This window comes from Oncorhynchus mykiss, chromosome 10 (genome assembly GCF_013265735.2).
Source record: "Oncorhynchus mykiss isolate Arlee chromosome 10, USDA_OmykA_1.1, whole genome shotgun sequence".
In the NCBI taxonomy this organism is placed as follows: Eukaryota; Metazoa; Chordata; class Actinopteri; order Salmoniformes; family Salmonidae; genus Oncorhynchus; species Oncorhynchus mykiss.
The window spans coordinates 75,025,140-75,161,115 of NC_048574.1; the positions used below are offsets into that span (position 1 = coordinate 75,025,140).

The 135,976-nt window shown below is 43.2% G+C and overlaps 3 protein-coding genes across 3 annotated transcripts in view; all 3 read right to left on the reverse strand.

Annotated features, from left to right (window-relative positions):
* Positions 1-10,590: 10,590 nt before the first annotated feature.
* On the reverse strand, positions 10,591-60,537 carry LOC110516473 (CD5 antigen-like). The gene is made up of 8 exons (XM_036933980.1): positions 60,344-60,537; positions 59,196-59,225; positions 49,314-49,619; positions 48,580-48,885; positions 48,179-48,454; positions 47,412-47,723; positions 47,220-47,308; positions 10,591-11,067 (listed from the first exon to the last, which is right to left on the reverse strand). The coding sequence occupies exons 1-8, from the start codon at positions 60,384-60,386 to the stop codon at positions 10,933-10,935; spliced, it is 1,497 nt and encodes a 498-aa protein (XP_036789875.1). The 5' UTR covers positions 60,387-60,537; the 3' UTR covers positions 10,591-10,932.
* LOC118936366 (zinc finger protein 239-like) lies at positions 28,665-31,035 on the reverse strand. The gene is made up of 2 exons (XM_036933981.1): positions 30,283-31,035; positions 28,665-29,392 (listed from the first exon to the last, which is right to left on the reverse strand). The coding sequence occupies exons 1-2, from the start codon at positions 30,434-30,436 to the stop codon at positions 28,686-28,688; spliced, it is 861 nt and encodes a 286-aa protein (XP_036789876.1). The 5' UTR covers positions 30,437-31,035; the 3' UTR covers positions 28,665-28,685.
* A 50,447-nt stretch (positions 60,538-110,984) lies between the features above and the next one.
* LOC118936693 (FERM and PDZ domain-containing protein 1-like) overlaps positions 110,985-135,976 on the reverse strand; it is a 65,343-nt gene continuing 40,351 nt past the window's right edge. Inside the window, exons 8-18 of the mRNA XM_036989389.1 lie at positions 130,371-130,466; positions 128,635-128,760; positions 128,292-128,411; positions 127,718-127,854; positions 126,097-126,313; positions 123,024-123,206; positions 122,329-122,473; positions 118,910-119,016; positions 118,222-118,257; positions 117,457-118,087; positions 110,985-115,637 (exon numbers count right to left, since the gene is read on the reverse strand). Coding sequence (XP_036845284.1) covers positions 111,979-115,637; positions 117,457-118,087; positions 118,222-118,257; positions 118,910-119,016; positions 122,329-122,473; positions 123,024-123,206; positions 126,097-126,313; positions 127,718-127,854; positions 128,292-128,411; positions 128,635-128,760; positions 130,371-130,466 — 5,457 coding nt within the window. The 3' untranslated portion in view covers positions 110,985-111,978. The remainder of the gene's footprint in view (positions 115,638-117,456; positions 118,088-118,221; positions 118,258-118,909; positions 119,017-122,328; positions 122,474-123,023; positions 123,207-126,096; positions 126,314-127,717; positions 127,855-128,291; positions 128,412-128,634; positions 128,761-130,370; positions 130,467-135,976) is intronic.

Sequence of the window (135,976 nt, forward strand, 5' to 3'; positions counted from 1 at the left end):
TGGGATTGAGATCCGGGCTCTTCGTTGGCCATGGCAGAACACTGATATTCCTGACTTGCAGGAAATCACGCACAGAACGAGCAGTGTGGCTGGTGCCATTGTCATGCTGGAGGGTCACGTCAGGATGAGCCTGCAGGAAGGGTACCACATGAGGGAGGAGGATGTCTTCCCTGTAACGCACAGCATTGAGACAACCTGCAATGACAACAAGCTCAGTCCGATGATGCTGTGACACACCGCCCCAGACCATGACGGATCCTCCACCTGCAAATCGATCCCGCTCCAGAGTACAGGCCTCGGTGTAAACGCTCATTCCTTCCTCACCCCTAGTGAGACAAAACGGCGACTCATCAGTGAAGAGCACTTTTGCCAGTCCTGTCTGGTAAAAAGCGTCGGTTGGTTTGTGCCCATAGGTGACGTTGTTGCCAGTGATGTCTGGTGAGGACCTGCGTTACAACAGGCCTACAAGCCCTCAGTCCAGCCTCTCTCAGCCTATTGCGGACAGTCTGAGCACTGATGGAGGGATTGTGCGTTCTTGGTGTATATCGGGCATTTGCTGTTGCCATCTTGTACCTGTCCCGTAGGTGTGATGTTTGGATGTACCAATCCTGTGCAGATGTTGTTACACATGGTCTGCCACTGCGAGGATCATCAGCTGTCCATCCTGTCTCCCTGTAGAGCTGTCTTAGGCGTCTCACAGTACGGACATTACAATATATTGCCCTGGCCACCTCTGCAGTTGTCATGCCTCCTTGCAGCATGTCTAAGGCATGTTCAGGAAGATGAGCAGGGACCCTGGGCATCTTTCTTTTGGTGTTTTTCAGAGTCAGTAGAAAGGCCTCTTTAGTGTCCTAAGTTTTCATAACAGTGACCTTAATTGCCTACCATCTGTAAGCTGTTAGTGTCTTAACGACCGTTACACAGATGCATGTTCATTAATTGTTTATGGTTCACTGAACAAGCATGAAAAACAGTGTTAAACCCTTTACAATGAAGATCTGTGTAGTTATTTGGATTTTTACTGTTACGGTTTTCTTCCGTCGAAGGAGAGGAGGACCAAAATGCAGCGTGGTTATCTTCAGACATCTTTAATAAAGATAATGATGAACAATACAAAAACCACTAAACGTAACATGAAAAACCGAAACAGCCCTATCTGGGTGCAAACAAACACAGAGACAGGAACAATCACCCACGAAACACACAAAGAATATGGCTGCCTAAATATGGTTCCCAATCAGAGACAACGATAAACACCTGCCTCTGATTGAGAACCACTCTAGGCAACCATAGACTTACCTAGACAACTCTACTATACCACAATCCCATAACCTACAAAAACCCCAAGACAAAACACACCACATAAATAACCCATGTCACACCCTGGCCTGACCAAAATAATAAAGAAAAACACAAAATACTAAGACCAGGGCGTGACATTTACGAATTATCTTTGAAAGACAGGGTCCTGAAAAAGGGACATTTCTTTTTTTGCTGAGTTTCTCTCATCTCTCTTCCTCCTCCCTTGTCTCCTTCTCTCAACCCAGTCTGTCAGTAAGTCCTCTCTCTCTCTCTCTCTCTCTCTCTCTCTCTCTCTCTCCCTCTCTCTCTCTCGCTCTCTCTCTCTCTCCCTCCCTCCCCCTCCTGAGAAATATTGCTAGGCTATATGACTTCTAGCTCATCTCTTCCTTACTTATATGATGTGACAAACCTTTAAGCAGATAAGATCAGTTAAACACACCTACCTACAGGAGAGACTGACATTTGAAAAATTCCACAGGAAACTGCTGACAGAGCAGCAAAGTTACACATAGTGTGTCCTATAATATCACCTCTAACTTTCTACTGCTTGAGTTCAAATCTTATAGAATATTGGCTTAATGTTCCAGCACCTAAATATAAACAGTACCAGCACCCAAAATGAGTACTGATGAGGTCTCATGTTAGAGCAGGAGAAGGGGGGATGTGGTGTAGAAGCTAGAGGTCTGTTACCCAAGTCAACTCAACAGGCCTGATGCTGTATGTCAGGGTCAGGCTGGGCTGGGCCAAGAGAGGAAAAGGTTACTGGCTATGATGACATCACTGGTGAGAAGTCAGTGATGAATATATTCAGCTGATTTAAATGTCAGTCTATCTCTCCCTCCGCCCCTGTCTCCTTCTACCAACCCAGTCTGTCAATAAGTCCTATCTCTCTCTCTCATCTCTCTCTCCCTCCTCCCCTGTCTCCTTCTACCAACTCAGTCTGTCAATAAGTCCTCTCTCTCTCTCTCTCTCTCATCTCTCTCTCCTCCCCTGTCTCCTTCTACCAACTCAGTCTGTCATTAAGAACTAAACTCAGCAAAAAAAGAAACGTCCTCTCACTGTCAACTGCGTTTATTTTCAGCAAACTTAACATGTATAAATATTTGTATGAACATAACAAGATTCAACAACTGAGACATAAACTGAACAAGTTCCACAGACATGTGACTAACAGAAATGTAATATGTGTCCCTGAACAAAGGGGGGAGGGGGTCAAAATCAAAAGGAACAGGCAGTATCAGGTGTGGCCACCAGCTGCATTAAGTACTGCAGTGCATTTCCTCATGGACTGCACCAGATTTACCAGTTATTGCTGTGGGATGTTACCCCACTCTTCCACCAAGGCACCTGCAAGTTCCCGGACATTTCTGGGGGGAATGGCCCTAGAATGCTAGAATGGGGAGGAGGACAATAAACAACAGAACGTATGGTGCTAGAATGGAGAGGAGTTCAGCAAATAACAGAATGTATGGTGCTAGAATGGAGAGGTCAATAAACACTATATTTAGATTCTCTTCACAACTAGACAGTTACAGTACATTTGACCTTAAAGTAAAATCCTAATTGTATATGTACTTGCCTATATAGACACACTTCCCATGGTTTGACAGTAAAAAACTTGCTACAAAGACTAATTTCCTGACTGTCTCTACTGATGGCCTCTAACAGCAGAATAAAATAAGTGGGATATTTAAACAGCACTGAAACAGAGTAGGTTGCTAGTTGACGATGTGTTGTAAATTGTTTCAATGCTGCCGTCTACAGATCTTCTAATGTATTGTAATACCACATGTACCAATACAGTAGAATAGACAGGGACACTGTGTAATGATACAATGACCCTCCATCCAATGTTCTGCTGCTGTTGTGCAACATTGTGACGCCACTGACATGTTTACAGGTTGCCATGCCGACGAAAGAGAAGGTGTTTTCATTCTGTAACAAGGCCTTCACTTCAGTCTGGATGGCTGGTTGACTGCAGACAGGTTACACAGTATCAGTGGAGGTGTTAGGCTGTTTCTGCTCTCCTCCCAACTACTATTGGAATTGTCCTGCCAATGCAACGTATGAAAATGTATCCAGTCACTACTGTAAGTCTCTCTGGATAAGAGCGTCTGCTAAATGACTCACATGTTCAATGTGTAACTGACAGTTAGACTTACAGGTTATGTCGTTGTCTTTTGTTTGAATTGTTTACGTGTCCGCTGTGCGGGGGAAATGATAATACAAGCGGAACTACGTAGCTAATTGTAATTGTTGTAACGGGGATCCTTATTGTAGCAACACACTTTTGGAGGGAAGGCAATCCTGCGCTGCGTCAGCTAAGTTTTCATGTCATCGGGTGTAGTTCATAAAGGTTGAAGAGTGTATGTTAGGATGAAGTGTGAATTCATGCCAGGAATAATAAGTGTGAAGTTTGATTTCCTCCCTTCTGTAATAAGCAGCCGTATTTTTTCAAGAGGTATTTTCTCCTTTATTCATGTGTTTAATTTGAACCCGTTATAACGCCGGTTAAACTGTTATGTATGTAAGCACTTCAGAGTTATACCAAGCTAATAAGTCACTCGTAAGATAAGGTTGTAAGAGTGTGCTTAACTGTATTTTTCATTTACTTTATAGTTCTCACGGAAGGTGATAATTCTGACTAAAACTACAGAATAAAGCCGCCAGTTAAAATCAAGGAACGGTTGTGCTCGTGGTTACTGAAGGGAGCTACACAATGTAATGTTCAGGTTGACAATATCAATGGAATAGACCAAAGCAGAGTCATGTATTTAGATATGAACAGATATCTCGATTGAGGATAATGTCAGTATTTAGCTACGTTATTAGCTGTTTTGCTCACCAAAGGTGGAACAAAGTGAAACTGTTGATGTCAAAGCCTCAGTTCCGGGAGAGTAGTGGGTGAAACCATTCACCTCAGAAAAAGGGGTGATATAAATTACGTTTCCTTTCATTATGTATTACTGAATTCATTAAAATATTTGCTGCCATTGTATTAAGGTTGATAATACGAGATGTCTTCGGACTTACCATTTTTGTATAATTTTCTTTGAAAGAACAACTAGTGTGTTTTGAGTGCGTCTCCCCTATTTGGGAAGTTGGTCTGCCCGCTCCTCAGTCTGACAGATATTCTGAGAGCAGGTTCGAGTCCTCTTCCTCTGTACATAAAAACTGTTTCAAACTGTATAACACAATAGTGGTTTTGGAAAACTGGTTCATATATCCTAAAGTCAATAGCGAATGTGGCTCTGTAGATATTTATTTAGCCGTTCATGAATTGAAGACCTATTTCAGCCAGTTAACCAAGTTGTTGCTGTCTTAGCTAGCCGTGTTAATGACGAGCTAACGAGCACCGTTGGTCTCTGCACTACAATGTCACGCTAGTTATTACCAGCAGGTGATTTACTAGCAGGTGACTTGTTGAAATATTAAGTGAATGTTTATTTTCTTATTACCTTAAAAGGTTTATATAAAAGGGTTGTACTTGTGCTCTGTATTTATAGATTAATATCACTTCACATTGAGGGTTTGTATCAATAACGTTACTGTTGTTCCTATCTAACAGATATCTTGTGTCCTACCTAACCATGTGTCACTACTGTTGTTCCTATCTAACAGATATCTTGTGTCCTACCTAACCATGTATCACTACTGTTGTTCCTATCTAACAGATATCTTGTGTCCTACCTAACCATGTGTCACTACTGTTGTTCCTATCTAACAGATATATTGTGTCCTACCTAACCATGTGTCACTACTGTTGTTCCTATCTAACATATATCTTGTGTCCTACCTAACCATGTATCACTACTGTTGTTCCTATCTAACAGATATCTTGTGTCCTACCTAACCATGTGTCACTACTGTTGTTCCTATCTAACAGATATCTTGTGTCCTACCTAACCATGTATCACTACTGTTGTTCCTATCTAACATATATCTTGTGTCCTACCTAACCATGTATCACTACTGTTGTTCCTATCTAACATATATCTTGTGTCCTACCTAACCATGTATCACTATTGTTGCTCCTGTCTAACAGATATCTTGTGTCCTACCTAACCATGTGTCACTACTGTTGTTCCTATCTAACAGATATTTTGTGTCCTACCTAACCATGTATCACTACTGTTGTTCCTATCTAACAGATATCTTGTGTCCTACCTAACCATGTATCACTATTGTTGCTCCTGTCTAACAGATATCTTGTGTCCTACCTAACCATGTGTCACTACTGTTGTTCCTATCTAACAGATATCTTGTGTCCTACCTAACCATGTATCACTACTGTTGTTCCTATCTAATATATATCTTGTGTCCTACCTAACCAGTGAACGTGTGGCTGTGACTGTCCTGTCAATGCCTGTCATCACTGTTTGTTATCTTTTACTGCAGATAAAAACTGAGTCAACCTGAAGTGTGGGTGTCCGTGTGCCTTTCTTCTGGGGGGCGATGTGAAGTTGGTTCCACCAGGTGCCTGAACTATATAAACACTGCTAATACAACAATAGTGCTAGGTGTTTGTACTATATAAACACTACTAATACAACAATAGTGCTAGGTGTCTGTACTATATAAACACTGCTAATCCAACAATAGTGCTAGGTGTCTGTACTATATAAACACTACTAATACAACAATAGTGCTAGGTGTCTGTACTATATAAACACTGCTAATCCAACAATAGTGCTAGGTGTCTGTACTATATAAACACTGCTAATACAACAATAGTGCTAGGTGCCTGTACTATATAAACACTGCTAATACAACAATAGTGTAGATGTCTGTACTATATAAACACTGCTAATCCAACAATAGTGCTAGGTGTCTGTACTATATAAACACTGCTAATCCAACAATAGTGCTAGGTGTCTGTACTATATAAACACTGCTAATCCAACAATAGTGCTAGATATCTATATAATAAATCTTCTCAAAATTGAGTTTGTCTTTGCAGGGGGACTCTTATTTAGAATAAAATAATCTACTGTTGTGTTGCCAGCATATTATCCTGCTGCCAGCAGAACAGTAATATAGGAGTTTAACCTCATATTTGTACGGTGTGCTGCGAGGTACAAACTGCACAAAAATATACAGAGAAGGAGATCAATAATAGGTTATTTCCACCAGGGGGTGACAAACGCCAGTTAATATTCCAGAAGAGCGCATCACAGAATTAATAGGCTCCCTTTGCCAAGTGGTCAATTTGGAGATCCTCCGGCCTGGGCCAGGGGTGCGTCCCAAAAGTATTTACTGCTTCCTGAAGTGTGCACTCATTCACTACTCCTCATTAAGTGTAAACATTGTAATGGAGAAGACCAGGTTTCCCCAGCCAGGTACCACTACAACAAATACCAATCAGTCAATATATCATCAAATCCTTTATGATGAGCCAATTTCACTTCAGGTGTTTCAGTGGTGGTCTGGAACAAAATCCTGCAAAGCCTGTATCTCTCCAGGGTGACTGTATCTCTCCAGGGTGACTGTATCTCTCCAGGGTTGGTGGGTGACTGTATCTCTCCAGGGTTGGTGGGTGACTGTATCTCTCCAGGGTTGGTGGGTGACTGTATCTCTCCAGGGTTGGTGACTGCTGGACCCTGATCAGACAGGAGTAGTTGGCTCTGCATTTACACTCTCACACACACACACACACACAACAATACATCATAGTCTATGGAGGATAAATAACTACACACCAGTACAACAATACATCATAGTCTATGGAGGATAAATAACTACATACCAGGACAACAATACATCATAGTCTATGGAGGATAAATAACTACACACCAGGACAACAATACATCACAGTCTATGTGGAGGATAAATAACTACACACCAGGACAACAATACATCATAGTCTATGGAGGATAAATAACTACACACCAGGACAACAATACATCATAGTCTATGGAGGATAAATAACTACACACCAGGACAACAATACATCATAGTCTATGTGGAGGATAAATAACTACACACCAGGACAACAATACATCATAGTCTATGGAGGATAAATAACTACACACCAGGACAACAATACATCATAGTATATGGAGGATAAATAACTACACACCAGGACAACAATACATCATAGTCTATGGAGGATAAATAACTACACACCAGGACAACAATACATCATAGTCTATGTGGAGGATAAATAACTACACACCAGGACAACAATACATCATAGTCTATGGAGGATAAATAACTACACACCAGGACAACAATACATCATAGTATATGGAGGATAAATAACTACACACCAGGACAACAATACATCATAGTCTATGGAGGATAAATAACTACACACCAGGACAACAATACATCATAGTCTATGGAGGATAAATAACTACATTGATGTCTTCTCTTCTCTCGTCCTGTTTGTTTGTAGTTTCTCAATGTTTGAATTATCAGGTGTTATTATTAGCCCCTCATCTGTGTGTGTGAGAGAGACAGACAGACAATAAGAGAGACAGAAGGAGAGAGAGAGACACAGAGAGACAGAAGAGTCCCCTAAGCAAGCTGGACCTGGTGCTCTGTTCACAAACAGACCCCACAGATCCCCAGGATAGCAAACATATTAGACCCAACCAATCATGAGAAAACAAAAAGATAATTACTTGACACTCCTGGAAAGAATCAACCAAAAGAAAAGAGCAAACTAGAACAGAGAGTACACAGCGGCAGAATACCTGACCACTGTGACTGACCCTGAACAGAGAGTACACAGTGGCAGAATACCTGACCACTGTGACTGACCCTAAACAGAGAGAACACAGTGGCAGAATACCTGACCACTGTGACTGACCCTGAACAGAGAGTACACAGTGGCAGAATACCTGACCACTGTGACTGACCCTAAACAGAGAGAACACAGTGGCAGAATACCTGACCACTGTGACTGACCCTAAACAGAGAGAACACAGTGGCAGAATACCTGACCACTGTGACTGACCCTGAACAGAGAGTACACAGCGGCAGAATACCTGACCACTGTGACTGACCCTAAACAGAGAGAACACAGTGGCAGAATACCTGACCACTGTGACTGACCCCAACTTAAAGACAGCTTTGACTATGTACAGACTCAGTGAGCATAGCCTTGCTATTGAGAAAGGCCACCGTAGGCAGACCTCAAATCAAATAGTTACGAGCCCCTAACTAACAATGCAGTTTATAGAAATATGGATAAGAATAAGAAATGAAAGTAACAAGTAATTAAAGAGCAACAGTAAAATAACAACAGCAGGACTATATACAGGTCAGTACCTGGCTCTCCAGAGAAGACAGGCTATGTGCACACAGCCCACAAAATGAGGTGGAAACTGAGATGCACTTCCTATCCTCCTGCCAAATGTATGACCAGTTAATTCATACTGTATGTTGTAGTCTGTCCAAGAGGGAAATCACACAGACTGATCTCAGTTAATTCATACTGTATGTTGTAGTCTGTCCAAGAGGGGAATCACACAGACTGATCTCAGTTAATTCATACTGTATGTTGTAGTCTGTCCAAGAGGGGAATCACACAGACTGATCTCAGTTAATTCATACTGTATGTTGTAGTCTGTCCAAGAGGGGAATCACACCAGACTGATTTCAGTTAATTCATAATGTATGTTGTAGTCTGTCCAAGAGGGGAATCACACAAGACTAACAGCCTGTAATTTTATTAAAAGCATTTAGTTGATTACATGGCAGTTTAGAGAGCAACATCAAAACAATAATCTACTTCATAATCAATATCATAACATTTATAATCAATAACATTATCTCTATACTACTAACAACATAACACTAATCTACATCATAATCAATATCATAACATTTATAATCAATAACATCATTATCTATATACTACTAACAACATAACACTAATCTACATCATAATCAATATCATAACATTTCTAATCAATAACATCATGAGAGGTAAACAACAACAATTATAATAATACCTGGACTAATAATGGAGACACTTCAAGATAAAGAATCTAAGAGACACTAAATAAGATAAAGAATCTAAGAGACACTCAATAAGATAAAGAATCTAAGAGACACTCAATAAGATAAAGAATCTAAGAGACACTCAATAAGATAAAGAATCTAAGAGACACTCAATAAGATAAAGAATCTAAGAGACACTCAATAAGATAAAGAATCTAAGAGACACTAAATAAGATAAAGAATCTAAGAGACACTAAATAAGATAAAGAATCTAAGAGACACTAAATAAGATAAAGAATCTAAGAGACACTAAATAAGACAAAAAAAAGAAAGATAAGAAGCAATACTGGAACATGAAACAGACGTAATTGAGCTGCTCTCTTAAAATAATTAAAAACCGATTGTTAACAAAACCCCCTGTTACCCAAACAATATGTTACCCAAAACCCCATGTTACCCAAAACCCCATGTTACCCCAAACCCCAAGTTACCCCAAACCCCAAGTTACCCCAAACCCCAAGTTACCCAAAACCCCATGTTACCCAAACCCCATGTTACCCCAAACCCCATGTTACCCCAAACCCCATGTTACCCCAAACCCCATGTTACCCCAAACCCCATGTTACCCAAAAAAAACAATTTACCAAAACCCCATGTTACCCAAAACTCCATGTTACCCAAAACTCCATGTTACCCAAAACTCCATGTTACACCAAACTCCATGTTACCCCAAACCCCATGTTACCCATAACCCCATGTTACCCATAACCCCATGTTACCCCAAACCCCATGTTACCCCAAAACCCCATGTTACCAAACCCCATGTTACCCCAAAACCCCATGTTACCAAACCCCATGTTACCCAAACCCCATGTTACCCATGTTACCCAAACCCCATGTTACCCCCCAAAAACATTTACCAAAACCCCATGTTACCCAGAACCCCATGTTACCCCAAATCCCATGTTACCCCAAATCCCATGTTACCCCAAATCCCCTGTTACCCCAAATCCCATGTTACCCAGAACCCCATGTTACCCATAACCCCATGTTACCCAAAAACCCATGTTACCCCAAAACCCCATGTTTCCCAAACCCCATGTTACCCATGTTACCCAAACCCCATGTTACCCAAAAACCCATGTTACCCAAAAACCCATGTTACCCCAAAAACCCATGTTACCCAAACCCCATGTTACCCATGTTACCCAAAAAACCCATTTACCAAAACCCATGTTACCCAGAACCCCATGTTACCCAAAACTCCATGTTACCCATAACCCCATGTTACCCCAAACCCCATGTTACCCAAAACCCCATGTTACCCAAAACCCCATGTTACCGTAACCCCATGTTACCCCAAACTCCATGTTACCCCAAACCCCATGTTACCAAAACCCCATGTTACCCAAAACCCCATGTTACCCCAAATCCCATGTTACCGTAACCCCATGTTTCTCTGGTGGTAAAAACCAAACTAAATGAATAATGGTGGTTGCAGTCACTACTTTTAGATTTCTTCCAAGGTTCTAGAAAGATAAACTAATTCTGAACTTGTTATTAAAATTAGAACCACTTCAGGTTTGTCACCACATTTTAAACACCAGTCCACTGCTGACCATCAATTTAAAACACAAAACTGACCTAAGATCAGCATGTAGGGTCAGCTTCATTCTACTCCTACTCCGTCCCCTGGGCTGCTCTCTCCTCTCCCGGTCCAGCTTCAGCTCTGGAGCTCAGAGAGACCATCTCCATGGCATTGACATAAAGATCCATGCTACTCACCCTGTTCACTCTCTTCTGCCTCCTGGTGGGCTAGGGAGACACAGCACCAACAGTCAGACATTTACTCTCTAGTATCTCTCTCCCTCCCACTCTCCCCCTCCCCCTCACCCTCTCCCTCTAGTTTAAATGACTTGTAACGTCTGAGTAAATGTCTTTACCTTGTAGTACAGGTAGATGGTGGTGATGGATGTCAGTAGGATCAGCAGCACTACAACGTGTCTGATGATGAAGGCTGGTAGAGGAGAGGCTGCAAACAGAAACACCTTTGATGAGGGGACTGATCATCATCAGATAGATCTGTGAGAAGTCTGGTTCATGTTCAGTTACCTGTGATGGTGAGGGAGAGGAGCTCACTCTCGGAGGAGAAGTTATGAGAGAAAACATAATTCTCATAAACACAGCTGTAGTTCCCTTGGTGGGAGTCATCTGCAGCAGGGAAGAGGAAGGCAGCAGAGTGATTGACAGCTGGCTGGGTCTGGGTTCTGTTGGAGCCGGTGAACGTGAGGAGGAAGGAGCCTCCTGGGTACTGTGGCTGAGTGGAGCAGGTGATGGGGAAGCTGTAGCCCCTTATCATCTTGGTCCCCAGTTGGCCCCTGAAGACCCATCTCATTGAGTCAGTCAGGAAGATATCAGGCTGGACCAGGAGATCTGTAACAATAAAAGAGAACAAGAAAAACCTCTTCAACTAGTTTCCTATAGATATGACAATAACATCAGCATGTAACAGTGCCAGCCACCCTCCCTCACAGGGCAACATGAGTAGTGGGCCTACAGTCACTGAGACAACATATGTTGATATCAGGCTTAAGCAGGACATCTGGAACAAGAGGAGAGAAAAAGAAAACGTAGCTCCTCAACTACTTTCCTCATTTAGATGTGACAATAACATGACGTGACAGTGGTAGTGAGTAGAGACGTTCACTGAGATAACACTCAAACACAAAAGCATTCTGGGATATGTAAGTTGTATTTGATTCCTACTTGACTGAGTGATCTATTTAGTAAAGCAGACTGACAAGTTAAACAGTCATCATGAGAGGTGCAGAGGAAGTTGTATGAATGAAGGAAATCAGTTGAATATAATTATAATATGTTGATATATTTCCTGAGCAGATCACTGTGAGTCCAGGAAGGAGATATAATACATGGACAAAAGTATGTGGAACTCAGCAGTGAGTTTTACAACAGAGGATTATTCTTAAGCTCTACGTGGTTCAGCACTCAGTGGTCCGTTCTGTGAGCTTGTGTTGTCTACCACTTCAAGGCTGAGCCGTTGTTGCTCCTAGATGTGCCAAGCTGAAATATACTGAGATCTTCAGTAAGAACATTTTATTGCCAATGTTTGTCTATGGAGATTGTATGTGCTCGATTTTATACACCTGTCCGCAAATGGTGTGGCTAAATCCAATGATGTCCACATACTTTTGACCATATAGTGTATCTTGTTATTACCTGAGCAGATCACTGTGAGTCCAGGAAGGAGATCATAACTTCTCAAACACTCCCTCAGTGAAGACTCAGACCCATAACAGGAAGCTCTAAACACTCTAGTGGTGTTTCCAGGTATTATTGAAACAGTGGAGCCACAACCCATCTGTCTACACACTACTGCAGCTACATCCTCCTGATTCTTGACAGCTCCCACAGTCCTCCACTCTCCCTGGTCGTACCGCTCCACTCCACCAGCACAGCGACTGCCTCCTCCCACCAGCCTCACATCGTCATGCTCTGAGAAAAGAAAAGAGAGAGACAGTAATCTTACTATTTTCTCACTAAAACACACCTATATTGTCTCTCATATTCTTCACTCCAGGTGAGATTGAGTGACAAACTGTTTCTTACTTGAGCAGGTGAGTCCAACAGCATTACCAGGTAGGCAGGTGTTGTTCTCTCTGTCTGAGGTGTCACAGTCCAGGAGAAGGGACTCATTGCCTTTACACTGGAACTCTTTATCCCAGGTCTGACCCTCACCTTCTCCATAGAGCCCCCCCTGTAGAGCTGCAGGAGCCCCACAGCCAAGCTCCCCACAGACTACCTCTGCATCCTGCCAGTCAAAGTCAGCTTCACACACTGAGGCCCAGGACTGATTGGACTTCACCTCCACTCTCCCAGAGCAGAGACCAGCTCCATCCACAAGCCGCACAGACTCTGGAGAAAAAGAGTTGGTTGAACATTCAATCAGTTTTGTTGATGACACTGTCAAGGACTAAACACAAATATGTTGGATAAAAGATAGTAGTTTGCTATGTTTGATACTGTAAGAGGTAGAAATGGGTTCTTAGTCACTCAGGATAGGGTTGGGAATAATGCAGGTAGGAGACAGGAATAAGTTCACTTCACTTTCTAGAAAATAAACAGCTGGACATCCATCAGGCAGCTTCACTTCAGTACCATCTGAACTACAATGATCTGCCCATGAACATCTCCCATAAACCAATATGACAAACACAAATCTAATGTTTAAATACATCTGACATCTCTCCCTCTATTTAAATGAAATAAAAACACATAAAACATGATACATAGTAATATTGTATAATGTATAAATAAATCTCTCAATATGACCAGTCTCTTACCTGAACAGGTCACATGACGATAATATTCACCATCACAGAAACCAGGTCCTCCTGTGATGTCACACTGTCTAATAGAAGACTCATGTCCATAGCAACTAATATATGGTGTGACTCCTCTTCTTCCATATTCAACCAGAGGTCCTCTAGATTCAGCTACAGGATTCCCACAGTCCAGCTCTCTACACACAACCTTAACCTCTCTCATCATGTCCCACCACCTATTGCATAGACCTGACCACTCTCCTTCATAGAAGACTTCCACTGTCCCAGAACAGGAAGTGGTCCCATCCACCAGTCTGACTGAGTATTCAGCTGTAAACAGCAGAGAGGAAAACACAGTGGTGAGGACAGATGATGACAGTGATTCTGTTATTCTAACAGCAGTAATGCTTTGTGGTTGACAAGTATTAGTAGTTCCATAAAACACAACTTGTTATTGGGTTTTAGAATGGTTTGTATGGACACATGAATTTCTCCATGTAGGTAATAAAGTTGACTAATATTGAACTGCTATAATCACTGTAGATTTATACTCTACCTACCTGGTGGACTGACGCTTTGAGCCTGGAGATCTGAGGAGAAAGAGAGAGACAGAGAGATAGAGAGAAACAAAGGAGAAAGGGAGGAGTCAGAGGAAGAGAAAGGCAGAGGTGAAATGAACATCAACATGACCTTTCATGATGTGATGAGGAAGACAGGCTTATCGTTGGTATGGTGCAACAACACCCATGTGTACATACACTATATATACAAAAGTATGTGGACACCCCTTCAAATTAATGGATTCTATTTCAGCCACACCCCTTCCTGACAGATGTATAAAATCAAGCACTCGGCCATGCAATCTCCATAGACAAACATTGACAGTAGAATTGAGTTAATGAACTCCCCCTCTCTTCTCCTCTCCTCTCCTACCCTGTCCTCCCCTCTCTACTCTTCTCCCCCTCTACTCTTCTCCCCTCTCTTCTCCTTTTCTCACCCTCTCCTCTTCACCCCCTCTCTCCTCCTCTTCAACCCCTCTCTTCTCCTCCCCTCCCCCCTTCTCCACCTCACTTCTCCCCTTCTCCCCCTCTCTTCTCCTCTCCTCCCCTCTCCTTGCACCTCTCCTCCCCTCTTCTCTCACCTCTACTACTCTCCCCTCTCCTCAATTCTTCTCTTCTCTCCTCCTCTTCTCCCCCTCTCCTCTCCTCTTCAACCCCTCTCTTCTCCTCTTCTCCCCCCTTCTCCCCTCCTCCCCTCTCCTCCCACCTCTACTCTTCTCCCCCTCTCCACTACTCCTCTCCCTTCTCTTCTCCCCTCTCGTCTCCTCTTCTACCCCTCTCCTCTTCACCCACCCCCTCTTCTCCCCACTCTCCTCTCTTCCCCTCTTCTCCTCTCTCTTCTACTCTTCTCCCCCTCTCTCATCATCATCATCTTCTCCCCTATCCCCTCCCCCCTCCCATTCTCTCTCATTCTCTCTCCTCCACCAATCTCTCTCCACTCCCCTTTTCTCACACATACCCCCTCTCTCCCCTCCTCTGTCCCCTCCCCTCCCCTTCTCTCTCCTCTGCTCACCCCATTCCTCCCCTCTCCTCTCTCTCACGCTGCTCATCTCTCTTTCTCTCTCGCGCGCATATTCTCTCTCGTTCTCTCTCTCTCATAGTGTTGGACCTGTTGATCTTGACTCAGCTCATAGACCTCTAGCATCTACACCCCTCCCTTCTCCTACTCTAACATAACACCAATATAATATATAATACATAATATATACTCTCATTCATTTACATAGAGACAGATACAATCAATCATTGACACACTGAATATACAACAGTCAGATGCATGACACGATCACAACTTAACTGACATTAGTGCCTGTCCCCAGATGGACAGTTAGACTACAGTAAAGTACATTTACAGGTGATCACATCATTGTCCTGCTTTGAGACACATTTTTACTGTCTGCTTCCAGTTGTATGTTATTTTACTAACCCTGCAAATTATAATATATCTTACAATATCAAAACATATCTCAGTAACTGTCACAAGTGTATAGCAGTATAAGAGCATCCTACCTCTGCTCCACAACAGGGTCATCAGTACCACTGCAGGTATCATATCTGCCTCTAACTGGGGCTCCACTGACGAAACAAGTCTACTGTCATAAAGAGAGGACTGAAGAGTGAGAAATACTGCTAGACTATATGACTTCTATATCATTACTTCCCTACTTCTATGTGACCCACTTTTAAGCAGACAAGATCAGTGGTTAAACCCAACTACCTACAGGAAACACTAACATTAGAAAAACTCCACAGGAAACTGCTGGCAGAGCAGCAAAGTTACACATAGTGTGTCCTATAATATCACCTCTAACTTTCTACTGCTTGAGTTCACCTCTTATAGAATATTGGCTTAATGTTCCACTAAGGCCCAAGAGAGGAACAGGTTACTGGTTATGATGACATCACTGGTGAAGTCGGTGATACAAATATATTCAGTTGATTTATATGTCAGTCTCTCTCTCCCTCCTCCCTCGTCTCCTTCTACCAACCCAGTCTGTCAATAAGTCCTATCTCTCTCATCTCTCTCTCCCTCCTCCCTTGTCTCCTTCTACCAACCCAGTCTGTCAATAAGTCCTATCTCTCTCATCTCTCTCTCCCTCCTCCCTGGTCTCCTTCTACCAACCCAGTCTGTCAATAAGTCTTATATCTCTCTCTCATCTCATCTCTCATCTCTCTCTCATCTCTCTCTTCCTCCTCCCTTGTCTCCTTCTACCAACTCAGTCTGTCAATAAGTCCTATCTCTCTCCCTCCTCCCTGGTCTCCTTCTACCAACGTCTGTCACGTTTGTTGTAGACATAATGAGCGGACCAAGGCGCAGCGTGAGTAGAGTTCCACATATTTATTGAAGTGAACCTTCAAAAAACAACACAGAATAAATTAATGTGAAGTTTGTAGAGCACAGAGCACTGAACCAAAACAAAACAATATCCCACAAACACAGGTGGGAAAAGGACCCCACTAAGTATCATCCCCAATTAGAGGCAACGATCATCAGCTGCCTCCAATTGGGAACCATACTCACACCAACATAGACATTCAAGACTAGAACACCCCCAAGTCAAGCTCTGACCTTTTGCACCATAGAGAACCCTGGGGACAGCTGATGGTCAGAACCCTATGGTCAGGGCGTGACATCCCCCCCCCCCCCTCCGCCAAAGTTACAAACTCCGACAGTTAAACCTGAAACTGGATGGGGAGTGTTTGGGTGGGCAACTAGCTTCGGTGGCGGCCCTGTTGAGGGACGAAGCACCCGCTCAGACCGCAGATCCGGCCATGAAGCTGGGCTGAAAGCCGTGCCTGGACTGGGCACCGGCGCAGAGGAAGACTCCGGCCGTGGCACCAGCGCAGGAAGCTCCGGGCCGTTGACCATCGCTGGAGACTCTGGAATGTTGACCATCGCTGGAGGCTCTGGAATGCTGACCGTCGCTAGAGGCTCTGGAATGTTGACCGTCGCTGAAGGCTCTGGAATGTTGACCATCGCTGGAGGATCTGGAATGTTGACCATCACTGGAGGATCTGGAATGTTGACCATCACTGGAGGATCTGGAATGTTGACCATCGCTGACGGATCTGGAATGTTGACCATCACTGGAGGATCTGGAATGTTGACCATCACTGGAGGCTCTGGAATGTTGACCATCACTGGAGGCTCTGGACCGTTGACCATCACTGGAGGCTCTGGAATGTTGACCATCACTGGAGGCTCTGGAATGTTGACCATCACTGGAGGCTCTGGAATGTTGAACGTCGCTAGAGGCTCTGGAATGTTGACCATCACTGGAGGCTCTGGAATGTTGACCATCACTGGAGGCTCTGGAATGTTGACCATCACTGGAGGCTCTGGAATGTTGACCATCACTGGAGGCTCTGGAATGTTGACCATCACTGGAGGCTCTGGAATGTTGAACGTCGCTGAAGGCTCTGGAATGTTGACCATCACTGGAGGCTCTGGAATGTTGACCGTCGCTGAAGGCTCTGGAATGTTGACCATCACTGGAGGCTCTGGAATGTTGACCATCACTGGAGGCTCTGGAATGTTGACCATCACTGGAGGCTCTGGAATGTTGACCATCACTGGAGGCTCTGGAATGTTGACCATCGCTGGAGGCTCTGGAATGTTGACCATCACTGGAGGCTCTGGAATGTTGACCATCGCTGGAGGCTCTGGAATGTTGACCATCGCTGGAGGCTCTGGAATGTTGACCATCACTGGAGGCTCTGGAATGTTGACCATCGCTGGAGGCTCTGGAATGTTGACCATCACTGGAGGCTCTGGAATGTTGACCATCACTGGAGGATCTGGAATGTTGACCATCACTGGAGGATCTGGAATGTTGACCATCACTGGAGGATCTGGAATGTTGACCATCGCTGGAGGCTCTGGACTGAGTGCGTGGAGCCGGCACAGGTTGCACCGGACTGATGACATGCTCTTCAGGGCGAGTGCGGTGCAAAATACACCTAACCAACATCTCTCTCCGATCTCCCTCCTCCAACAGCTCCATTGCCTCTCCGACGGTCTCTGGCTTTTCTCCTCGACTCTACCGACAACCCCTTCTATACTCACTCTACTGACAACCCCTTCTCCTATACTCACTCTACTGACAACCCCTTCTCCTATACTCACTCTACCGACAACCCCTTCTCCTATACTCACTCTACCAACAACCCCTTCTCCTATACTCACTCTACCGACAGCCCCTTCTCCTATACTCACTCTACCGACAACCCCTTCTCCTATACTCACTCTACCGACAACCCCTTCTATACTCACTCTACCGACAGCCCCTTCTCCTATACTCACTCTACCGACAGCCCCTTCTCCTATACTCACTCTACCGACAGCCCCTTCTCCTATACTCACTCTATCAACAACCCCTTCTCCTATACTCACTCTACCGACAGCCCCTTCTCCTATACTCACTCTACCGACAGCCCCTTGTGCCTCCCCCCACCAAAAACTCTCTCCTCCCCCGTCTCATTCTACCAACCCAGTCTGTCAGTAAGTGTCCCTGAACAAAGGGGGGAGGGGTCAAAATCAAAAGTAATAGTCAGTATCTGGTGTGGCCACCAGCTGCATTAAGTATTAAGCACCAGATGTCCCAGTTCTTGCTGTGAGATGTTACCCCACTCTTCCACCAAGGCACCTGCAAGTTCCCAGGCATTTCTGTGGGGAATGGCCCTAGCCCTCACCCTCCGATCCAACAGGTCCCAGACGTGCTCAATGGGACTGAGATCCGGGCTCGTCGCTGGCCATGGCAGAACACTGATATTCCTGTCTTGCAGGAAATCACGCACAGAACGAGCAGTATGGCTGGTGGGATTGTCATGCTGGAGTGTCATGTCAGGATGAGCCTACAGGAAGGGTACCACATGAGGGAGGAGGATGTCTTCCCTGTAACGCACAGCATTGAGACAACCTGCAATGACAACAAGCTCAGTCCGATGATGCTGTGACACACCACCCCAGACCATGACAGACCCTCCACCTCCAATCGATCCCCTCCAGAGTACAGGCCTCTGTGTAATGCTCATTCCTTCCTCACCCCTGGTGAGACAAAACCGCGACTCATCAGTGAAGAGCACTTTTGCCAGTCCTGTCTGGTCCAGCGACGGTGGGTTTGTGCCCATAGGGGACGTTGTTGCCAGTGATGTCTGGTGAGGACCTGCGTTACAACAGGCCTACAAGCCCTCAGTCCAGCCTCTCTCAGCCTATTGTGGACAGTCTGAGCACTGATGGAGGGATTGCGCGTTCCTGGTGTAACTCGGGCAGTTGTTGTTACCATTCAGTACCTGTCCCGCAGGTGTGATGTTTGGGTGTACCAATCCTGTGCAGGTGTTGTTACACGTGGTCTGCCACTGCGAGGATCATCAGCTGTCCATCCTGTCTCCCTGTAGAGCTGTCTTAGGAGTCTCACAGTACGGACATTGCAATTTATTGCCCTGGCCACATCTGCAGTTATCATGCCTCCTTGCAGCATGCCTAAGGCACGTTCAGGAAGATGAGCAGGGACCCTGGGCATCTTTCTTTTGGTGTTTTTCAGTCAGTAGAAAGGCCTCTTTAGTGTCCTAAGTTTTCAAAACTGTGACCTTAATTGCCTACCATCTGTAAGCTGTTAGTGTCTTAACGACCGTTATACAGGTGCATTTTCATTAATTGTTTATGGGTCACTGAACAAGCATTTGAAACAGTGCTTAAACCCTTTACAATGAAGATCTGTGAACTAATTTGGATTTTTACGAATTATCTTTTGAAAGACAGGGTCCTGGAAAACTGACTTTACTTTTTTTGCTGAGTTTCTCTCTCCCATCTCTCTTCCTTCTCCCTTGTCTCCTTCTCCCAACCCAGTCTGTCAGTAAGTCCTCTCTCTCTCTCTCTCTCGCTCTCTCTCTCTCTCCTCTCCCTCCCCCTCCTGAGAAATACTGCTTGGCTATATGACTTCTAGCTCATTACTTCCTTACTTATATGTGACCCACTTTTAAGCAGACAAGATCAGTGGTTAAACCCACCTAGCTACAGGAAACACTGACATTAGAAAAACTCCACAGGAAACTGCTGACAGAGCAGCAAAGTTACACATAGTGTGTCCTATAATATCACCTCTAACTTTCTAATGATTCAGTTCACCTCTTATAGAATATTGGCTTAATGTTCCAGCACCTAAATATAAACAGTACCAGCACCCAAAATGAGTACTGATGAGGTCTCATGTTAGAGCAGGAGAAGGGGGGATGTGGTGTAGAAGCTAGAGGTCTGTTACCCAAGTCAACTCAACAGGCCTAATGCGATATGTCAGGGTCAGGCTGGGCTGGGCTGGGCCAAGAGAGGAAAAGGTTACTGGTTATGATGACATCACTGGTGAGAAGACAGTGATAAAAATATATTCTCTCTCTCCCCCTCCTCCCTCTCTACCCTACTTCCCTTCCCCTCCCCCTCTCTGTCTCCCTCCCATCCTTTAATTTATATAAAATAAATTAAGGGGAGGTAGAAGAAGGGGAAAGGGGGAGAAGAGGAGAGGAGGGGGGGAGAAGAGGAGAGGGGGCAGAAGAGGAGAGGAGGGGGGGAGAAGAGGAGAGAAGGGAGAAGAGGTGAGGAGAGGGGGCAGAAGAGGAGAGGAGAGGGGGGAGAAGAGGAGAGGAGAGGGGGCAGAAGAGGAGAGGGGGAGATGAGAAGAGGAGAGGGGGAGAAGAGGAGAGGAGAGAAGAGAGAAGAGGAGAGAAGGGAGAAGAGGAGAGGAGAGGGGGAGAAGGGGAGAGGAGAGAAGGGAGAAGAGGAGAGGAGAGGAGAGAAGGGAGAAGAGGCAGAAGAGGAGAGGAGAGGGGGAGAAGAGGAGAGGGGGGAGATGAGGAGAGGAGAGGGTGGAGAAAAGGAGAGGAGAGGAGGGAGAAGATGAGAGGAGGGGGGGAGAAGAGGAGAGGAGGAGAAGAGGAGAGAAGGGAGAAGAGGAGAGGGGGGAGAAGAGGAGAGGAGAGAAGAGAGAAGAGGAGAGGAGAGAAGGGAGAAGAGGAGAGGGGAGAGAAGAGGAGAGAAGGGAGAAGAGGAGAGGAGGAGAAGGGGAGAGGAGAGAAGGGAGAAGAGGAGAGGAGAGGGGAGAAGAGGAGAGGAGAGGGGGGAGAAGAGGAGAGGAGAGGGGGAGAAGAGGAGAGGGGGAGAAGAGGAGAGGAGAGGGGAGAAGAGGAGAGGAGAGGGGGAGAAGAGGAGAGGAGGGGGGAGAAAAGGAGAGGAGAGGGGAGAAGAGGAGAGGAGAGAAGGGAGAAGAGGAGAGGAGGGGGAGAAGAGGAGAGGGGGGGGGGGGGGGGGAGAAGAGGAGAGAAGGGAGAAGAGGAGAGGAGAGGGGGAGGCCTGCCTGCCTGCCTGCCTCTGCCTGCCTGCAGTATATACACGAAATCAACAAAAGTATGTGGACACCTGCTCGTTGTCCGGGTTTGGCTGGGATTGGAAATAACAATTTGTTCCTAAATGACTGCGTGGGAGGATTTTCCAGACATGGTAACTATACTGTTCTCTTTGAAGTAGATAATCAATATGAGTTTAAATATTAGACATGTGTTAGCAGAATGAAGGCTGAGCCCATGTGACTGTACAAAGCTGGATCAACATCGAGTCAACTATTAGACATGTGTAAGCAGAATGAAGGCTGAGCCCATGTGACTGTACAAAGCTGGATCAACATCGAGTCAACTATTAGACATGTGTAAGCAGAATGAAGGCTGAGCCCATCTGACTGTACAAAGCTGGATCAACATCGAGTCAACTATTAGACATGTGTTAGCAGAATGAAGGCTGAGCCCATCTGACTGTACAAAGCTGGATCAACATCGAGTCAACTATTAGACATGTGTTAGCAGAATGAAGGCTGAGCCCATCTGACTGTACAAAGCTGGATCAACATCGAGTCAACTACTAGACATGTGTTAGCAGAATGAAGGCTGAGCCCATCAGACTGTACAAAGCTGGATCAACATCGAGTCAACTATTAGACATGTGTTAGCAGAATGAAGGCTGAGCCCATGTGACTGTACAAAGCTGGATCAACATCGAGTCAACTATTAGACATGTGTAAGCAGAATGAAGGCTGAGCCCATCTGACTGTACAAAGCTGGATCAACATCGAGTCAACTATTAGACATGTGTTAGCAGAATGAAGGCTGAGCCCATCTGACTGTACAAAGCTGGATCAACATCGAGTCAACTATTAGACATGTGTTAGCAGAATGAAGGCTGAGCCCATCTGACTGTACAAAGCTGGATCAACATCGAGTCAACTACTAGACATGTGTTAGCAGAATGAAGGCTGAGCCCATCAGACTGTACAAAGCTGGATCAACATCGAGTCAACTACTAGACATGTGTTAGCAGAATGAAGGCTGAGCCCATGTGACTGTACAAAGCTGGATCAACATCGAGTCAACTACTAGACATGTGTTAGCAGAATGAAGGCTGAGCCCATCTGACTGTACAAAGCTGGATCAACATCGAGTCAACTACTAGACATGTGTTAGCAGAATGAAGGCTGAGCCCATCTGACTGTACAAAGCTGGATCAACATCGAGTCAACTATTAGACATGTGTAAGCAGAATGAAGGCTGAGCCCATCTGACTGTACAAAGCTGGATCAACATCGAGTCAACTATTAGACATGTGTTAGCAGAATGAAGGCTGAGCCCATCTGACTGTACAAAGCTGGATCAACATCGAGTCAACTATTAGACATGTGTTAGCAGAATGAAGGCTGAGCCCATCTGACTGTACAAAGCTGGATCAACATCGAGTCAACTATTAGACATGTGTTAGCAGAATGAAGGCTGAGCCCATCTGACTGTACAAAGCTGGATCAACATCGAGTCAACTACTAGACATGTGTTAGCAGAATGAAGGCTGAGCCCATCTGACTGTACAAAGCTGGATCAACATCGAGTCAACTATTAGACATGTGTTAGCAGAATGAAGGCTGAGCCCATCTGACTGTACAAAGCTGGATCAACATCGAGTCAACTATTAGACATGTGTAAGCAGAATGAAGGCTGAGCCCATCTGACTGTACAAAGCTGGATCAACATCGAGTCAACTATTAGACATGTGTTAGCAGAATGAAGGCTGAGCCCATCTGACTGTACAAAGCTGGATCAACATCGAGTCAACTATTAGACATGTAAAAAACAGAACATAAACAGAATCTGTGTAGATGAGGAAAGGTAGACTAACAAGACGTGTCTGAACCATATATGATCTGGTGATCAAGACAACATCGGTCTGATCTTGTGAAGACCTGTGGACAGGAACATTAGATAATCAGTTATAGGCCCCAGTAGGAGTGTGATGTTTTGTAAGGATCAGACTGTATAGGCTATATTACATGTATTTAGTGTAGTATTGGGGCAGCAGGGTAGCAGGGTAGTGGTTAGAATGTTATGTAAGGATCAGACTGTATAGGCTATATTACATGTATTTAGTGTATTATTGGGGCAGCAGGGTAGTGGTTAGAATGTTATGTAAGGATCAGACTGTATAGGCTATATTACATGTATTTAGTGTATTATTGGGGCAGCAGGGTAGTGGTTAGAATGTTATGTAAGGATCAGACTGTATAGGCTATATTACATGTGTTTAGTGTAGTATTGGGGCAGCAGGGTAGTGGTTAGAATGTTATGTAAGGATCAGACTGTATAGGCTATATTACATGTATTTAGTGTATTATTGGGGCAGCAGGGTAGCCTAGTGGTTAGAATGTTATGTAAGGATCAGACTGTATAGGCTATATTACATGTATTTAGTGTATTATTGGGGCAGCAGGGTAGTGGTTAGAATGTTATGTAAGGGTCAGACTGTATAAAAGCCAAGTACTAAGAATGAAGAGTCAGTTCTTCCATGGAATTGTTCAGCTTTGTTACTGTTTGTAATAAAGTCTAGTTGAATTCACAGGTTCTGGTTTGGTGAAATAGTTGATTCAATATTTTCCACAACAGTCAATGTGTCTAAACTGCAAGAACGTTGAAATTAAGTTGTTTTCAAGTCGTTATTAACAACAACCTTCAACTAAAACCAAACGTATATTGGACGTTGGGTATCGTCTTCTTTTCAACGTCTTTTCAATGACATTTAGCTTGGTGGTACAGCCCAATGTCAAAACACAGCTTTAATGTGTCCAAATCAATAACCAATATGCAGAAACCATTTGTGATACTGAAAACCTAAACATAAAATGTACCATCTGCACAAACATCTGCAACAATAATCATATTACTGAAACAAGCACCTTTTAAAATGCACCAGCACCAGAAACACTGTTGTTCTGACAAGTAGCAATAAGTCACTGATATCAATTAGAGGACAAATCTGGTTGTTGGTGCTGTTGAAACTAACACAACTAAAAAACACATGGAAATGGGAGATATATTTTACCTCCCTGGTTAGAGGACAAATCAGGTTGTTGGTGCTGTTGAAACTAACACAACTAAAAACACATGGAAATGGGAGATATATTTTACCTCCCTGGTTAGAGGACAAATCAGGTTGTTGGTGCTGTTGAAACTAACACAACTAAAAACACATGGAAATGGGAGATATATTTTACCTCCCTGGTTAGAGGACAAATATGGTTGTTGGTGCTGTTGAAACTAACACAACTAAAAACATATGGAAATGGGAGATATATTTTACCTCCCTGGTTAGAGGACAAATCAGGTTGTTGGTGCTGTTGAAACTAACACAACTAAAAACATATGGAAATGGGAGATATATTTTACCTCCCTGGTTAGAGGACAAATCAGGTTGTTGGTGCTGTTGAAACTAACACAACTAAAAACACATGGAAATGGGAGATATATTTTACCTCCCTGGTTAGAGGACAAATCAGGTTGTTGGTGCTGTTGAAACTAACACAACTAAAAACATATGGAAATGGGAGATATATTTTACCTCCCTGGTTAGAGGACAAATCAGGTTGTTGGTGCTGTTGAAACTAACACGACTAAAAACACATGGAAATGGGAGATATATTTTACCTCCCTGGTTAGAGGACAAATCAGGTTGTTGGTGCTGTTGAAACTAACACAACTAAAAACATATGGAAATGGGAGATATATTTTACCTCCCTGGTTAGAGGACAAATCAGGTTGTTGGTGCTGTTGAAACTAACACAACTAAAAACATATGGAAATGGGAGATATATTTTACCTCCCTGGTTAGAGGACAAATCAGGTTGTTGGTGCTGTTGAAACTAACACAACTAAAAACACATGGAAATGGGAGATATATTTTACCTCCCTGGTTAGAGGACAAATCAGGTTGTTGGTGCTGTTGAAACTAACAACTAAAAACACATGGAAATGGGAGATATATTTTACCTCCCTGGTTAGAGGACAAATCAGGTTGTTGGTGCTGTTGAAACTAACAACTAAAAACACATGGAAATGGGAGATATATTTTCCCTCCCTGGTTAGAGGACAAATCAGGTTGTTGGTGCTGTTGAAACTAACACAACTAAAAACACATGGAAATGGGAGATATATTTTACCTCCCTGGTTAGAGGACAAATCAGGTTGTTGGTGCTGATGAAACTAACACAACTAAAAACACATGGAAATGGGAGATATATTTTACCTCCCTGGTTAGAGGACAAATCAGGTTGTTGGTGCTGTTGAAACTAACAACTAAAAACACATGGAAATGGGAGATATATTTTACCTCCCTGGTTAGAGGACAAATCAGGTTGTTGGTGCTGTTGAAACTAACACAACTAAAAACACATGGAAATGGGAGATATATTTTACCTCCCTGGTTAGAGGACAAATCAGGTTGTTGGTGCTGTTGAAACTAACACAACTAAAAACACATGGAAATGGGAGATATATTTTACCTCCCTGGTTAGAGGACAAATCAGGTTGTTGGTGCTGATGAAACTAACACAACTAAAAACACATGGAAATGGGAGATATATTTTACCTCCCTGGTTAGAGGACAAATCAGGTTGTTGGTGCTGTTGAAACTAACACAACTAAAAACACATGGAAATGGGAGATATATTTTACCTCCCTGGTTAGAGGACAAATCAGGTTGTTGGTGCTGTTGAAACTAACACAACTAAAAACACATGGAAATGGGAGATATATTTTACCTCCCTGGTTAGAGGACAAATCAGGTTGTTGGTGCTGTTGAAACTAACACAACTAAAAACACATGGAAATGGGAGATATATTTTACCTCCCTGGTTAGAGGACAAATCAGGTTGTTGGTGCTGTTGAAACTAACACAACTAAAAACACATGGAAATGGGAGATATATTTTACCTCCCTGGTTAGAGGACAAATCAGGTTGTTGGTGCTGTTGAAACTAACACAACTAAAAACACATGGAAATGGGAGATATATTTTACCTCCCTGGTTAGAGGACAAATCAGGTTGTTGGTGCTGTTGAAACTAACACAACTAAAAACACATGGAAATGGGAGATATATTTTACCTCCCTGGTTAGAGGACAAATCAGGTTGTTGGTGCTGTTGAAACTAACACAACTAAAAACACATGGAAATGGGAGATATATTTTACCTCCCTGGTTAGAGGACAAATCAGGTTGTTGGTGCTGTTGAAACTAACACAACTAAAAAAACACATGGAAATGGGAGATATATTTTACCTCCCTGGTTAGAGGACAAAACAGGTTGTTGGTGCTGTTGAAACTAACACAATTAAAAAAACACATGGAAATGGGAGATATATTTTACCTCCCTGGTTAGAGGACAAATCAGGTTGTTGGTGCTGTTGAAACTAACACAACTAAAAACACATGGAAATGGGAGATATATTTTACCTCCCTGGTTAGAGGACAAATCAGGTTGTTGGTGCTGTTGAAACTAACACAACTAAAAACACATGGAAATGGGAGATATATTTTACCTCCCTGGTTAGAGGACAAATCAGGTTGTTGGTGCTGTTGAAACTAACACAACTAAAAACACATGGAAATGGGAGATATATTTTACCTCCCTGGTTAGAGGACAAATCAGGTTGTTGGTGCTGTTGAAACTAACACAACTAAAAACACATGGAAATGGGAGATATATTTTACCTCCCTGGTTAGAGGACAAATCAGGTTGTTGGTGCTGTTGAAACTAACACGACTAAAAACACATGGAAATGGGAGATATATTTTACCTCCCTGGTTAGAGGACAAATCAGGTTGTAGGTGCTGTTGAAACTAACACAACTAAAAACACATGGAAATGGGAGATATATTTTACCTCCCTGGTTAGAGGACAAATCAGGTTGTTGGTGCTGTTGAAACTAACACAACTAAAAACACATGGAAATGGGAGATATATTTTACCTCCCTGGTTAGAGGACAAATCAGGTTGTTGGTGCTGTTGAAACTAACACAACTAAAAACACATGGAAATGGGAGATATATTTTACCTCCCTGGTTAGAGGACAAATCAGGTTGTTGGTGCTGTTGAAACTAACACAACTAAAAACACATGGAAATGGGAGATATATTTTACCTCCCTGGTTAGAGGACAAATCAGGTTGTTGGTGCTGTTGAAACTAACACGAATAAAAACACATGGAAATGGGAGATATATTTTACCTCCCTGGTTAGAGGACAAATCAGGTTGTAGGTGCTGTTGAAACAAACACAACTAAAAACACATGGAAATGGGAGATATATTTTACCTCCCTGGTTAGAGGACAACCTGCAGAAGACAGTCAGCTACATTTTGGAGAGATGCATTTACATTTAGAGGTTGTTAAACAAAGGAACACAACACTTATTTTCCATCCCTCATCGATATCATGTTGAAATCATTTGTGTGAGAGTGTGGAGATGAGTTTGTCCTGTTAAAACTAACAGCTCAAAAACCACATGGAATCTGGGAATAATGTGTACATCACTGGTTAGAGGACAACTTGTAGAAAACATCTAGCTACATTTTGATTCAAGTGGGTCACCAATGCTGTAAGTGTAACACAGCTCTTTTTGTGTTAGTCACTTTCTGTTATATCATATAAATATCACTCTTTCAATTCAGAGCCTGGATTTTCCCCCTGAGGCTAATATCCATATCATGCAGAAATCAATTGAACAGGGGGCCAACGTTTAGGGTTCTACATTGTGACATTATTAAAATACTCCTTCTACAATGTGAAAACATTCTACATTGTGACATCATTAAAATACTCCTTCTACAATGTTAAAACATTCTACATTGTGACATCATTAAAATACTCCTTCTACAATGTAAAAATGTTCTACATTGTGACATCATTAAAATACTCCTTCTACAATGTTTAAACATTCTACATTGTGACATCATTAAAATACTCCTACTACAATGTTTAAACATTCTACATTGTGACATCATTAAAATACTCCTTCTACAATGTTAAAACATTCTACATTGTGACATCATTAAAATACTCCTTCTACAATGTTTAAACATTCTACATTGTGACATCATTAAAATACTCCTTCTACAATGTTTAAACATTATACATTGTGACATTAATTCATTGATATCATGAAACAACTCCATCATTAATGTATTTTCTGATGTTTGATCAGAGATCTGTTATCAGAGTATCTCTTGTCACATTGACCACAGCTATGAGGTTTCTCTCCTGGGTGTGTTCTCTGGTGTATAATCAGATGGCTGGATGTAGTAAAATTCTTCCCACATTGTTCACAGCTATAAGGTTTCTCTCCTGTGTGTGTTCTCTGGTGTATAATCAGATGGCTGGATGTAGTAAAATTCTTCCCACATTGTTCACAACTATAAGGTTTCTCTCCTGTGTGTGTTCTCTGGTGTGATACCAGGTTGCTTGACTGAGTAAAACTCTTCCCACATTGATAACAGCTGTAAGGTTTCTCTCCTGTGTGTGTTCTCTGGTGAGATAACAGGCTGCTTGACTGAGTAAAACTCTTCCCACATTGATAACAGCTGTAAGGTTTCTCTCCTGTGTGTGTTCTCTGGTGAGATAACAGGCTGCTTGACTGAGTAAAACTCTTCCCACATTGATCACAGCTATAAGGTTTCTCTCCAGTGTGAATTCTCATGTGTACTTTTAGTGAATTTGATCTTAAGTAACTCTTCCCACAGTTAGAGCAGCAGTGCGATTTCTTCCCTGTTGGTCTCCACTGGTGTTTCTTGAGGTGTTCTGATCGGGAGGAACTCTTACCTGCCTCGTCAGCTTCATGATGTTGTTGAGGCTCCCCAGAGGATCCACGATAGTCACATCTCTCTCCTGTGTGAACAACAAGTCAGACAGATGGTTAAAGGCCCACAACAGCAGAAATCCACTGTAAAAGGTGATGACAACAGCGTAGCCATGATGTTGTACAACAATTGACGTCTGTAATGAATGTTACAATGATTTGACAATTGTCTTAAGACAGTCAAGTGAGCAACAATAGTCATATTTTGTCTTGTTTTCACATTAGTAGTAACATCGATGATTGTCGGCTATAAATAAGTTATTACAGTTGCTGAACCCCTAAGCAGTGTGCCAGACAACCTTTGGTCACCAATATAGGCCCCTTTCTGTGTTTGCTAAAATAGGCGCACGAGGGAAATGAATTGAATGTGAGAGTGGTTACATTTATCCAGCCCCCAGAGTGGTTACATTTATCCAGCCCCCATCCCTCAGCTGTTTACCAAACCAAGTCTCAGGGCAGGCATTTTGTTGCTGTTTAAATGCTAGGTTGTCCCTTTAAAAAAGCCAAATCAATCGATCAACCAATCTGCAGTTCAAACAATAACAAAGATGTCATTCCACCACTGTTTTGGTAATAAGATGATGGATGGGTCTGGAGAAATGTAACTACTCTCAAATTCATAGACAGACCTACGGATGCAAGGACTGACCATCCATGAAATCAACATGATAGTTTTAACCATGTTGAGGCTCTACAGTGTTGATTTACATTGTTTCTAAACATTGGTGTAAAAAAAATCTTATTTGGGGTTCTGATGGGGTACAACAGTTGAACTAAGCTCATGAGGCATGTGTTATATTCTTCAAGAATCAATGGCTATAAATAATATAAATGTAGCAATTACATATTTCCCCTTTAACACCACACATCAGTTCAACAACTGCAGAGTTTGTGCCTCTGTTTTTAAGACAGTACTTACTAGTGTTAATCACGGCCCGGTTTCTCAAAACCATCTTACGGCTAAGTTCACCGTCAGAACCATAGGATGCCTTAAGATGCGTTTGGAAAACCGGGCCCAGATATCCAGTTTCCTCCTCTTCGTCTTCCTCCTCTTTTGTCGATGTGACAGTCATCTCCCCCTCCCCCTCTTTCACTCCATAAACTGCATCCTCTTCTCTCCGCTTCCTCTTCTTTTACTGTAACATCCTCCTCCTCTTTCACTCTGAACGAGTCTTCCTTTTCTTCCACTGAAACGTCTTTCTCTTCTTCACGGTAACAGCCTCACCCTCTACTTGTTTTTGTATTGTAACATCCTTCTCTTCCTCCTCCTCTTTCAGGAGAACTTCTTTCTCCGTCCAGAAGACCTCCTCTTCTTTAGCAGGAGGAGAGTAACTTAGTGAACTCATGGTCGGAGATGTTCGCTAGCTAGCATTAGTGACTAGCCTAGTTCTAAGCTAATTTAGCAAACCAGCTAGCTGACAAACCACGTAATTATGTAATTAAATGGGCCAACACGTACATACGACAGAAGTGTGTTTAATACACAGCGACTAATATACACCAAAACAGTGTAAAGAGAGTGAATGTTGTAGCTATGTTTGCTAGAAAGCTACCGAGGTGTCTAACTGTTGTTGTTGAAGGAGCGTCCCGTCCACTAGATTATACGTCACACTGGCAGCGTCGCCTGAACCTAAAAGACGCACATCGCCATCTGCTGACTGGAGGGGCAACGCAGTTGAGGAACCAAAAGTTTATTTTTCATTTATTTCAGTAAAGTTGATTATCATATTAAGTCGTTCAAAGAGAAGCATGTGTTGATTGATTCGTGTTTAATGAGTGATAATTTAAAACAAACTCTAGACCCACTACATATTTACATTAAACCATAGTTCTGACATGGATCATTTTGACCCCAGAGGCATATCTTTTATCACAGCCAAAATGTGGTTCATTCAATTCATCCAATTTTTCATGACTTGTCAATCAACTTGTTCTTAATACATCTAAATCCTGGTTTAGTGTTTCTGTATCAATAAGGACTTTTAACAAATTAAAATCCTTTGGAGTCATTTTGACTCCATCCAAAATCAGCTTTGATAAATAGGACGTTTATTTCAAATCAAAATCACATTTTATTGGTCACATACACGTGTTTAGCAAATGTTATTGCAGGTGTAGCAAAATGCTTGTGTTTCTAGCTCCGGCAGTGCAGTAATACCTAACAAGTAATATCTAATAATTTCACAAATCTAAGTATTTGAATGTAGGTTTCTCTGTAGACATGATCCATCCCACCAGAGGGTGGAGGGGCACCTGTATCAGTGGTTTTGACCAGATAGACACCTGCAGACACACAGTATAGTGCCTCCCATGTTCTCTCCTAAGATTGGACTTTCTATACCACGTATCACCTGACTGTGTACAAAACTGCCAATGATAGAAACCTCTTCCAGTGGTATACAGTGTATTCATTAAGTATTCATACCCCATAATGACAAACCAAAAACAGGCTTGAAATTTTTTGCAAATGTCTTTACTTAAGTATTCAGACCCTTTGCTATGAGACTCAAAATTGAGCTCAGATGCATCCTGATTCCATTGATCATACTTGAGATGTTTCTACAACTTGATTGGAGTCCACCTGTGGTAAATTCAATAAATTAGACATGGTTTGGAAAGGCACACACCTGTCTATATAAGGTCCCACAGTTGACAGTGCATGTCAGAGCAAAAACCAAGCCATGAGGTCAAAGGAATTGTCTGTAGACCTCTGAGACAGGATTATGTCGAGGCACAGATTTGGGGAAAGGTACCAAAAAAATTCTGCAGCATTGACGGTCCCCATGAACACAATGGCCGCCATCATTCTTAAATGGAAGAAGTTTGGAACCACCAATACTCTTTCTAGAGCTGGCCACCCGGCCAAACTGAGAAATCGGGGGAGAAGGGCCTTGGTCAAGGAGGTGAACAAGAACCCGATGTTCACTCTGACAGAGCTCCAGATTTCCTCTGTGGAGACGGGAGAACCTTCCAGAAGGACAACCATCTCTGCAGCACTCCACCAATCAGGCCTTAATGTAGCAATGATTAAATTGTCAACATTTATTTCAATGGACAATTCTGTGAACTGTTCTGTGAAATGTGTTGGCTAGAGATGACTTGCAGGAGCTTGCAGGGATTTGTAGGCAGGCATGTTGTCTACTTTGATGCTAATTAGCATTTTCGAATCTGAGAGTAGAGAGAGACATCCCATTAGTTCCTGCCAAGGCAGCAGCTACTCTTCCTGGGGTTTATTATGGATCCCCATTAGTTCCTGCCAAGGCAGCAGCTACTCTTCCTGGGGGTTTATTATGGATCCCCATTAGTTCCTGCCAAGGCAGCATCTACTATCCCTGGGGTTTATTATGGATCCCCATTAGTTCCTGCCAAGGCAGCATCTACTCTTCCTGGGGTTTATTATAGATCCCCATTAGTTCCTGCCAAGGCAGCAGCTACTCTTCCTGGGGTTTATTATGGATCCCCATTAGTTCCTGCCAAGGCAGCAGCTACTCTTCCTGGGGTTTATTATGGATCCCCATTAGTTCCTGCCAAGGCAGCATCTACTCTCCCTGGGGTTTATTATGGATCCCCATTAGTTCCTGCCAAGGCAGCATCTACTCTTCCTGGGGTTTATTATAGATCCCCATTAGTTCCTGCCAAGGCAGCAGCTACTCTTCCTGAGGTCCAGCAAAAATAAAGGCAGTTATACCATTTTAAAAACATGACAATAAATTCACAACACACTGTGTCCTCAGTCACCTTGTCCCAGAGAGGTTTACATGGTTATCAAAACATCACACCAGGGTGAGTCTAAACAAAACACAGCCCTGTGGGGAAAATGAATGGAACCATCTCCCTGTTTGACCTCTAGTTGTTATGGATATTATGACTCTACAGAGACACACAGTGGACCTGTCAAAATATGTTCCATTGATAAATCACACTTTATTTAACCTCAATGTCATCTTGTGTTTATAGCATCGCCTGAAAAACGCATATCGCCATCTGTTGACTGGAGTGGTTAACGCAGATAAATGTTTATTTTATTTCCAGACAAAAAGTGCATTTTTACATTTCTTTCATTAAATAATAATATAATAGTCAGACAACTGCAGAATTGTAATAAGTATGAATTTAAAACCTACTTCCACATTCTACCAACTCAACAGATGTTTCTCCTACAGTGAATATTAACCAATGAGGTGGGTCTTTCCACATTCTACCAACTCAACAGATGTTTCTACTACAGGGAATATTAACCAATGAGGTGGGTCTTTCCACAATCTACCAACCCAACAGATGTTTCTACTACAGGGAATATTAACCAATGAGGTGGGTCTTTCCACATTCTACCAACCCAACAGATGTTTCTACTACAGGGAATATTAACCAATGAGGTGGGTCTTTCCACATTCTACCAACTCAACAGATGTTTCTACTACAGGGAATATTAACCAATGAGGTGGGTCTTTCCACATTCTACCAACTCAACAGATGTTTCTACTACAGGGAATATTAACCAATGAGGTGGGTCTTTACACATTCTACCAACCCAACAGATGTTTCTACTACAGGGAATATTAACCAATGAGGTGGGTCTTTCCACAATCTACCAACCCAACAGATGTTTCTACTACAGGGAATATTAACCAATGAGGTGGGTCTTTCCACATTCTACCAACCCAACAGATGTTTCTACTACAGGGAATATTAACCAATGAGGTGGGTCTTTCCACATTCTACCAACCCAACAGATGTTTCTACTACAGGGAATATTAACCAATGAGGTGGGTCTTTCCACATTCTACCAACCCAACAGATGTTTCTACTACAGGGAATATTAACCAATGAGGTGGGTCTTTCCACATTCTACCAACCCAACAGATGTTTCTACTACAGGGAATATTAACCAATGAGGTGGGTCTTTCCACATTCTACCAACCCAACAGATGTTTCTACTAGAGGGAATATTAACCAATGAGGTGGGTCTTTCCACATTCTACCAACCCAACAGATGTTTCTACTACAGGGAATATTAACCAATGAGGTGGGTCTTTCCACAATCTACCAACCCAACAGATGTTTCTACTACAGGGAATATTAACCAATGAGGTGGGTCTTTCCACATTCTACCAACCCAACAGATGTTTCTACTACAGGGAATATTAACCAATGAGGTGGGTCTTTCCACATTCTACCAACCCAACAGATGTTTCTACTAGAGGGAATATTAACCAATGAGGTGGGTCTTTCTACATTCTACCAACCCAACAGATGTTTCTACTAGAGGGAATATTAACCAATGAGGTGGGTCTTTCCACATTCTACCAACCCAACAGATGTTTCTACTAGAGGGAATATTAACCAATGAGGTGGGTCTTACCACATTCTACCAACCCAACAGATGTTTCTACTACAGTGAATATTAACCAATGAGGTGAGTCTTTCCACATTCTACCAACCCAACAGATGTTTCTACTACAGGGAATATTAACCAATGAGGTGGGTCTTTCCACATTCTACCAACCCTACAGATGTTTCTACTACAGGGAATATTAACCAATGAGGTGGGTCTTTCCACATTCTACCAACCCAACAGATGTTTCTACTACAGGGAATATTAACCAATGAGGTGGGTCTTACCACATTCTACCAACCCAACAGATGTTTCTCCTACAGGGAATATTAACCAATGAGGTGGGTCTTTCCACATTCTACCAACCCAACAGATGTTTCTACAATGAACACTTTCAGGTTAATTGAAGTTAAATCCCAAAAAGCCTAAACAGGTTTGGTCATTATCAGGGATTGGAGCGTTGAAAGATGATGCACAACAACGGTTTCTTCCACGAAACCACGACAACAATAACCACCGCGGTCAAAATAACTGTAAAGTTATTCTCCATCGAAACGACTACCGCTACAATCGACCTGTTCGCAACACATGGGTATTGGATCTAAACTCATTGATCTGTCAGTAAGCTATGTTTACATGGGTATTGGATCTGACCTCATTGATCTGTCAGTAAACTATGTTTACATGGTTATTGGGATCTGACCTCATTGATCTATCAGTAAGCTATGTTTACATGGGTATTGGATCTAACCTCATTGATCTATCAGTAAGCTATGTTTACATGGGTATTGGATCTAACCTCATTGATCTGTCAGTAAGCTATGTTTACATGGGTATTGGATCTAACCTCATTGATCTGTCAGTAAGCTATGTTTGCATGGTTATTGGGATCTGACCTCATTGATCTATCAGTAAGCTATGTTTACATGGGTATTGGATCTAACCTCATTGATCTGTCAGTAAGCTATGTTTACATGGGTATTGGATCTAACCTCATTGATCTGCCAGTAAGCTATGTTTACATGGGTATTGGATCTAACCTCATTGATCTATCAGTAAGCTATGTTTACATGGGTATTGGGATCTCAGCTATAATCTAATCCAACAAAGGAGTCCCACCAGCTAGTAGTGTAACAAACCTTGCAGGAAAGTACTAGGTGGCTCTGGTGGAAGATCAGACCTCACCACCATTTGACTGATGTTGGGGGCGTGTCTGAAAACTCCCCGTGGGGTTCTTTAAAAGTCTTCCCCGGTTGTGGATCAGTGATCAAGACGTGTTTTAATGATGTGGTCAAACTGTTTACCAAGTGGGGAGTACTGAAGGAAGCATTGAACATGTTGGTCTGGAGGGAGGGGAGGTTTGGGGAGTACTGAAGGAGGCATTGAACGTGTCGGTCTGGAGGGAGGGGAGGTTTGGGGAGGACTGATGGAAGCATTGAACGTGTCGGTCTGGAGGGAGGGGAGGTTTGGGGAATACTGAAGGAAGCATTGAACCTGTTGGTCTGGAGGGAGGGGAGGTTTGGGGAGTACTGAAGGAAGCATTGAACGTGTCGGTCTGGAGGGAGGGGAGGTTTGGGGAGTACTGAAGGAAGCATTGAACGTGTTGGTCTGGAGGGAGGGGAGGTTTGGGGAATACTGAAGGAAGCATTGAACATGTTGGTCTGGAGGGAGGGGAGGTATAACACTCATCCAGACAGTCCTCTGAGTAACCCCCCTGTCTGAAACACTCATCCAGACAGTCCTCTGAGTAATCCCACTGTCTGAAACACTCATCCAGACAGTCCTCTGAGTAACCCCACTGTCTATAACACTCATCCAGACAGTCCTCTGAGTAACCCCCTGTCTGAAACACTCATCCAGACAGTCCTCTGAGTAACCCCCTGTCTGAAACACTCATCCAGACAGTCCTCTGAGTAACCCCAGTCTGAAACACTCATCCAGACAGTCCTCTGGGTAACCCCACTGTCTGAAACGCTCATCCAGACAGTCCTCTGAGTAACCCACTGTCTGAAACACTCATCCAGACAGTCAGCTTGTTCGTCATAGTCACTCTGTGTACCACAAAACCTGCGTATGCAACAGTATTGGCTGATGGAGGCTATTTTCTAGGGTTGTAGGTTGGAAGCTATCAGGGAATTCCTGTCCATCAGCCTCCTGTATAGGTCTGTGATAAAGCCACCAATCTCCTTCTTAATCAAAATGTACAGATAACTTGATTCATGCGCATCAAAGGTGAGGGTGAATTTCAGAAAAAGAAGACGCTCTGGATTGATCACTGGAGTCAGATGTGAAGGAGGAGGTTGATCATCAGGAGTCAGATGTGAAGGAGGAGGTTGATCATCAGGAGTCAGATGTGAAGGAGGAGGTTGATCATCAGGAGTCAGATGTGAAGGAGGTTGATCATCAGGAGTCAGATGTGAAGGAGGTTGATCATCAGGAGTCAGATGTGAAGGAGGTTGATCATCAGGAGTCAGATGTGAAGGAGGAGGTTGGTCATCAGGAGTCAGATGTGAAGGAGGAGGTTGATCATAAGGAGTCAGATGTGAAGGCGGAGGTTGATCATCAGGAGTCAGATGTGAAGGAGGAGGTTGATCATCAGGAGTCAGATGTGAAGGAGGAGGTTGATCATCAGGAGTCAGATGTGATGGAGGAGGTTGATCATCAGGAGTCAGATGTGAAGGAGGAGGTTGATCATCAGGAGTCAGATGTGAAGGAGGAGGTTGATCATCAGGAGTCAGATGTGAAGGAGGAGGTTGATCATCAGGAGTCAGATGTGAAGGAGGAGGTTGATCATCAGGAGTCAGATGTGAAGGAGGAGGTTGATCATCAGGAGTCAGATGTGAAGGAGGAGGTTGATCATCAGGAGTCAGATGTGAAGGAGGAGGTTGATCATCAGGAGTCAGATGTGAAGGAGGAGGTTGATCATCAGGAGTCAGATGTGAAGGAGGAGGTTGATCATCAGGAGTCAGATGTGAAGGAGGAGGTTGATCATCAGGAGTCAGATGTGAAGGAGGAGGTTGATCATCAGGAGTCAGATGTGAAGGAGGAGGTTGATCATCAGGAGTCAGATGTGAAGGAGGAGGTTGATCATCAGGAGTCAGATGTGAAGGAGGAGGTTGATCATCAGGAGTCAGATGTGAAGGGAGGAGGTTGATCATCAGGAGTCAGATGTGAAGGAGGAGGTTGATCATCAGGAGTCAGATGTGAAGGAGGAGGTTGATCATCAGGAGTCAGATGTGAAGGAGGAGGTTGATCATCAGGAGTCAGATGTGAAGGAGGAGGTTGATCATCAGGAGTCAGATGTGAAGGAGGAGGTTGATCATCAGGAGTCAGATGTGAAGGAGGAGGTTGATCATCAGGAGTCAGATGTGAAGGAGGAGGTTGATCATCAGGAGTCAGATGTGATGGAGGAGGTTGATCATCAGGAGTCAGATGTGAAGGAGGAGGTTGATCATCAGGAGTCAGATGTGAAGGGAGGAGGTTGATCATCAGGAGTCAGATGTGAAGGAGGAGGTTGGTCATCAGGAGTCAGATGTGAAGGAGGAGGTTGATCATCAGGAGTCAGATGTGAAGGAGGAGGTTGATCATCAGGAGTCAGATGTGAAGGAGGAGGTTGGTCATCAGGAGTCAGATGTGAAGGAGGAGGTTGATCATCAGGAGTCAGATGTGAAGGAGGAGGTTGATCATCAGGAGTCAGATGTGAAGGAGGAGGTTGATGGCCACATCAGTGAATTGTACTTTTTGGAGAAAAGTCCTCTGGTCTGATGAAACAAATATAGAACTGTTTGGCCATAATGACCATCGTTATGTTTGGAAGAAAAAGGGAGAGGCTTGCAAACCAAAGCTCACCATCCCAACTGTGAAGCATGGAGGTGGCAGCATCATGTTTGTGGGGGTGTTTTGCTGCAGGGGAGACTAGTGCACTTCACAAATTAGATGGCATCATGAGGTGGGGAAATTATGTGGATATATTGAAGCAACATGAAGCAACAAGCTTGGTCGCAAATGGGTCTTCCAAATGGACAATGACCCCAAGCATGCTTCCAAAGTTGTGGCAAAATGGCTTAAGGACAACAAAGTTAAGGTAAGAAATTTTAACATTCATTACAGACGTCAATTGTTGTACAGCATCATGGCTACGCTGTTGGCATCACCTTTTACAGTGGATTTCTGCTGTTGTGGGCCTTTAACCATCTGTCTGACTTGTTGTTTACACAGGAGAGAGATGTGACTATCGTGGATCCTCTGGGGAGCCTCAACATCATGATGCCAACGAGGCAGAGAAGAGTCTCTCCAGTTTATATCACCTCAAGAAACACCCACAGGGAATAAATCTCACTGCTTCTCTGACTGTGGGGAAGGTTGCAAATCTTCATCAGAACTTAAAGAAGATCAGAATTACTTAAAGAAGATCAGAATCACTAAAAGTGAATTCATACTGGAGAGAAACCTTATAGCTGTGATCAATGTGGGAAGAGTTTTACTCAGTCAAGCTGCCTGAAAACTCACCAGAGAATACACACTGGAGAGAAACCTTATATACCTGTGATCAATGTGGGAAGAGTTTTACTCAGTCAAGCTGCCTGAAAACTCACCAGAGAATACACACTGGAGAGAAACCTTATATACCTGTGATCAATGTGGGAAGAGTTTTACTCAGTCAAGCTGCCTGAAAACTCACCAGAGAATACACACTGGAGAGAAATCTTATATACCTGTGATCAATGTGGGAAGAGTTTTACTCAGTCAAGCTGCCTGAAAACTCACCAGAGAATACACACTGGAGAGAAACCTTATAGCTGTGATCAATGTGGGAAAGGTTTTACTCACTCAAGCTGCCTGATGGTACATCTTGAGAGCACACAAGGGAGAGAAACCTTACCACTGCTCTGACTGCGGAAAGAGTTTTGTTAGTTCAACAGATTTAAAATCACACCAGAAAATACACACAGTAGAGAAACCTTATAACTGTACTCAATGTGGGAAGAGGTTTAATCACTCAAGCTGGCTGATAGTACATCTGAGAGCACACACAGGAGTGAAACCTTATAGCTGTGATCAATGTGGGAAGAGTTTTGTTACATCTAGGCATCTGACTATACAGCAGAGAACACACACAGGAGTGAAACCTTATAGCTGTGATCAATGTGGGAAGAGTTTTGTTACATCTAGCCATCTGACTATACAGCAGAGAACACACACAGGAGAGAAATCTTACAGCTGTAGTCAATGTGGGAAGAGTTTTATTCAGTCAAGTAGCCTGATATCACACCAGAAACACACACAGGAGAGAAATTTCATAGCTGGGATCAATGTCAGAAGAGATACTCTGATAAAAGATCTCTGATCAAACATCAGAAAATACATACATGAAGTAGTTGTTTCATAATATCAATGAATTAATGTCACAATGTAGAATGTTTAAACATTGTAGTAGGAGTATTTTAATGATGTCACAATGTAGAATGTTTTAACATTGTAGTAGCAGTATTTTAATGATGTCACAATGTAGAATGTTTTAACATTGTAGTAGGAGTATTTTAATGATGTCACAATGTAGAATGTTTTAACATTGTAGTAGCAGTATTTTAATGATGTCACAATGTAGAATGTTTTAACATTGTAGTAGCAGTATTTTAATGATGTCACAATGTAGAATGTTTTAACATTGTAGTGGGAGTATTTTAATGATGTCACAATGTAGAATGTTTTCACATTGTAGAAGGAGTATTTTAATGATGTCATAATGTAGAATGTTTTCACATTGTAGTAGGAGTATTTTAATGATGTCACAATGTAGAATGTTTAAACATTGTAGTAGGAGTATTTTAATGATGTCACAATGTAGAATGTTTTAACATTGTAGTAGGAGTATTTTAATGATGTCATAATGTAGAATGTTTTCACATTGTAGTAGGAGTATTTTAATGATGTCACAGTGTAGAATGTTTTAACATTGTTGTTGGAGTACAAAGGATTTTAATTTGTTAAAAGTCCATATTGATACAGAAACACTAAACCAGGATTTAGATGTACAAGTTGATTGACAAAGTCATGAAAAATGGAATAAACCACATTTTGGCTGTGATAAAAGATATGCCTCTGGGGTCAAAATGATCCATGTCAGAACTATGGTTCAATGTAAATATGTAGTGGGTCAAAATGATCCATGTCAGAACTATGGTTCAATGTAAATATGTAGTGGGTCAAAATGATCCATGTCAGAACTATGGTTCAATGTAAATATGTAGTGGGTCTAAATGATCCATGTCAGAACTATGGTTCAATGTAAATATGTAGTGGGTCTAAATGATCCATGTCAGAACTATGGTTCAATGTAAATATGTAGTGGGTCTAAATGATCCATGTCAGAACTATGGTTCAATGTAAATATGTAGTGGGTCTAAATGATCCATGTCAGAACTATGGTTCAATGTAAATATGTAGTTGGTCTAAATGATCCATGTCAGAACTATGGTTCAATGTAAATATGTAGTGGGTCTAAATGATCCATGTCAGAACTATGGTTCAATGTAAATATGTAGTTGGTCTAAATGATCCATGTCAGAACTATGGTTCAATGTAAATATGTAGTGGGTCTAAAGTTTGTTTTAAATTATCACTCATTAAACACGAATAAATCAACACATGCTTCTCTTTGAACAACTCAATACAATATTACACTTTTATGAAATAAATGAAAATAAACTTTTGGTTCCTCAACTGTGTTTCCCCTCCAGTCAGCAGATGACGATGTGTCTTTTTATTTTAATTTATATATATTTTTTTACAAACACTTTCCTCTCGGTGGAAGTTGGTTTTGTGAACGGAGAATTTGTCTTATATATTTATTACAACAAGATCTCTCAAGTAAACCCACGCCTTCCAATCTGAGTTCTGGATAAACTTTGTAATCATTACCAAAGATAAGATGGGTTTTCATTAGTGTAGTTAGACCCCTGGGAACGGCTTTGAGTTCTGGATAAACTTTGTGATCATTACCAAAGATAAGATGGTTTTCATTAGTGTAGTTAGACCCCTGGGAACGGCTCTGAGTTCTGGATCAACTTTGTGATCATTACCAAAGATAAGATGGGTTTTCATTAGTGTAGTTAGACCCCTGGGAACGGCTTTGAGTTCTGGATAAACTTTGTGATCATTACCAAAGATAAGATGGTTTTCATTAGTGTAGTTAGACCCCTGGGAACGGCTCTGAGTTCTGGATAAACTTTGTGATCATTAATAAAGATAAGATGGGTTTTCATTAGTGTAGTTAGACCCCTGGGAACGGCTCTGAGTTCTGGATAAACTTTGTGATCATTACCAAAGATAAGATGAGTTTTCATTAGTGTAGTTAGACCCCTGGGAACGGCTCTGAGTTCTGGATAAACTTCGTGATCATTACCAAAGATAAGATGAGTTTTCATTAGTGTAGTTAGACCCCTGGGAACGGCTCTGACCACAGAAATAAACTCTCTGAAAGGTATTGGAAACCCTTTCAATGTTATAAATTGTTCATATGTGAGAATATTACCTCTGTTGTCAAAAACATCAAGAACAACGTCATTATTCCTCTCATGCCAGCTGGGGTAGAACAATGACTTATTCCGTACAGTTATGTCTGAATTATTCCACAAAATAGCTTTATGTGGGGATAAAATGTGCAGGAAACCTATTTTCCAGGCCAGTAAAGCTTGTTGTTGAAACCTAACTAACTTTGAGAGTTTACTTAGTGTAGAATTGCTTCAGTTATCTGGTGTTGAAAAGTCCCACACCACACCTTACCATCCCATGGGTAACGGCCAAGCAGAACGTCTGAATCGCACACTGGGTGGGCGAGACTACTGGGTTTCCACCCTTCTTCTTGATGTTCAGACACACCTCTAGGCTGCCGGTAGATGTTATGTTTGAAAGTGTGCTGTTGGATGGGGACACAGTAGATGTGGATAAGTAGGTCCAGTCTCTGGGTGAATGAAATACCATATTGAATCAGTATTGATCAAACATCTTTTCAACCAGTTGATCTTGAAAGTGTTATTTATGTCACAAAGTCCAACACTTCCAGACCTCCTTCAGCTCTTTTATTAGAGGACTGACTCTTTTAGTTGGTGAGATTTATTTTTCCAGATGAAGTCAAGAAAGGTCTTGTTGATCTCTTTACAAGTAGCAGGATTTACACATAAAGATAATGAGGGGTACAGAAAACCAGACAGTCCCTCTGCCTTGGACAGATGTACTCTCCCAAGTATAGAAACATCTCTTTGTAGACAATTATTACATATCTTTTTGGCATTCTTAATTTTAGGAGAGAAATTCATTGTCTGACTGTTTTTTGACAGATGTATTGCTAAATATTTAACACAGTCCTTTACAGGAATATTTTACATTTCTTTATCATCAGAGTCAAATAAACACAAGATTTCTGTACTGTATAAACACTGCTAATACAACAATAGTGCTAGGTGTCTGTACTATATTAACACTGCTAATCCAACAATAGTGCTAGGTGTCTGTGCTATATAAACACTGCTAATCCAACAATAGTGCTAGGTGTCTGTACTATATAAACACTGCTAATACAACAATAGTGCTAGGTGTCTGTACTATATTAACACTGCTAATCCAACAATAGTGCTAGGTGTCTGTACTATATAAACACTGCTAATACAACAATAGTGCTAGGTGTCTGTACTATATAAACACTGCTAATACAACAATAGTGCTAGGTGTCTGTACTATATTAACACTGCTAATCCAACAATAGTGCTAGGTGTCTGTACTATATAAACACTGCTAATACAACAATAGTGCTAGGTGTCTGTACTATATAAACACTGCTAATACAACAATAGTGCTAGGTGTCTGTACTATATAAACACTGCTAATCCAACAATAGTGCTAGGTGTCTGTACTATATTAACACTGCTAATCCAACAATAGTGCTAGGTGTCTGTACTATATAAACACTGCTAATACAACAATAGTGCTAGGTGTCTGTACTATATGAACACTGTTAATACAACAATAGTGCTAGGTGTCTCTACTATATAAACACTGCTAATCCAACAATAGTGCTAGGTGTCTGTACTATATAAACACTGCTAATCCAACAATAGTGCTAGGTGTCTGTACTATATAAACACTGCTAATCCAACAATAGTGCTAGATGTCTGTACTATATAAACACTGCTAATCCAACAATAGTGCTAGGTGTCTGTACTATATAAACACTGTTAATACAACAATAGTGCTAGGTGTCTGTACTATATAAACACTGCTAATCCAACAATAGTGCTAGATGTCTGTACTATATAAACACTGCTAATACAACAATAGTGCTAGATGTCTGTACTATATAAACACTGCTAATCCAACAATAGTGCTAGGTGTCTGTACTATATAAACACTGCTATAGTAGAACAGTACCACTTGGGTTGGTCTACTATTATCCTACTGAACAGTACAGCTTGGGTTGGTCTACTATTATCCTACTGAACAGTACAGCTTGGGTTGGTCTACTATTATCCTACTGAACAGTACAGCTTGCGTTGGTCTACTATTATCCTACTGAACAGTACAGCTTGGGTTGGTCTACTATTATCCTACTGAACAGTACAGCTTGGGTTGGTCTACTATTATCCTACTGAACAGTACAGCTTGGGTTGGTCTACTATTATCCTACTGAACAGTACAGCTTGGGTTGGTCTACTATTATCCTACTGAACAGTACAGCTTGGGTTGGCCTACTATTATCCTACTGAACAGTACCACTTGGGTTGGTCTACTATTATCCTACTGAACAGTACAGCTTGGGTTGGTCTACTATTATCCTACTGAACAGTACAGCTTGGGTTGGCCTACTATTATCCTACTGAACAGTACCACTTGGGTTGGTCTACTATTATCCTACTGAACAGTACCACTTGGGTTGGTCTACTATTATCCTACTGAACAGTACCACTTGGGTTGGTCTACTATTATCCTACTGAACAGTACCACTTGGGTTGGTGTACTATTATCCTACTGAACAGTACAGCTTGGGTTGGTCTACTATTATCCTACTGAACAGTACCACTTGGGTTGGTCTACTATTATCCTACTGAACAGTACCACTTGGGTTGGTCTACTATTATCCTACTGAACAGTACAGCTTGGGTTGGTCTACTATTATCCTACTGAACAGTACCACTTGGGTTGGTCTACTATTATCCTACTGAACAGTACAGCTTGGGTTGGTCTACTATTATCCTACTGAACAGTACAGCTTGGGTTGGTCTACTATTATCCTACTGAACAGTACAGCTTGGGTTGGTCTACTATTATCCTACTGAACAGTACCACTTGGGTTGGCCTGTAACAAGTAATTAAAGAGTAAAAAGTAATTAAAGAGCAGCAGTAAAATAACAACAGCAGGACTATATACAGGTCAGTACCTGGCTCTCCAGAGAAGACAGGCTATGTGCACACAACCCACAAAATGAGGTGGAAACTGAGATGCACTTCCTAACCTCCTGCCAAATGTATGACCAGTTAATTCATACTGTATGTTGTAGTCTGTCTAATAATTAAATCACACAAGATTGACAGCCTGTAATTTTATTAAAAGCATTCAGTTGATTACATGGCAGTTTAGAGAGCAACATCATAACACTAATCTACATCATAATCAATATCATAACATTTATAATCAATAACATCATGATAAGGTAAACAACAACAAACCCCTTTATTAAAATTTTTTTCAAAATACAAAGAATGAACAGATGATTATAATAATACCTGGACTAATAATGGAAACACTTCTGTAACGATTCTCTTGTTGTGAAGTTGAGGCGGACCAAAACGCAGCGTGGTGGTTGTTCATTGTATTTTAATGAAGACACTATACATGAACAAACTAACGAAAACAAGAAACGTGAGAACTCAAAACAGCCCTATCTGGTGCAAACACAAAGACAGGAACAATCACCCACAAACACACAGTGAAACCCAGGCTACCTAAGTATGATTCTCAATCAGAGACAACTAATGACACCTGCCTCTGATTGAGAACCATGCTAGGCCGAAAACATAGAACTGCCCCACAACATAGAAAAACAAACATAGACTGCCCACCCAACTCACGCCCTGACCATACTAAATAAATACAACACAAAGGAAATAGAGGTCAGAACGTGACAACTTCAAGATAAAGAATCTAAGAGACACTAAATAAGATAAAGAATCTAAGAGACACTAAATAAGATAAAGAATCTAAGAGACACTAAATAAGACAAAGAATCTAAGAGACACTAAATAAGATAAAGAATCTAAGAGACACTAAATAAGATAAAGAATCTAAGAGACACTAAATAAGATAAAGAATCTAAGAGACACTAAATAAGATAAAGAATCTAAGAGACACTAAATAAGATAAAGAATCTAAGAGACACTAAATAAGATAAAGAATCTAAGAGACACTAAATAAGATAAAGAATCTAAGAGACACTAAATAAGATAAAGAATCTAAGAGACACTAAATAAGATAAAGAATCTAAGAGACACTAAATAAGACAAATAAATGAAGATAAGAAGCAATACTGGAACATGAAACAGACGTAACTGAGCTACTCTCTTAAAATAATTAAAAACCGATTGTTACCAAAACCCCATGTTACCCAAAACCCCATGTTCCCCCAAACCCCATGTTCCCCCAAACCCCATGTTCCCCCAAACCCCATGTTCCCCAAAACCCCATGTTACCCAAAACCCCATGTTACCCAAAACCCCATGTTCCCCAAAACCCCATGTTCCCCAAACCCCATGTTACCAAATCCCATGTTATCCAGAACCCCATGTTACCAAAATCCCATGTTACCCAAAAACCCCATGTTACCAAAAACCCCATGTTACCCAAAACCCCATGTTACCCATAACCCCATGTTACCCAAAACCCCATGTTACCCAAACCCCATGTTACCAAATCCCATGTTACCCAGAACCCCATGTTACCAAAACCCCATGTTACCCAAACCCCATGTTACCCAAAACACCATGTTACCCAAAACCCCATGTTACCCAAAACCCCATGGTGGTTGCAATCACTCCTTTTAAATTTCGTCCAAGGTTCTAGAAAGATAAACTAATTCTGAACTTGTTATTAAAATTAGAACCACTTCAGGTTTGTCACCACATTTTAAACACCAGTCCACTGCTGACCATCGATTTAAAACATAAAACTGACCTAAGATCAGCATATAGGGTCAGCTTCATTCTACTCCTACTCCGTCCCCTGGGCTGGTCTCTCCTCTCCGGGTCCAGCTTCAGCTCTGGAGCTCAGAGAGACCGTCTCCATGGCATTGACATAAAGATCCATGCTGCTCACCCTGTTCACTCTCTTTTGCCTCCTGGTGGGCTAGGGAGAAACAGCACCAACTGTCAGACATTTACTCTCTAGTATCTCCATTCTCTCTCCCTCCCTCTCCCCCTCACCCTCTCCCTCTAGTTTAAATGACTTGTAACGTCTGAGTCAATGTCTTTACCTTGTAGTACAGGTAGGAGGTGGTGATGGATGTCAGTAGGATAAGCAGCACTACAACGTGTCTGATGATGAAGGCTGGCAGAGGAGAGGCTGCAAACAGAAACACCTTTGATGAGGGGACTGATCATCATCACATAGATCTGTGGGAAATCTGTCAATGACAAAGTTATTTGTCTGGTTCATGTTCAGTTACCTGTGATGGTGAGGGAGAGGAGCTCACTCTCAGAGGAGAAGCTATGAGAGAAAACATCAGTCTCATAAACACAGCTGTAGTTCCCTTGGTGGGAGTCATCTGCAGCAGGGAAGAGGAAGGCAGCAGAGTGATTGACAGCTGGCTGGATCTGCTGTATGTTGGAGCCGGTGAACGTGAGGAGGAAGCAGCCTCCTGGGTACTGTGGCTGAGTGGAGCAGGTGATGGTGAAGTTGTAGCCCCTGAACATCTCGGACCCCTGGTGGCCCCTGGAGACCCCTCCCATTGAGTCAGTCAGGGAAATATCAGGCTGGACTGTATCAATAAAAGAGAACAAGAAAAACCTTCAACTAGTTTCCTATAGATATGACAATAACATCATCATGTAACAGTGCCAGCCACCCTCCCTCACAGGGCAACATGAGTAGTGGGCCTACAGTCACTGAGACAACATATGTTGATATCAGGCTTAAGCAGGACATCTGGAACAAGAGGAGAGAAAAAGAAAACGTAGCTCCTCAACTACTTTCCTCATTTAGATGTGACAATAACATGACATGTGACAGTGGTAGTGAGTAGAGACGTTCACTGAGATAACACTCACATACAAAAGCATTCTGGGATATTTAAGTTGTATTTGATTCCTACTTGACTGAGTGATCTATTTAGTAAAGCAGACTGACAAGTTAAACAGTCATCATGAGAGGTGCAGAGGAAGTTGTATGAATGAAGGAAATCAGTTGAATATAATTATAATATGTTGTTATTACCTGAGCAGATCACTGTGAGTCCAGGAAGGAGATAAGAACTTCTCCAACACTCCCTCAGTGAAGACTCAGACCCAGAACAGATAACTTCAACCCCTCTAGTGGTGTCTCCAGGTGGTACTGAAACAGTGGAGCCACAACCCAGCTGTCTACACACTACTGCTCCTACAGCCTCCTGGTCCCCGTCAGCTCCCACAGTCCTCCACTCTCCCTGGTCGTACCACTCCACTCCACCAGCACAGCGACTGCTTCCTCCCACCAGCCTCACGTCATCAGGCTCTGAGAAAAGAAAAGAGAGAGACAGTAATCTTACTATTTTCTCACTAAAACATACCTATATTGTCTCTCATATTCTTCACTCCAGATGAGAAACAATGTTGATTGATTGACAAACTATTTCTTACCTGAGCAGGTGAGTCCAACAGCATTACCAGGTAGGCAGGTGTTGTTCTCTCTGTCTGAGGTGTCACACACCAGGAGAAAGGACTCTTTGCCTTTACACTGAAACTCTTTATCCCAGGTCTGACCCTCACCTTCTCCATAGAGCCCTCCCTGTAGAGCTGCAGGAGCCCCACAGCCAAGCTCCCCACAGACTACCTCTGCATCCTGCCGGTCAAAGTCAGCTTCACACACTGAGGCCCAGGACTGATTGGACTTCACCTCCACTCTCCCAGAGCAGAGTCCAGCTCCATCCACAAGCCGCACAGACTCTGGAGAAAAAGAGTTGGTTGAACATTCAATCAGTTTTGTTGATGACACTGTCAAGGACTCAACACAAATATGTTGGATAAAAGATTGTAGTTTGCTATGTTTGATACTGTAAGAGGTAGAAATGGGTTCTTAGTCACTCAGGATAGGGTTGGGAATAATGCAGGCAGGAGACAGGAATAAGTTCACTTCACTTTATAGAAAATAAACAGCTGGACATCCATCAGGCAGCTTCACTTCAGTACCATCTGAACTACAATGATCCGCCCATGAACATCTCCCATAAACCAATATGACAAACACAAATATAATGTTTAAATACATCTGACATCTCTCCCTCTATTTAATTGAAATAAAAACACATAAAACATGAGACATGGTAATATTGTATAATGTACAAATAAATCTCTCAATATGACCAGTCTCTTACCTGAACAGGTCACATGATGATAATATTCACCATTACAGACACCAGGTTCTTCTATGATGTCACACTGTCTAATAGAAGACTCATTTCCATAGCAACCACCCAGTCTGACTCCTCTTCTTCCATCTTCAATCAGAGGTCCTCTAGATTCAGCTACAGGATTCCCACAGTCCAGCTCTCTACACACAACCTTAGTCTCTCTCATGCTCCACCAACTAAAACATACACCTGACCACTCTCCTCTGTAGAAGACTTCCACTGTCCCAGAACAGGAAGTGGTCCCATCCACCAGTCTGACTGAGTCTTCAGCTGTAAACAGCAGAGAGGAAAACACAGTGGTGAGGACAGATGATGACAGTGATTCTGTTATTCTAACAGCAGTATTGCTTTGTGGTTGACAAGTATTAGTAGTTCCATAAAACACTTCTTGTTATTGGGTTTTAGAATGGTTTGTATGGACACATGAATTTATCCATGTGGGATAATAAAGTTGACTAATATTGAACTGCTATAATCACTGTAGATTTATACTCTACCTACCTGGTGGACTGACACTTTGAGCCTGGAGATCTGAGGAGAAAGAGTGAGACAGAGGAGAAAGAGAGAGAAAGACACAGAGAGATAGAGAGAAACAAAGGAGAAAGGGAGGAGTCAGAGGAAGAGAGAGACAGAGGTTAAATGAACATCAACATGACCTTTCATGATGTGATGGGGAAGACAGGCTTATCGTTGGTATGGTGCAACAACACCCCTGTGTACACACACTATATATACAAAAGTATGTGGACACCCTTTCAAATTAGTGGATTATATTTCAGCCACACCCCTTCCCCACCCCTTCCACACAGTAATACAGGCAAACACTGGCATTAGAATGGCCTTTCTGAAAAGCTCAGTGACTTTCAACATGGCACCATCATAGGATGTTGAGATCGGTGTGGAGGAACTTGACTGGCCTGCACAGAGGCTAACCTAAACCCCATTGAATACCTTTGTGGTGATTTGAAATGCAGACTGCAATCCAGGCCAAATCGCCCAACATCCGTACTTAAGCTCATTAATGCTCTTGTGGCTGAATGGAAGCAAGTCCATGCAGCAATGTTCCAACATCATTGCCTATCGAATATACAGTGTCTATGGGGTCATATTGCACTTCCTAAGGCTTCCACTAGATGTCAACAGTCTTTAGAACCTTGTTTGAGGCTTCTACTGTGAAGGAGGGGGGGATGAGAGCTGTTTGAGTAAGGGCTCTGCCAGAGTGGCATGAGCTGATCACACTCGCTCACGTGATAGCGACCTGCGTTCCATTGCAATTCTAAAGACAAAGGAATTCTCCGGTTCGAACATTATTGAAGATTTATGTTAAAAACATTCTAAAGATTGATTCTATACATCGTTTGACATGTTTCTACGGACTGTTATATAACTGTTTGTCTGAACCTTCGCCTGGACTTACGAGTTTGGATTTGTTTACTAAACACGCTACCAACAGGAGGTATTTGGACATAAATGATGGACTTTATCGAACAAAACAAACATTTATTGTGGAACTGGGATTCCTGGGAGTGCATTCTGATGAAGATCATCAAAGGTAAGTTAATATTTATAATGCTGTTTCTGACTTCTGTTGACTCCACAACATGGCGGGTGTCTGTATGGCTTGTTTTTGTGTCTGTGCGCCGTATTTAGATTATTGCATGGTGTGCTTTTCCGTAAAGTGTTTTTGAAATCTGACACAGCGGTTGCATTAAGGAGAAGTGGATCTATAATTCCACGCACAACATTTGTATATTTTATCAATGTTTATTGTGAGTATTTCTGTAAATTGATGTGGATCTCTGCAAAATTACCAGATGTTTTGGAAGCAAAACATTACTGAACATAACGTGATTTTTGGATATAAATATGAACTTCCTCAAACAAAACATACATGTATTGTGTAACATGATGTCCTATGAGTGTCATTTGATGAAGATCATCAAAGGTTAGTGATATATTTCATCTGTATTTCTGTTTTTTGTGACTCCTCTCTTTGGCTGGAAAAATGGTTGTGTTTTTCTGTGACGAGGTGCTGACCAAACATAATCTGATGGTGTGCTTTCGTCGTAAAGTCTTTTTGAAATCAGACAATGTGGTGGGATTAACAACAAGTTTATGTATGTTTGAGGAATTTTAATTATGAGATTTCTGTTGTTTGACTGTTGTCAAATCGATCCCGTTAACGGGATCTTAGCCCGTCTCTTCCATAGGAGGTTAAATTTGATGACAAAACAGTGGTAGGCCTGATCACCGACAACGAGCTCCAAGCACACCATGTCAGTCGTGAAGAGGGCACGACAAAACCTATTCCCCCTCAGGAGACTGAAAAGATTTGGCATGGGTCCTCAGATTCTCAAAAGGTTCTACAGCTGCACCATTGAGAGCATGGTAGCATCACTGCCTGCTACGGCAACTGCTCAGCCTCCGACCGCAAGGCACTACAGAGGGTAGTGTGAATGGCCCAGTACATCACTGAGGTCAAGCTTCCTGCCATCTAGGACCTCTATACCAGGCGGTGTCAGAGGAAGGCCCTGAAAATTGTCAAAGACTCCAGACTCCCTAATCATAGACTGTTCTCTCTGTTACCGGAGCGCCAAGTCTAGGTCCAAGAGGCTTCTAAACAGCTTCTATCCCCAAGCCATAAGACTTCTGAACATCTAGTCAAATGGTTACCCAGACTATTCATATTGCCCCCCCCCCCCTCTCAAAACCACTGCCACTCTCTTTTGTCATCTATGCATAGTCACTTAACTTGAAAATAAAAGAGAGCCGCACACTCCATGAGCTCAGATGGAAATATTTAATTATCAACGTTTTGACAGCCAAGCTGTCTTCATCAGAGTTTTCTACTCCGCTAGCCAGCACCTCTAGCCAGCACCTCTAGCCAGCACCTCTAGCCAGCACCTCTAGCCAGCACCTCGCCTGAATAGGTGTGCGTTTCTTTTTCTTCTAGATACAGTGCCTTGCGAAAGTATTCGGCCCCCTTGAACTTTGCGACCTTTTGCCACATTTCAGGCTTCAAACATAAAGATATAAAACTGTATTTTTTTGTGAAGAATCAACAACAAGTGGGACACAATCATGAAGTGGAACGACATTTATTGGATATTTCAAACTTTTTTAACAAATCAAAAACTGAAAAATTGGGCGTGCAAAATTATTCAGCCCCTTTACTTTCAGTGCAGCAAACTCTCTCCAGAAGTTCAGTGAGGATCTTTGAATGATCCAATGTTGACCTAAATGACTAATGATGATAAATACAATCCACCTGTGTGTAATCAAGTCTCCGTATAAATGCACCTGCACTGTGATAGTCTCAGAGGTCCGTTAAAAGCGCAGAGAGCATCATGAAGAACAAGGAACACACTAGGCAGGTCCGAGATACTGTTGTGAAGAAGTTTAAAGCCGGATTTGGATACAAAAATATTTCCCAAGCTTTAAACATCCCAAGGAGCACTGTGCAAGCGATAATATTGAAATGGAAGGAGTATCAGACCACTGCAAATCTACCAAGACCTGGCCGTCCCTCTAAACTTTCAGCTCATACAAGGAGAAGACTGATCAGAGATGCAGCCAAGAGGCCCATGATCACTCTGGATGAACTGCAGAGATCTACAGCTGAGGTGGGAGACTCTGTCCATAGGACAACAATCAGTTGTATATTGCACAAATCTGGCCTTAATGGAAGAGTGGCAAGAAGAAAGCCATTTCTTAAAGATATCCATAAAAAGTGTCGTTTAAAGTTTGCCACAAGCCACCTGGGAGACACACCAAACATATGGGAAGCTGCTCTGGTCAGATGAAACCAAAATGTAACTTTTTGGCAACAATGCAAAACGTTATGTTTGGCGTAAAAGCAACACAGCGCATCACCCTGAACACACCATCTCCACTGTCAAACATGGTGGTGGCAGCATCATGGTTTGGGCCTGCTTTTCTTCATCAGGGACAGGGAAGATGGTTAAAATTGATGGGAAGATGGATGGAGCCAAATACAGGACCATTCTGGAAGAAAACCTGATGGAGTCTGCAAAAGACCTGAGACTGGGACGGAGATTTGTCTTCCAACAAGACAATGATCCAAAACATAAAGCAAAATCTACAATGGAATGGTTCAAAAATAAACATATCCAGGTGTTAGAATGGCCAAGTCAAAGTCCAGACCTGAATCCAATCGAGAATCTGTGGAAAGAACTGAAAACTGCTGTTCACAAATGCTCTCCATCCAACCTCACTGAGCTCGAGCTGTTTTGCAAGGAGGAATGGGAAAAATGTCAGTCTCTCGATGTGCAAAACTGATAGAGACATACCCCAAGCGACTTACAGCTGTAATCGCAGCAAAAGGTGGCGCTACAAAGTATTAACTTAAGGGGGCTGAATAATTTTGCATGCCCAATTTTTCCGTTTTTGATTTGTTAAAAAAGTTTGAAATATCCAATAAATGTCGTTCCACTTCATGATTGTGTCCCACTTGTTGTTGATTCTTCACAAAAAAATACAGTTTTATATCTTTATGTTTGAAGCCTGAAATGTGGCAAAAGGTCGCAAAGTTCAAGGGGGCCGAATACTTTCGCAAGGCACTGCAGTCACTTAACTTTACCTCGATGTTCATACTACCTCAACTAACCGGTGCCCCCACACACTGACTCTAACCGGTGCCCCCACACACTGACTCTAACCGGTGCCCCCACACACTGACTCTAACTGGTGCCCCATACACACTGACTCTAACCGGTGCCCCCACACACTGACTCTAACCGGTGCCCCCACACACTGACTCTAACCGATGCCCCCTCACACTGACTCTAACCGGTGCCCCCCACACACTGACTCTAACCGGTGCCCCCACTCACTGACTCTAACCGGTGCCCCCTCACACTGACTCTAACCGGTGCCCCCCACACACTGACTCTATCCGGTGCCCCCACACACTGACTCTAACCGGTGCCCCCTCACACTGACTCTAACCGGTGCCCCCTCACACTGACTCTAACCGGTGCCCCCTCACACTGACGCTGTACCGACACCCCCTCACACTGACTCTGTACCGACACCCCTGTAAATACTGTTATTTTTCACTGCTGCTCTTTAATTACTTGTTACTTTTGTCTCTTATTCTTCTCTGTATTTGTTTAACTGCACTCTCGGTTAGGGGCTCGTAAGTAAACATTTCACTGTAAGGAAACTGTTGTTTTCGGCGCATGTGACCATTAACATTTGATTTGATTTGACTCTGAACTTGATCGTTATAGACTGCATTTTTTTATTGCACATTTTGCTATTTTGCTATTTGCCTCATGACTCCTGCAGACTTTGTTGACTACAAACTTTCTTTACAAACTATGTTTGTTCCCACACTTGGGACTCTGACTCTCTATTGGTTACATGGACTTTTGGCCTCCCATCCTTTTCCCACCACCTCCCGCTGGCTTTGTATTCATGTTACCTAAGGTAATCGCTGTACAATAGGATCTTGTTGCCATCTGATGTACATTCATAACAGACAGGACACGGTGGCAGACTATCTGACCACTGTGATTGATAGAAAACAGAGAAAAAAATGGACAATGCAGAGACAATGTGAGCATGGCCTTGCTATTGAGAGAGGTCATCATAGGCAGAGAGAAGACAGGCTCTGTGCCCACTACTCACAAAATGAGGTGGAAACTGAGCTGCACTTCCTAACCTCCTGCCAAATGTACGTCGATATAGGAGACATATATTTCTCTCATATTACAAGGCACCCAAAATAATTTGAAAACAAATATAATATTGACAAGCTCCTGTATCTGTTAGGTGAAATACCACAGTGTGTAATCATGTCAGCAGAATGTGTGACCTGTTGTGATGAGAACAGGGTAACCAGTGGAGAACAAACACCACAGTAAATAAAACCTAGGACTAGATTTATCACTTTAGTTCATTTCCCTTGACATTTGTACTTCTACTTTTTGTACACACAGCTCACGCTCTCCTACACACACCAGCTGGCTGAGAGGTCCCTAGTGGAGCCAGGTGGCTGAGAGGGCCCTAGAGGAGCCAGCTGACTGAGAGGGCCCTGTGGAGCCAGCTGACTGAGAGGGCCCTAGTGGAGCCAGCTGACTGAGAGGGCCCTAGTGGAGCCAGCTGACTGAGAGGGCCCTAGTGGTGCCGGCTGGCTGAGAGGGCCCTAATGGAGCAGGCTGGCTGAGAGGGCCCTTGTGGAGCCGGCTGGCTGAGAGGGCCCAAGTGGAGCCAGCTGGCTGAGAGGGCCCTAGTGGAGCATTCTGGCTGAGAGGGCCCTAGTGGAGCATTCTGGCTGAGAGGGCCCTAGTGGAGCAGGCTGGCTGAGAGGGCCCTAGTGGAGCCGGCTGGCTGAGAGGGCCCTAGTGGAGCCGGCTGGCTGAGAGGGCCCTAGTGGAGCATGCTGGCTGAGAGGGCCCTAGTGGAGCAGCCTGGCTGAGAGGGCCCTAGTGGAGCCGGCTGGCTGAGAGGGCCCTAGTGGAGCCCTTCCCTTACAATTTCTCTCTTCCCTCCCCTCTCTCTTCCCTCCCCTTCTCTCTCTTTCTCTCTCCTCGACAATTCTCTCTCTCCCCTCCCCTTCTCTCTCCCCCCCTTCTCTCTTTTTATCTCTCCTCCACAATTCTCTCTCTCCCCTCTCCTTTTCTCTCCCTTACCCTCCTCCCTCCTCTACCTCCTCTCTCACCTACCCTCCTCTGTCCCCTCCCGTCCTCTGCCCTCCCCACCCTTCCTCTCTCCTCCCTCTCGTTCTATATCAACATAACAAAATCCTACCTGTGCTCCACAACAGGGTCATCAGTACCACTGCAGGTATCATATCTGTCTCTAACTGGGGTTACTGTCATGAAGAGAGGACTGATGTGTGGAAAATACTGCTAGGCTATATGACTTCTCTCTCATTATGTCCTAACTTCAATGATGTGAGATGAACTTCTTAGCAACTTATCTTGGATCAGGGGTTGAACACACTACAGCAAACTGATATGTTAAAAAAACCACAGGAAACTGCTGACAGAGCAGCAATGTTTCACATAGTGTGTCCTATAACATCACCTCTAACTTTCTACTGCTTGAGTTCACCTCTTATAGAATATTGACTTAATGTTCCAGCACCTAAATAGAAACAGTACCAGCACCCAAAATGAGTACTGATGAGGTCTCATGTTAGAGCAGGAGAAGGGGGGATGTGGTGTAGAAGCTAGAGGTCTGTTACCCAAGTCAACTCAACAGGCCTGATGCTATATGTCAGGGTCAGGCTGGGCTGGGCCAAGAGAGGAAAAGGTTACTGGTTATGATGACATCACTGGTGAGAAGTCAGTGATACAAATATATTCAGTTGATTTAAATGTGAGTCTCTCTCTCTCCTCCCCTGTCTCCTTCTACCAACTCAGTCTGTTAGTAAGAACTATCTCTCCCTCCCTTCTCCCCTGTCTCCTCCTCAGTCTGTCAGTGAGTAAGAACTATCTCTCTCTCCTATCTCTCTCTCTCTCCCTCCTCCCCTGTCTCCTCCTCAGTTTGTCAGTGAGTAAGAACTATCTCTCTCTCCCAGCCTTGTGGTTGCTTAAAGAGCCCCCCCCCCCCCCCCCCCATCCACAAAAGGGGACATATCTGTGTATGTTGTGGTCTTGTGAATTCTGTCTGAATTCTGGTAAAGAGGATGCTCTTTTATCTCAGCATCTCTACAGATTCTCTTTTCTCCCTGTATTTGTTGGCTTGGAAATGTTGATACCGGAGACAGTTATCAGAAGAAACTGTGTAACCAAGCATTTATAGAGGCTGAGAAATGTATTCTAATGAATTGGAGGGTTGGTTATCCTCCAACAATGTCACAATGGACGGCAGAAATGTCTCGTTATGTATCACTAGATGTGATTTACTGGTCAACGTTTATGAGGTCGGGATGCCTTATATGGACAACTGTAGGACAAAAGGATTCTGTATAAAAAACATGACCACTTCCTGTTTTCAACAGCTGTTGGGTTGTTCAGTCCTGGGGGTCTGCTGTCCTGTGTGTTGTCACTCTGTCCTTGACCTAACACACCTGGAACCAATAGTGAATGTTTCACTAAAACCCTAAAGCTGAGTGGGATGTGTTGGGTTGGGGTGGTGGAGGACGGGCCGACCCAGATACACCTTACAGTATGTACAAAAGTATGTGGACACCCCTTCAAATGAGTGGATGTGGCTATTTCAGGCACACCCCTTCATGACCTGTGAATAAAATCGAGCACACCGCCATGCAATCTCCATAGACAAACATTGGCAGTAGAATGGCCTTACTGAAGAACTCAGTGACAATCAACACGTCGCCATCATAGTATGCTACCTTTCCAACAAGTCTGTTGGTCTAATTTCCACCCTGCTTTAGCTGCCCCGGTCAACTGTAAGTGCTGTTATTGTGACGTGGAAACGTCTAGGAGCAGCAGTGGCTTAGCCTCGAAGTGGTAGCTCACACAAACTCACAGAACGGGACCACGAGTGCTGAAGTTTGTCGCGTGTAAAAATCATCTGTCCTCGGTTGCAACACTCACTTCTGAATTCCAAACTTCCTCTGGAAGAAACTTCAGCACAAGAACTGTTCGTCTGGAGCTTCATGAAATGGGTTTCTACAGCAGAGCAGCAGCATACAAGCCTAAGATCACCATGTGCAATGCCAAGCGTCTGCTGGAGTGGAAACACTTTCTCTGGAGTGTTGAATCACGTTTCACCATCTGGCAGTCCGTACCACAAACCTGGCTTTGGCAGATGCCAGGAGAACGCTACCTACCCCAAAGCATAGTGCCAACTGTAAAGTTTGGTGGAGGAGGAATAATGGTCTGGGGTTGTTTTTAATGGATCGTGTTAGGCCCCTTAGTTTCATTGAAGGGAAATCTAAACGCTACAGCATACAATGACATTCTAGACAATTCTGTGTTTCCAACTTTGTGGCAACAGTTTGGGGAAGGCCCTTTCCTGTTTCAGCATGACAACGCCCCTGTACACAAAGCGAGGTCCATACAGAAATAGTTTGTTGAGATCGATGTGGAAGAACTTTACTGGCCTTCACAGAGCCCTGACCTAAACCCCATTGAATACCTTTAGGGATGAGTTGAAACGTCGACTGAGCCAGGCCTAATCGCCCAACCTCACTAATGCTGTTGTGGCTGAATGGAAGCAAGTCCCCGCAGCAATGTTCCATCATCTAGTGGAAAGCCTTCCCAGAAGAGTGGAGGCTGTTATAGAACCAAAGGGGGACCAACTCCATATTAATGCCCATGATTTTGGAATGAGATGTTAGATGAGCAGGTGTCCACATACTCTTGGTCATGTAGTGTACATTCCCCTTCAATGCAAATGTATAACTCTCTTTGCAGATGAGATTAAATCTAATTAAAAAAAAAAAAAATCATTTTTTAAATCATTAATTTCAGAGGTCAGGGGTCAAGCTGAGCCGGACCAAGAGTGGAAAAGGTTGCTGGTTATGATGACATCACCGGTGAGAAGTCAGTAAAGACAAGATATTCAGTTGGCAACATGTTAGTCTGTCAGCCCTATCTCTGTTGACATCTCACTTTCTCTCCACGCCTTCTCTCTCTCTCTCTCTCTGTTTCTCTCTCTCTCTTCCTGACAGATAGCATCAGACCTGTTGCCTTGGTAACAGACCTCTATAATCTACACCCCCCTTCTCCCTCTCTAACATCAGACCAATATAATATATAATATGTCAAGTATTAGTAGTTCCATAAAACACTACTTGTTATTGGGTTTTAGAATGGTTTGTATGGACACATGACTTTCTTCATGTGGTATAATAAAGTTTACTAATATTGAACTGCTATAATCACTGTAGATTTATTCTCTACCTACCTGGTGGACTGACACTTTGAGCCTGGAGATCTGAGGAGAAAGAGAGAGACAGAGGAGAAAGGGAGAGCGAGACAGAGAGACAGAGAGAAAGGGAGGAGTCAGAGGAAGAGAGAGACAGAGGAGAAAGGGAGAGAGAGACAGAGAGATAGAGAGAAAGGGTGGAGTCAGAGGAAGAGAGAGGCAGAGGTTAAATCAACATAACATGACCTTTCATGATATGATGGGGATGACAGTGGTATGGTGCAACAACACCCATGTGTAAACACATTCCCCATCTCTCCTCCACCCTCCTCTCTCCCCTACCCTCTTCTCTCCTACGCAAATCTCTCTATCCCGTCCCCTCCCATCGTCTCTACTCTACCCTTCTCTCTCCTACCCTCCACTCTCCCCTTCCCTCCTTTCTCCCCTCCCCTTCTCTCTACCCTACCCTCTATCCCCTACCCTCCTCTCTCCTCCACCCTTCTCTCATATCTACCCTCCTCTCTCCTCTACCCTTCCCTCTTTTCTCCTTCTCAAATCTCTCTCCCCTACCCTCCTCTCTCACCTATCTTGCTCTATGCCCTCCTTTCCCATCGCCCCTCCCTTTCTCTCTCCCCACCCTCCTCTCTCCCTACCCTCTCTCTCTCCTCCTCCTCAAATCTCTCTCCCCACCCCTCCTCTCTTCTCACCTCTCTCTCTCTCTCTCTCTCATTCTCTCTCTCTCTCTCTCTCTCATTCTCTCTCTCTTAGTGACGTATAGTGTTGAACCTGTTGATCTTGACTCAGCTCATAGACCTCTATCATCTACACCCCTCCCTTCTCCTACTCTAACATAACACCAATATAATATATAATACATAATATATACTCTCATTCATTTACATAGAGACAGATACAATCAATCATTGACACACTGAATATACAACAGTCAGATGCATGACACCATCACAACTTAACTGACATTAGTGCCTGTCCCCAGATGGACAGTTAGACTACAGTAAAGTACATTTACAGGTGATCACATCATTGTCCTGCTTTGAGACACATTTTTACTGTCTGCTTCCAGTTGCATGTTATTTTACTAACCCTGCAAATGATAATATATCTTACAATATCAAAACATATCTCAGTAACTGTCACAAGTGTATATCAGTGTAACAAAATCCTACCTGTGCTCCACAACAGGGTCATCAGTACCACTGCAGGTATCATATCTGTCTCTACCTGGGGCTCCACAGTCTGCTGTCACAAAGAGTGGACTGAAGAGTGGAAAATACTGCTAGGCTATATGACTTCTCTCTCATTATGTCCTAACTTCAATGATGTGAGATTAACTTCTTAGCAACTTATCTTGGATCAGTGGTTGAACACACGACAGCAAACTGATATGTTAAAAAAACTCCACAGGAAACTGCTGACAGAGCAGCAAAGTTACACATAGTGTGTCCTATAATATCACCTCTAACTTCTACTTCTTGAGTTCAACTCTTATAGAATTTTAGCTTAATGTTCCAGCACCTAAATATAAACAGTACCAGCACCCAAAATGGGTACTGATGAGGTCTCATGTTAGAGCAGGTTGAAGGGGGGATGTGGTGTGGAAGCTAGAGGTCTGTTACCCAAGTCAACTCAACAGGCCTGATGCTATATGTCAGGGTCAGGCTGGGCTGGACCAAGAGAGGAACAGGTTACTGTTATGATGACATCACTGGTGATAGTCAGTGATAAAATATGAAGAGGAGAGGTGAGGAGAGGAGAGGAGAGGAGAGGGAAAAGAGGAGAGGGTGGAGAAATGGAGAGGGGGGAGAAGGGGAGAGGGGAGAGAAAAGAGGAGAGGGGGAGAAGAGGACAGGGGAGAAGAGAGTGGAGAAGAGGCGAGAGAGAAGAGGGGAGAAGGGGGAAGATGAGAGGGGGAGATGAGAGGGGGAGAAGAGGAGAGGGGAGAAGAGGAGAGGGGAGAAGAGGAGAGGGGAGATTAGCGGGGGAAGATGAGAGGGGAGAAAAGGGGAGAGAGAGAAGTGGAGAGGGGAGAGAAGAAAAGTATGGGAGATGGGGGGGGTCCTGTTTGTCTCCCACCATTCCACTCAGAGGACTATCAAATCAATCATCAAATCAATGTTATTTATAAAGCCCTTCTTACATCAGCTGATGTCTCAAAGTGCTGTACAGAAACCCAGCCTACAACCCCAAATATCAAGCAATGATAGTGGCCATAAGAGGAACTGTCCTGTCAGTGTGTTTTTACTGCTGGCTCAAAACAACACATGACCTGCAAACAGGATATGATTCATGTGTGAGTACTAAAAGCACCTGAATGTAGTATATTATAGTATATTTATTATATATGTGGGTCTGATAAATAAACACTCTTAATGTTTGCTGTTTTATCACTCAGAAGAACATTGGGCACTATGTAACCAAACACATGTGAAACCTCATGATATGAGTGATAAGAAGTGTTTAAAAAGGTGAGTTCTGAACCGTGTAGACTACTGCACTACTTCTGAAGAAGACCAGAGTCATTTCAGAATGAAGACTGCTATAGTTCTGATGGTGTTGCTGTTCTGTATGTCTGGGGCCTGGACTCAGGGAGAGAGTGGAGGGGTGACTAGTAGTTCTGTCTGTCTGTCTGTCTGTCTGTCTGTCTGTCTGTCTGTCTGTCTGTCTGTCTGTCTGTCTGTCTGTCTGTCTGTCTGTCTGTCTGTCTGTCTGTCTGCAGTACATACAATACATCAACAAAAGTATGTGGACATCAGGATGGTAAGTTGGTGGTTGAAGATATCCCTCTAGTGGTGTGGGGGCTGTGCTTTGGCAAAGTGGGTGGGGTTATATCCTTCCTGTTTGGCCCTGTCTGAGGGTATCATCGGATGGGGCCACAGTGTCTCCTGACCCCTCCTGTCTCATCCTCCAGTAGTTGGGGGCTAGGGTCAGTTTGTTATATCTGGAGTACTTCTCCTGTCTTATTCGGTGTCCTGTGTGAATTTAAGTAAGCTCTCTCTAATTCTCTCTTTCTTTCTCTCTTTCTCTCTCTCTGAGGACCTGTTGCCCTAGGACCATGCCTCAGGATTACCTGGCGTGATGACTCCTTGCTGTCCCCAGTCCACCTGGCCGTGCTGCTGCTCCAGTTTCAACTGTTCTGCCTGCGGCTATGGAATCTTGACCTGTTCAGCAGACGTGCTACCTGTCCCAGACCTATTATTTGACCATGCTGGTAATTTATGAACATTTGAACATCTTGGCCATGTTCTGTTATAATCTCCACCCGGCACAGCCAGAAGAGGACTGGCCACCCCTCATAGCCTGGTTCCTCTCTAGGTTTCTTCCTAGGTTTTGGCCTTTCTAGGGAGTTTTCCTAGCCAACGTGCTTCAACACCTGCATTGCTTGCTGTTTGGGGTTTTAGGCCGGGTTTCTGTACAGCACTGAGATATCAGCTGATGTACGAAGGGCTATATAAATACATTTGATTTGATTCAGGTCCATCTCAGAAGATCTACTGACCATCATCAATCAGTAGCTGGAGTTCCATCTCAGAAGCTCTACTGACCATCATCAATCAGTAGCTGGAGTTCCATCTCAGAAGATCTACTGACCATCATCAATCAGTAGCTGGAGGTCCATCTCAGAAGCTCTTCTGACAATCATCAATCAGTAGCTGGAGTTCCATCTCAGAAGCTCTACTGACCATCATCAATCAGTAGCTGGAGTTCCATCTCAGAAGATCTACTGACCATCATCAATCAGTAGCTGGAGTTCCATCTCAGAAGATTTACTGACCATCATCAATCAGCAGCTGGAGTTCCATCTCAGAAGATCTACTGACCATCATCAATCAGTAGCTGTAGTTCCATCTCAGAAGCTCTACTGACCATCATCAATCAGTAGCTGGAGTTCCATCTCAGAAGCTCTACTGACCATCATCAATCAGTAGCTGGAGTTCCATCTCAGAAGCTCTACTGACCATCATCAATCAGTAGCTGGAGTTCCATCTCAGAAGCTCTACTGACCATCATCAATCAGTAGCTGGAGTTCCATCTCAGAAGATCTACTGACCATCATCAATCAGTAGCTGGAGTTCCATCTCAGAAGCTCTACTGACCATCATCAATCAGTAGCTGGAGTTCCATCTCAGAAGCTCTACTGACCATCATCAATCAGTAGCTGGAGTTCCATCTCAGAAGCTCTACTGACCATCATCAATCAGTAGCTGGAGTTCCATCTCAGAAGCTCTACTGACCATCATCAATCAGTAGCTGGAGTTCCATCTCAGAAGCTCCTCTCAGTTCAGACACAGTAGAACTCTAAGAACCTCATTCTGCTGCATTAAACAACCAGTTGATGCAGTATTATGACATCATCTTGTAATTTCACTAAGTGTATTGTCTAATGTGAACTGTGTAATCTACTGTAATTTATAGTACTGTAGTATATTACTGTCAGCACTTCTAAGGGACATTTGAAACACGTATCTTGCATTGTTTTCTATTGGATCAACTGGTAGTTAAAACGACTAAATTGAAAAAATATATCAATGTGTTGTGTTTTGGTGATTAAACCAACGTTCTCATTACATTTATCAATAAACGTATATTTTGAATCAATGGTTGTGTGGTGAGATGTTTACAATCCATATGAATGAATGAATGAATGAATGAATGACAGGTTTTGAATGAAAGACTGTCTGTGTTACAAGGTGACCAGTTAGGAGTTCTGTACTATGAGATGTGAAAATGTACCTCATAAAAGGTATAATTTTTTTATTTTTTTTTATTTTTTTTATTTCACCTTTATTTAACCAGGTAGGCTAGTTGAGAACAAGTTCTCATTTGCAACTGCGACCTGGCCAAGATAAGGCATAGCAGTGTGAACAGACAACACAGAGTTACACATGGAGTAAACAATTAACAAGTCAATAACACAGTAGAAAAAAAGGGGAGTCTATATATACATTGTGTGCAAAAGGCATGAGGTAGGCAAATAATTACAATTATGCAGATTAACACTGGAGTGATAAATGATCAGATGGTTATGTACAGGTAGAGATATTGGTGTGCAAAAGAGCAGAAAAATAAAAATAAATAAATAAAAACAGTATGGGGATGAGGTAGGTGAAAATGGGTGGGCTATTTACCAATAGACTATGTACAGCTGCAGCGATCGGTTAGCTGCTCAGATAGCAGATGTTTGAAGTTGGTGAGGGAGATAAAAGTCTCCAACTTCAGCGATTTTTGCAATTCGTTCCAGTCACAGGCAGCAGAGAACTGGAACGAAAGGCGGCCAAATGAGGTGTTGGCTTTAGGGATGATCAGTGAGATACACCTGCTGGAGCGCGTGCTACGGATGGGTGTTGCCATCGTAACCAGTGAACTGAGATAAGGCGGAGCTTTACCTAGCATGGACTTGTAGATGACCTAGAGCATACAAGTCGCAGTGGTGGGTGGTATAAGGTGCTTTAGTGACAAAACGGATGGCACTGTGATAAACTGCATCCAGTTTGCTGAGTAGAGTGTTGGAAGCAATTTTGTAGATGACGTCGCCGAAGTCGAGGATCGGTAGGATAGTCAGTTTTACTAGGGTAAGTTTGGCGGCGTGAGTGAAGGAGGCTTTGTTGCGGAATAGAAAGCCGACTCTTGATTTGATTTTCGATTGGAGATGTTTGATATGGGTCTGGAAGGAGAGTTTAGAGTCTAGCCAGACACCTAGGTACTTATAGATGTCCACATATTCAAGGTCGGAACCATCCAGGGTGGTGATGCTGGTCAGGCGTGCGGGTGCAGGCAGCGAACGGTTGAAAAGCATGCATTTGGTTTTACTAGCGTTTAAGAGCAGTTGGAGGCCACGGAAGGAGTGCTGTATGGCATTGAAGCTCGTTTGGAGGTTAGATAGCACAGTGTCCAAGGACGGGCCGGAAGTATATAGAATGGTGTCGTCTGCGTAGAGGTGGATCAGGGAATCGCCCGCAGCATGAGAAACATCATTGATATATACAGAGAAAAGAGTCGGCCCGAGAATTGAACCCTGTGGCAACCCCATAGAGACTGCCAGAGGACCGGACAGCATGCCCTCCGATTTGACACACTGAACTCTGTCTGCAAAGTAATTGGTGAACCAGGCAAGGCAGTCATCCGAAAAGCCGAGGCTACTGAGTCTGCCGATAAGAATACGGTGATTGACAGAGTCGAAAGCCTTGGCAAGGTCTATGAAGACGGCTGCACAGTACTGTCTTTTATCGATGGCGGTTATGATATCGTTTAGTACCTTGAGCGTGGCTGAGGTACACCCGTGACCGGCTCGGAAACCAGATTGCACAGCGGAGAAGGTACGGTGGGATTCAAGATGGTCAGTGACCTGTTTGTTGACTTGGCTTTCGAAGACCTTAGATAGGCAGGGCAGGATGGATATAGGTCTGTAACAGTTTGGGTCCAGGGTGTCGCCCCCTTTGAAGAGGGGGATGACTGCGGCAGCTTTCCAATCCTTGGGGATCTCAGACGATATGAAAGAGAGGTTGAACAGGCTGGTAATAGGGGTTGCGACAATGGCGGCGGATAGTTTCAGGAATAGAGGGTCCAGATTGTCCAGCCCAGCTGATTTGTACGGGTCCAGGTTTTGCAGCTTTTTCAGGACATCTGCTATCTGGATTTGGGTAAAGGAGAACCTGGAGAGGCTTGGGCGAGTAGCTGCGGGGGGGGGGAGCTGTTGTCCGAGGTTGGAGTAGCCAGGCGGAAGGCATGGCCAGCCGTTGAGAAATGCTTGTTGAAGTTTTCGATAATCATGGATTTATCGGTGGTGACCATGTTACCTAGTCTCAGTGCAGTGGGCAGCTGGGAGGAGGTGCTCTTGTTCTCCATGGACTTCACAGTGTCCCAGAACTTTTTGGAGTTGGAGCTACAGGATGCAAACTTCTGCCTGAAGAAGTTGGCTTTAGCTTTCCTGACTGACTGTGTGTATTGGTTCCTGACTTCCCTGAACAGTTGCATATCGCGGGGACTATTCGATGTTAGCGCAGTCCGCCACAGGATGTTTTTGTGCTGGTCGAGGGCAGTCAGGTCTGGAGTGAACCAGGGGCTATATCTGTTCTTAGTTCTGCATTTTTTGAACGGAGCATGCTTATCTAAAATGGTGAGGAAGTTACTTTTAAAGAAAGACCAGGCATCCTCAACTGACGGGATGAGGTCAATGTCCTTCCAGGATACCCGGGCCAGGTCGATTAGAAAGGCCTGCTCACAGAAGTGTTTTAGGGAGCGTTTGACAGTGATGAGGGGTGGTCGTTTGACTGCGGCTCCGTAGCGGATACAGGCAATGAGGCAGTGATCGCTGAGATCCTGGTTGTAGACAGCGGAGGTGTATTTGGAGGGCCAGTTGGTCAGGATGACGTCAATGAGGGTGCCCTTGTTTACAGAGTTAGGGTTGTACCTGGTGGGTTCCTTGATGATTTGAGTGAGATTGAGGGCATCTAGCTTAGATTGTAGGACTGCCGGGGTGTTAAGCATATCCCAGTTTAGGTCACCTAACAGAACAAACTCTGAAGCTAGATGGGGGGCGATCAATTCACAAATGGTGTCCAGGGCACAGCTGGGAGCTGAGGGGGGTCGGTAGCAGGCGGCAACAGTGAGAGACTTATTTCTGGAGAGAGTAATTTTCAAAATTAGTAGTTCGAACTGTTTGGGTATGGACCTGGAGAGTATGACATTACTTTGCAGGCTATCTCTGCAGTAGACTGCAACTCCTCCCCCTTTGGCAGTTCTATCTTGACGGAAGATGTTATAGTTGGGTATGGAAATCTCAGAATTTTTGGTGGCCTTCCTGAGCCAGGATTCAGACACGGCAAGGACATCAGGGTTAGCAGAGTGTGCTAGAGCAGTGAGTAAGACACACTTAGGGAGGAGGCTTCTGATGTTGACATGCATGAAACCAAGGCTTTTTCGATCACAGAAGTCAACAAATGAGGGTGCCTGGGGACATGCAGGGCCTGGGTTTACCTCCACATCACCCGCGGAACAGAGAAGGAGTAGTATGAGGGTGCGGCTGAAGGCTATCAAAACTGGTCGCCTAGGGCGTTGGGGACAGAGAATAAGAGGAGCAGGTTTCTGGGCATGGTAGAATATATTCAGGGCATAATGCGCAGACAGGGGTATGGTGGGGTGCGGGTACAGCGGAGGTAAGCCCAGGCACTGGGTGATGATGAGAGAGGTTGTATCTCTGGACATGCTGGTTGTAATGGGTGAGGTCACCGCATGTGTGGGGGGTGGGACAAAGGAGGTATCAGGGGTATAAAGAGTGGAACTAGGGGCTCCATTGTAAACTAAAACAATGATAACTAACCTGCACAACAGTATACAAGGCATATTGACATTTGAGAGAGACATACAGCAAGGCATACAGTAATCACAGGTGTTGAATTGGGAGAGCTAGCTAAAACAGTAGGTGAGACAACAACAGCTAATCAGCTAGCACAACAACAGCAGGTAGAATGGCGATTGATTAGGCAGAGAGGGTCGGATTAACTACACACAGAGCCTAAATGCGGCTGGGGCCGACAGATAAAACATAAACAAGCAGAATGGATTACCGTGAATTAATGGACAGTCCAGCATGCATCAGCTATGTAGCCAAGTGATCAGTGTCCAAGGGGCAGCGGTGGATGGGGCAGGGAAGCTGGACTGGCGAGTGTTATCCAGGTTAGAAAACTAACAATGACTAAATAGCTTGTAGCCAGTTAGCTGGTTAGCTTCTGAAGGTTCTTGAGTGTGTTCTAAAAATGTAAAGATAATAGCGGTTCCGTATCACATTGGGTGAGGCAGGTTACCGGAAGGTATAAACAAATAAAAAATCGAAAAGGGATAGAAAGTAAATATGGGTTCAGTGAGTGTTTGGGACGCGGCGATTCAGATGGTTAGCAGGCCTGTGCTAACAAGCTAACAGTTAGTAGACGGTGCTAAACACGGTAGCAGTTAGCGGACCGGGCTAAACAAGCTAGCAGTTAGCAGGCCGAATTTGCAAGCAAGGAGATAGCAAGGGCTAGAGAGTTAGCCTTTGGGGACGTCGCGATGGGGGGAGTCTGTTTATTCCTCTTCATGCGGTGACATCAATGGACCGGTCGTGGGTCTGGATATTGTAGCGCAGGAGCTCAAAATGTTCCGTTTGCGATGGGAATCCGGGGGTGAAAAATAAAAATAAAATAATAGATAGGTCCGTTATGCTCTGGTTAGAGTCGCGTTGTTCGAACTGGCGAGAGCTTTCCGAGCTAAAGGTTAGCTGATGACCGGTTAGCTGACCGGTTAGCTGAAGACCGCTAGCAATGTTTTGCTGAAGCTGGTAGTTAGTTTGCTAGTTGGCTAGCTTCAGTTGAGGGGTTCCAGATCCGAAGTAAATATAAATACTTTAGGAAAAAAAGCTACGTTGGGTGATGCGGGTTGCAGGAGAGTATTTAGAAGAAGTTGAGGTTCAGCAAAAAGTTTTAAAGATATGTGAAGAAAACGAAACGAAAACAAACGATATATACAAGGAACACGACAACACGTCCTACTGCTACGCCATCTTGGAACAACATAATAATGTTTTAACTCTTCATCGTTGGGTCTCAGATCATTTCACAGTAAAGTCTACACCAGTTGTATTCAACACATTTGTATTTATTTATTTTATTTATCCGTTATTTTACCAGGTAAGTTGACTGAGAACACATTCTCATTTGCAGCAATGACCTGGGGAATAGTTACAGGGGAGAGGAGGGGGATGAATGAGCCAATTGTAAACTGGGGATTATTAGGTGACCGTGATGGTTTGAGGGTCAGATTGGGAATTTAGCCAGGACACCAGGGTTAACACCCCTACTCTTATGATAAGTGCCATGGGGTTTTTAATGACCTCAGAGAGTCAGGACACCCGTTTAACATCCCATCCGAAATACAGGACCCTACACAGGGCAATGTCCCCAATCACTGCCCTGGGGTATTGGGATATTTTTTTAGACCAGAGGAAAGAGTGCCTCCTACTGGCCCTCCAATACCACTTCCAGCAGCATCTGGTCTCCCATCCAGGGACTGACCAGGACAAATCCTGCTTAGCTTCAGAAGCAAGCCTGCAGTGGTATGCAGGGTGGTATGCTGCTGGCCATTTCATTTATGTTTATGTATTTAAGACACTGCATCTCAGTACAAGAGGTGTCACTGAAGTACCTGGTTTGAATCCAGGCTGCATCATATCCAGCTGTGATTGGGATTCCCATGTGAGTACAGAGCTGCATCATATCCAGCTGTGATTGGGATTCCCATGTGAGTACAGAGCTGGATCAACATCAAATTGACCATTGGACATGTAAAAAACAGAACATCAGCAGAATCTGTGTAGATGAGGCAAGGTAGACTAACAAGATGTGACTGGTCTGAACCATATCTGATCTAGTGAAGGATACTGGACACACACATGGGTTAATCACACAGACAACATCAGTCTGATCTTGTGAAGGCTACTGGACACACACATGGGTTAATCACACAGACAACATCGGTCTGATCTTGTCAAGACCTTTGGACAGGAACATTAGATAATCAGTGATAGGCACCAGTAGGAGTGTGCATATCGCCACCAATAGAATCTATGCCCCAATGTCTGAGCCAATAAGAGAATGGAAACTAAGCAAGTCAACAAGATTCATAAAGTGGAGTGACGATGTTATGTAAGGATCAGACTGTATAGGCTATATTACATGGATTTATTGTATTATTGGGGCAGCAGGGTAGCCTAGTGGTTAGAATGTTATGTAAGGATCAGACTGTATAGGCTATATTACATGTATTTAGTGTATTATTGGGGCAGCAGGGTAGTGGTTATAATGTTATGTAAGGATCAGACTGTATAGGCTATATTACATGTATTTAGTGTATTATTGGGGCAGCAGGGTAGTGGTTAGAATGTTATGTAAGGATCAGACTGTATAGGCTATATTACATGTATTTAGTGTATTATTGGGGCAGCAGGGTAGTGGTTAGAATGTTATGTAAGGATCAGACTGTATAGGCTATATTACATGTATTTAGTGTATTATTGGGGCAGCAGGGTAGTGGTTAGAATGTTATGTCAGGATCAGACTGTATAGGCTATATTACATGTATTTAGTGTATTATTGGGGCAGCAGGGTAGTGGTTATAATGTTATGTAAGGATCAGACTGTATAGGCTATATTACATGTATTTAGTGTAGTATTGGGGCAGCAGGGTAGTGGTTAGAATGTTATGTAAGGATCAGACTGTATAGGCTATATTACATGTATTTAGTGTAGTATTGGGGCAGCAGGGTAGCCTAGTGGTTAGAATGTTATGTAAGGATCAGACTGTATAGGCTATATTACATGTATTTAGTGTAGTATTGGGGCAGCAGGGTAGTGGTTAGAATGTTATGTAAGGATCAGACTGTATAGGCTATATTACATGTATTTAGTGTATTATTGGGGCAGCAGGGTAGTGGTTAGAATGTTATGTAAGGATCAGACTGTATAGGCTATATTACATGTATTTAGTGTATTATTGGGGCAGCAGGGTAGTGGTTAGAATGTTATGTAAGGATCAGACTGTATAGGCTATATTACATGTATTTAGTGTATTATTGGGGCAGCAGGGTAGTGGTTAGAATGTTATGTAAGGATCAGACTGTATAGGCTATATTACATGTATTTAGTGTATTATTGGGGCAGCAGGGTAGCCTAGTGGTTAGAATGTTATGTAAGGATCAGACTGTATAGGCTATATTACATGTATTTAGTGTATTATTGGGGCAGCAGGGTAGTGGTTAGAATGTTATGTAAGGATCAGACTGTATAGGCTATATTACATGTATTTAGTGTATTATTGGGGCAGCAGGGTAGTGGTTAGAATGTTATGTAAGGATCAGACTGTATAGGCTATATTACATGTATTTAGTGTATTATTGGGGCAGCAGGGTAGTGGTTAGAATGTTATGTAAGGATCAGACTGTATAGGCTATATTACATGTGTTTAGTGTAGTATTGGGGCAGCAGGGTAGTCTAGTGGTTAGAATGTTATGTAAGGATCAGACTGTATAGGCTATATTACATGTATTTAGTGTATTATTGGGGCAGCAGGGTAGTGGTTATAATGTTATGTAAGGATCAGACTGTATAGGCTATATTACATGTATTTAGTGTAGTATTGGGGCAGCAGGGTAGTGGTTAGAATGTTATGTAAGGATCAGACTGTATAGGCTATATTACATGTATTTAGTGTAGTATTGGGGCAGCAGGGTAGCCTAGTGGTTAGAATGTTATGTAAGGATCAGACTGTATAGGCTATATTACATGTATTTAGTGTAGTATTGGGGCAGCAGGGTAGTGGTTAGAATGTTATGTAAGGATCAGACTGTATAGGCTATATTACATGTATTTAGTGTATTATTGGGGCAGCAGGGTAGTGGTTAGAATGTTATGTAAGGATCAGACTGTATAGGCTATATTACATGTATTTAGTGTATTATTGGGGCAGCAGGGTAGTGGTTAGAATGTTATGTAAGGATCAGACTGTATAGGCTATATTACATGTATTTAGTGTATTATTGGGGCAGCAGGGTAGTGGTTAGAATGTTATGTAAGGATCAGACTGTATAGGCTATATTACATGTATTTAGTGTATTATTGGGGCAGCAGGGTAGTGGTTAGAATGTTATGTAAGGATCAGACTGTATAGACTATATTACATGTATTTAGTGTATTATTGGGGCAGCAGGGTAGTGGTTAGAATGTTATGTCAGGATCAGACTGTATAGGCTATATTACATGTATTTAGTGTAGTATTGGGGCAGCAGGGTAGTGGTTAGAATGTTATGTAAGGATCAGACTGTATAGGCTATATTACATGTATTTAGTGTATTATTGGGGCAGCAGGGTAGTGGTTAGAATGTTATGTAAGGATCAGACTGTATAGGCTATATTACATGTATTTAGTGTATTATTGGGGCAGCAGGGTAGTGGTTAGAATGTTATGTAAGGATCAGACTGTATAGGCTATATTACATGTATTTAGTGTATTATTGGGGCAGCAGGGTAGCCTAGTGGTTAGAATGTTATGTAAGGATCAGACTGTATAGGCTATATTACATGTATTTAGTGTATTATTGGGGCAGCAGGGTAGTGGTTAGAATGTTATGTAAGGATCAGACTGTATAGGCTATATTACATGTATTTAGTGTATTATTGGGGCAGCAGGGTAGCCTAGTGGTTATAATGTTATGTAAGGATCAGACTGTATAGGCTATATTACATGTATATAGTGTATTATTGGGGCAGCAGGGTAGCCTAGTGGTTAGAATGTTATGTAAGGATCAGACTGTATAGGCTATATTACATGTATTTAGTGTATTATTGGGGCAGCAGGGTAGCCTAGTGGTTATAATGTTATGTAAGGATCAGACTGTATAGGCTATATTACATGTATTTAGTGTAGTATTGGGGCAGCAGGGTAGTGGTTAGAATGTTATGTAAGGATCAGACTGTATAGGCTATATTACATGTATTTAGTGTATTATTGGGGCAGCAGGGTAGTGGTTAGAATGTTATGTAAGGATCAGACTGTATAGGCTATATTACATGTATTTAGTGTATTATTGGGGCAGCAGGGTAGCCTAGTGGTTAGAATGTTATGTAAGGATCAGACTGTATAGGCTATATTACATGTATTTAGTGTATTATTGGGGCAGCAGGGTAGTGGTTAGAATGTTATGTAAGGATCAGACTGTATAGACTATATTACATGTATTTAGTGTATTATTGGGGCAGCAGGGTAGTGGTTAGAATGTTATGTAAGGATCAGACTGTATAGGCTATATTACATGTATTTAGTGTATTATTGGGGCAGCAGGGTAGTGGTTAGAATGTTATGTAAGGATCAGACTGTATAGGCTATATTACATGTATTTAGTGTATTATTGGGGCAGCAGGGTAGTGGTTAGAATGTTATGTAAGGATCAGACTGTATAGGCTATATTACATGTATTTAGTGTATTATTGGGGCAGCAGGGTAGTGGTTAGAATGTTATGTAAGGATCAGACTGTATAGGCTATATTACATGTATTTAGTGTATTATTGGGGCAGCAGGGTAGTGGTTAGAATGTTATGTAAGGATCAGACTGTATAGGCTATATTACATGTATTTAGTGTAGTATTGGGGCAGCAGGGTAGTGGTTAGAATGTTATGTAAGGATCAGACTGTATAGGCTATATTACATGTATTTAGTGTATTATTGGGGCAGCAGGGTAGCCTAGTGGTTAGAATGTTATGTAAGGATCAGACTGTATAGGCTATATTACATGTATTTAGTGTATTATTGGGGCAGCAGGGTAGTGGTTATAATGTTATGTAAGGATCAGACTGTATAGGCTATATTACATGTATTTAGTGTATTATTGGGGCAGCAGGGTAGTGGTTAGAATGTTATGTAAGGATCAGACTGTATAGGCTATATTACATGTATTTAGTGTATTATTGGGGCAGCAGGGTAGTGGTTAGAATGTTATGTAAGGATCAGACTGTATAGGCTATATTACATGTATTTAGTGTATTATTGGGGCAGCAGGGTAGCCTAGTGGTTAGAATGTTATGTAAGGATCAGACTGTATAGGCTATATTACATGTATTTAGTGTATTATTGGGGCAGCAGGGTAGCCTAGTGGTTAGAATGTTATGTCAGGATCAGACTGTATAGGCTATATTACATGTATTTAGTGTATTATTGGGGCAGCAGGGTAGTGGTTATAATGTTATGTAAGGATCAGACTGTATAGGCTATATTACATGTATTTAGTGTATTATTGGGGCAGCAGGGTAGTGGTTAGAATGTTATGTAAGGATCAGACTGTATAGGCTATATTACATGTATTTAGTGTATTATTGGGGCAGCAGGGTAGTGGTTATAATGTTATGTAAGGATCAGACTGTATAGGCTATATTACATGTATTTAGTGTATTATTGGGGCAGCAGGGTAGTGGTTAGAATGTTATGTAAGGATCAGACTGTATAGGCTATATTACATGTATTTAGTGTATTATTGGGGCAGCAGGGTAGCCTAGTGGTTAGAATGTTATGTAAGGATCAGACTGTATAGGCTATATTACATGTATTTAGTGTATTATTGGGGCAGCAGGGTAGTGGTTAGAATGTTATGTAAGGATCAGACTGTATAGGCTATATTACATGTATTTAGTGTATTATTGGGGCAGCAGGGTAGCCTAGTGGTTAGAATGTTATGTAAGGATCAGACTGTATAGGCTATATTACATGTATTTAGTGTATTATTGGGGCAGCAGGGTAGCCTAGTGGTTAGAATGTTATGTAAGGATCAGACTGTATAGGCTATATTACATGTATTTAGTGTATTATTGGGGCAGCAGGGTAGTGGTTATAATGTTATGTAAGGATCAGACTGTATAGGCTATATTACATGTATTTAGTGTATTATTGGGGCAGCAGGGTAGTGGTTAGAATGTTATGTAAGGATCAGACTGTATAGGCTATATTACATGTATTTAGTGTATTATTGGGGCAGCAGGGTAGCCTAGTGGTTAGAATGTTATGTAAGGATCAGACTGTATAGGCTATATTACATGGATTTATTGTGATGGTGTAGGTAGACTATATTACATGGATTTATTGTGATGGTGTAGACTATATTACATGGATTTATTGTGATGGTGTAGGCTATATTACATGGATTTATTGTGATGGTGTAGGCTATATTACATGGATTTATTGTGATAGGGTAGATAGACTATATTACATGGATTTATTGTGATGGTGTAGGCTATATTACATGGATTTATTGTGATGGTGTAGGTAGACTATATTACATGGATTTATTGTGATGGTGTAGACTATATTACATGGATTTATTGTGATGGTGTGGGTAGACTATATTACATGGATTTATTGTGAAGGTGTAGACTATATTACATGGATTTATTGTGACGGTGTAGGTAGACTATATTACATGGATTTATTGTGATGGTGTGGGTAGACTATATTACATGGATTTATTGTGATGGTGTAGACTATATTACATGGATTTATTGTGATGGTGTAGGCTATATTACATGGATTTATTGTGATGGTGTAGACTATATTACATGGATTTATTGTGATAGGGTAGATAGACTATATTACATGGATTTATTGTGATGGTGTAGGCTATATTACATGGATTTATTGTGATGGTGTAGGTAGACTATATTACATGGATTTATTGTGATGGTGTGGGTAGACTATATTACATGGATTTATTGTGATGGTGTAGACTATATTACATGGATTTATTGTGATGGTGTGGGTAGACTATATTACATGGATTTATTGTGATTGTGTAGACTATATTACATGGATTTATTGTGATGGTGTAGGCTATATTACATGGATTTATTGTGATGGTGTGGGTAGACTATATTACATGGATTTATTGTGATGGTGTAGGCTTTATTACATGGATTTATTGTGATGGTGTGGGTAGACTATATTACATGGATTTATTGTGATGGTGTAGGCTATATTACATGGATTTATTGTGATGGTGTAGACTATATTACATGGATTTATTGTGATGGTGTAGACTATATTACATGGATTTATTGTGATGGTGTGGGTAGACTATATTACATGGATTTATTGTGATGGTGTAGGCTATATTACATGGATTTATTGTGATGGTGTAGGTAGACTATATTACATGGATTTATTGTGATAGGGTAGATAGACTATATTACATGGATTTATTGTGATGGTGTAGACTATATTACATGGATTTATTGTGATGGTGTAGGCTTTATTACATGGATTTATTGTGATGGTGTAGGCTATATTACATGGATTTATTGTGATGGTGTAGACTATATTACATGTATTTATTGTGATGGAGTAGACTAAATTACATGGATTTATTGGACTTTCTAAAACGTAGATTCTCTAAAGGTCTGCTTCAGTGGCATGTAGGCTGTGGAAGCCAGGAGATGCTTAATGTGGCTCTCATAATGTCACGACCGACACATTTCAAGGTCATTCCAGGATGTGGTTAGAAGACATTGGAACGTATTACACAGCAACCCCAGCTTTAGCAAAGCCTTGGAATCCCCTGCCCTCCAAGAGACCCTCAAACGTGTTTGTTTAGTAAAGTCAGCTTTGACTGAGAACAAAGCCTTGGAATCCCCTGCCCTCCAAGAGACCCTCAAACGTGTTTGTTTAGTAAAGTCAGCTTTGACTGAGAACAAAGTCTTGGATATCATGTTTATCATTCCTGGCGGTAGAATAACGTATTAGACATATCATGTTTATCATTCCTGACGGTCCCTTGTCACGACTGCATCTGCTGTTGAGCCATGATCACAGAGAACTCTCTTCTCCATCCCCCTTCAGGTGAAAGGATAAAGGGTTGAGGTAGAATAACGTATATCTCCTTAAGTGTTCCTGTAACTTGTATTATGTGGATAAGACCTTACCTTATATGTCCATTGGATTGGTGAATGCATCACAAAGGGGAGGAGACAGGGATAAATTACCTCTCCAAAGAGAGACATTGGATAGAACGCTTGGTCACTCTTGCCCCCTAGAGGGATGTGGCTATGGGGCAGCAGATTCCACCCCAAAGCCACAGTAATACATTCCATTTCCACTACCCACATCCCACCTCTAGGAGGCAGCAGACTCCATTCCAGAGCAACAGTAAGACATTCCATTTCCACTACCCACATCCAACCTCTAGGGGGCAGCAGACTCCACCCCAGAGCCACAGAAAGACATTCCATTTCCACTACCCACATCCCACCTCTAGGGGGCAGCAGACTCCACCCCAGAGCCACAGTAAGACATTCCATTTCCACTACCCACATCTCACCTCTAGGGGGCAGCAGACTCCACCCCAGAGCAACAGTAAGACATTCCATATACACTACCCACATCCCACCTCTAGGGGGCAGCAGACTCCACCCCGGAGCCACAGTAAGACATTCCATTTCCACTACCCACATCCCACCTCTAGGGGGAAGGAGACTTCACCCCAGAGCCACAGTAAGACATTCCATTTCCACTACCCATATCCCACCTCTAGGGGGCAGCAGACTCCACCCCAGAGCCACAGTAAGACATTCCATTTCCATTTCCACTACACACATCCCACCTCTAGGGGGCAGCAGACTCCACCCCAGAGCCACAGTAAGACATTCCATTTCCACTACCCACATCCCACCTCTAGGGGGCAGCAGACTCCACCCCGGAGCCACAGTAAGATATTTCGTTTCCACTACCCTCATCCCACCTCTAGGGGGCAGCATACTCCACCCCAGAGCCACAGTAAAGACATTCCATTTCCACTACCCACATCTCACCTCTAGGGGGCAGCAGACTGGACCAGGTACTTGGACTATCAGGATTGGTTACGTTCCAAATGGCACCCTATTCCCTATATAGTGTACTACTAGTGATCAGGGCCCTATACCCTGTATAGTGAACTACTAAGATATTTGGTCAAAACATAAAAATGGTTGATTTGTCTTTTAACCTTTATTTAACTAGGCAAGTCAGTTAAGAACAAATTCTTATTTTCAATGACGGCCTAGTATCAGAGGGTTAACTGCCTTGTTCAGGGGCAGAATGACAGATTTGTACCTTAAGGCTTGTCAGTCAGGCTTGACTAGGTTAGTGTTATAACATGACTAGGGGGATGGGTGAGGAGGAGGAGTCAGGAGGAGGAGTCAGGAGGAGGAGTCAGGCTTGACTAGGTTAGTGTTGTAACATGACTAGGGGGAGGGGTCAGGCTTGACTAGGTTAGTGTTGTAACATGACTAGGGGGATGGGTGAGGAGGAGGAGTCAGGAGGAGGAGTCAGGCTTGACTAGGTTAGAGTTGTAACATGACTAGGGGGTTGGGTGAGGAGGAGGAGTCAGGAGGAGGAGTCAGGCTTGACTAGGTTAGTGTTATAACATGACTAGGGGGATGGGTGAGGAGGAGGAGTCAGGAGGAGGAGTCAGGCTTGACTAGGTTAGTGTTGTAACATGACTAGGGGGAGGAGTCAGGCTTGACTAGGTTAGTGTTGTAACATGACTAGGGGGAGGAGTCAGGCTTGACTAGGTTAGTGTTGTAACATGACTAGGGGGAGGAGTCAGGCTTGACTAGGTTAGTGTTGTAACATGACTAGGGGGTTGGGTGAGGAGGAGGAGTCAGGAGGAGGAGTCAGGCTTGACTAGGTTAGTGTTATAACATGACTAGGGGGATGGGTGAGGAGGAGGAGTCAGGAGGAGGAGTCAGGCTTGACTAGGTTAGTGTTGTAACATGACTAGGGGGAGGAGTCAGGCTTGACTAGGTTAGTGTTGTAACATGACTAGGGGGATGGGTGAGGAGGAGGAGTCAGGAGGAGGAGTCAGGCTTGACTAGGTTAGTGTTGTAACATGACTAGGGGGAGGAGTCAGGCTTGACTAGGTTAGTGTTGTAACATGACTAGGGGGATGGGTGAGGAGGAGGAGTCAGGAGGAGGAGTCAGGCTTGACTAGGTTAGTGTTGTAACATGACTAGGGGGAGGAGTCAGGCTTGACTAGGTTAGTGTTGTAACATGACTAGGGGGAGGAGTCAGGCTTGACTAGGTTAGTGTTGTAACATGACTAGGGGGTTGGGTGAGGAGGAGGAGTCAGGAGGAGGAGTCAGGCTTGACTAGGTTAGTGTTGTAACATGACTAGGGGGAGGAGTCAGGCTTGACTAGGTTAGTGTTATAACATGACTAGGGGGATGGGTGAGGAGGAGGAGTCAGGAGGAGGAGTCAGGCTTGACTAGGTTAGTTTTGTAACATGACTAGGGGGATGGGTGAGGAGGAGGAGTCAGGAGGAGGAGTCAGGCTTGACTAGGTTAGTGTTGTAACATGACTAGGGCGATGGGTGAGGAGGAGGAGTCAGTAGGAGGAGTCAGGCTTGACTAGGTTAGTGTTGTAACATGACTAGGGGGATGGGTGAGGAGGAGGAGTCAGGCTTGACTAGGTTAGTGTTGTAACATGACTAGGGGGATGGGTGAGGTGGAGGAGTCAGGAGGAGGAGTCAGGCTTGACTAGGTTAGTGTTGTAACATGACTAGGGGGATGGGTGAGGAGGAGGAGTCAGGCTTGACTAGGTTAGTGTTGTAACATGACTAGGGGGATGGGTGAGGAGGAGGAGTCAGGCTTGACTAGGTTAGTGTTGTAACATGACTAGGGGGAGGAGTCAGGAGGAGGAGTCAGGAGGAGGAGTCAGGAGGAGGAGTCAGTGTGTATTTAAGGGTAAGCAATATTCAGACCTCCAGTTCCATTAGCAAGCTGTGATTGTGATATCAAGATGCAGAAGTCTGTCTCTGTCGTTCCTCTGCTGTTGCTCCTCTGCCTGTGTGGGCTAGGAGTCACCGAAGTTCAAGGGGTAGAGGTCACCGAAGCTGTAGAGTTCAAGACGGAAAACGAGGTGGTCAAAACACCAGCAGACGGAAAGACAGTCGGACAGACAGACTCTGAGCCGGACCTCTGGGATGAGCTGAGAGAGCTGAGAGACAGACGGACAGACAGACAGACAGACAGACAGACAGACGGACAGACAGACAGACTATGAGCCGGACCTCTGGGCTGAGCTGAAAGCGCTGAGAGACACGGTGGTGGAACAGAGAGACAGACGAACAGACAGACAGACAGACGGACAGACAGACTATGAGCCGGACCTCTGGGCTGAGCTGAAAGAGCTGAGAGACATGGTGGTGGAACAGAGAGTGGAACTGACTGTCACTCAAAGTCAACTGGAGGACGTGAAGACACAGAATTCAGGTAATAAGAGTTGCCACAATGCAAAAAAAATGTCAACCTTACCTTGATGTTTTGTAATGTATTGATATAATGAAGATACATGTTTTGAGTCGGTCTCACTTACCCAGAAAATATATGGTCTTGTTTTGAGTCCGTCTCACTTACCCAGAAAATATATGTTCTTGTTTTGAGTTGGTCTCATTTACCCAGAAAATATATGTTCTTGTTTTGAGTCGGTCTCACTTACCCAGAAAATATATGGTCTTGTTTTGAGTCGGTCTCATTTACCCAGAAAATATATGTTCTTGTTTTGAGTCGGTCTCATTTACCCAGAAAATATATATTCTTGTCTTGAGTCGGTCTCACTTACCCAGAAAATATATATTCTTGTTTTGAGTCGGTCTCATTTACCCAGAAAATATATGTTCTTGTTTTGAGTCGGTCTCACTTACCCAGAAAATATATGTTCTTGTTTTGAGTCGGTCTCATTTACCCAGAAAATATATGTTCTTGTTTTGAGTCGGTCTCATTTACCCAGAAAATATATATTCTTGTTTTGAGTCGGTCTCACTTACCCAGAAAATATATGTTCTTGTTTTGAGTCCGTCTCATTTACCCAGAAAATATATGTTCTTGTTTTGAGTCGGTCTCATTTACCCAGAAAATATATATTCTTGTTTTTTGAATTCATTTTTCTTCCTCAGACAATCAAGATGATTTGTCTTGTTTTTACGATATTCTTGTTTCAAGCCATTTGTATAAAATCAGCAATAAGCAAAAGGATCTGCCATTGTACCAAGATAGTTTACGTTAGTAAGATGTCAATGCATTCTGATGGTGAGAGAGATCTAGGTAAGGTGTCACACTCAACACAGCACATTGAATATAGCACAGCAATGGAACAAACAGACACAATGTGGACACTGGGGCCAGATAGGAGACACAATGTGGACACTGGGGCCAGATAGGAGACACAATGTGGACACTGGGGCCAGATAGGGAGACACAATGTGGACACTGGGGCCAGATAGGAGACACAATGTGGACACTGGGGCCAGATAGGGAGACACAATGTGGACACTGGGGCCAGATAGGAGACACAATGTGGACACTGGGGCCAGATAGGAGACACAATGTGGACACTGGGGCCAGATAGGAGACACAATGTGGAGACTGGGGCCAGATAGGAGACACAATGTGGACACTGGGGCCAGATAGGAGACACAATGTGGACACTGGGGCCAGATAGGAGACACAATGTGGACACTGGGGCAAGATAGGAGACACAATGTGGAGACTGGGGCCAGATAGGAGACACAATGTGGACACTGGGGCCAGATAGGAGACACAATGTGGACACTGGGGCCAGATAGGAGACACAATGTGGACACTGGGGCCAGATAGGAGACACAATGTGGACACTGGGGCCAGATAGGAGACACAATGTGGAGACTGGGGCCAGATAGGAGACACAATGTGGACACTGGGGCCAGATAGGAGACACAATGTGGACACTGGGGCCAGATAGGAGACACAATGTGGACACTGGGCCAGATAGGGAGACACAATGTGGACACTGGGGCCAGATAGGAGACACAATGTGGAGACTGGGGCCAGATAGGAGACACAATGAGGACACTGGGGCCAGATAGGAGACACAATGTGGACACTGGGGCCAGATAGGAGACACAATGTGGAGACTGGGGCCAGATAGGAGACACAATGTGGACACTGGGGCCAGATAGGAGACACAATGTGGACACTGGGGCCAGATAGGAGACACAATGTGGACACTGGGGCCAGATAGGAGACACAATGTGGACACTGGGGCCAGATAGGGAGACACAATGTGGACACTGGGGCCAGATAGGAGACACAATCTGGACACTGGGGCCAGATAGGAGACACAATGTGGACACTGGGGCCAGATAGGGAGACACAATGTTCTTCTTTTTTTTCCATTGACGGATACACAGGGCCACACTCCAACACTCAGATATAATTTACAAACTAAGCATTTGTGTTTAGTGAGTCTGCCAGATCAGAGGCAGTAGGAATCACCAGGAATGATCTCTGTTTAGTGAGTCTGCCAGATCAGAGGCAGTAGGAATCACCAGGGATGTTCTCTGTTTAGTGAGTCTGCCAGATCAGAGGCAGTAGAAATCACCAGGAATGATCTCTGTTTAGTGAGTCTGCCAGATCAGAGGCAGTAGGAATCACCAGGAATGATCTCTGTTTAGTGAGTCTGCCAGATCAGAGGCAGTAGGGATGACCAGGAATGATCTCTGTTTAGTGAGTCTGCCAGATCAGAGGCAGTAGGAATCACCAGGAAGGATCTCTGTTTAGTGAGTCTGCCAGATCAGACAGTAGGAATCACCAGGAAGGATCTCTGTTTAGTGAGTCTGCCAGATCAGAGGCAGTAGGCATCACCAGGAATGATCTCTGTTTAGTGAGTCTGCCAGATCAGAGGCAGTAGGAATCACCAGGAAGGATCTCTGTTTAGTGAGTCTGCCAGATCAGAGGCAGTAGGCATCACCAGGAATGATCTCTGTTTAGTGAGTCTGCCAGATCAGAGGCAGTAGGCATCACCAGGAATGATCTCTGTTTAGTGAGTCTGCCAGATCAGAATGATCTGTGAATTGAACCATTTTCCTGTCAAAACGTAACAAGTAGTGAGTTAACAAGTAGTGAGTGGAATGTAGTGAGTTAAAAGTAAAAGTTGACAAAAATATACGTAGTAAAGTAAAGTACAGATATCCAAATAATATACTTTTACTTAAGTAATTTATACCATCAGATAGTGATCTGTTTTTCATAAACATTTAATCCAGATCAAAACGATCCTCTGTTGTGTTCATTCTGCTCCTTCAGATGTGGTCCTTGTTTATGGATGCAGTTTGACAAAACTTTATCAAATTTCTCACATAACACTTCATATACTCCAACAAAGACCCATGTAAACATTATATACCATGTAAACATTATCTACCATGTAAACATTATCTACCATGTAAACATTCTATACTATGTAAACATTATCTACCATGTAAACATTATATACTATGTAAACATTATATACTATGTACACATTATCTACCATGTAAACATTATCTACCATGTAAACATTATATACCATGTAAACATTATATACTATGTAAACATTATATACCATGTAAACATTATATACCATGTAAACATTCTATACTATGTAAACATTATCTACCATGTAAACATTATCTACCATGTAAACATTATATACCATGTAAACATTATATACTATGTAAACATTATATACCATGTAAACATTATATACCATGTAAACATTATCTACCATGTAAACATTATATACCATGTAAACATTATATACCATGTACACATTATCTACCATGTAAACATTATATACCATGTACACATTATCTACCATGTAAACATTATATACCATGTAAACATTATATACTATGTAAACATTATATACCATGTAAACATTATCTACCATGTAAACATTATCTACCATGTAAACATTATCTACCATGTAAACATTATATACCATGTAAACATTCTATACTATGTAAACATTATCTACCATGTAAACATTATCTACCATGTAAACATTATATACCATGTAAACATTATATACTATGTAAACATTATATACCATGTAAACATTATATACCATGTAAACATTATCTACCATGTAAACATTATATACCATGTAAACATTATATACCATGTACACATTATCTACCATGTAAACATTATATACCATGTACACATTATCTACCATGTAAACATTATATACCATGTAAACATTATATACTATGTAAACATTATATACCATGTAAACATTATATACCATGTAAACATTATCTACCATGTAAACATTATATACCATGTAAACATTATAGACCATGTACACATTATCTACCATGTAAACATTATATACCATGTACACATTATCTACCATGTAAACATTATATACCATGTAAACATTATATACTATGTAAACATTATATACCATGTAAACATTATATACCATGTACACATTATCTACCATGTAAACATTATATACCATGTACACATTATCTACCATGTAAACATTATATACCATGTAAACATTATATACTATGTAAACATTATATACCATGTAAACATTATATACCATGTAAACATTATCTACCATGTAAACATTATATACCATGTAAACATTATATACCATGTACACATTATCTACCATGTAAACATTATATACCATGTACACATTATCTACCATGTAAACATTATATACCATGTAAACATTATATACTATGTCAACATTATATACCATGTAAACATTATATACCATGTACACATTATCTACCATGTAAACATTATATACCATGTAAACATTATACTATGTTAACATTATATACCATGTACACATGATCTGCCATGTAAACATTATCTACCATGTAAACATTATATACTATGTAAACATTATATACCATGTACACATTATCTACCATGTAAACATTATATACCATGTAAACATTATATACTATGTAAACATTATATACCATGTAAACATTATATACTATGTAAACATTATCTACCATGTAAACATTATATACCATGTACACATTATCTACCATGTAAACATTATATACCATGTAAACATTATACTATGTTAACATTATATACCATGTACACATGATCTGCCATGTAAACATTATCTACCATGTAAACATTATATACTATGTAAACATTATATACCATGTACACATTATCTACCATGTAAACATTATATACCATGTAAACATTATATACTATGTAAACATTATATACCATGTAAACATTATATACTATGTAAACATTATCTACCATGTAAACATTATATACCATGTACACATTATCTACCATGTAAACATTATATACCATGTAAACATTATACTATGTTAACATTATATACCATGTACACATGATCTGCCATGTAAACATTATCTACCATGTAAACATTATATACTATGTAAACATTATCTACCATGTTAACATTATATACCATGTAAACATTATATACCATGTTAACATTCTATACCATGTTAACATTCTATACTATGTAAACATTACATACCATGTAAACATTATATACTATGTAAACATGATCTGCCATGTAAACATTATCTACCATGTAAACATTATCTACCATGTAAACATGATATACCATGTTAACATTATATACCATGTAAACATTATCTACCATGTAAACATTATATACCATGTAAACATTATATACTATGTAAACATTATATACCATGTAAACATTATATACCATGTAAACAATCTATACCATGTAAACATTCTATACCATGTACACATTATCTACCATGTAAACATTATCTACCATGTAAACATTCTATACTGTGTAAACATTATATACCATGTAAACATTATATACTGTGTAAACATTATATACCATGTAAACATTATATACTGTGTAAACATTATATACCATGTAAACATTATATACCATGTAAACATTATATACCATGTAAACATTATATACTGTGTAAACATTATATACCATGTAAACATTATATACTGTGTAAACATTAGGGCAAAATAAGCAATACTTATTTTATTTGCTTTTCCCTGCTAACCCTAACCCTAACCCTAACCCTAACCCTAACCCTAACCCTTATCCATGATATCTCTCAGATCTGATCAGAGCTCAAGGACACTAGTCGGAAGCTTTAAAATGTGTCTATCTTTGAGCTGAACAATAACTAATAACATTCATGCTAGGATTGTTTTAGGGCTACAGTGTTGAGAGCTAACTTTTATTGATAGGAATCACATAACACAAGACTCATATTAATACCAGGTGATAACTTTAGATGGTAGGAATCAGACAACACAGACCCATATTAATACCAGGTGATAACTTTAGATGGTAGGAATCAGATAACGATAACTTTAGATGGTAGGAATCAGACAACACAAGACCCATATTAATACCAGGTGATAACTTTAGATGGTAGGAATCAGACAACACAAGACCCATATTAATACCAGGTGATAACTTTAGATGGTAGGAATCAGATAACACAAGACCCATATTAAAACCAGGTGATAACTTTAGATGGTAGGAATCAGATAACACAAGACCCATATTAGCACCAGGTGAAACTTTAGATGGTAGGAATCAGACAACACAGACCCATATTAACACCAGGTGATAACTTTAGATGGTAGGAATCAGACAACACAGACCCATATTAATACCAGGTGATAACTTTAGAGATGGTGGGAATCAGATAACACAGACCCATATTAATACTAGGTGATAACTTTAGATGGTAGGAGTCAGACAACACAGACCCATATTAATACCAGGTGATAACTTTAGAGATGGTGGGAATCAGACAACACAGACCCATATTAACACCAGATGATAACTTTAGAGATGGTAGGAATCAGACAACACAAGACCCATATTAATACCAGGTGTAAATGGGGTCAGTAAGAGTTGTTGTGTGTTTTATTCCAGAGATGGAGTTCAGGCTGAGAACTGCAGAGGACCAGGTGAAGCTACTGAAGGCTGAGAATCAAGGTAAAACAAGAGATTCTGTTGAATCTGTGATTTGGGTAATATATTTGAACCAATATTGTGTATTTATTTATTGATCGTTCCGCATGATTTCAATCCCTTTCTGATCGCACGCCTTTTGATTTGATCAAACCTTCAATGTTTGCCCATGGTGGAAGAGGTCAGAAAGGGACAGGTTGAACCTCAATGCCAAACCTTCAATGTTTGCCCATGGTGGAAGTGATCAGAAAGGGACAGGTTGAACCTCAATGCCAAACCTTCAATGTTTGCCCATGGTGGAAGTGATCAGAAAGGGACAGGTTGAACCTCAATGCCAAACCTTCAATGTTTGCCCATGGTGGAAGTGATCAGAAAGGGACAGGTTGAACCTCAATGCCAAACCTTCAATGTTTGCCCATGGTGGAAGTGATCAGAAAGGGACAGGTTGAACCTCAATGCCAAACCTTCAATGTTTGCCCATGGTGGAAGTGATCAGAAAGGGACAGGTTGAACCTCAATGCCAATCCTTCAATGTTTGCCCATGGTGGAAGAGGTCAGAAAGGGACAGGTTGAACCCCAATGCCAAACCTTCAATGTTTGCCCATGGTGGAAGTGATCAGAAAGGGACAGGTTGAACCTCAATGCCAAACCTTCAATGTTTGCCCATGGTGGAAGTGATCAGAAAGGGACAGGTTGAACCTCAATGCCAAACCTTCAATGTTTGCCCATGGTGGAAGAGGTCAGAAAGGGACAGGTTGAACCTCAATGCCAAACCTTCAATGTTTGCCCATGGTGGAAGTGATCAGAAAGGGACAGGTTGAACCTCAATGCCAAACCTTCAATGTTTGCCCATGGTGGAAGTGATCAGAAAGGGACAGGTTGAACCTCAATGCCAAACCTTCAATGTTTGCCCATGGTGGAAGTGATCAGAAAGGGACAGGTTGAACCTCAATGCCAAACCTTCAATGTTTGCCCATGGTGGAAGAGGTAAGAAAGGGACAGGTTGAACCTCAATGCCAAACCTTCAATGTTTGCCCATGGTGGAAGAGGTCAGAAAGGGACAGGTTGAACCTCAATGCCAAACCATTCAGGACATAGAGCTGTACCAAGTGGACCCAAACACCTACCATGTTGCATACCCCACCCTACCATGTTACATACCCCACCCTACCATGTTGCATTCCCCACCCTACCATGTTGCATACCCCACCCTACCATGTTGCATTCCCCACCCTACCATGTTGCATACCCCACCCTACCATGTTGCATACCCCACCCTACCACGTTGCATACCCCACCCTACCATTTTGCATACCCCACCCTACCATGTTGCATACCCCCACCCTACCATGTTGCATACACCACCCTACCATGTTGCATACCCCACCCTACCATGTTGCTTTCCCCACCCTACCATGTTGCCTACCCCACCCTACCATGTTGCATACCCCACCCTACCATGTTGCATTCCCCACCCTACCATGTTGCCTACCCCACCCTACCATGTTGCATACCCCACCCTACCATGTTGCATACACCATCCTACCATGTTGCATACCCCACCCTACCATGTTGCATACCCCACCCTACCATGTTGCATACCCCACCCTACCATGTTGCATACCCCACCCTACCATGTTGCATACCCCACCCTACCATGTTGCAAACCCCACCCTACCATGTTGCAAACCCCACCCTACCATGTTGCAAACCCCACCCTACCATGTTGCAAACCCAACCCTACCATGTTGCATACCCCACCCTACCATGTTGCAAACCCAACCCTACCATGTTGCATACCCCACCCTACCATGTTGCAAACCCCACCCTACCATGTTGCATACCCCCACCCTACCATGTTGCATACCCCACCCTACCATGTTGCATACCCCACCCTACCATGTTGCATACCCCACCCTACCATGTTGCAAACCCCACCCTACCATGTTGCATACCCCACCCTACCATGTTGCATTCCCCACCCTACCATGAGACTCCCATGTCTTCATCACTGAAAAACAATCATGGAGGACTTTGAAATCATTTGAAAGCTGACAAACAGGGTTGTTAAACTATTCTATGATTTATTACATTTTTATGTTTAAACGTTGAATTATCGACATGAATTATCTTAAAACGCATTCACTACGATTTTTTCTCATTTTCCTAAATTATGTACCTTAGACCCTATTTGACATAATCAGAGGTGTCTGTGTTGTGCCTGTCATCGGTTTAGACACAGCACACTGTTGAATACAGGATGGGTGTCATTTCAATCATAGAAATATAATGAAAAGAATGGACCTGTCCCTTTATACCACTGTATGTTAGCTGGTACCACATTTCACGTTTAAATTGAATAGAAACCTTAAGTTCCATTTCCTACCAGAAAGATGGCTCCCGGTCCACCCACTGTTGAATGTCAACTTGAATGTGAAAGTCAATTATATTATCTATGTTTCTATTTATTTATTCATGTGTGTATTCATTTATCCATGTGTTTTAGTAATCAATTAGTGTATTGATTTATCCATGTGTTTTAGTAATCGATTAGTGTATTGATTTATCCACACGTTGTGTTTTAGTAATCGATTAGTGTATTGATTTATCCATACGTTGTGTTTTAGTAATCAATTAGTGTATTGATTTATCCATATGTTGTGTTTTAGTAATAGATTAGTGTATTGATTTATCCACACGTTGTGTTTTAGTGATCGATTAGTGTATTCATTGATGGATTGAGCTCTCTGGTTCCAGCCCTGGAGATGAGGACTCTTGACGTCAGCTCCAACTACTCTCAGAGCCAGGTGGAACTACAGAAGACTGAGCTGGAGGAGCTGAAGAGACAGAACACAGGTAGAGAAGAGAGAGAGAGAACACAGGTAGAGAAGAGAGAGAGAGAGAACACAGGTAGAGAAGAGAGAGAGAGAGAACACAGGTAGAGAAGAGAGAGAGAGAGAACACAGGTAGAGAAGAGAGAGAGAGAGAACACAGGTAGAGAAGAGAGAGAGAGAACACAGGTAGAGAAGAGAGAGAGAACACAGGTAGAGAAGAGAGAGAGAGAGAGAGAACACAGGTAGAGAAGAGAGAGAGAGAGAGAGAGAGAACACAGGTAGAGAAGAGAGAGAGAGAGAGAGAACACAGGTAGAGAAGAGAGAGTGAGAACACAGGTAGAGAAGAGAGAGAGAGAACACAGGTAGAGAAGAGAGAGAGAGAGAACACAGGTAGAGAAGAGAGAGAGAACACAGGTAGAGAAGAGAGAGAGAGAACACAGGTAGAGAAAAGGAAGAGAGAGAACACAGGTAGACGAGAAGAAGAGACAGAACACAGGTAGAGGAGAAGAAGAGAGAGAACAGGTAGAGGAGAAGAAGAGAGAGAACAGGTAGAGGAGAAGAAGAGAGAGAACACAGGTAGAGGAGAAGAAGAGAGAGAACACAGGTAGAGGAGAAGAAGAGAGAGAACACAGGTAGAGGAGAAGAAGAGAGAAAACACAGGTAGAGGAGAAGAAGAGAGAGAACACAGGTAAAGGAGAAGAAGAGAGAGAACACAGGTAGAGATGGAGGATGAGCTGAAGAAAGAGAAAATGTATAGGAGTGAAGGAGCTGAGGAAAGAGAACAGGTCTCTGAGGTCTGGAGGACAGAGAACATGTAGAGGACTGGAGGACAGAGAACAGGTAGAGGATTGGAGGACAGAGAACAGGTAGAGGATTGGAGGACAGAGAACAGCTGGAGGAGTGGAGGACAGAGAACAGGTAGAGGACTGGAGGACAGAGAACAGGTAGAGTAGTGGAGGACAGAGAATAACTGGAGGAGTGGAGGACAGAGAACAGGTAGAGGAGGACTGGAGGACAGAGAACAGGTAGAGGAGTGGAGGACAGAGAACAGGTAGAGGACTGGAGGTTAAGCTGCCATAGTAACTAAAGCATTACAACCACAAATTGTTGTCTGACCATTTAAACCATTGTCTTGTTGGTTTCTGACCAATGTGTGTTTTTGTTTGTTTCCTCTAACAGAATGGAAGGTAGCGTTCTCTGTTACTTTGGGAGTTGGGGGTTACTATGGACCCACATCCACTACCCTGGTCTACAAGGACATCCTGACAAACATCGGCATTCACTACAACCCAACTAATGGTGAGTTACACTGTACGCTTTGCTGCCATTTCTTACTCTTGAACTGATCTGTAGAGTCTTCAACTGAACTACAGTGCCTTGCGAAAGTATTCGGCCCCCTTGAACTTTGCGACCTTTTGCCACATTTCAGGCTTCAAACATAAAGATATAAAACTGTATTTTTTTGTGAAGAATCAACAACAAGTGGGACACAATCATGAAGTGGAACGACATTTATTGGATATTTCAAACTTTTTTAACAAATCAAAAACTGAAAAATTGGGCGTGCAAAATTATTCAGCCCCTTTACTTTCAGTGCAGCAAACTCTCTCCAGAAGTTCAGTGAGGATCTCTGAATGATCCAATGTTGACCTAAATGACTAATGATGATAAATACAATCCACCTGTGTGTAATCAAGTCTCCGTATAAATGCACCTGCACTGTGATAGTCTCAGAGTTCCGTTAAAAGCGCAGAGAGCATCATGAAGAACAAGGAACACACCAGGCAGGTCCGAGATACTGTTGTGAAGAAGTTTAAAGCCGTATTTGGATACAAAAAGATTTCCCAAGCTTTAAACATCCCAAGGAGCACTGTGCAAGCGACAATATTGAAATGGAAGGAGTATCAGACCACTGCAAATCTACCAAGACCTGGCCGTCCCTCTAAACTTTCAGCTCATACAAGGAGAAGACTGATCAGAGATGCAGCCAAGAGGCCCATGATCACTCTGGATGAACTGCAGAGATCTACAGCTGAGGTGGGAGACTCTGTCCATAGGACAACAGTATATTGCACAAATCTGGCCTTTATGGAAGAGTGGCAAGAAGAAAGCCATTTCTTAAAGATATCCATAAAAAGTGTCGTTTAAAGTTTGCCACAAGCCACCTGGGAGACACACCAAACATGTGGAAGAAGGTGCTCTGGTCAGATGAAACCAAAATTGAACTTTTTGGCAACAATGCAAGACGTTATGTTTTGCATAAAAGCAACACAGCTGAACACACCATCCCCACTGTCAAACATGGTGGTGGAAGCATCATGGGTTGGGCCTGCTTTTCTTCAGCAGGGACAGGGAAGATGGTTAAAATTGATGGGAAGATGGATGGAGCCAAATACAGGACCATTCTGGAAGAAAACCTGATGGAGTCTGCAAAAGACCTGAGACTGGGACGGAGCTTTGTCTTCCAACAAGACAATGATCCAAAACATAAAGCAAAATCTACAATGGAATGGTTCAAAAATAAACATATCCAGGTGTTAGAATGGCCAAGTCAAAGTCCAGACCTGAATCCAATCGAGAATCTGTGGAAAGACCTGAAAACTGCTGTTCACAAATGCTCTCCATCCAACCTCACTGAGCTCGAGCTGTTTTGCAAGGAGGAATGGGAAAAAATGTCAGTCTCTCGATGTGCAAAACTGATAGAGACATACCCCAAGCGACTTACAGCTGTAATCGCAGCAAAAGGTGGTGCTACAAAGTATTAACTTAAGGGGGCTGAATAATTTTGCACGCCCAATTTTTCAGTTTTTGATTTGTTAAAAAAGTTTGAAATATCCAATAAATGTCGTTCCACTTCATGATTGTGTCCCACTTGTTGTTGATTCTTCACAAAAAAATACAGTTTTATATATTTATGTTTGAAGCCTGAAATGTGGCAAAAGGTCGCAAAGTTCAAGAGGGCCGAATACTTTCGCAAGGCACTGTATCTATAGATAGTCTTCAACTGAACTATCTATAGAGAGTCTTCAACTGAACTATCTATGGAGAGTCTTCAACTGAACTATCTATAGAGAGTCTTCAACTGAACTATCTATAGAGAGTCTTCAACTGAACTATCTATGGAGAGTCTTCAACTGAATTATCTATAGAGTCTTCAACTGAACTATCTATAGAGAGTCTTCAACTGAACTATCTATAGAGAGTCTTCAACTGAATTATCTATAGAGAGTCTTCAACTGAACTTTCTATAGAGAGTCTTCAACTGAACTATCTATAGAGAGTCTTCAACTGAACTATCTATGGAGAGTCTTCAACTGAACTATCTATGGAGAGTCTTCAACTGAACTATCTATAGAGAGTCTTCAACTGAACTATCTATAGAGAGTCTTCAACTGAACTATCTATGGAGTCTTCAACTGAACTCTGTATGGAGAGAGAGCCTCACATGTTCCATCTCTTTCCCAGGTCACTTCACAGCCCCAGTGAGGGGAGTGTACTACTTCAGAATCGCCTTGTTCGGAATCGTAGAAAGGAACAGCGGCATACATTGCAACCTCCGCACAAACGGCATCGTAACCCTGAAGGCAGGTCTTTGGGAATACATTGCAACCTCCGCACAAACGGCATCGTAACCCTGAAGGCAGGTCTTTGGGAATACATTGCAAAGTCCCAGCACCATGTAGCTAATGCTGCCTCTCTGCTGCTTGAGCAGGGAGACGTAGTTGACTTTCAACTGGGTGGACCCAAAATCTATGATGACAGTCACAAGAGAAACACCTTCAGTGGCTTCCTGCTCTTCCCAGTGTGAGATGCTATTCAGTGAACCACAGTGGAATGAAGCCTTCAGTCAACGTGTGTTTATCCTCTATATCTGTTTCTATTGATTGCAATGTTGTGTCTGGCAGGAGCACCCTTCTCATTTTGATTATACAGTAAAGTAAATCGATTGATCGATCAATACATAAATAAATCAACCAAGCAATCTGTCAATCATTATGAATCTTTCTGCTAGGGAAAATTAAAGGTGAACAACATATGTATTCTTATGTATGTTGTGGACTCAAGATCATTCAATATTTATTTTCATTCTATATCAATCTATAGAAGTAGAGATGTTGACTGTTGCTGGTAGAGCAGCTGTTAGGTATGGTAGATCAGCTGTTAGGTATGGTAGATCAGCTGTTAGGTACAGTAGATCAGCTGTTAGGTACGGTAGAGCAGCTGTTAGGTATGGTAGATCAGCTGTTAGTTATGCTAGATCAGCTGGTAGATCAGCTGTTAGGTACAGTAGAGCAGCTGTTAGGTATGGTAGAGCAGCTGTTAGGTATGGTAGAGCAGCTGTTAGGTATGGTAGAGCAGCTGATAGGTACAGTAGAGCAGCTGTTAAGTATGGTAGATCAGCTGTTAGGCACAGTAGATCAGCTGTTAGGTATGGTAGAGCAGCTGTTATAGCAGCTGTTAGGTCAGGTAGAGCAGCTGTTAGGTATGGTAGAGCAGCTGTTATAGCAGCTGTTAGGTATGGTAGATCAGCTGTTAGGTATGGTAGATCAGCTGTTAGGTATGGTAGATCAGCTGTTAGGTATGGTAGATCAGCTGTTAGGTATGGTAGATCAGCTGTTAGGTATGGTAGATCAGCTGTTAGGTGCGGTAGATCAGCTGTTAGGTATGGTAGATCAGCTGTTAGGTACGGTAGATCAGCTGTTAGTTATTGTAGATCAGCTGTTAGTTATTGTAGATCAGCTGTTAGGTACGGTAGAGCAGCTGTTAGGTATGGTAGATCAGCTGTTAGAGCAGCTGTTAGGTATGGTAGATCAGCTGTTAGGTATGGTAGAGCAGCTGTTAGGTGCGGTAAATCAGCTGTTAGTTATGGTAGAGCAGCTGTTAGGTGCGGTAGATCAGCTGTTAGGTACTGTAGATCAGCTGTTAGGTACTGTAGATCAGCTGTTAGTTATTGTAGATCAGCTGTTAGGTACGGTAGATCAGCTGTTAGGCATGGTAGATCAGCTGTTAGTTATGCTAGATCAGCTGTTAGTTATGCTAGATCAGCTGGTAGATCAGCTGTTAGGTATGGTTGATCAGCTGTTAGGTATGGTAGAGCAGCTGTTAGGTACAGTAGATCAGCTGTTAGGTATGGTAGATCAGCTGTTATAGCAGCTGTTAGGTCAGGTAGGTCAGCTGTTAGGTATGGTAGATCAGCTGTTAGGTACAGTAGAGCAGCTGTTAGGTATGGTAGATCAGCTGTTAGGTACGGTAGATCAGCTGTTAGGCATGGTAGATCAGCTGTTAGTTATGCTAGATCAGCTGTTAGTTATGCTAGATCAGCTGTTAGATATGGTAGATCAGCTGTTAGGTATGGTATATCAGCTGGTAGATCAGCTGTTAGATATGGTAGATCAGCTGTTAGGTATGGTAGATCAGCTGGTAGATCAGCTGTTAGGTATGGTAGATCAGCTGTTAGGTATGGTAGATCAGCTGTTAGGTATGGTAGATCAGCTGTCAGGTATGGTAGAGCAGCTGTTAGGTGCGGTAGATCAGCTGTTAGTTATGGTATATCAGCTGGTAGATCAGCTGTTAGGTATGGTAGATCAGCTGTTAGGTATGGTAGAGCAGCTGTTAGGTACAGTAGATCAGCTGTTAGGTATGGTAGATCAGCTGTTATAGCAGCTGTTAGGTATGGTAGATCAGCTGTTATAGCAGCTGTTAGGTATGGTAGGTCAGCTGTTAGGTACGGTAGATGAGCTGTTAGGTATGGTAGAGCAGCTGTTAGAGCAGCTGTTAGGTATGGTAGATCAGCTGTTAGGTAAGGTAGATCAGCTGTTAGGTATGGTAGATCAGCTGTTAGGTACGGTAGAGCAGCTGTTAGGTAGGGTAGATCAGCTGTCAGGTATGGTAGAGCAGCTGTTAGGTACGGTAGATCAGCTGTTAGGTATGGTAGAGCAGCTGGTAGGTACGGTAGATCAGCTGTTAGGTATGGTAGATCAGCTGTCAGGTATGGTAGAGCAGCTGTTAGGTACGGTAGATCAGCTGTTAGGTATGGTAGAGCAGCAATAGGACCACTACAATAGAACATCACATCAACCCCACTACAATAGGACATCAACACCACTACAATAGGACATCAACACCACTACAATAGGACATCAACCCCACTACAATAGGACATCAACCCCACTACAATAGAACATCAACACCACTACAATGGGACATCACATCAACACCACTACAATAGAACATCAACACCACTACAATAGGACATCAACACCACTACAATAGAACATCAACACCACTACAATAGGACATCAACACCACTACAATAGGACATCAACACCACCACAATAGGACATCAACACCACTACAATAGGACATCACATCAACCCCACTACAATAGGACATCACATCAACCCCACTACAATAGAACATCAACACCACAACAATAGGACATCACATCAACACCACTACAATAGGACATCAACACCAATACAATAGGACATCAACCCCACTACAATAGGACATCAACACCACTACAATAGGACATCAACACCACTACAATAGGACATCAACACCACTACAATAGGACATCAACACCACTACAATAGAACATCAACACCACTACAATAGGACATCAACACCACTACAATAGGACATCAACACCACTACAATAGGACATCAACCCCACTACAATAGGACATCAACCCCACTACAATAGGACATCACATCAACCCCACTACAATAGGACATCAACCCCACTACAATAGGACATCAACACCACTACAATAGAACATCAACACCACTACAATAGTACATCAACACCACTACAATAGGACATCAACCCCACTACAATAGGACATCACATCAACCCCACTACAATAGGACATCAACCCCACTACAATAGGACATCAACACCACTACAATAGAACATCAACACCACTACAATAGGACATCAACACCACTGCAATAGGACATCAACACCACTACAATAGGACATCAACACCACTACAATAGGACATCAACACCACTACAATAGGACATCAACCCCACTACAATAGGACATCAACACCACTACAATAGGACATCACATCAACACCACTACAATAGTACATCAACACCACTACAATAGGACATCAACCCCACTACAATAGGACATCACATCAACCCCACTACAATAGGACATCAACCCCACTACAATAGGACATCAACACCACTACAATAGAACATCAGCACCACTACAATAGGACATCAACACCACTACAATAGGACATCAACACCACTACAATAGGACATCAACACCACTTCAATAGGACATCAACACCACTACAATAGGACATCAACCCCACTACAATAGGACATCAACACCACTACAATAGAACATCACATCAACACCACTACAATAGGACATCAACACCACTACAATAGGACATCAACACCACTACAATAGGACATCACATCAACCCCACTACAATAGGACATCAACACCACTACAATAGAACATCACATCAACACCACTACAATAGGACATCAACACCACTACAATAGGACATCAACACCACTACAATAGGACATCACATCAACCCCACTACAATAGGACATCAACACCACTACAATAGGACATCAACACCACTACAATAGAACATCAACACCACTACAATAGAACATCAACACCACTACAATAGGACATCAACACCACTACAATAGGACATCAACACCACCACAATAGGACATCAACACCACTACAATAGGACATCATATCAACCCCACTACAATAGGACATCACATCAACCCCACTACAATAGAACATCAACACCACTACAATAGGACATCACATCAACCCCACTACAATAGAACATCAACACCACTACAATAGGACATCAACACCACTACAATAGGACATCACATCAACCCCACTACAATAGGACATCAACATCACTACAATAGGACATCACATCAACCCCACTACAATAGAACATCAACACCACTACAATAGGACATCAACCCCACTACAATAGGACATCACATCAACATCACTACAATAGAACATCAACACCACTACAATAGGACATCAACACCACTACAATAGGACATCACATCAACCCCACTACAATAGGACATCACATCAACACCACTACAATAGGACATCACATCAACACCACTACAATAGGACATCAACACCAATACAATAGGACATCAACCCAACTACAATAGGACATCAACCCCACTACTATAGGACATCACATCAACCCCACTACAATAGGACATCACATCAACACCACTACAATAGGACATCAACACCACTACAATAGAACATCAACACCACTACAATAGGACATCAACACCACTACAATAGGACATCACATCAACCCCACTACAATAGGACATCAACACCACTACAATAGAACATCAACACCACTACAATAGGACATCAACACCACTACAATAGGACATCAACACCACTACAATAGGACATCAACACCACTACAATAGGACATCAACACCACTACAATAGGACATCAACCCCACTACAATAGGACATCAACACCACTACAATAGAACATCACATCAACACCACTACAATAGGACATCAACACCACTACAATAGGACATCAACACCACTACAATAGGACATCACATCAACCCCACTACAATAGGACATCAACACCACTACAATAGAACATCACATCAACACCACTACAATAGGACATCAACACCACTACAATAGGACATCAACACCACTACAATAGGACATCACATCAACCCCACTACAATAGGACATCAACACCACTACAATAGGACATCAACACCACTACAATAGGACATCAACACCACTACAATAGAACATCAACACCACTACAATAGAACATCAACACCACTACAATAGGACATCAACACCACTACAATAGGACATCAACACCACCACAATAGGACATCAACACCACTACAATAGGACATCATATCAACCCCACTACAATAGGACATCACATCAACCCCACTACAATAGAACATCAACACCACTACAATAGGACATCACATCAACCCCACTACAATAGAACATCAACACCACTACAATAGGACATCAACACCACTACAATAGGACATCACATCAACCCCACTACAATAGGACATCAACATCACTACAATAGGACATCACATCAACCCCACTACAATAGAACATCAACACCACTACAATAGGACATCAACCCCACTACAATAGGACATCACATCAACATCACTACAATAGAACATCAACACCACTACAATAGGACATCAACACCACTACAATAGGACATCACATCAACCCCACTACAATAGGACATCACATCAACACCACTACAATAGGACATCACATCAACACCACTACAATAGGACATCAACACCAATACAATAGGACATCAACCCCACTACAATAGGACATCAACCCCACTACTATAGGACATCACATCAACCCCACTACAATAGGACATCACATCAACACCACTACAATAGGACATCAACACCACTACAATAGAACATCAACACCACTACAATAGGACATCAACACCACTACAATAGGACATCAACCCCACTACAATAGGACATCACATCAACACCACTACAATAGGACATCAACACCACTACAATAGGACATCAACACCACTACAATAGAACATCACATCAACCACACTACAATAGGACATCAACACCACTACAATAGAACATCAACACCACTACAATAGGACATCAACACCACTACAATAGAACATCACATCAACACCACTACAATAGGACATCAACACCACTACAATAGAACATCACATCAACACCACTACAATAGGACATCAACACCACTACAATAGAACATCACATCAACCCCACTACAATAGGACATCACATCAACCCCACTACAATAGAACATCAACACCACTACAATAGGACATCAACACCACTACAATAGGACATCAACACCACTACAATAGGACATCAACACCACTACAATAGAACATCAACACCACTACAATAGGACATCAACACCACTACAATAGGACATCAACCCCACTACAATAGGACATCACATCAACCCCACTACAATAGGACATCAACACCACTACAATAGAACATCAACACCACTACAATAGGACATCAACACCACTACAATAGGACATCAACATCACTACAATAGGACATCACATCAACACCACTACAATAGGACATCAACCCCACTACAATAGGACATCAACCCCACTACAATAGGACATCACATCAACACCACTACAATAGGACATCACATCAACACCACTACAATAGGACATCACATCAACACCACTACAATAGGACATCACATCAACACCACTACAATAGGACATCAACACCACTACAATAGAACATCAACCCCACTACAATAGGACATCAACACCACTACAATAGGACATCAACCCCACTACAATAGGACATCAACACCACTACAATAGAACATCAACACCACTACAATAGGACATCAACACCACTACAATAGGACATCAACACCACTACAATAGGACATCAACACCACTACAATAGGACATCAACACCACTACAATAGGACTTGGGCTGACGGACTGTGGAGTCTGGACAGAGCTTACCTTTGACCCTGGTAAGTACTCAATGCTCACTGCAGAATCTTCATTGAACTAGATTTTTTTTGTCAAGGACTGGGATTAATCTGTGTCCAGGAATCCAGCCCTAAATGCAAACATTCAGAGAAGTTTCAGAACTTTTATATTGATAAACTGTTATACTTTCTCTAGATTTAGCCAAGCAGAGGAGGAGTCAGTAGGGGGATGCTAAATGTTTTCTCTAGATTGAGCCAGGCAGAGGAGGAGTCAATAGGGGGATGCTAAATGTTTTCTCTAGATTGAGCCAGGCAGAGGAGGAGTCAATAGGGGGATGCTAAATGTTTTCTCTAGATTGAGGAGTCAATAGGGGGATGCTAAATGTTTTCTCTAGATTGAGCCAGGCAGAGGAGGAGTCAATATGGAGATGCTAAACATTTTCTCTAGATTGAGCCAAGCACAGGAGGAGTCAATATGGAGATGCTAAACATTTTCTCTAGATTGAGCCAGGCAGTGGAGGAGTCAATATGGAGATGCTAAACATTTTCTCTAGATTGAGCCAGGCACAGGAGGAGTCAATATGGAGATGCTAAACATTTTCTCTAGATTGAGCCAGGCAGAGGAGGAGTCAATATGGAGATGCTAAACATTTTCTCTAGATTGAGCCAGGCAGAGGAGGAGTCAATATGGAGATGCTAAACATTTTCGCTAGATTGAGCCAGGCAGAGGAGGAGTCAATATGGAGATGCTAAACATTTTCTCTAGATTGAGCCAAGCACAGGAGGAGTCAATATGGAGATGCTAAATGTTTTCTCTAGATTGAGCCAGGCACAGGAGGAGTCAATATGGGGTCCTAAATGTTTTCTCTAGATTGAGCCAAGCACAGGAGGAGTCAATATGGAGATGCTAAATGTTTTCTCTAGATTGAGCCAAGCACAGGAGGAGTCAATATGGAGATGCTAAACATTTTCTCTAGATTGAGCCAAGCACAGGAGGAGTCAATATGGAGATGCTAAACATTTTCTCTAGATTGAGCCAGGCACAGGAGGAGTCAATATGGGGTCCTAAACATTTTCTCTAGATTGAGCCAGGCAGAGGAGGAGTCAATATGGAGATGCTAAACATTTTCTCTAGATTGAGCCAGGCACAGGAGGAGTCAATATGGAGATGCTAAATGTTTTCTCTAGATTGAGCCAAGCACAGGAGGAGTCAATATGGAGATGCTAAATGTTTTCTCTAGATTGAGCCAAGCACAGGAGGAGTCAATATGGGGTCCTAAACATTTTCTCTAGATTGAGCCAAGCACAGGAGGAGTCAATATGGAGATGCTAAATGTTTTCTCTAGATTGAGCCAAGCACAGGAGGAGTCAATATGGGGTCCTAAACATTTTCTCTAGATTGAGCCAAGCACAGGAGGAGTCAATATGGAGATGCTAAATGTTTTCTCTAGATTGAGCCAAGCACAGGAGGAGTCAATATGGAGATGCTAAACATTTTCTCTAGATTGAGCCAAGCACAGGAGGAGTCAATATGGAGATGCTAAATGTTTTCTCTAGATTGAGCCAAGCACAGGAGGAGTCAATAGGGAGATGCTAAATGTTTTCTCTAGATTGAGCCAAGCACAGGAGGAGTCAATATGGAGATGCTAAATGTTTTCTCTAGATTGAGCCAAGCACAGGAGGAGTCAATATGGAGATGCTAAATGTTTTCTCTAGATTGAGCCAAGCACAGGAGGAGTCAATATGGGGTCCTAAATGTTTTCTCTAGATTGAGCCAAGCACAGGAGGAGTCAATATGGAGATGCTAAATGTTTTCTCTAGATTGAGCCAGGCACAGGAGGAGTCAATATGGAGATGCTAAATGTTTTCTCTAGATTGAGCCAAGCACAGGAGGAGTCAATATGGGGTCCTAAACATTTTCTCTAGATTGAGCCAAGCACAGGAGGAGTCAATATGGAGATGCTAAATGTTTTCTCTAGATTGAGCCAAGCACAGGAGGAGTCAATATGGGGTCCTAAACATTTTCTCTAGATTGAGCCAAGCACAGGAGGAGTCAATATGGAGATGCTAAATGTTTTCTCTAGATTGAGCCAAGCACAGGAGGAGTCAATATGGAGATGCTAAACATTTTCTCTAGATTGAGCCAAGCACAGGAGGAGTCAATATGGAGATGCTAAACATTTTCTCTAGATTGAGCCAGGCACAGGAGGAGTCAATATGGGGTCCTAAACATTTTCTCTAGATTGAGCCAGGCAGAGGAGGAGTCAATATGGAGATGCTAAACATTTTCTCTAGATTGAGCCAGGCACAGGAGGAGTCAATATGGAGATGCTAAATGTTTTCTCTAGATTGAGCCAAGCACAGGAGGAGTCAATATGGAGATGCTAAATGTTTTCTCTAGATTGAGCCAAGCACAGGAGGAGTCAATATGGGGTCCTAAACATTTTCTCTAGATTGAGCCAAGCACAGGAGGAGTCAATATGGAGATGCTAAATGTTTTCTCTAGATTGAGCCAAGCACAGGAGGAGTCAATATGGGGTCCTAAACATTTTCTCTAGATTGAGCCAAGCACAGGAGGAGTCAATATGGAGATGCTAAATGTTTTCTCTAGATTGAGCCAAGCACAGGAGGAGTCAATATGGAGATGCTAAACATTTTCTCTAGATTGAGCCAAGCACAGGAGGAGTCAATATGGAGATGCTAAATGTTTTCTCTAGATTGAGCCAAGCACAGGAGGAGTCAATAGGGAGATGCTAAATGTTTTCTCTAGATTGAGCCAAGCACAGGAGGAGTCAATATGGAGATGCTAAATGTTTTCTCTAGATTGAGCCAAGCACAGGAGGAGTCAATATGGAGATGCTTAATGTTTTCTCTAGATTGAGCCAAGCACAGGAGGAGTCAATATGGAGATGCTAAACATTTTCTCTAGATTGAGCCAAGCACAGGAGGAGTCAATATGGAGATGCTAAACATTTTCTCTAGATTGAGCCAGGCAGAGGAGGAGTCAATATGGAGATGCTAAACATTTTCTCTAGATTGAGCCAGGCAGAGGAGGAGTCAATAGGGGGATGCTAAATGTTTTCTCTAGATTGAGCCAGGCAGAGGAGGAGTCAATAGGGGGATGCTAAATGTTTTCTCTAGATTGAGCCAGGCAGAGGAGGAGTCAATATGGAGATGCTAAACATTTTCTCTAGATTGAGCCAAGCACAGGAGGAGTCAATATGGAGATGCTAAACATTTTCTCTAGATTGAGCCAGGCAGAGGAGGAGTCAATATGGAGATGCTAAACATTTTCTCTAGATTGAGCCAGGCACAGGAGGAGTCAATATGGAGATGCTAAACATTTTCTCTGGATTGAGCCAGGCAGAGGAGGAGTCAATATGGAGATGCTAAACATTTTCGCTAGATTGAGCCAGGCAGAGGAGGAGTCAATATGGAGATGCTAAACATTTTCTCTAGATTGAGCCAAGCACAGGAGGAGTCAATATGGAGATGCTAAATGTTTTCTCTAGATTGAGCCAGGCACAGGAGGAGTCAATATGGGGTCCTAAATGTTTTCTCTAGATTGAGCCAAGCACAGGAGGAGTCAATATGGAGATGCTAAATGTTTTCTCTAGATTGAGCCAGGCACAGGAGGAGTCAATATGGGGTCCTAAACATTTTCTCTAGATTGAGCCAGGCAGAGGAGGAGTCAATATGGAGATGCTAAACATTTTCTCTAGATTGAGCCAGGCACAGGAGGAGTCAATATGGAGATGCTAAATGTTTTCTCTAGATTGAGCCAAGCACAGGAGGAGTCAATATGGAGATGCTAAATGTTTTCTCTAGATTGAGCCAAGCACAGGATGAGTCAATATGGGGTCCTAAACATTTTCTCTAGATTGAGCCAAGCACAGGAGGAGTCAATATGGAGATGCTAAACATTTTCTCTAGATTGAGCCAGGCACAGGAGGAGTCAATATGGGGTCCTAAACATTTTCTCTAGATTGAGCCAGGCAGAGGAGGAGTCAATATGGAGATGCTAAACATTTTCTCTAGATTGAGCCAGGCACAGGAGGAGTCAATATGGAGATGCTAAATGTTTTCTCTAGATTGAGCCAAGCACAGGAGGAGTCAATATGTGGTCCTAAACATTTTCTCTAGATTGATCCAAGCACAGGAGGAGTCAATATGGAGATGCTAAATGTTTTCTCTAGATTGAGCCAAGCACAGGAGGAGTCAATATGGGGTCCTAAACATTTTTTCTAGATTGAGCCAAGCACAGGAGGAGTCAATATGGAGATGCTAAATGTTTTCTCTAGATTGAGCCAAGCACAGGAGGAGTCAATATGGAGATGCTAAACATTTTCTCTAGATTGAGCCAAGCACAGGAGGAGTCAATATGGAGATGCTAAATGTTTTCTCTAGATTGAGCCAAGCACAGGAGGAGTCAATATGGAGATGCTAAATGTTTTCTCTAGATTGAGCCAAGCACAGGAGGAGTCAATATGGAGATGCTAAATGTTTTCTCTAGATTGAGCCAAGCACAGGAGGAGTCAATATGGAGATGCTAAATGTTTTCTCTAGATTGAGCCAAGCACAGGAGGAGTCAATATGGAGATGCTAAACATTTTCTCTAGATTGAGCCAAGCACAGGAGGAGTCAATATGGAGATGCTAAACATTTTCTCTAGATTGAGCCAGGCAGAGGAGGAGTCAATATGGAGATGCTAAACATTTTCTCTAGATTGAGCCAGGCAGAGGAGGAGTCAATATGGAGATGCTAAACATTTTCTCTAGATTGAGCCAGGCAGAGGAGGAGTCAATATGGAGATGCTAAACATTTTCTCTAGATTGAGCCAGGCAGAGGAGGAGTCAATATGGAGATGCTAAACATTTTCTCTAGATTGAGCCAGGCACAGGAGGAGTCAATATGGAGATGCTAAACATTTTCTCTAGATTGAGCCAGGCACAGGAGGAGTCAATATGGAGATGCTAAACATTTTCTCTAGATTGAGCCAGGCAGAGGAGGAGTCAATATGGAGATGCTAAACATTTTCTCTAGATTGAGCCAGGCACAGGAGGAGTCAATATGGAGATGCTAAACATTTTCTCTAGATTGAGCCAGGCACAGGAGGAGTCAATATGGAGATGCTAAACATTTTCTCTAGATTGAGCCAGGCAGAGGAGGAGTCAATATGGAGATGCTAAACATTTTCTCTAGATTGAGCCAAGCACAGGAGGAGTCAATATGGAGATGCTAAACATTTTCTCTAGATTGAGCCAAGCACAGGAGGAGTCAATATGGAGATGCTAAATGTTTTCTCTAGATTGAGCCAAGCACAGGAGGAGTCAATATGGAGATGCTAAATGTTTTCTCTAGATTGAGCCAAGCACAGGAGGAGTCAATATGGAGAAGCTAAATGTTTTCTCTAGATTGAGCCAAGCACAGGAGGAGTCAATATGGAGATGCTAAACATTTTCTCTAGATTGAGCCAAGCACAGGAGGAGTCAATATGGAGATGCTAAACATTTTCTCTAGATTGAGCCAGGCAGAGGAGGAGTCAATATGGCGATGCTAAACATTTTCTCTAGATTGAGCCAGGCAGAGGAGGAGTCAATATGGAGATGCTAAACATTTTCTCTAGATTGAGCCAGGCAGAGGAGGAGTCAATATGGAGATGCTAAACATTTTCTCTAGATTGAGCCAGGCAGAGGAGGAGTCAATATGGAGATGCTAAATGTTTTCTCTAGATTGAGCCAGGCACAGGAGGAGTCAATATGGAGATGCTAAACATTTTCTCTAGCTTGAGCCAGGCACAGGAGGAGTCAATATGGAGATGCTAAACATTTTCTCTAGATTGAGCCAGGCAGAGGAGGAGTCAATATGGAGATGCTAAACATTTTCTCTAGATTGAGCCAGGCACAGGAGGAGTCAATATGGAGATGCTAAACATTTTCTCTAGATTGAGCCAGGCACAGGAGGAGTCAATATGGAGATGCTAAACATTTTCTCTGATTGAGCCAGGCAGAGGAGGAGTCAATATGGAGATGCTAAACATTTTCTCTAGATTGAGCCAAGCACAGGAGGAGTCAATATGGAGATGCTAAATGTTTTCTCTAGATTGAGCCAAGCACAGGAGGAGTCAATATGGAGATGCTAAACATTTTCTCTAGATTGAGCCAAGCACAGGAGGAGTCAATATGGAGATGCTAAACATTTTCTCTAGATTGAGCCAGGCACAGGAGGAGTCAATATGGAGATGCTAAACATTTTCTCTAGATTGAGCCAGGCACAGGAGGAGTCAATATGGAGATGCTAAATGTTTTCTCTAGATTGAGCCAAGCACAGGAGGAGTCAATATGGAGATGCTAAACATTTTCTCTAGATTGAGCCAAGCACAGGAGGAGTCAATATGGAGATGCTAAACATTTTCTCTAGATTGAGCCAGGCACAGGAGGAGTCAATATGGAGATGCTAAACATTTTCTCTAGATTGAGCCAAGCACAGGAGGAGTCAATATGGAGATCCTAACATTTTCTCTAGATTGAGCCAGGCAGAGGAGGAGTCAATATGGAGATGCTAAACATTTTCTCTAGATTGAGCCAAGCACAGGAGGAGTCAATATGGAGATGCTAAACATTTTCTCTAGATTGAGCCAGGCAGAGGAGGAGTCAATATGGAGATGCTAAACATTTTCTCTAGATTGAGCCAGGCAGAGGAGGAGTCAATATGGAGATGCTAAACATTTTCTCTAGATTGAGCCAGGCAGAGGAGGAGGCAATATGGAGATGCTAAAAATTTTCTCTAGATTGAGCCAAGCACAGGAGGAGTCAATATGGAGATGCTAAACATTTTCTCTAGATTGAGCCAGGCACAGGAGGAGTCAATATGGGGTCCTAAATGTTTTCTCTAGATTGAGCCAGGCACAGGAGGAGTCAATATGGAGATGCTAAACATTTTCTCTAGATTGAGCCAGGCAGAGGAGGAGTCAATATGGAGATGCTAAACATTTTCTCTAGATTGAGCCAGGCAGAGGAGGAGTCAATATGGAGATGCTAAACATTTTCTCTAGATTGAGCCAAGCACAGGAGGAGTCAATATGGAGATGCTAAACATTTTCTCTAGATTGAGCCAGGCACAGGAGGAGTCAATATGGGGTCCTAAATGTTTTCTCTAGATTGAGCCAGGCACAGGAGGAGTCAATATGGAGATGCTAAACATTTTCTCTAGATTGAGCCAGGCAGAGGAGGAGTCAATATGGAGATGCTAAACATTTTCTCTAGATTGAGCCAGGCAGAGGAGGAGTCAATATGGAGATGCTAAACATTTTCTCTAGATTGAGCCAAGCACAGGAGGAGTCAATATGGAGATGCTAAACATTTTCTCTAGATTGAGCCAGGCACAGGAGGAGTCAATATGGGGTCCTAAATGTTTCTCGTGAAACGCTGCTCCTGTGTTTATACTCAAATCAATCAATCAAATTTATTTTATATAGCCCTTCGTACATCAGCTGATATCTCAAAGTGCTGTACAGAAACCCAGCCTAAAACCCCAAACAGCAAGCAATGCAGGTGAAGAAGCACTGTAAAACAACATATAGGTGTCATCACAGCAGAGATGATGGAAAAACAGTTTGTATTCATCTCCTAACTCTGCTCTCCGTCTCTTGTCTGTCAGTCTGTTATTTTATAGAAAGATTAGCAGAGTTTAACGAAACCTCTGTCTAACTAAACCTCTTCATCTACTGTCTAACTAAACCTCTTTATCTCCTGTCTAACTAAACCGCTTCATCACCATCTACTGTCTAACTAAACCGCTTCATCACCATCTTCTGTCTAACTAAACCTCTTCATCTACTGTCTAACTAAACCTCTTCATCTCCTGTCTAACTAAACCTCTTAATCTCCTGTCTAACTAAACCTCGTCATCTCCTGTCTAACTAAACCTCTTCATCTACTGTCTAACTAAACCTCTTCATCTCCTGTCTAACTAAACCTCTTTATCTACTGTCTAACTAAACCGCTTCATCACCATCTACTGTCTAACTAAACCTCTTCATCTCCTGTCTAACTAAACCTCTTCATCTCCTGTCTAACTAAACCTCTTCATCTACTGTCTAACTAAACCATACAATAGAAGAAACTCAGTAGCCAGTAAGGGTCAGAGAAGAAGAAGCGAGGAGAGAGTCTTAACAGTTCTGTATTTTTAATGGTTGAAGTACAGCATGACAAAGCATAGACAGAGATCACTCCTTCAGTCATTCACATACAGCCGTTCGGAAGTTGATTATTTCCCTGATGTTTCAAGATGCAGTTCTGGTTGAGTAGGGCTTAGTGAGCAGGAAGTAGGTTGATTGTCTCCCTGATGTTTCAAGATGCAGTTCTGGTTGAGTAGGGCTTAGTGAGCAGGAAGTAGGTTGATTGTCTCCCTGATGTTTCAAGATGCAGTTCTGGTTGAGTAGGGCTTAGTGAGCAGGAAGTAGGTTTGCAAAATTCCAGAAACTCTATTTCCCCCCAAATGCCAAGGTTTTTCCAAAAACTCTGGATGAAAGATTCCCAGAATGTGAATGTATTAATCAGGGAATCTGGAATCCTTCAACGGGGATATCTAGACAATTTACCGGAATATTGCAAGCGTAGCAGAGAGGACAAAAAAATACATTTTAGTCTTCATTCTAGGATGAAAGTATAATAGAACTAGAAGCAGTATGTGGACATCAGCGTTGGTTACATTCCACTTCAATTCAAGTTCATTCAGACACTGAAATTCCAATTCTGTCATTCCAATTCTCGTCAATGCTTTTAAATTAATTTGGTTTACTTTCTGAATGAACTGCAAACTGAAATTGAATTCATCCCAACCCTGCTGGACAAACAGAGTTGTGGAACTATTTTGTCCATATTGGGTTTTGATCAGCAAACTTTTCCCCAAACAGGAAATATGAATGAGTAAAATGAGATATTGTTTCCCATGACGAACAGTTACCTGAACATTTAACATATAGAAATGTGCTTTATGAAATCAGGAAACACATGAAATCAGGAAGCACATGAAATCAGGTAACACATTAAATCAGGAAACACATGAAATCAGGAAACACATGAAATCAGGAAGCACATGAAATCAGGTAACACATGAATTCAGGAAACACATGAAATCAGGAAACACATGAAATGAGGAAACACATGAAATGAGGTAACACGTGAAATCAGGTAACACATGAAATCAGGAAACACATGAAATCAGGAAACACATGAAATGAGGTAACACGTGAAATCAGGAAACACATGAATGTGTGTAGTTTTCAAGTTGGAAACAATCCTAATGTCTGAACAGTGAACATGCAGGTTGACATCTCTTTCCAGAAACAAAGTGTGGTTAGAAAAACTGCAACAACCTACCAACTAGTAAGCTTACCATTCCCTATGCAGCACACTACTGTTGACCAGGGACCATAGGGCTGTAGTCCACTACATTTGACCAGGGACCATAGGGCTGTAGTCCACTACTTTTGACCAGGGCCCATTGGGCTGTAGTCCACTACTTTTGACCAGGGACCATAGGGCTGTAGTCCACTACATTTGACCAGGGACCATAGGGCTGTAGTCCACTACATTTGACCAGGGACCATAGGGCTGTAGTCCACTACTGTTGACCAGGGACCATTGGGCTGTAGTCCACTACTTTTGACCAGGGACCATAGGGCTGTAGTCCACTACTTTTGACCAGGGACCATAGGGCTGTAGTCCACTACATTTGACCAGGGACCATAGGGCTGTAGTCCACTACTGTTGACCAGGGACCATTGGGCTGTAGTCCACTACTGTTGACCAGGGACCATTGGGCTGTAGTCCACTACATTTGACCAGGGACCATAGGGCTGTAGTCCACTACTTTTGACCAGGGACCATTGGGCTGTAGTCCACTACTTTTGACCAGGGACCATTGGGCTGTAGTCCACTACTTTTGACCAGGGACCATTGGGCTCTATAGCGAACAATCAAAAGTAGTGCCCTATACTGGGAATAGGGGCTTCCATTGGGACACAGCCTGTAAATATAAATGGACACCATTTTATTTACAACCACATAACGTTAGGTTTGTGTGCGATTTCTCTACGCTTCCCCAAAGTGTACACCCCCCCCCCCCTACTCCCCCATTTAAACAAGTAATACACAGACATTAGCATTCAGCTACTAGGTTTATAAAATATCATACACAGTGATGAACCTTTATACGGTCTAGATAGTACAACTCTAAGGGCACTATTCCCTGCATAGTGCACTACTTTTGACCCGAGCCCTATAAGCCCTTGTAGTGCACTATAGAGGGAAAAGGCCATTTGGGATATCATTTCCCTCCTTTTTTTGGTTTTGTAAACGGTTGACATTCAGAGCCCCGCCCCTTCACCTGAGGGTTGGTCATGTGACCATACCGCCTGTCACGTTTTCAGAGATGGGGAGAGAGAGAGACAGAGAGAAAGAGAGAGGGGGGAGGGAGGGAGATCGAGCGGAGGGAGAGAGAAAGACAAAGAGAGAGAGAGACAGGGAGAGACAGAGGGAGAGACAGAGAGGGAGAGAGACAGAGGGAGAGAGAGACAGAGGGAGAGAGACAGACAGACAGACAGACAGACAGATGAAGAGAGAGCAGAGGGATACAGAGGGAGAGAGAGAGAGAGAGAGAGAGAGAGAGAGAGAGAGAGAGAGAGAGAGAGAGAGAGAGAGAGAGAGAGACAGAGACAGAGAGAGAGACAGACAGGAAGAGAGAGAGGGATACAGAGGGAGAGAGAGGCAGAGAGAGAGAGAGAGAGAGAGAGAGAGAGAGAGAGAGAGGGAGAGACAGAGGGAGAGACAGAGAGGGAGAGAGACAGAGGGAGAGAGACAGAGAGACAGAGAGGGAGAGAGGGAGAGACAGAGGGAGAGACAGAGAGGGAGAGAGACAGAGAGAGAGAGACAAAGGGAGAGACAGAGGGAGAGAGACAGAGAGGGAGAGAGGGAGAGACCGAGGGAGAGAGACAGAGGGAGAGACAGAGAGGGAGAGACAGAGAGGGAGAGACAGAGAGGGAGAGACAGAGAGGGAGAGACAGAGAGGGAGAGACAGAGGGAGAGAGACAGAGAGGGAGAGACAGAGGGAGAGAGACAGAGAGGGAGAGACAGAGAGGAAGAGACAGAGGGAGAGAGACAGAGAGAGAGAGAGACAGAGTATCTGTAGTTGTCAGAAATCTGTATTAAAAGTATTAGAAGTATCAAATCAAACCTTCCACTGACTGATCAGCCAAATAATAACACAATCAACATGCCTGTACATTTCAGCCAACTCTGGAGTGTTTGTGTAGATACATAGATCCTCTTTTCTGTAAACACACCCCTCCACATTCCTCTTTCTCACACCCCACACCAATACCATACAGAATCAATAATCAAAGTGATAACATCACAAATAAATAATACATCAAAACAAATAATAATGAATGAAAACAAATAAATAATGAATCAAAACAAATAAATAATGAATGAAAACAAATAAATAATTGACATTAAAATATAATAGTTACTTAAATACTCTATTAACGCAAGCAGGTTGGCTTTGAGTCCGGAGATTGTCATTGCGTGAGGCTTCTTGCAGTGTGGTGATGATGTTACGTATGTCCAGTTTGTCCCTCGTGTGGTTTCAGCACAGTGTACTGTAGGTTACGGTTAAAAAAGCTGAACAGTCATTTGGGACCTGTTATGACATCACTTTTATGTCTTCCAGCGTGTCACATGTTCTCTGTGATGTCACACAGGCACTTTGTGATGTCATAGAGGTTCCTTATTTATGATGCCACAGAGGCTCTCCATGATGTCACAGGACACTAGAACCGTCTTGTTTCATCCCGTCTTGTCTCATCTCTCTCTCCTTTCAATTGTGCTTCTACTTTTTTTTTGTCGCTACGTGGACCTGTTGCAGTTCACACATTCATTCCCCACTCAGCCTGGTGACTGACTGATTGGCTGGCAACTCTGTGTAGTGGGTCTAGAGGTCAGAATTGAAAGGTCAACCGACATGTTATAGGGGTCAGAGATCGTTGGTTCAGTTCAGAGCGCGGTGAGTGTGCGGAACAGCTGTGTGAGGCAGAAGACGGAAGCAGTGAGGGCAGTACACTGCTTGGCAAGGAGCTTGGTGCTGAGGTCATGACAGCTCCGCCTCCCGCTCGCCCTCTCCGCCGCCAGCACAAACTCCCGGTACGTTCTGGCCACGTCCGCCAGCCCCGCCAGTGCCTCGGCATTCCTCCGGTCGCACCGGTCGCACCCAGAGAACCATAGGCACATGCCGGCCATGCCCACCAGGGTCCTGAAGCTGTCGGAGAGGGAGAAGAGCATCTCGTCTGGGGTCTGCCCCACCCGGACCACCTTCTGACAGCCAGCCATCAGCCTCCGGGCCTCCCCGTGGAGAAGACGCTTGTTCTCTGAGAAGTGGGTGGCGCAGGTCTCCCTGGGGTGCCTCCCCCCTCTGCTCCCCATCCTCCCACCCTGCAGGAGGGTGAGAAGCTTGTCCACGTCGCTCCGGACGGTCTGGAACCCTGCGGGGGGCGGTGGGAAGCGGCGGTGGCGTAGTCGGCTGATATCATCATGGAGACTTGACTGGGACAAGAAGCAGTTGGACGGGGAAAGGAGCGGGGAGAGGAGTGGTGAGAGCTCCATGGAGGAGGAGGGGGGCAGGACGGAGCGAGGGAAGGAGGGAGAGAGGAGGGAGGAGGGAGGGGAGGAGGAGAGGAAAGAGGAGAGAGGAGGAGAGGTCGTGAGAGGTAGGGCCAGCGCAGAGGAAGAGGGTTGGGAGGCGGGAGGAGAACTTGTCCGGCAGGAGAACTCGTAAACTGTCAACTCATCGTCGAAGCTGTCACCCCCGCTGAAACAGTTGGTATACACCAGTGGTGGTGGACACCTGCATGCCTCCAGGGGCGTCTGCACCCCCTCCAGGACCGTCTCGCACCCTGACGCCAGCACCGAGCTACACCCAAAGTCAGGCTTTGCCGGCGAATAGGACTCCATGTGGGCCTGGTTGGGCTGGGTCTCACAGGTGGAGGTGAAGACCCCACACCCTGTAGTCAGAGTGTTCAGCAGGCCTGCCTCCTCACCTGGGGGTCTACAGAAGCTGTTGCTCCCAAATGGCTGTCCTCTCATGTTAGAACCAGGGAAGCTGAGCCCCGGTCCGTTCAGACTCTGTGTGGTCACCACTAAAGCAGAGGGGCAGGAAGACAACGGAGCAGACATTTTGGGGCCTGAAAGGGGTTCGGGGCAAGGCTCTGGCTTGGGTTCTACTCTGATGGGGTGAGGATTAGAAGAAGAAGAATTCAGACTCTCTGTGGTTACCACTAAAGCAGGGGGATAAGAAGACGACAAGGCGGCCATTTTGGAGTGTATGGATAGTGGTTCATGGTCTGGTTTGGGCTCTACGCGTATGGGCACGGGAAAGGAAGGACAGGAAGGTAATGGGGCGGCCATTTTGTGGATAGTGGAGCCTGGGGAGAGTAGTTCAGGGACTGGTTTGGGCTCCAGACAGATAGGTGCTGGAGCCATAGGAGGGGCAGTTTCCACTGTAGCAATGGGACAGGTAGGCAACTTGACAACCATTTTGGGATCTGGTTTGGACTCTAGAGAGATGGGTGCTAAAGGGGGAGGAAGGGAGGATCCGTAGACCATCACAACCTTCTCGATCACCTCCTTGACCTCTGAAACCGTCAACCTCGTGATTTCCGCCCCGGCCGTCTCCACAACAACCTCGCCAACCTCCGATTCAGTCAGCGTAACCTCAGAATCATCCGATTCTACCAACGCCACCCCGGAATCTTTCAAATCCTCCCCTGTTGCCACCTTTGTGACATCGTCGTACTTGGTGGTTTCGGTGGTGACCATTACCTCAGTCTTGTTGCTGGTGGTCTCCGGAGAGGGGCTCCTGTTGGGGCTTCCCACCCCAGAGAGGTTGAGGGTTTCCTGGGAGCGAGATAAATAGAGGGGCAGGCTCTGGATCTTCCCCCGTAATGTGGAGGCCGAGAGGCTTTGCCCGATGATGCCCGGTGAGCAAGGCCGGAGGAGGAAGCCTGTTGTAGGTGATATGGGAGACTCTTTGGGAATGTTAGCCATAGCTGAGTTGGCATTAGCTGAATTAGCATTAGTCATAGCTAAGTTAGCATTACTTGTAGAATCATTGCTAGTTGTAAGGGAATTAATTATAGCATTAGCTTCATTGTTAGTCATAGCAAAATCGGCATAAGCTATAGTGTTAGCTGGAACAGATTTGATGCTGTTTGTATCTTTGTGATTAGCAATGGCTAAATCAGAGTCAACTGTAGTCTCAGTGTTAGCCATGACAGAATGACTGTTACCTGTAGCTGCAATGTTAGCCGTAGCAACATCAGTGTTATCAGTAACAGAATTAGTGCTATCTATAGCTTCATCATTGTCAATTTCTGCTTTCCTTTGGCTTGTCAGGTCTTGGTGACTGATAGCGAGTTTTCTATGGACTTGAGTCAAGTAGCTAATGTCCTTCTCTCTGTCTGAGAGTGTGAAAAGTTTGGGTTGAGACCAAACATTCCCATCCTTGCTATCCCTCTCTCCTCTCTCTGTGTGGGGGATGGAGGGGGCTGGGAATGGTGGCAGTGGAGAGGTGGGGGGAGGAGGAGCAGAAAGGGGAGTCACGCTCTCCTCACCACCAGCCACGCCTTGTTCACCCCCCGTGTCCCTCCCATACACACCTGGATGGGAGATACTTATTTGGGGTACGAAAGAGGCTTCCTGATCCTGGTCTTTCGTGAGACACAGAGGTCGTCTACTAAATTGGGACCCCCTAACAGAGGGTGGTCCTTCAGAAATGAGCGAGGGCTGTCTCTCCTCTCTGTCGCTCTCCCCCTCCTCCCCTGTTTCCTCCCCCCTCTGCCCCTCCTCCTCCTTAATCTCAGTTAGAAACATGTGACATGTGAATGGTCCTGCCCCTGCTTCTCCACCCCCCTCCTCTTCCTCCATCTCTCCCTCCACCTCCTCCCCGTCTCCTCTCCGATCAGGGCTCTCCTTGCCGTCTGGTTCTACTCTACAGCGGACAGCCGTGATGGAGAGGGAGGCTGCCGTCACCAGGGCCGTGACCGATTTGGACTCCATCATGTCGGGCTCCGTCTCCATGGACTGCCGCCTGTTCCTGGAGCTCCTATGGAGGTCACCCTTCGGGTTATCAGGCGCCCGTGGATTTCCCTTTGGGTTACCAAGCACACATGGCTCTCCAGGTCCCCGATGGGACCCCTCTGGACTGGGCTTGGCGAGGATAGGCTTGGACTCGAGCTGGGATGCCTCACCCTCGGCGTGGCTCAGAGAGGAGACAGTAGGACATGGGTTCTGGCTCTGCTCAGATGGTTCTGGGTCCAGACTCAGCTGCTGGCTTTCGTCTGAGCTCTCTCTCCGGTTCTGTGCCCGGTCCCGATACTGATCAGGAACGTGATCTGGGTTCCTGTTCCGCTCCTGGTTTTCATCCGGTCCAGGGTAGGAGACTGTTGAGGTGAAGTCGGTCTGCATGAAGGAACGCCGTTTCTTCGATCTTTTCCTAGAGAGCCTGGAGAACATGTCTCTCCCTCCTCCTCCTTCGCTGGTCTCGCCCTCTCTACCCTCCTCCTCTCTTTCATGCCTCGTTCCTTCAGCCAGGCTGATTCTGATGTCACTCAGGCTCACAGTTTGCTGCGTCATTCCACTCGTCATCTCGGCTGAAAAATCTGAAAAAAATGACAACTTTATGTGGCGAAAGAAATCAGAACAAACCTTACATAATTAAATGCTTCCCAGGTATGTATTCACCTCAGATCATCAGGAATTAGAACCTTTCATTTAATCTCATTAATCTCTCTTTATACATCACCAATTAACTGGAGAATACGCACTGTGCTTCTCATAGTTTATGTAATATGACCAGTTTCAGTTCTTCAAGTAAACACTTAAAAACTAAAGCTGTTAAGTTGTTAACACCATATCGATCCTAGTGCAATAAAGTGCAAAACCCCACCAACCTCTGGACATCCAAGAGGGAACTAACTATTACGCCTTACAGTACAGTAACAACCCTGACATCTAAGAGGGAACTAACTATTACACCTTACAGTACAGTAACAACCCTGACATCCAAGAGGGAACTAACTATTACACCTTACAGGACAGTAACAACCCTGACATCTAAGAGGGAACTAACTATTACACCTTACAGGAAAGTAACAACCCTGACATCTGAGGGAACTAACTATTACACCTTACAGTACAGTAACAACCCTGACATCTAAGAGGGAACTAACTATTACACCTTACAGTACAGTAACAACCCTGACATCCAAGAGGGAACTAACTATTACACCTTACAGGACAGTAACAACCCTGACATCTAAGAGGGAACTAACTATTACACCTTACAGGAAAGTAACAACCCTGACATCTGAGGGAACTAACTATTACACCTTACAGTACAGTAACAACCCTGACATCTAAGAGGGAACTAACTATTACACCTTACAGTACAGTAACAACCCTGACATCTGAGGGAACTAACTATTACACCTTACAGTACAGTAACAACCCTGACATCTAAGAGGGAACTAACTATTACACCTTACAGTACAGTAACAACCCTGACATCTAAGATGGAACTAACTATTACACCTTACAGTACAGTAACAACCCTGACATCTAAGAGGGAACTAACTATTACACCTTACAGTATAGTAACAACCCTGACATCTAAGAGGGAACTAACTATTACACCTTACAGGACAGTAACAACCCTGACATCTAAGAGTTAACTAACTATTACACCTTACAGGACAGTAACAACCCTGACATCTGAGGGAACTAACTATTACACCTTACAGTACAGTAACAACCCTGACATCTGAGGGAACTAACTATTACACCTTACAGTACAGTAACAACCCTGACATCTAAGAGGGAACTAACTATTACACCTTACAGTATAGTAACAACCCTGACATCTAAGAGGGAACTAACTATTACACCTTACAGTACAGTAACAACCCTGACATCTAAGAGGGAACTAACTATTACACCTTACAGGACAGTAACAACCCTGACATCTAAGAGTTAACTAACTATTACACCTTACAGTACAGTAAAAACCCTGACATCCAAGAGGGAACTAACTATTACACCTTACAGTACAGTAACAACCCTGACATCCAAGAGGGAACTAACTACTACACCTTACAGGACAGTAACAACCCTGACATCTGAGGGAACTAACTATTACACCTTACAGTACAGTAACAACCCTGACATCTGAGGGAACTAACTATTACACCTTACAGTACAGTAACAACCCTGACATCTAAGAGGGAACTAACTATTAAACCTTACAGTACAGTAACAACCCTGACATCAAAGAGGGAACTAACTATTACACCTTACAGGACAGTAACAACCCTGACATCTAAGAGGGAACTAACTAGTACACCTTACAGTACAGTAACAACCCTGACATCTAAGAGGGAATTAACTAGTACACCTTACAGGAAAGTAACAACCCTGACACACCTCTGGACACAGTCCCTGATGTTGGGTCTTCAGGCGAGGCGATCCGATCCCTCGCATCAAAGAATTCCTCGTCAGAACTGCTGTCTCCGAACCCTGGAGGCGGCTGGAGGATGGGCACGGGCTCCAAGGTTAGGAGCCCCCCCTGCTCTTCCTCCTCACCACCACCTTCCTCTTCCTCAGTCTCAGGGTGAGGGTGGGTGAGGCTGCGGGTGCTGTCGGGGGTAACATTAGGGCAGATATTGTAGTAATGCCTCGCGTCGCTCTGATCGAAGGTAAACACACAGTCCATAAGTGAGGAGGAGGAGGAACGGGGACATCCGGATGCAGAAAATACCTCCGGTCCAGTTCCTTCATTACTCCTCCTCCTCTCTTCCCTCTTCCCCTCCTCATCCTCATCGTCACTCGCCTCCGGAGGACTGGGGAGGTACTCCAGCATGAGAGAGAGCTCAGCGTAGTTCAGGTTCTCAGAGGGGTCAACAACGGGGGTCACAGGTTCAGAGTTCATAGAGTCAGGGGTCATGGGAGAATGGTGAGAGTTGACCCAAGCTCCGTTGCCCGATCTCCTCCCTCTTCCCCCTCCTCTGCACTCTCCTCCCCCTCCTCTGCACTCTCCTCCCCCTCCTCTCCACTCTCCTTCTACCCCTCCTCTACACTCTCCTCCTACACCTCCTCTCCACTCTCCTCCTACACCTCTCCTATCTCCTGACCCCCCTCCACCTCCTTCTCCTCTCCACTCTCCTGCCCCTCCTTGGGGTGAGGATGCACCCTCTCGTGGGTGAGGCTGGGGATGAGGGGGCTCCACTGTGAGGCGGAAGGGAGGGTGAGGGTGAGGGAGGGAGGAAGAGCAGGCGATCAGGTCATCTTCCTCCAGAGCATCCAGGGAGTCACTGGAGATGCTGGTCATGAAACGAGAATCAGTACGACACGAATCTGACGCCTCCTCTGATACGGACCGGTGCTCTTCTGTCATAGCTTCCCGAACCTCCTCTCCTTTCCTCTCCCCTCCTCTTCTCTCCTCCTCTCCTTTCCTCTCCCCTCCTCTTCTCTCCTCCTCTCCTTTCCTCTCCCCTCCTCCCCTCTCCTCCTCTCTTTTCCTCTCCCCTCCTCCTCTCTCCTCCTCTGCTTTCCTCTCCTTTCCTTCTCTTTCCTTCTTTGTGCTCTCGTCCTCTCTTTCTCTGTCGTCTTCCTGCATTCCTCCGTTCTCTGCTCCTCGTTGTTTCCCAGAGTTCACCTCTCCTCCTGCGTTTGTGTCTTTCTCTCTCTGGTCCCCAACTCCCCCCACCTTCTCCTCAATTCTCTCCTTCTTTCTGTTTTTTCTCAGTGGAGACATAGTTCCGTATTTCATATTTTTCTCTTGTTCTCTTTCTCCCTTCTCATTATTTTTCCTCTCCTCTCTCTCCTTCCTCTCTTTCCTCTCCTCTTTCCTCTCCTCCATAATCCGGCGTAGACCGACCGGGTCTGATGTGGTTCGCTTGTTGTTATGGGATACAAGGGAGATGAGAGTGTCCATATCCATGTCGGAGGAATCGTCCGAGTCACTGCCACCCCGTGACACATAACCTATAGACAAACACACACCACGACAACATGAAACCTGGAACACATAACCTATAGACACACACACACACCATGACAACATGAAACCTGGAACACATAACCTATAGACACACACACACCATGACAACATGAAACCTGGAACACATAACATCATGAAAAAACACTTCCACAACTTCATTTTCATGACTGATAGACGCTGTGGTTTACTGGGACTGATAGACGCTGTGGTTTACTGGGACTGATAGACGCTGTGGTTTACTGGGACTGATAGACGCTGTGGTTTACTGGGACTGATAGACGCTGTGGTTTACTGGGACTGATAGACGCTGTGGTTTACTGGGACTGATAGACGCTGTGGTTTACTGGGACTGATAGACGCTGTGGTTTACTGGGACTGATAGACGCTGTGGTTTACTGGGACTGATAGACGCTGTGGTTTACTGGGACTGATAGACGCTGTGGTTTACTGGGACTGATAGACGCTGTGGTTTACTGGGACTGATAGACGCTGTGGTTTACTGGGACTGATAGACGCTGTGGTTTACTGGGACTGATAGACGCTGTGGTTTACTGGGACTGATAGACGCTGTGGTTTACTGGGACTGATAGACGCTGTGGTTTACTGGGACTGATAGACGCTGTGGTTTACTGGGACTGATAGACGCTGTGGTTTACTTATCTATCAGATTGCAGTATATACTGCAATACTACAATACAGTATATACTGCAATAATACAATACAATACAATACAGTATATACTGCAATACTACAACCTAGTTCTACTGTCTGACACACAGACACAATCTAGTTCTACTGTCTGACACACAGACACAACCTAGTTCTACTGTCTGACACACAGACACGACCGAGTTCTAATGTCTGACACACAGACACAACCTAGTTCTACTGTCTGACACACAGACACAACCTAGTTCTACTGTCTGACACACAGACACAACCTAGTTCTACTGTCTGACACACAGACACAACCTAGTTCTACTGTCTGACACACAGACACGACCGAGTTCTAATGTCTGACACACAGACACAACCTAGATCTACTGTCTGACACACAGACACAACCTAGATCTACTATCTGACACACAGACACAACCTAGTTCTACTGTCTGACACACAGACACAACCTAGATCTACTGTCTGACACACAGACACAACCTAGATCTACTATCTGACACACAGATACAACCTAGTTATACTCTCTGACACACAGACACAACCTAGTTATACTGTCTGACACACAGACACGACCGAGTTATACTCTCTGACACACAGACACAACCTAGTTATACTCTCTGACACACAGACACAACCTAGATCTACTATCTGACACACAGATACAACCTAGTTATACTCTCTGACACACAGACACAACCTAGATCTACTATCTGACACACAGACACAACCTAGTTCTACTGTCTGACACACAGACACGACCGAGTTATACTCTCTGACACACAGACACAACCTAGTTATACTGTCTGACACACAGACACAACCTAGATCTACTGTCTGACACACAGACACAACCTAGATCTACTGTCTGACACACAGACACAACCTAGATCTACTATCTGACACACAGACACAACCTAGATCTACTGTCTGACACACAGACACAACCTAGATCTACTATCTGACACACAGACACAACCTAGATCTACTATCTGACACACAGACACAACCTAGATCTACTGTCTGACACACAGACACAACCTAGATCTACTATCTGACACACAGACACAACCTAGTTATACTATCTGACACACAGACACAACCTAGATCTACTCTCTGACACACAGACACAACCTAGTTATACTATCTGACACACAGACACAACCTAGTTATACTATCTGACACACAGACACAACCTAGTTCTACTGTCTGACACACAGACACGACCGAGTTCTACTGTCTGACACACAGACACAACCTAGTTATACTCTCTGACACACAGACACAACCTAGTTCTACTGTCTGACACACAGATACAACCTAGTTATACTATCTGACACACAGACACAACCTAGTTCTACTGTCTGACACACAGATACAACCTAGTTATACTATCTGACACACAGACACAACCTAGTTCTACTGTCTGACACACAGACACAACCTAGTTCTACTGTCTGACACACAGACACGACCGAGTTATACTCTCTGACACACAGACACAACCTAGTTATACTCTCTGACACACAGACACAACCTAGTTCTACTGTCTGACACACAGACACAACCTAGTTATACTCTCTGACACACAGACACAACCTAGATCTACTATCTGACACACAGACACAACCTAGATCTACTGTCTGACACACAGAAACAACCTAGTTATACTCTCTGACACACAGACACAACCTAGATCTACTGTCTGACACACAGAAACAACCTAGTTATACTCTCTGACACACAGACACAACCTAGTTCTACTGTCTGACACACAGACACAACCTAGATCTACTGTCTGACACACAGACACAACCTAGATCTACTGTCTGACACACAGAAACAACCTAGTTATACTCTCTGACACACAGACACAACCTAGTTCTACTGTCTGACACACAGACACAACCTAGATCTACTCTCTGACACACAGACACAACCTAGTTCTACTCTCTGACACACAGACACAACCTAGATCTACTCTCTGACACACAGACACAACCTAGATCTACTCTCTGACACACAGACACAACCTAGATCTACTCTCTGACACACAGACACAACCTAGTTCTACTCTCTGACACACAGACACAACCTAGATCTACTCTCTGACACACAGACACAACCTAGATCTACTATCTGACACACAGACACAACCTAGATCTACTCTCTGACACACAGACACAACCTAGTTCTACTCTCTGACACACAGACACAACCTAGTTATACTCTCTGACACACAGACACAACCTAGATCTACTCTCTGACACACAGACACAACCTAATTGTGGTGAATAGCCTGGTAGTGGGGTGGTGAATAGCCTGGTAGTGGGGTGGTGAATAGCCTGCTAGTGGGGTGGTGAATAGCCTGGTAGTGGGGTTGTGAATAGCCTGGTAGTGGGGTGGTGAATAGCCTGGTAGTGGGGTGGTGAATAGCCTGGTAGTGGGGTGGTGAATAGCCTGGTAGTGGGGTGGTGAATAGCCTGGTAGTGGATAGCCTGGTAGTGGGGTTGTGAATAGCCTGGTAGTGGGGTGGTATCGCACCTTCCTCAGCAGAGACTTGGTGTGTGTGTGTGTGTGTGTGTGTGTGTGTGTGTGTGTGTGTGTGTGTGGTAGCATACCCTCCTCAGCAGACACGCGGTGCTGCTTGCCGTCCTGTGTCCAGGGGAAGATGATGAGGCTGGGGTCCACTAGGGCACGACAGTACCCTGCCACCAGACAGGACAGTTCCTTAGCTGCTATTGACTCCAACAACAGGGTGATCGGCTGGGGAGAGGAGGAGAGGAGGGAGGGAGAAGAGAGGAGGAGGAGAGAGGAGGAGGAGAGAGGGAGGAGGAGGAGAGGAGAGAGGGAGGAGGAGAGGAGAGAGGAGGAGGAGAGGAACAAGGAAGACGAGAGGAGGAGGAGAGCAACAAGGAAGAAGAGAGGAGGATGAGAGGAGAGGAGGAGGAGAGAGGGAGGAGGAGGAGGAGAGGAACAAGAAAGAAGAGAGGAGGAGGAGAGCAACAAGGAAGAAGAGAGGAGGAGGAGAAGAGAGGAGAGGAGGAGGAGAGAGGGAGGAGGAGGAGGAGAGGAGAGGAGGAGGGGGAAGAAAGAGAGGAGGAGAGGAGGGAGGGAGAAGAGAAGAGAGAGAGGAGGAGAGGGGGAGGGGAGTAGAGGAGAGCAGGTGAGGGGAGAGAAGACGAGGCTTCAGTGATAAAAACACGGCTTTCAGTAGTAGAAAACTAGCTTTTGGGGAAATTGGCTTTGTAGCGTGTGTCTGTGTCTGTGTGTATCTGCTAGTCCGTGCATGCATGTCTGTGTTTGTGTATCATACCTTGATGTCCTGTAGATATATCTTGACCAGACTGACGCGGTCAGACTCTGGTAGCAGCTCTATGCGTGTGATACTGCTGAACTCTGTGAGGGTGGTCATGATGCTCAGTTTGTGGTTCACCACCTGACTGATACCGTACCGCGACCCCACCAACAGGGTCACCATCGACTCTCTGTCTTGGAGCTATGGAGAGAAAGAGAGAGAGAGAGAGAGAGACAGAGAGAGCGAGAGAGAGAGAGAGAGAGAGAGAGAGAGAGAGAGACAGAGACAGAGAGAGCGACAGAGAGAGAGAGAGAGAATTAAGTTGAGCGTTTTTCTCACCTAGATCTGTGGATAAGGGAGGTGCATCATGGGAGTACTGAAGATCCAGGTTCTGGGGCCACCTAATTCCCGCCCCTACAACCAGCACTTCCCGACTCAAGGTGTAACTTTGGCCTGAATACATGGCACTCCCTGGCCACACCACCAGGGGGTGCCAAAATAGAATAATTAATAGCTCTGTCATCCCCACTGAAACCCATCATATCCTGTCAGTAGACAGAGATGAATAGAGAGAGAGAGAGAGACACCATGACAGGATACGTTGATAGAGATAAATATCAATAGAGATGAATACATCATGCCAGCACTGACAAAGAGAAATAGAGAGATAATATAATCCTTCACAGTGGTGCTGAGGGACTACCATCATGAGATAGATAGAGATAACTAGAGATAGATAGAGATAACTAGAGATAGATAGAGCTCATCTCTCTTCTACCATCATGATATAGATAGAGATAACTAGAGATAGATAGAGCTCATCGCTCTTCTACCATCATGATATAGATAGAGATAACTAGAGATAGATAGAGCTCATCGCTCTTCTACCATCATGAGATAGATAGAGATAACTAGAGATAGATAGAGCTCATCGCTCTTCTACCATCATGAGATAGATAGAGATAACTAGAGATAGATAGAGCTCATCGCTCTTCTACCATCATGAGATAGATAGAGATAACTAGAGATAGATAGAGCTCATCGCTCTTCTACCATCATGATATAGACAGAGATAACTAGAGATAGATAGAGCTCATCGCTCTTCTACCATCATGATATAGATAGAGATAACTAGAGATAGATAGAGATAACTAGAGATAGATAGAGCTCATCGCTCTTCTACCATCATGAGATAGATAGAGATAACTAGAGATAGATAGAGATAACTAGAGATAGATAGAGCTCATCGCTCATCTACCATCATGAGATAGATAGAGATAACTAGAGATAGATAGAGATAACTAGAGATAGATAGAGCTCATCGCTCTTCTACCATCATGAGATAGATAGAGATAACTAGAGATAGATAGAGCTCATCGCTCTTCTACCATCATGATATAGACAGAGATAACTAGAGATAGATAGAGCTCATCTCTCTTCTACCATCATGAGATAGATAGAGATAACTAGAGATAGATAGAGATAACTAGAGATAGATAGAGATAACTAGAGATAGATAGAGATAACTAGAGATAGATAGAGATAACTAGAGATAGATAGAGCTCATCTCTCTTCTACCATCATGATATAGACAGAGATGACTAGAGATAGATAGAGCTCATCGCTCTTCTACCATCATGATATAGACAGAGATAACTAGAGATAGATAGAGCTCATCGCTCTTCTACCATCATGATATAGATAAAGATAACTAGAGATAGATAGAGATAACTAGAGATAGATAGAGCTCATCTCTCTTCTACCATCATGAGATAGATAGAGATAACTAGAGATAGATAGAGCTCATCTCTCTTCTACCATCATGAGATAGATAGAGATAACTAGAGATAGATAGAGATAACTAGAGATAGATAGAGCTCATCGCTCTTCTACCATCATGAGATAGATATAGATAACTAGAGATAGATAGAGATAACTAGAGATATATAGAGCTCATCGCTCTTCTACCATCATGAGATAGATAGAGATAACTAGAGATAGATAGAGCTCATCGCTCTTCTACCATCATGATATAGACAGAGATAACTAGAGATAGATAGAGCTCATCTCTCTTCTACCATCATGATATAGACAGAGATAACTAGAGATAGATAGAGCTCATCTCTCTTCTACCATCATGATATAGACAGAGATAACTAGAGATAGATAGAGCTCATCGCTCTTCTACCATCATGATATAGACAGAGATAACTAGAGATAGATAGAGCTCATCTCTCTTCTACCATCATGATATAGACAGAGATAACTAGAGATAGATAGAGCTCATCTCTCTTCTACCATCATGAGATAGATAGAGATAACTAGAGATAGATAGAGCTCATCTCTCTTCTACCATCATGGTATAGACAGAGATAACTAGAGATAGATAGAGCTCATCGCTCTTCTACCATCATGATATAGACAGAGATAACTAGAGATAGATATAGCTCATCTCTCTTCTACCATCATGGTATAGACAGAGATAACTAGAGATAGATAGAGCTCATCGCTCTTCTACCATCATAATATAGACAGAGATAACTAGAGATAGATAGAGCTCATCTCTCTTCTACCATCATAATATAGACAGAGATAACTAGAGATAGATATAGCTCATCTCTCTTCTACCATCATGGTATAGACAGAGATAACTAGAGATAGATAGAGCTCATCTCTCTTCTACCATCATGGTAGAGATACAGAGATAACTAGATAGAGCTCATCTCTCTCCTACCATAATGGCAGAGATACAGAGATAACTAGATAGAGGTAATCTCTCTCCTACCATCATGGTAGAGATACAGAGATAACTAGATAGAGCTCATCTCTCTCCTACCATAATGGCAGAGATACAGAGATAACTAGATAGAGGTAATCTCTCTCCTACCATCATGGTAGAGATACAGAGATAACTAGACAGAGGTAATCTCTCCACTACCATCATGGTAGAGATACAGAGATAACTAGATAGAGGTAATCTCTCTCCTACCATCATGGTAGAGATACAGAGATAACTAGATAGAGGTAATCTCTCTCCTACCATCATGTTAGAGATACAGAGATAAGTAGACAGAGGTAATCTCTCTCCTACCATCATGGTGGCGCTGAAGGACTTCCCGCCAAAGGACTTGAGGTCACACAGCTCCTCCAGGTAGTTAATCTTCGCCTGATTGGCCGACAGCACCTTCTGCTTTGGCTCCTGTGATTGGCTCTTCTTCATGTGATAGCCAATGGCCTTTCTCAGATCCTTTTCCCTCATGTTCCTCAGGAGGGTTGAAGAGATAAAGTTCTCAATGCCCCAACTCTTCCTGTAGAGAAGATAGAGGGACAATGATCAGCTGTGATGTTCTGCTCTAATAGAAGGACTATGATCAGCTGTAATGTTCTGTTCTGTTCTAATAGAGGGACTATGATCAGCTGTAATTTTATGTTCTGTTCTAATAGAGGGACTATGATCAGCTGTAATGTTCTGTTCTAATAGAGGGACTATGATCAGCTGTAATGTTCTGCTCTAATAGAGGGAATATGATCAGCTGTAATGTTCTGTTCTAATAGAGGGAATATGATCAGCTGTAATGTTCTGCTCTAATAGAGGGACTATGATCAGCTGTAATGTTCTGCTCTAATAGAGGGAATATGATCAGATGTAATGTTCTGTTCTAATAGAGGGACTATGATTAGCTGTAATGTTCTGTTCTAATAGAGGGAATATGATCAGCTGTAATGTTCTGTTCTAATAGAGGGACTATGATCAGCTGTAATGTTCTGCTCTAATAGAGGGAATATGATCAGCTGTAATGTTCTGTTCTAATAGAGGGAATATGATCAGCTGTAATGTTCTGCTCTAATAGAGGGACTATGATCAGCTGTAATGTTCTGCTCTAATAGAGGGAATATGATCAGCTGTAATGTTCTGTTCTAATAGAGGGAATATGATCAGCTGTAATGTTCTGTTCTAATAGAGGGACTATGATCAGCTGTAATGTTCTGCTCTAATAGAGGGAATATGATCAGCTGTAATGTTCTGTTCTAATAGAGGGAATATGATCAGCTGTAATGTTCTGCTCTAATAGAGGGACTATGATCAGCTGTAATGTTCTGCTCTAATAGAGGGAATATGATCAGCTGTAATGTTCTGTTCTAATAGAGGGAATATGATCAGCTGTAATGTTCTGCTCTAATAGAGGGACTATGATCAGCTGTAATGTTCTGTTCTAATAGAGGGAATATGATCAGCTGTAATGTTCTGCTCTAATAGAGGGACTATGATCAGCTGTAATGTTCTGTTCTAATAGAGGGACTATGATCAGCTGTAATGTTCTGCTCTAATAGAGGGACTATGATCAGCTGTAATGTTCTGTTCTAATAGAGGGAATATGATCAGCTGTAATGTTCTGCTCTAATAGAGGGAATATGATCAGCTGTAATGTTCTGCTCTAATAGAGGGAATATGATCAGCTGTAATGTTCTGCTCTAATAGAGGGACTATGATCAGCTGTAATGTTCTGTTCTAATAAAGGGAATATGATCAGCTGTAATGTTCTGCTCTAATAGAGGGACTATGATCAGCTGTAATGTTCTGTTCTAATAGAGGGAATATGATCAGCTGTAATGTTCTGCTCTAATAGAGGGAATATGATCAGCTGTAATGTTCTGTTCTAATAAAGGGAATATGATCAGCTGTAATGTTCTGCTCTAATAGAGGGACGTACGTGATGATCTTGAGTTTGGTCCGAGGTGACTGTCCACAGCTGGCTAGTCTCTCCTGTATGTGCAGGGCTGCCAGACGCAGGGCCGTGTTGCAACGCATCTCCACTGCAAAACGCTCCTGTAGCACGTCATTTATACCCTACACACACACACACACACACACACACACACACACACACACACACACACACACACACACACACACACACACACACACACACACACACACACGTTACACACATGTTACACACACACACACACACACATGTTACACACATGTTACACACACACACACACACATGTTACACACATGTTACACACACACACACACACACACACACACACACACACACACACACACACACACACACACACACACACACACACACACACACGGTGATGTTACACACACGAACACACACACAGACACACACAGACACACACAAACACACACAAACACACACACACACACACGATGATGTTACACACACATGAACACACACACACAAACACACACAAAGACATTTTTTCACATCCATGTTATGCTACCTCCCCTCCACACACACACACACCTACCTGCAGGTAGAGGTACTGGAAGGCAGTGGGGTCGTCTTGTAACAGGTGCTCAGGTTCTCTGGGTATAAAACACACTCTGAACAGACATCTGTAGTCATGGACTTCCTTCTGATGAACCACCTGGAGATGGACAGAGAGGGGAGGGGCGCGGGGGTACAGGGTGTGTGAGTGTAAAGGATGCATCCTGTCCTCTTTAGGTAGTAACAGTAGTTTAGTGATGCTATACTTTGTGTGTGTGTGTGTGTGTGTGTGTGTGTGTGTGTGTGTGTGTGTGTGTGTGTGTGTGTGTGTGTGTGTGTGTATGTGTGTGTGTGTGTGTGTGTGTGTGTGTGTGTTAGTGTACCTGTTGTATCCTCTCCTCTTCATGTAGCAACAGCAGTTTACTGATGCTATACTTCTGTTCCAGAACCAAAGAGAAGTGTTCAATACGAGACAGAGACAGTTTCTCCTTCAGGGTCATCACTATGTCCTGGGAAACAGACAGAACAGGAGACAGGGTCATCACTATGTCCTGGGAAACAGACAGAACAGGAGACAGGGTCATCACTATGTCCTGGGAAACAGACAGAACAGGAGACAGGGTCATCACTATGTCCTGGGAAACAGACAGAACAGGAGACAGGGTCATCACTATGTCCTGGGAAACAGACAGAACAGGAGACAGGGTCATCACTATGTCCTGGGAAACAGACAGAACAGGAGACAGGGTCATCACTATGTCCTGGGAAACAGACAGAACAGGAGACAGGGTCATCACTATGTCCTGGGAGGAACCAGACAGAACAGGAGACAGGGTCATCACTATGTCCTGGGAGGAAACAGACAGAACAGGAGACAGGGTCATCACTATGTCCTGGGAAACAGACAGAACAGGAGACAGGGTCATCACTATGTCCTGGGAAACAGCCAGAACAGGAGACAGGGTCATCACTATGTCCTGGGAAACAGACAGAACAGGAGACAGGGTCATCACTATGTCCTGGGAAACAGACAGAACAGGAGACAGGGTCTTCACTATGTCCTGGGAAACAGACAGAACAGGAGACAGGGTCATCACTATGTCCTGGGAAACAGACAGAACAGGAGACAGGGTCATCACTATGTCCTGGGAAACAGACAGAACAGGAGACAGGGTCATCACTATGTCCTGGGAGGAACCAGACAGAACAGGAGACAGGGTCATCACTATGTCCTGGGAAACAGACAGAACAGGAGACAGGGTCATCACTATGTCCTGGGAAACAGACAGAACAGGAGACAGGGTCATCACTATGTCCTGGGAAACAGACAGAACAGGAGACAGGGTCATCACTATGTCCTGGGAAACAGACAGAACAGGAGACAGGACACTGATTTGTTAGGCCAGTTAAACTATATGGTTGAGGTTGAGCCAGGACAGCCTGTAGAGGAGGAGTCTATATTGTCTGAACCAGAACGGCCTGTAGAGGAGGAGTCTATTGTCTGAACCAGGACGGTCTGTAGAGGAGGAGTCTATTGTCTGAACCAGGACGGCCCGTAGAGGAGGAGTCTATTGTCTGAGCCAGGACAGCCTGTAGAGGAGGAGTCTATTGTCAGAGCCAGGACGGCCTGTAGAGGAGGAGTCTACTGTCAGAGCCAGGACGGCCTGTAGAGGAGGAGTCTATTGTCTGAGCCAGGACAGCATGTAGAGGAGGAGTCTATCTGCTTCTGTAGTGTGAGGCAGCTTGATGTTCATGTTCACCCCTGGACAGGACACTAGTAGACAGTATTTAACTGCCTTGTTCAGGGGAACAGTGGGTTAACTGCCTTGTTCAGGGGAACAGTGGGTTAACTGCCTTGTTCAGGGGAACAGTGGGTTAACTGCCTTGTTCAGGGGCAGAACGACAGAGTTTTATTTTGTCAGCTCGGGGATTCGATCTAGCAACCTTTCGGTTACTGGCCCAACGCGCCCCAGTAAAGTTCCTTATTAACAAATCAAATCAAATTTTATTGGTCACATACACAAATTTAGCAGATGTTATTGGTCACATATTATATTAGTAGTATCACCCAGGATTATACTTATAATATGATAGTGTAGTATGTGTATGATATAGTTACCTTGACAGTGGTGTTGGGTTCAAACTTGAAGGCCTTAGTCTGTCCGTTCTCCAGATACACCTTTAGAACGTTGGGGAGGAAGAGCAGCGAGTTGCCCTGGAAACCAGATGAATCAGGAAATAAGGGTGTGTTATTATTAGCTAAATACTTTTACTGGTATCAGATACATATTAGAGAAGGGGGGGGGGGGGGGGGGGGGGGGTGACAAATAAGCTACCTGGGCCTGTGGTGATAATAGTAATAATAATAGTATTTTCTTGTTGAGGATCCATTAAAAGGGGTTATGTGAAGAACCCCTAAAGGATGCTCCAGGAACCTTTACGTTTTAGAGTGGATGTCTGTCTCTCTCTCTGGCTCTCAATTTCAATTTCTGATAGAATCATTTGTATGTTTAAGATAATGACTAAAGTGTTCCACCCTGAAACCATATCATTGTATGAAATGTGTTGAGTCATAATTCAATCATTTGTGTGACTAGGCCATTGTGTTACTATTTCGCAATATGAGCTGGGTAGAGTTGAGACATTCAAGGACAACTGTCGACTTGTGATAACGGTGAAACTAATCACTGGAAAGAGGCCTCCCCACCCTAGGGAGGGGAAACACTGTTAGAAATGGTTAGGCTTGAAGAAGATAATGAAACATGTTGCAGAAGTGTGATTAACAACGTATGTGAACTCTGGAAAAATACAGCCCATCTAAAGAGAGGTGGAGTTTCTACTGATGTGAGTTCTTGTGTGTGTGTGTGCTGTAAAAAGATTGTGTTCTCATTTTGAAGACAGAGCGCTCTCTGAATAAAGTATTGATCTATTGCAGAATCTGAGACTTTGTCTAATTCTTTATTAACCGGAGATGTACGACCTCTGGGAAATAGACAAAGCTTGAGGGATAACCGAGTTCAACCATTGAGACATTCTCGTGACAATTTCACATGAAGGGCTTTATTGGCATGGGAAACATATGCTTTCATTGCCAAAGCAAGTGCAATAAATAATAAACACCAAAAAATGAACTGTAAACATTACACTTATTAAAGTTCCAAAAGAAAGAAGACATTTGGTGTTTTACTTTGTACACAGAGGATATTTTAGCAGAATTCTGCCTGCAGAGTCTCAATTTGGTGTTTGTCCCATTTTGTGAATTCATGGTTGGTGAGCGGACCCCAGACCTCACAACCATAAAGGGCAAAGGGTTCGATAACTGATTCAGGTATTTTTTGCCAGATCCTTGGTATGTTCCTTTTGATGGCATAGAAGGCACTTCTTGCCTTGTCTCTCAGATCGTTCACAGCTTTGTAGAAGTTACCTGTGGTGCTGATGTTTAGGCCGAGGTACAGTTGAAGTTGGAAGTTTAAATACACTTAGGTTGGAGACATTAAGACTAGTTTTTCAAGTACTTCACACATGTCTTGTTAACAAACTATAGTTGTGGTAAATCGGTAAGGACATCTACTTTGTGCATGACACAAGTAATTTTTCCAACAATTGTTTACAGACAGATTATTTCACTTATAATTCATTGTATCGCAATTTCAGTGGGTCAGAAGTTTACATACACTAAATTGACTGTGCCTTTAACTTCACTAGGGTAGGGGGCACTATTTTCACTTACGGATGAAAAGCGTGCCCAAAGTAAACTGCCTACTACTCAGGCCCAGAAGCGGATATGCATATGATTGGTTAATTTGGAAAGGTAACACCCTAAAGTTTCCAAAACTGTTGGAACAATGTCTGTGAGATAACATAACTGATATGGCAGGCAAAAACCTGAGAAAAATATATTTTATGTTTGTAGTTTTCTATTGAATGCCATTACAGTATCCATTGACTTAGAACTCAAATTGCACTTCCCATGGCTTCCACTAGAGGTCAACAGTCTTTAGAAATTGTTTCAGGCTTGTATTCTAAAAAATTAGTAAGACCTCTCTGAATGAGTGAACACTGCAGTGGCCCAGAGCTTTTTCATGCGCGAGACCGAGGGTGCGCCTTTCTTGTTTACCTTTTATATTCACAACGTTATTGTCCGGTTAAATATTATCGATTATTTAGGCTAAAAACAACCTGAAGATTGATTATAAACATCGTTTGGCATGTCTCTACGAACTATACGGATACTATTTGGATGTTTCGTGTGCCTGTTGTGACTGTGTTTGAGCCTGTGGATTACTGAACAAAATGGGGGGGTTTGGATAAAAAGAGAGACTTTATTGAACAAAGCGAACATTCATTGAGTAAACGGGAGTCTCGTGAGTGCAACCATATGAAGATCATCAAAGGAAAGTGATACATTTTTATCACTATTTCTGACTTGTGTAACTCCTCTACTTGGCTGTTTACTGTTTGTAATGATTTGTCTGCTGGGCGTTGTTCTCAGATAATCGCATGTTATGCTTTCGCCGTAAAGCCTTTTTGAAATCTGACACCGTGTTTGGATTAACAAGAAGTTAATTTTAAACCGATGTATAACATTTGTATGTTTTAAGAATTTTTATGATGAGTATTTCTGTTTTTGAATTTGGCGCTCTGCAATTTCACTGGATGTTGGCCAGGTGGGACGCTAGCGTCCCCTAGTGAGGTAAAACAGCTTGGAAAATTCTCGAAAATTATGCTATGGCTAAGAAGTTTCTGATAGGCTAATTGCACGGTAATTTGGTAAAAAGCCAATTTGACAATTGCTCAGTACATTGTTTTTCACAGATGAAATGTACGAGTCTGCTGTTAATACTGATAATGATAATGCAGAAGATTTTCTCATGGCTGCTGTTGACGCATATCCCACGGTATATCTCTCTCTGTATGTCTCTCTTTGTCTCTCTCTCTCTGTCTCTCTCAATTCAACATAAGTGCTTTATTAGCTTGGGAAAGGATGTTTACATTGCCAAAGCAGGTGAAATAGAAGATAAACAAAAGTGAAATGAACAATAAAAAATTAACAGTAAACATTACACTTACAAAAATTTCATAAGAAGAAAGACATTTCAAATGTCATATTATGTCCATAAACAATGTTGTAACGATGTGCAAATAGTTAAAGTACGAAAGGGAAAATAATTAAACATAAATATAGGTTCTCTCTCTCTAAATATGTATCTGCCTCTCTCTCTGTCTCTCTCTCTAAATATATATCTGCCTCTCTCTCTGTCTCTAAATATATATCTGCCTCTCTCTCTGTCTCTCTCTCTAAATATATATCTGCCTCTCTCTGTCTCTCTGTCTCTTTCCATCTGTCTTTCTCCATCTGTCTCTCTGTCTATTATACTGTGTTTTTCATGTCTCTCCCTCCCTCGTTATGTTCCTCCTCTCACCCCCTCTCTTCCACTCTCTCCTCCTCCTCCCTTTCAATACATTATTCTTCTGTAATCACAGCTGTTCTGAAGGGAATCAGACTGGCATTGATCCAACCACTCAATCTCTTCCTGTTGTTCTCTCTCTCTCGCTCCACCCCCCTCTCATCTCTCTTTCATTCTCCCTCCACCTCCCTCTCTCTCTTGCTTTCTCTCTCTCCTTCCAACCCTTTCTCTCTCACTCTCTCTCTCTCCACCCCTCGCTCCGCTCCCTTCCTCCCCCACCCTTCTCTCTCTCCCCCTCCACCCTTCTCTCTGCTCCCCTCTAATCGTTAATAGTGTGTTTACACTGAGTATACAGAACAACACCTTCCTAATATTGAGTTGCATCCTCCCTTTGCCCTCAGAACAGTCTCAATTTATCAGGGTATGGACTCTACAATGTGTTGAAATCGTTCCACAGCGAGGCTGGCCCATGTTGACTCCAATACTTCCCACAGTTGTGTTGGATGGATGTCCTTTGGGTGATGAACCATTCTTGATACACACGGGCAACTGTTGAGTGTGAAAAACCCTGCAGCGTTGCAGTTCTTGACAAAAACTGGTGCGCCTGGCACCTACTACCATACCCCCGTTCAAAGATACTTAAATATGCCCATTCACCCTCTGAATGGTACACACACAATCCATGTTTGAATTGTCTCAAGGCATAAAATCCTTCTTTAACAGGTCTCCTCCCCTTCATCTTTAACCAGGTCTCCTCCCCTTCATCTTTAACCAGGTCTCCTCCCCTTCATCTTTAACCAGGTCTCCTCCCCTTCATCTTTAACCAGGTCTCTTCCCCTTCATCTTTAACCAGGTCTCCTCCCCTTCATCTTTAACCAGGTCTCATCCCCTTCATCTTTAACCAGGTCTCCTCCCCTTCATCTTTAACCAGGTCTCCTCCCCTTCATCTTTAACCAGGTCTCCTCCCCTTCATCTTTAACCAGGTCTCCTCCCCTTCCTCTTTAACCAGGTCTCCTCCCCTTCATCTTTAACCAGGTCTCCTCCCCTTCATCTTTAACAGGTCTCCTCCCCTTCATCTTTAACCAGGTCTCCTCCCCTTCATCTTTAACCAGGTCTCCTCCCCTTCATCTTTAACCAGGTCTCCTCCCCTTCATCTTTAACCAGGTCTCCTCCCCTTCATCTTTAACCAGGTCTCCTCCCCTTAATCTTTAACCAGGTCTCCTCCCCTTCATCTTTAACCAGGTCTCCTCCCCTTCATCTTTAACCAGGTCTCCTCCCCTTCATCTTTAACCAGGTCTCCTCCCCTTCATCTACACGGATTGAAGTGGATTTAACAGGTGACATCAACAAGGGATCATATCTTTCACCTGGATTCACCTGGTCAGTCTGTGTCATGGAAAGAGCAAGTTTTCCTCATGTTGTGTAAACTCAGCGTTTTCTCCTGTAATCAGGGAATCATCCAGCCCTCGATACGACCACTCTGTCTCCGTATGAGTCCCAAATGGGAACCTATATCCTATATGCCAAAGTTCTGGTCAACAGTAGTACACTATATAGGGAATAGGGCCCTGGTCAACAGTAGTACACTATATAGGGAATAGGGCTCTGGTCAACAGTAGTACACTATATAGGGAATAGGGCTCTGGTCAACAGTAGTGCACTATATAGGGAATAGGGCTCTGGTCTAAAGTAGTTCACTATATAGGGAATAGGGCCCTGGTCAACAGTAGTGCACTATATAGGGAATAGGGCTCTGGTCAACAGTAGTGCACTATATAGGGAATAGGGCCCTGGTCAACAGTAGTACACTATATAGGGAATAGGGCCCTGGTCAACAGTAGTTCACTATATAGGGAATAGGGCCCTGGTCAACAGTAGTTCACTATATAGGGAATAGGGCCCTGGTCAACAGTAGTTCACTATATAGGGAATAGGGCCCTGGTCAACAGTCCTCCAGGGAGCTTGTGGTCCCGCCTCTTATCTGTTCCTTTCTGTATGAGGTCTTCCAGGGAGCTTGTTCCTTTCTGTATGAGGTCCTCCAGGGAGCTTGTTCCTTTCTGTATGGAGTCCTCCAGGGAGCTTGTTCCTTTCTGTATGGAGTCCTCAAGGGAGCTTGTTCCTTTCTGTATGGAGTCCTCCAGGGAGCCTGTTCCTTCACATTTGTATTTACAGGAAAGGGACAGGACATCTAAAGGGACAGGACATTTACAGGGACAGGACATCTACAGGGACAGGACATCTACAGGGACAGGACATCTACAGGGACAGGACATCTACAGAGACAGGACATCTACAGGAACAGGACATCTACAGGGAC

Excerpts from the sequence above, each read along its gene's own strand:
- LOC118936366 (XM_036933981.1), bottom strand. The coding sequence starts at position 30,436 with ATGACTGTCACATCGACAAAAGAGGAGGAAGACGAAGAGGAGGAAACT. Across the intron at positions 29,393-30,282 it reads CCGGGCCGTGATTAACACTA|GAGAGAGATGTGACTATCGT; the intron begins GTAAGTACTGTC and ends TTGTTCACACAG.
- LOC110516473 (XM_036933980.1), bottom strand. The coding sequence starts at position 60,386 with ATGATACCTGCAGTGGTACTGATGACCCTGTTGTGGAGCACAG. Across the intron at positions 48,886-49,313 it reads TCATCATGTGACCTGTTCAG|AGTCTGTGCGGCTTGTGGAT; the intron begins GTAAGAGACTGG and ends CTTTTTCTCCAG. Across the intron at positions 11,068-47,219 it reads CCTCCTACCTGTACTACAAG|CCCACCAGGAGGCAGAAGAG; the intron begins GTAAAGACATTG and ends GTGTCTCCCTAG.